Source organism: Pelodiscus sinensis, chromosome 19, assembly GCF_052426305.1.
Source record: "Pelodiscus sinensis isolate ZL-2025 chromosome 19, ASM5242630v1, whole genome shotgun sequence".
In the NCBI taxonomy this organism is placed as follows: domain Eukaryota; kingdom Metazoa; phylum Chordata; order Testudines; family Trionychidae; genus Pelodiscus; species Pelodiscus sinensis.
Window position 1 is genome coordinate 4,080,259 of NC_143070.1, and position 138,819 is coordinate 4,219,077.

The window sequence follows — 138,819 nt, forward strand, 5'->3', positions numbered from 1 at the left end:
CACGAGGAAGAACGCCTTCTTTCGAAAGTTCCTCTTTCGAAAGAAGGCGTTCTTCAATGTAAATAGGGCTTCTTCGAAAGAGAGCATCCAGACTCGCTGGGTGCTTTCTTTCGAAAAAGCAAGCCGCTTTTTCGAAAGTTCAACGTGCAGTCTAGACGCTCTCTTTCGAAAGTATCTTTCGAAAGAGCCTCTTTCGAAAGAGGCTTGCAGTCTAGACATAGCCTTAGGGCAGGCATGTCCAAAGTCCGGCCCGCGGGCCAATTGCGGCCCGTGTTCCGGTTTAATACGGCCCCACAGGTAATTTGGCAATATCTATCTTTTATGGCCCCCAACGAATCCGTATGTATTGAGATGAATACATTGTAAAATCTCAGTTAATGTCAGTTGGTCTAAATCAGTTATAAATATATTTGGACACAACATGTATACTTGGTGTTATGTTCCTGTTCATATTTTTTGAACTTAAAAGTTGACAGACAACCTTTATTACCAATAATATGTAATGTACTTTACAATGTTCCTGACATATATTTCAGCTTCCTGGATTTTTTTTTCATCTGGCCTTCAGATATGAAAGGCAGAGTGATTTAACACCTGTTTAGATTTGTCATCCATGTGACGAAATGAAAAGTATGCCGTTTGCAATAAACTTTGCATAAAATAGTTAATTTGCATTTAATTTTAATGGTTCAAAGAATGTCAGGCAAAATGGTCGGCCCTCACGCATGTTCACTTCATAAAATCTGGCCCTCTTTGAAAAACGTTTGGGCACCCCTGCCTTAGGGAATCCCTTCCCTCTCCCAGGGGAAACAGGGCTGTCACTCAGCTGGCCCATGAGTCCTCCTGCCTCTGTGTGTGTGTGTGTGTGGGGGGGGGGGGGGATGAAGCAAAATGCAGGACTATGCAGCACTTTAAAGACTAACAAGATGGTTTATTAGGTGATGAGCTTTCATGGGCCAGACCCACTTCCTCAGATCAAATAGTGGAAGAAAGTAGTCACAGCCATAGATACCAAAGGATACAATTAAAAAAAATGAACACACATGAAAAGGACAAATCACATTTCAGAACAGAAGGGGGATTGGGGGGGGGAGGAAGGTAAGTGTCTGTGAGTTAGTGATATTACAGGTGGGGAAAGGTAGATGTCTGTGAGCTAATGGTATTAGAGGTGATAATTGGGGAAGCTATTTTAGTAATGTGGGGGGGAGGGGGAGGCTTTGGCAATGTGCAGTCGCCCTCTGTCCAAGCCGCAGAATAATCCGGGGGGCAGCAAGGGGGCAAGGAGGACAGAGGGGGAAGCAGAGGGGGGGAGGCCAGAGAGCAGGGGGAGCAGCAGAGGGGCTGCGGAGAGAAGAGGAGCCCGGAGAGGGCACCGCTCTGATTTCTCCCCCCCACCCCTCCTGGGGCGGCAGGGAGGGGCTGGACGCACGAAGCAGCCCCGGGGACAGACAGAGGCGGCGGCCGGTCGGGGAGTCCGGAGCATGCAGGCGGGGATGCAGGCGGCCGCCCCCCCTCCAGCCCGGGGGGGGCTTTCCGCGGGCGGCGCCCCCTCCCCGGCTCTGCTGGGGCTGTGGCTGCTCCTGGGCTGCGGTGAGCGGAGTGGGGCGAAAGTTTGGGGGGGTGGAGACTCCTGGCTGGGGGGGGGGGCGCAGAGCCCAGCTAGGATCCCCCCCCCACACACACACACCGGCTGCCTGCGGGGTTCGGGTCCCGCTTCCCCCTGCAGCCGCCTCGGCCCGGGGAGGGGAGGGGGGGCTGCAAAATTTTAGCCCCCCCCCGTTTGCACTGCGAGCTGCGCGTGGCCTGCTGCCTGGGGGGTGGGTTTGCACGTGCATGGGGGGGGGGAGAGCAAAAGGGCCCCAGCGGGTGGCTCCGGCCCTGGAGCGCCCTGCCTGGAGCACGTGGCGCTTTGAAGCGCCGCGCTCCTCGCAGGGCGGGGGAGGGGAAGCGCGGAGGAGGAGGATTCCCTTGTTCCCCCCCCCTCCCCCCACCTCTAGTAGGGGGGAGCTGCTGGAAGCTTCCTTTAAAGTGCCACGTGCTCCTGGCAGGGGGAGGAGGAGGCTTCCTGCACTCCCCTGCCCCCCCAGGTCCTGATTTCCTGGGCCTGAGGCTGGGGGAGCATGCCAAGTCTCTTCCAGGGCCTGGGGGGGGGGCCTAATGGGAAGAGGGGGCAAAGGGTCTCCCCCCTATGACTAGACCTATCATGATCTAGGGGTGGGGTAGCCCCACTCCTTTCTGTTTGGGAACAGCCCCCTCTGGGGTGGCCGGGGGCGACTTCAAAATTTTTTGAAGTGGCCCCTCCCCCGGGCAAAATGTATTGCCCACCCTTGTTAAGGTGATGCCTTCATTGATTTTGTTTCAAGGATGTGTGTCCAAGAGTTCTCAAATAGGCCTTTGGGGCTTTCTAGGGCTGTGTCTACATTGGTGCGATCTTGTGCAAACACGACCGCTTTTTGCGCCCAAACGTGCTGCCTGTCTACACTGGCCGCGAGTTCTTGCGCAAGAACGCTGACGTTCTCATGTGTGAAATCAGGGCTTCTTGCGCAAGAACTAGGATGCTCCCGCTCAGAAATAAGCCCTCTTGTGCAACTGTTCTTGTGCAAGAGGCCAGTGTAAACAGGCAACATGAATGACTTGCGCAAGAAAGGCTTATGGTTAAAATGGCCATCAGAGCTTTCTTGCACAAGAAGGTGTCCTCACTGGCAAGGATGCTCTTGCACAAAAGCACATCTCTTGTGCAAAGGCACATGCCAATGTAGACGCTCTCTTCTGGAAGAGTTTTTACACAAGAACTCTTCTGCAAAAGAGTTCTTATGCAAAATCATGCCAGTGTAGACGTAGCCTAGAATTATTGACATGAAATCAAAAATGTATTAGGAAGCATGGCATCTGGTTCTGAAAAGCTCAGAGTTGATAAGGGAATGTGTCTGTAACAAGAAATATGGGTTGAGGCATTGGGTGATGGAGAAACAGCTATTGTCTTCTGGTTACAAATCTGGATTTCCACATCCTGAGCAAAGAGAGTCAATAGTTTACAATTTCTTAAACAGGTGGTTGATAGTCTTATGTTATGGGACTTCATCCCTCAAGTGAAGAAACAGAGCCAAAATTCTAGAAGGCCAGAATATGACTAATTTAAAAATTGTAATATAAAGCCAATAATTTCCCTAGAATGATAGAGTAATTGAAAGACTTACTTCCTTGGAATGGAGGAAGATCTGAGGTGTCCTCAATTGGTGTTTCTCAACCTTTTTTTCTTAAAAAAAAAAGTATAAGTACTCCCAGGACCTACAGTTTTCAGACACACAGGTTTTTTTCTACCATTGCAACACATTTGTTTAAACAAGTTAATTGTAGTGGGTGAGTGATGAAAATTTTTGGGTGTAAAAAGTACAAAATAATAAAGTGCTGTAAAACTTAAAACAAAAATTCAGCTTTTCTCCAAATTTCAGTTGTGTTGACATACTTCCCAGACTTCTCTCAAATACCCCTACGGGTACTTGTACCACTGGTTGAGAAACACTGTCCTAAATCAATAGCAGAAAGCGAGGCAGAAGGTGAATGTGCTAGGATGTAGCTTTACACCTAAGTGTAGCATGAGGAATTATACAGTGGCATTACTTGTTAGTGTTATTTCTTGTTGCTTCAAATCCTGGGGATGAGAGAGAAAATACATTGAATGCCTGTTTTTTGCTCTATAATTGTGGAAACTACCAAAGAGTTCAGTGCAAGTCAGAATTTATTCCCTTCTACATATACATCTTCTAAATGCAATTTATGTCTTATGCTTTTGGTGAGTGGTTTTGCAGTTGCTGTTAATGGAGGCTCTATCAAAACTAGAATTTAAGCCTTAGTGTTAGGGGGGGAATCATTAGGGTTAGCTGCTTCTGGGATGCTTTCCAAGAGATGTCTGTTCTCCCTCAATCCCCTAACATAATAGACACCTACCAGCTGTCAAGAGCAATATGTAGTAGGGATGTAAAGGACTAATCAGCTATCTGATAAGCAAATGCTTATCGGATAGTTGACTAATTGCTAGGGTTGCCAGATGATTTCAGCAAAACTCCCGGATGCACTTGACATTGCATCACAATCTACATTACAATTGCTAGTCTGCTGCTAGCGCCTTTGCTCTTGGCATTGGGTCAGTTCTCTCAACTGCCTGCAGCATTAGCTTGATCTGTAGTAGGTTAGAAGTTTCGGGGTAGCTGAGTAGTCTGCACAGGAAAAACTTAAAAAACAGCAAATGGTCTGGTAGCACTTTATAGACTAACAAAACATGGAGATGGGATCATGAGCTTTCGTGGGCACGGCCCACTTCTTCCGGTCATCTGTAGAAGTGGGCCGTGGCCACAAAAGCTCATGATACCCTCTACATGTTTTGTTAGTCTATAACAGTGTTTCCCAATTTTATTTGGCCACGGAACCCTTTTCAACTCAAAGGAATTTTGCAGAACCCCTCATAACAGACTAATATATGGAGCTGAAAAAGTAGACCACCAATAAGTAAGGAAAATAATAAACAACTGCTAAACAAGATCATGAGATCAAGATTTAGTTTAATTGCACATATTTAAAAACAAAAATAACATCTTAATAATTATTTTTTAAAATCATAAAATGTTATTGTGAGGGAATTTTCTCACGGAATCCTTATTATCACTTTGCGGAACCCCGGGGTTCCACGGAACCCCATTTGGGAATCACTGGTCTATAAAGTGCTACCAGACCATTTGTTATAGTCTGTCTTTAACAGCCCTCTGAATTGCTTAATGCATCATTAGAGAAGCTGCTGTTTTGGGCTTATATCTGGACTTATATATTCTGGGTTTATATATTCTGGGTTTATACCTGCTGCTGCTTGTAATGTATCTGCTCTGGTTCTTCCAGTTTTAGTGCTGCTAGTGCCAGTATTAATACTGACAGCTCAACTTATGGAGCAGCACCACTTGCTGTTCATATCTGCATCAGAGTCGAAAATTTCCATGCCGGTTGCCTGGCTTTGTTACCAGTTGATGAGGAAAGGCTTTTTAAATCACCTGTTATTGTAGTGAGCCTCATTCAGTGGATTATTCTCAAGCCTTCACACAAGCCACTTATAAAAGGAGTGCTTTATTTCTCTTCAGCCTCTTTTGATAGTTGAAATGTTTCACTGTTAAAGTGTGTTAGGAGCCAGGCAGGCAGCCCGGCTCGGTTCCAGCTCGTCCTGGGTCCGGGAGCTCAGAGCCCTCTCCGCCTCCCGGATAGGGCCTGCTTGGGGACTATAGAATAGCTAACTAATCAATAAGAATTAATGAGGTTAATCAACTATTCAAGTAACCGATATTGAATATCCCTGATTTCAACATCTGTTCCGTTATGTAATTGCCCTGACACCTCCTTTAATACCATAAAATTGCTCTTGAGTATTTTAAAAAATCATTATTCAATAATAAAAAGCCATAAAAATCACTGTCTGCCAAAGGAAGTGACGGGCATTGGCACAGAATTACATTGCTTAGAATAGGAACCCAGGGACTGATTTTACTCTTCTGTGCATTGGTCCCAAAATCCTGCCTCTAGGGAAGCACAGTGCAATAGAACAGGAGTGGATAAATGCTGGCCCATGTGGCAGATCCGGTTCACTAGGGCTAGTCCTTTGCACCCCCCACACAGCCATATTTACCTGTGCCTCTGCAGGTATGGCGGATTGAAGCTGCATTGCCATTCCTAGCCACGAGGAGCTGAGAGCTGTTTGTGCAAAGGTGCAGCTAAATATAGCAGCAGCCGCCCACTGGGGGTTAACCCTGGTAACCCACTGCCGTTTTATTCCTCTCCCCTGCAATAGAGGAATAAACTGAAGTTTTAAATGAAATGCAAAAACAACAGCCTCTAGATTTGATTCTTGTGTTTGATGAAATTCAGTTAACACAGCATTTCTGGTTTTTAGGTGTCTTGGCTGGACCAATTGTTGATCCACATGTAACAGCAGTTTGGGGGAAGAATGTCACATTGAAATGCATCATTGAAATAAATGGAAAGATAATACAAACCTCATGGGAGAAGGTACACGGTAAAAGCACACGGACCATTGCTGTTCTTCATCCTGAATATGGGTTTTCTGTTCAAGGAGAGTACCAAGGAAGAGTGTCATTTAAGAACTACTCACGTACCAATGCAACTATCATCCTAAATAATATAAGCTTCTCTGATTCAGGAGAGTATGTATGCAAAGCAGTTACATTCCCACTAGGAAATGTTCAGGCATCAACAACTGTAACCGTATTAGGTATGTATGTGTGTGAATTTTATTTTTCACTTTTTACAGGCCCCCCCCGCACCCTCCGAATAAAAAGGAAAACAAACTTTATAGGGCTTGGCAACATGCCTACTTAACATGCACTTTTTTGCCACATACTTATTGGCTGTTTTCACCTTCCTACAGTACACTGAAAATTCGGTAGTGTGGTTTGACAAATGGCTATTTGAAATTCTGGTAGTGGGTTCCAGCTTCTTAACCAAGTCTTCAAGCATCTTATAGCCTTTTGGGACTAACAGCATTAACTTAGTCTGCAGGCTCAAGTTTACTTGATAAATCCTCTTGGCTGACATGGGGTTCATCTAATGCAGCTTTTAGCAACACGTCTGTATCAGCATAGCCTTGTCACAAAGGGTACGTCTAGACTTGCTTTTACTTTTGAAAGAAGATATGCAGATTCGGTGCGAATTTGCATATCTTCTTCTGATTGCTTTTTTGAAAGAACCTCTTCGAAAAAGAAAGTAGTCTAGATTCAGTTCTTTTAAAAAAAACCAAAAACCTTTTTTTTTAAAGAACCGTGAAAACCTCACTTTTTTAGGAAGAACAGTTCTTTTGAAAAGTTTTTTTTCGAAAGAACGACATCTAGACTGCTTTCTTCTTTGAAAGAACCTCTTTTGAAAAAGCAGTCAGAAGAAGATATGCAAATTCATGCCAAATTTGAATATCTTCTTTTGAAAGTAAAAGCAAGTCTAGACGTACACTTCAAGTCAGGCAGTGTAGCCACTGTTTGCTGGCTCTTTTGTTGACAAAATACTCCCCCGTCTTCCTCTCCCAGCCCAACAAGCCCAGGAGAGGCATAAGGATCTTTCATAAAATGTTTTTTTTGCACAAAAAGGAAACGTCCACACTGCTTCTTTTTGCACAAAAACCCTTTGTGCAAAAAGAAACAGCAGAAAATACGCTAATGATATCACGACTCATGCAAATACGTTCCTCGTTAGCATATTTTCTGCTGCAAAAACTCATAGAGTAGAAGTAGCCTTAGAAAAGCTAGATGTCTGCAGGTCACCTGAAATGCATCCTAGAATACTCAAGGAGCTGACCCAGGAGGTAACTGAATCTTTAGCTATCATAGTTGAAAAATCATGGAAGTTGGGAGAGATTCCAGAAGACTGGAAAAGGGCAAATATAATGCTCATCTATAAAAAAAAGAAATAAGAAAAGCCCAGGAAACTACAGAGCAGTCAGTCTCACTTATGTGTCAGGAAAGATAACGGAGCAGGTAATTAAAGAATTCATCTACAAAGTAAGGATGTTAAAGACTAGCCGACTAGCTTTTTGACTAGTCGATAAGCATTTCCGCATTCCTCCTTTGAAATGTACAAGAGCTCCAGCGAGGGCTCTTGTACAGAGGAACTCCGCGTGCAGCCTGGGGCCAGAGGGAAGTTCTCCTGACTCCGGACTGCACGTGGGGGCCTTCTTTGAAATGCACAAGAGTCCCCAGCCATGGAGCCCTGGATCAGCAGGGGATTCCTGCTGTCCCTTAAACTGTGCTTCTGAGCGATTCAACGGGGCAGTTGCAGGGAGTGTAGGGTCAGCTGGGGACTCCCCAGCTGATCATGAGCTCCTGGGACTCTTGAGAAAGTGTTAGTAGTGGTAAGCTATTCAGATAGAATGTAGAAAATGAAGTTAAATGAACATTTCCGATCTTGACTGAAAACTTACTTAATAACTTTTTGTTTCAATAGTTGAACCCACTGTGAGCCTAACAAAGGGACCGAACTCTCTAATAGATGGAGAAAGTCAGACAGTAGTAGCCATTTGTACAGCAGCCACTGGAAAACCTGCTGCAGATATTGATTGGGAAGGAGATTTGGGAGAAATGGAATCCAGTTCTACTTCATTTCCCAATGAAACTGTGACCGTTGTCAGTCAGTACAAACTAAAACCCACCAAACTTGCCAGAGGAAGACGCATAACTTGTGTTGTGAGACACCCAGCTTTGGAAAAGGAGATGAGCTATCGTTACATGTTGGACGTACAATGTAAGTGTACAGCACGTTAGCTACTGCTTTCGCAACTGTTCTGTCACATTAGAGCTAGTCCATGAAGAGTTGAAGTGAGTTGACCAAGGATTCTCAGCAGGCCATTGGTCAACCTAGGTGTAGACCCCAGATCTTCTGAGACCCAATCTATTGCCCTATTCTCCAAGACATACTGGATCTTAATTTCTGATTAACTTGATATAATTACCAGCTGATGTACCTCACATGTTTCTTCATGGACTCTTACTTTTTAAGAAATGTGACACATACTGGGATGTTGAAAACAAAAGGATTGAATTCTTCATAGGGTTACCAGGTGTCCGGTTTCACCTGGATAGTCCGTTATTTCTGGCCCCTGTCCGGTAAAAAAAAACAAAAAACAAAAAACAGAAAATACCAGACATGTAAACCATGTTCGGGTTTTTTTGATTGAAAGCATCTGGCAAGCCTAATTCTTCATCAGCTTTCCAGGGACTTCATGTAGGCAAAATGTATTTTCCCATTCAACAAGAACTGGAATGTTTTAAAATACTTGAAATGGTGGTTGTCATTCCACAGTTAGGGTAATACAAAGCATATTTCCCAAGAACTTGAGTGATGAAAACTCTTATAGGATAACTCTTTACCAGATCACACGCTCGCTACGCTAATAGTATTAGAGAGAGTAGATAACTGAGTCCCTCCACTTAGAAGCCTATATGCAGTCACGCATATTTAGAACCTTTAGTTCACACCCGCAGCATCTCCTCATTTGTGGCTTTATTCACTCTTCCATGATCTGAACTACAGTTCAAAGACATATGCTAAAGCTTCTCCTTAGACTTCGCAGTAGTAATGGGCTCTAGTGTCCCCCTGCCTTTGACAAGAGCTGCTCCCAAAATCAATTCCAGTCACTTTCTCTCCGTAGAAGATTAACTTTAGTTTACCATTCTTCATTTCTTAAAACTTTACATTGTATGTTACTTTGTCATTTTGATATGATGCTGCAAATTTTAGACTGCGTACCCCAAAATGGATGCCTGAAGTTGAACTATGTGGCCCTGAGTTTTGTAAAATCCTGGAATCTTAGTTATGTTCCTATAGATTCAGAATTTAACTTTAGGCATCCATTTTCAGTTGCTATCTACACAATATACTAAGGCGTGCACAGGAGAGGGAGGAAGGAAGCATGGGATGTAAATCTCAGACTACAAAAAGCTTGTAGTTTGCAGCTATTGATATGTTCTTTTGTTCCTTCACACTGAACATTAGGGCTCCTGCAGTAATCTGTTCTATCAAAAATATTTATCATCTGTCAGTAATTGATAACGTGAACACTTGACAGAAATAGAATGTTGAGTAAATTTAAAGAATTTCTTCTTTTTATGCTTTCCCACTTGTAATCAATGTGGTATATTCGTGGCTTGCAGGAAGAAACATTAAACTTAAGTTTAATTACTGATTTTTGCCCTCGTGCCATCTTGAGAAATACTTTCTTGCCATCTTGAGAAATACTTTAATAAGTTTAAGATCTGAGAATGACATTGATAGTTATATTGTTAACTTGGAATCAGGAAATATTTGAAATATTAAAGGACTACATTTATGATCCACTATTCCAAGCAATAAATAATTTTCCATCAGATAAACCCTCTACTTTTAAAGAACTGTCTATCAAAAAATGTTCTTTACAAATATCTTCCATTGAATTGATGAACTTTCAACAATTTCAGAGCAGTCTATATTATATTAGAGGGTTGGCTGATTAGAATATGTGTAATTGTATTAGAAAAAAATAGAATGTTACACATCTTGTCTCCAATACTAGTTAGAAATAAATTAACTTTAACACCTTCCAAACAAATTATAAAAAAGGTATGGGCTTCATACTCATGACAACTTCCTTAGTATTCTTATAAAATTGTGCTGAGTGTGAATAGAGAAGCAGTTTTGCTTGGTGCTTTGTTGTAATAACCAGCTTAAACTGAGTCCTGGATTTTCTACACTTGAATCTGATTTATTTGAATGGAATATTCATAAATATAAAAAAAGCAAGTTGTGAGAACTGTAAATACTCTTTCCAAACCCTGTGCTTTGATACATAAATAATGAAATAAATGATCATGACTTTTTTTAAAAAAAAAGTATAAATAGTATTCAGTGAATTTTGACTATAAGGCAATTCTGTTGAGAGAAGACGACAAGTTTTTGTACTGCTACTACCTACATGTGATTTCCACTAGTGCACAGTCTGGAGAGGGATGAAAAAAACTTTATCCTAACAATATTGATAGTGACATTCAATATTGATAGTGCTGAAGAGAGATGGTCATAACAAAAAAATTGTCTGTCTCTCTGGTAGCATAACCTTTTTGGGCTAGCAATAATAAGTATTCATAATACGCCTCAAACATAACTTAACACTAAAGTAAAAGTTGGAAAGATTTGGCTTCTGTGAGAAGAGAGATGAGTTTCAAGTTTTGCTCGCCACCCCCCGCCCCCATTTTTGCCACCTGTGTTTGGAGGAGGTAATTGTGCCTGATGTCCTGGACTCACCCTAACTGTCCTACTCTGAGTCTGACTCTTCTCTACCTTTACTTTTTACTGTAGGAGAGCTTTTCTATTGGTGTGTCAATTATATTTCAGCATTCCCATTTTGTAATACACTGTGAATTTGCCCCAAGGATAGCTATAGAAGAATTATAATAAGTGTGTTTTTAAAACTCTCCGATTTTCTGCAGCTGGCTAAGATGAGATTCTGGGGATAAGATCACTAATACTGAAGGGCTGAAAAGTTGGGAAGATGGGATTCCAATTGGTACCATTATCACTTTGAAAAGAAATAAAAACAAAACAAAAAAAGAATAAACTCAAGTTTCTTGTTTAAAAGCATTACATAAGCACAGTGCATATACTTACTACATCATAAATCATTAGCTAAAAGTTTCTCATGTCATACGTACGATTCGTCGCTTAACACTGTATAATTTCTCGATTTCACTGAATTAGATATGCTGCAAAACCTGTGTTATCTGGAACGCTTGGGGATTGTGGTGTTCCCGTTATCTAAAACTTCCAGTTATCTGAGAGTCCCATCAACTTAGGAAAAACGAAGTGACTCAAGTTTTTAATATTGGTAATTTTGTAATGTGAGGCTGTTGGTCTCACATTTCTATTTTAAGTTAGAGATGATTAGTACTTCTTACATAAAAAATTGTTAAGCCGATCATGGTAAATTAAGCCAGGCCTGTGCGCCTGAAGACGTTACAGTATTGTGTCTGGGGGCAATGCCGGTTAACAAAGTTTTCTGGTTAACAGAGTGCCGGTTAACAAAGCTTTCACTGTATTTGGACACTTGAAGTTAAAACTGTATTATACTAAAACCTGGCATTGTTGGTGCTAGGACTACATAATTATTTCAGCTTGTTTCAGTTACGTAACTAAAAATTAATGGAGCCTACTGGTTTGCTTTACATTAAAGCTCTGACCGACACCGGTGTACGTAATTTACTAAGCTTTCCGGGTAGAATTCCCACCACTCATTGGATATTCAGTACTGCCATACTGTTAGTTAAATACAGCATGTAAACTTATCATTCTAAACAATGCACACATGTTTTTTAAAGACTGCATTGGAGTATTTGCATGTGAAATTGCACATATTTTATAGATGCCCCTGAAGTTTCACAAAGCGAGTATGATGGAAACGGGTTTATTGGAAGAGAGCATATTCAGCTCCTCTGCAGTGCTGATGCATATCCACTGTCCATGGCAATTACATGCACCAGGTAAGTGTATATGAAAACTGAAGATGAATTTTGCTGGTTATGTACACATTTATCGTTTGAGTAATGCAGAGTTTTGAAGGGTGTGCAAAGTGTAAGACAAAGTGAAAACAAAGCCCTTTTATTTCTGACAGTTTGTCTGGTTTCAACACATGACTAATGCTCAGTATGTGTGTTTAGCAATGACTGCTATTGATATGTCGCACATTGGTGAATCAGACAGATGCATTCATATTTGTGGATGTTTTAAAGAAAAATATTGGCCCTGTACAGTTTCCCTCCTAAGGAAAAGGGAACAGGAGGAGCAAGTGGGGTGGGAAAGTACAAACAATAATTTTTACTCTTGAAGCCTGAACAATTACAGTTCTTTAGGATAAATCCATTTTCACGTCTTTGGCAGCTGATTGTGATATTGAATTTCTTGAGCTTAGTGTAAGATATTGACAGTGTCTCTTGTCTGTCCTTCCTCCTCTGTTAGTCGTGTGTACATTTAAAATAGAGAGGCAAAAAGGTGGAGAGGGTGCATAAAGAAAAGTTCTTCATTAGTTCCCATAATAGAAGGACTAGAGGATACCAAAGGAAAGGAATGGGTAGCAGGCTTCAAACTAGTAACAGAAAGTTCTTCTTCACAAAGCAAAGAGTCAACCTGTGGAACTCCTTGCTGCAGGAGGCTGTGAAGGCTAGAACTAGAACAGAGTTTAAAGGGAAGTGAGATAAAGTGATGGAGGTTGGGTTCATGGAGTAGTATTAGCCAGGGGGTGTCCCTGCCCAAAGTTTGTGGCAGGCTGGAGAGGGATGGCACGAGACAAATGGCTTGGTCACTGTCTTCGGTCCATCCCCTCCAGGGTCCCTAGGGTTGGCCGCTATTGGCAGACAGGCTACTGGGGTAGATGTACCTTTGGTCTGACCCAGTATGGCCATTGTAAGCTTAGGGCTCAGGATTGGGGGTCTCAGTGGACCCCCTTGATTTTCATGCAAACCTGCTCCTGGGTGGCCAGGCTGGCAGCTCTCCTGCCCTAGACGGCCACTTTCCTGTGCCTAGTGCGGTGGTCGTGGACGAGGTTCACGATGTCCGCACTAGACCAGGCGGGTGCCCACCTCTTGTGGTCCCGGGCAAGCTCCCGGGAGCCGCGAGCCTGGTCCCGGGAAGAGGGGGAGGGCTGGGGGGCATCGGGTGGCTGGCTCGAGCTGTGCCAGGTGCAGGGTCTGCTAGCTGGGTGCTGGCAGGCTTGCACCTGGCACGGGCACCGTAGCCAGCCCGTGCCCCTTTAAGGGGTCCGGGGCCGGGAGGGGGGCAATAGAGTTTCCCTGGTGTTGGCCAGAGTAGCCACCAGGGAAAGCTGGGGAGGGCTAGTCTCCCACTAGTTCGAATTAAGGGGCTACAAGTTTGAACTAAGCTTAGTCCTCGTAGAATGAGGTTTACCTAGTTCGAACTAAGCGCTCCGCTAGTTCGAATTAAGTTCGAACTAGCGGTTTGTATGTGTAGCGCCTATCAAAGTTAATTCGAACTAACGGACGTTAGTTCGAATTAACTTTGTAGTGTAGACTAGGGAGCTAGCAATGTGGCCATGAATTGTTGACCATGGGAGGACGAGAAACCAGTTTGACTGATTTTCACTTTCTTCAACTTTTGCATGTCCACAGCACTTCTGTCACCGAACCTTCCCGGTATAGAGATAGTTCTAAGTTAACTAGATCAGTGTTTCTCAACTGGTGGTATGATGAGTACCCTTAGGAGTACTTGAGAGAAGTCAGGAGTGGGGGAGGGGGGAGAGTATGTCAACACAGCTGAAATTCTCTATGCTTTGTGGTAGTCAAGGGTCATCTTCCTACACAAAGCTTCTGCACTGCAAATTGATCAGGAACCTATTCAACCTTTTTTTCCTATCCAGGAACAAACAGCAGCCGTGGGACCTCACTTTAGTTCTCATTTCTTTGAAAAACTTCCACTTTGAGCCTTCAGACATTTATTTGTTCCTTCTTTCATTTGGCCATTAAGATTTTGTAACTATTATTTCAGTATGGGCAGTAAGAACTTGCGTATCTCAGTAGAACACTATTTGGTGGGTCCACTATCAAGAATGCATGAGGGCATACAAAAAAGTCAGCTTGGTTTTCTTCCTAAGTCTCTTTTGAATTCATACCAAGCAGGAGATTAACCTATTAGTATTGCATCCCAGGCCTCATTCTTGTGTAGAATAAGCGAGCCACCGTACACTGGACGCTTAGAGCACTTGGCTTGACAGAAGCGGGCTTGTGTTTTAATTTTCTCGTTGGTTTTCCATCTCTGACAGAACAAGTGAAAAGGGGACCCAGATCTGCACCCAGAGACTTAACATTGATATTGCTGCTTTAACTGAAAGAACTTTAATCATGTAACATAAGTTACATTCATCAAAGTAAACATATACAGGCAGTCCCCAGGTTACATGGATCCGACTTACATCGGATCCCTACTTACAAACGGGGTGAGGCAACCCCGCACTAGCTGCTTCCCCCCAGCAGACCAGAGAGACGGGAAGCTAGCGCCCCCCCCAGCAGACCAGGGAGACGCGAAGCTAGCGCCCCACCCCAGCAGACGCTGAGCGGCTTTTCTCAGCAGACACCTCAGCTTGAGAATAAAGGACTGAAGGAAGTGAGGTGTGGGAGAATAAAACTGAGCTCTGGAGAAATGTTTGGCTAGAGTTTCCCCTACAATATGTACCAGTTCCGACTTACATACAAATTCAACTTAAGAACAAACCTACAGTCCCTATCTTGTACTTAACCCGGGGACTGCCTGTAAAACTTAATATGTACATTCTGAGCGCTTAAACTGCCTCAAAATATTGTCTAATTTAGGTTGGATGGGCAAAGGCATGAAGGTTTAATGTCTTTAAACAATACTCTGCATTTCAACAGTCCACTGACTTACAATTATATCGGGACTTACATGTGTAAGGTGACCAATTCCATTGGAGAAAAAAGTGATCAAAAGACAATCTACATATTAGGTGAGTTGTTGTTTCTCCCTACTTATCCAAGCATGCGTTATTAAATTATTGTATCAAAAATTGTACCAGGTGTCTAATTGAATATTGCTTTTTTAAGCCATGTTATAGAATGGATTGTTTAAAACTCAGTCTTTAATTAAAGTTACCATAAAACTGGGAAGAACAAAAGGAAGTGAACATTACATTAATAGCACTAATACCATTTCCAGGAGATAGTGTCAATCATAGTACTTAAAAAATTCAATCAGAGATTCTATACCAGTTCTAAGTAATCATACTAAAGATAAAGAAGTAAACTCTACCATTCTAGAGCAAGTTTTTGCCTTCCTTTGTGCTGAAGACAGCATTATTGGCAACTTCCATGCTACCTAATTTGACATGGGTTGACATACTGCAGAAATGTCAGCTGGTAAGGAGTAAAATAAAATTGCTTTGTTTGAGGGGTTCCATGTCTGTGGTGGTCTCTCGTGGGTGGGGTATTGCCACAATTGTTGGCAGACTTTCAGTTAGTAATTCAATCAGAAAAGCACTTACTGTAATAGTCCTTGCTATGGTAAAGAATCTAAGTAGCAAAGAGAAGTGCCATGTAACTACCATTTCAGGCTGTTTAGCTTAAATGCTACTTTAAACATTCCCATCAGTTTCACTGTCAGTGTTTAGTTGCCTCATTAGTAACAAACTGTTAAAAATGAATTAAAGATAGCTGGATACTTGGGTTTCTATTGTGTAAGTAGGGTTTTTTTTTAATATTCTCTCTAAAATGTAAACCAAAGTCAGAGTCAATTGATAAAAGTTCTTACAACTGAAAATTTTTAAGTAAGCTTGCAGCTGGTAAAAATCCACTAATTCATGCAGCACTTAAAAAAACATACTTTGTATAATTTTGTAATTTGAGATCATGAAGCCACTTTGTTTTAAACCATTTGCACATATTAGGCCATCTTTAAAAAATCAGAAGGAAAATAAAGGTCTAAGATGACCCGAGAAGCAGATTCCATGTTAGGCTTCTGCGCATAACTTCAGAGAGCAAGATAAAACCCATCATGTATGCCATTAGGAAGGGGAGAAGGAACTTAAACTTTTTTAAAGACCACTTAAAACAGAGTAAAACCAAATGGCATTCTGGAAATGTCGTATTTATGACATTCTGTAGCAAGTGATTTTTAGTGACTTTGTTCAATTGTTTTCTCTGAAGTAGTGGTTAAAATTTAAAGTTTCATTATTACACTGATGTCTTGAAAAAATTCATAGAGAACTCCATAACATAAGTTAACTTTGAGTTCCTTCATTGTTCCCCACTTAGGCTTTTGAGATTCTGTTGAAACAGCCCACGTTTGAGGGAGAATAGTTAAAATCAGTACTTACTGTTAACTTAACCACCCAATGCTATTTGTCCTTTTGCCAGTATTAGTCTTTCAAACAGTATTTCTTTGCCGTACATAATATCTTCCATGGATGAGATAAAACTAGTTGTAAATAGTGAACTATAAAATGTACATAAACTGAAAAGGAACTTCTCCATTCTTTCAGGAGAATTCATGGTTATTTTAAAAAATTGACAATGATTGCTTTTGTGCTATAAAAGCATTTACCCATACTGGTTATCCTATAGACCCAAATAAACATAAATCAATTCAGAATTATTGAAAAACTATTACATATATTTAAAAAAAATCATAATTGCTCAAACTTCTTAGTATTTAAGAATGAAAAACTATTGTCTGTTGTTAGAAAACACATTTACATATTCATCAACTTGGCTTTCTTATAAACCTTCTACTGATTTAGCTTGCATTGACATTCTTTGCCTTTTCTGTGTCTTGTCTACCCTATTCCTCTTTCCATTAAATCCTACTACTGCTACTACTGCTACTACACGACCACCTACGGTTCTATGGCATCCTTCAACTGATGGCATCGCAGGTTTAGCAACAGAACCAAAATTAATGCATTTTCCAACATCAATTCAGGAAGAAAACTGGGGTACCATCATCAGTAGTGCAGTGGGTGGGGCTCTGTTTCTGATACTTTTAAGTGTTTTGGTTGGAATTATCTGCTATAGAAGAAGACTGACGTTCCGTGTTGACTCCTTTATTAAGAACTACATTTCACCATCAGAAACGCAAAAAGAGTCTCAAATAGATGTTCTCCAACTAGATGATGTGGATTCTGATCCTGATATTATAAAAAAAGAAATAAAACATCCAGTGAACAGTTTAATATCAATAGATGATTTAGAAGACCCAGACGAACCACAATGGAACAATGCAAACAATATTAACAGATGCCAAGAAGAGTATGAAAGACCAGTGGATAATTATGAAGGAGGAGCCCTGGGAATGAAGCACATGGGCAGTGAATGTTATGATGACAGTGAAGAAGACTTTGTGTTACATATAGATGGTTCAATAATATCTCGGAGGGAGTGGTATTTGTAGCAATCACTGATACCTTAACTTGGTATATACGGTTCCATTCATTAGTTCAGTGTTTCCCAAATAGTATGCCACGGAGCCCCAGGATTTTTCAAGGGGCCGCTGGCCTCTACGGTCTTAGAGGCGGGCACGTGTGTTGTTGTTGTTGTTGGTTGGTTGGTTGGTTCTTTTGTTGTTGTTTTTTTTGTCGTCCAGTTTTCCCCGATGTTTTTTTTTAAAGGGTTCCGTGGCTACATGAAGTTGCGAAACACTGCATTAGTTGATCACTTTCAGGTTGTTTATATTTTTACTTGAGGCGGAACAAGCTTTTTGAAGTTGATTTTCAAGCTTTTGTAAAATCTGGGTTAAATATATCTGACCTGCTTTATAATTTTTTCAAAGTTGTACAACTGTTTTTGAGAATATTGAAATGTTAATGCATAATTCTTTATCCATGGCACATGTATGAACCAAGTGCTAAATTAAGTTACCATACAAAAATGTTGCAGTTAAAAGCAACAATTTTGGCTTTGGGATTTAAAAAAGTTTACCAGAGACTATGCTGAAGTTTCTTTGTTAAACGTACATTTTTGTATACAAATTAAAGGCACCCCGCCCTCCGAGCTGGTCTTAGGGGCGGGCGAGCCGGGTGATCGTCCAGGGTTGCTATTTTCAAGGGGTCAACCAGTTTTCCCTGGTGTTTTTTTTATTTTAAGAGTTCTATGGTCAAGTAAGTTGGGAAGCATTAGTTGATCACTTTCAGGTTGTTTATATTTGTACTTGAGGAGAAACAAGCTTTTTTGAAATTGATTTTCAAGCTTTTGATATTGTAAAAGCTGGGTTAAATGTATCTGAGCTGCTTTATACTTTTTTCAATGCTGTACTACTGTCTTTGAGAATACTGGAATGTTAATATGTAATGCTTTATCCATGACACATGTAAGAACCAAGAGCTAAAGTAAAGTTAGCATACAAAAATGTTTCAGTTAAAAACAATTGTCTTGGCTTTGTGATTAAAAAATGTTTACCAGAGACTATGATGAAGTTTCTTTGTCAAGCGTACATTTTTGCATACAAATTAAAGATCAAAACAAGTGAATTAGTTTCACAGCTGATCTTTGTCTGGGGTAAATTCAATTCTTCAAAGTGATTTTTGCTCTATAAAAACATGGATTTACGTAAAGCTTTGTTTTCAAAGATTTATTTTTCTTTTATAGGCAAAAATGAATACCTTTCTTTTTTAATCGAACCTTTCAGCAATAAGATGTGTTATAGTCAGTGGTTTTTTAAAGAAAACATTGAAAGTTAGAATTCTCAGTGAACAAATTTTTAGGGGAATAACAGAATAAATATGTGAAAGTTTGTCTTGTAGCTGATTTTGAGAACCAGTTTTACACTAAAATTATTTCCAGAAATGACTGTTACTGTCTGTGTACAGCATTATAGTACTGTACTTCCCATGAGATCAAAACTGGTTATCTAAATTAAAAGAAAAAGAAATGTAAATGGGATACGAAAGGACGCTTGGAAAGCTTTGATTGGAAATGGAAAATACAAGGTTATGTCTCAATTGAGATATAAATTGTAAAAGTATGTGTGGGCGTCTCTAGACTACGCTAGACTTTTGAAAGAGGATATGCAAATTCCATGGGAATTTGCATATCTTCTTTCAAGTGCACTTTCGAAAGTGGCACTGGAGAAGGAAAAGCCAAGAGAAAACGGGCACCTGTGAAGCAGGGAAGAGCAGATTTGTGGGAGAGGTGCGAGGATAGTTAACCTCCTTGGGAAATGCATCAGAAAGTTTCTGCCACGGAGCTGGGTCAGTCTGCTTCAGCAGAAACAAGGAGTCCGGACTCCTGGTTCTTTGTACCATGAAGGGTTTGCTTTAGCTCAGAGTTCATAGGGACAGTTGTATATTGGAGAAACTGAGGGCACAGGAGCGATTTACAGGGGGCTGCATGGGGTGTCTGCGGGGGGATTTGGGTGCCCAGTGACTGGCCAGTGTTCTCCTCACACCCCTAGACCCTCTGCAGGAATCTCGCTGTTAAAGGCAGGGGAACCAGAAGAGACATTTTGTTCCAGGGGTTCTTCCACCGGCTACAGGTGAGGTCGCCACACGATGGCAGCAGAGGCCGTGTAGTGGCCGGGCTCGGCCTGGTGTTACAATGAACTTCCCTTGGCTCTGCTTGCTCAAGTTTAAGCTCCTTTCGATTTTCCTCACTAGGATTTGACTTCCACTTTTTAAAGAGGCAGTGTGGACGCAGGTATAGTTTTGTCGACAAAAGTCCACTTTTGGTTAACAAAGCTTTCACTGTATTTGGACACTTGGGCTGTGTCTACACTGGGCCACTTATTCCGGAAAATCAGCCGCTTTTCCGGAATAAGCTGCGAGCTGTCTACACTGGCCCTTGAATTTCCGGAAAAGCAACGACGCTCTACTGTACAAAATCAGCCGGTATTCCGGAAAAACTATTCTGCTCTCGCTCGGGCATAAGTCCTTATTCCGGAACACTGTTCCGGAAAAGGGCCAGTGTCGACAGTCCAGTAGTCTTTTCCGGAAAAAACCCCGATCGCGAAAATGGCGATCGGGGCTCTTTTCCGGAAAAGCGCGTCTACATTGGCCACAGACGCTTTTCCGGAAAAAGGGCTTTTCCGGAAAAGCAGCCTGCCAATGTAGACGCTCCTTTTCCGGAAAAACTGAAAACGGAATAGTATTCCATTTTAAGCAGTTCCGGAAATTCATGCCAGTGTAGACACAGCCTTGAAGTTAAAACTGTATTATACTAAAACCTGGCATTGTTGGTGCTAGGACTACATAATTATTTCAGCTTGTTTCAGTTACGTAACTAAAAATTAATGGAGCCTATTGGTTTGCTTTACGTTAAAGCTCTGACCGACACCTGTGTACGTAATTTACTAAGCTTTCCAGGTAGAATTCCCACCACTCATTGGATATTCAGTACTGCTATACTGTTAGTTAAATACAGCATGTAAACTTATCATTCCAAACAGTGCACACATGTTTTTTAAAGACTGCATTGGAGTATTTGCATGTGAAATTGCACATATTTTATAGATGCCCCTGAAGTTTCACAAAGCGGGTATGATGGAAACGGGTTTATTGGAAGAGAGCATATTCAGCTCCGCTGCAGTGCTGATGCATATCCACTGTCCATGGCAATTACATGCACCAGGTAAGTGTATATGAAAACTGAAGATGAATTTTGCTGGTTATGTACACATTTATCGTTTGAGTAATGCAGAGTTTTGAAGGGTGTGCAAAGTGTAAGACAAAGTGAAAACAAAGCCCTTTTATTTCTGATAATTTGTCTGGTTTCAACACATGACTAATGCTGTTTAGCAATGACTGCTATTGATATGTCGCACATTGGTGAATCAGACAGATGCATTCATATTTGTGGACGTTTTAAAGAAAAATATTGGCCCTGTACAGTTTCCATCCTAAGGAAAAGGGAACAGGAGGAGCAAGTGGGGTGGGAAAGTACAAACAATAATTTTTACTCTTGAAGCCTGAACAATTACAGTTCTTTAGGATAAATCCATTTTCATAAATGGAACAACGTCTTTGGCAGCTGATTGTGATATTGAATTTCTTGAGCTTAGTGTAAGATATTGACAGCGTCTCTTGTCTGTCCTTCCTCCTCTGTTAGTCGGGTGTACATTTAAAATAGAGAGGCAAAAAGACCGGATCTTTGTTGAATGAAATGATCTAAAACATGAAGTGTCATTTCAGTTATCAAATTTACCATGTCCTAAAGATAAGGCACAGGGGCAACTGGCATTGGCCACTGTCAGCAGACGGGAGACTGGGCTAGATGGACATTTGGTCTGACCCAGTCTGGCCGTTCTTATGTTCGGCAATGTGTCTTCCTGGAAATAAGATGCATAAGATGGTTTGCTTCCTGACTCAAAATGTAAGTCAATTTGTGTTGCAATGTGATATTTTGTGTAGCTTTCTGGTGTGTGATTAAACTTGTATTCTGTGAATGTCCTATGAAATGGGTGGCTTTGTTGTGAGCCCTCCTGCCTGCTATGTGCAGTCTTGCATGTTAAGTATGTTCCCTTGGAGGGAGATACCTGAAGCCCATATGGGCCAATGTATAACTTGCCTTTTTTCCTCTTAAAGAAGAACTTAAAGTAACTTCACATGGTTGGTCTGTTTAAAACAAAGAAAATAACTATTATGTAAGTGTTTAAGCATCTCCAATAAACCAAAATAGTGTTGTGATAATCATTGACATGATCGTTACAGATCAGTCTTAATACAATCTTGTATCCTCAAGTTGCTTCCTGGACCACTAAGAAGAAAAAAAGACCAGTAGTTTAATCTTTAAAATTGTTTGTTTGAAATGTATGGTTAATAATGATAAAATAAATTTTAAAAAGTCCAGATTTCTTCACTGGAATCTTCTAAACTAAAAATAAAATATGCTACCCAGTTAGTAAATGCTCTTAATTTTAAGTAGGCTTAATTTAATCAACCTGGCCTTATGTGATCTTAAAAAAACCCCACCTAATGCAGACTGTAACATCCAATGAAGTGGATGTTAATGAAATTTAATTGGAGATTAACTCAGTAACATTCAAGTTTTAGCTTGACTAAACTGCTCAACATGGAAACAATATAAAACCATAATTACAAAGACTATACAAGCTGCTTTTCAAAATGATACCTGTAACGTGGCTCATTGTCTCCTCTTCATTATGTTATGGTGCAGATTAAAAATGTCAAGTACTTTCGAAATTAGATAATTAAATTATCTTAACCTTAGTAGTAGGTGTTTTTGGTAATCCTTGAACCAATTCCCAGATTCCGGTAATACAGTTTGCATATAAAACTTAATATGTACATTCTGAGCACTTAAACTGCCTCAAAATATTGTCTAATTTAGGTTGGATGGGCAATGGCATGAAGGTTTAATGTCTTTAAACAATACTCTGCATTTCAACAGTCCACTGACTTACAATTATATCGGGACTTACATGTGTAAGGTGACCGATTCCATTGGAGAAAAAAGTGATCAAAAGACAATCTACATATTAGGTGAGTTGTTGTTTCTCCCTACTTATCCAAGCATGCGTTGTTAAATTATTGTACCAAAAATTGTACCAGGTGTCTAATTGAATATTGCTTTTTTAAGCCATGTTATAGAATGGGTTGTTTAAAACTCAGTCTTCAATTAAAGTTACCATAAAACTGGGAAGAACAAAAGGAAGTGAACATTACATTAATAGCACTGATACCATTTCCAGGAGATAGTGTCAATCATAGTACTTAAAAAATCCATCAGAGATTCTATACCAGTTCTAAGTAATCATACTAAAGATAAAGAAGTAAACTCTACCATTCTAGAGCAAGTGTGTACTGAAAATAAATTCTTTAATTTAGTGAAACACTTTTATAACAGATTCTACACAATTGTTAGAATACCGCTTTGTAAGAAGCACTGAAGTTTTTGGATCTTACTTTTAGTTTTGTTTGATCAGTTACTACCATTTCAGGCTGTTTAGCTTAAATGCTACTTTAAACATTCCCATCAGTTTCACTGTCAGTGTTTAGTTGCCTCATTAGTAACAAACTGTTAAAAATGAATTAAAGATAGCTGGATACTTGGGTTTCTATTGTGTAAGTAGGTTTTTTTTTTAATATTCTCTCTAAAATGTAAACCAAAGTCAGAGTCAATTGATAAAAGTTCTTACAACTGAAAATTTTTAAGTAAGCTTGCAGCTGGTAAGAATCCACTAATTCATGCAGCACTTAAAAAAACATACTTTGTATAATTTTGTAATTTGAGATCATGAAGCCACTTTGTTTTAAACCATTTGCACATATTAGGCCATCTTTAAAAAATCAGAAGGAAAATAAAGGTCTAAGATGACCCGAGAAGCAGATTCCATGTTAGGCTTCTGCGCATAACTTCAGAGAGCAAGATAAAACTTATCATGTATGCCATTAGGAAGGGGAGAAGAAACTTAAACTTTTTTAAAGACCACTTAAAACAGAGTAAAACCAAATGGCATTCTGGAAATGTCGTATTTATGACATTCTGTAGCAAGTGATTTTTAGTGACTTTGTTCAATTGTTTTCTCTGAAGTAGTGGTTAAAGTTTAAAGTTGCATTATTACACTGACATTGTCTTGAAAAAATTCATAGAGAACTCCATAACATAAGTTACCTTTGAGTTCCTTCATTGTTCCCCACTTAGGCTTTTGAGATTCTGTTGAAACAGCCAATGTTTGAGGGAGAATAGTTAAAATCAGTACTTTACTTACTGTTAACTTAACCACCCAATGTTTTTCATTCTTTAAGAGTTTGTTTTGGCACATTGGAAAACTTCAAAATTTAAAACGATTAATATAAGTTTAAGTTAATGGTAAAGATGCTATTTGTCCTTTTGCCAGTATTGGTCTTTCAAACAGTATTTCTTTGCCATACATAATATCTTCCATTGATGAGATAAAACTGGTTGGAAATAGTGAACTATAAAATGTACATAAACTGAAAAGGAACTTCTCCATTCTTTCAGGAGAATTCATGGTTATTTTAAAAAATTGACAATGATTGCTTTTGTGCTATAAAAGCATTTACCCATACCGGTTATCCTATAGCCCCAAATAAATCAATTCAGAATTATTGAAAAACTATTACATATATTTTTAAAAAATCATAATTGCTCAAACTTCTTAGTATTTAAAAATGAAAAGCTATTGTCTGTTGTTAGAAAACACATTTACATATTCATCAGCTTGGCTTTCTTATAAATCTTCTACTGATTTAGCTTGCATTGACATTCTTTGCCTTTTCTGTTTCTTGTCTACCCCAGTCCTCTTTCCATCAAATCCTACTACTGCTACTACTGCTACTACACGACCACCTACGGTTCCATGGCATCCTTCAACTGATGGCATCGCAGGTTTAGCAACAGAACCAAAACTAATACATTTTCCAACATCAATTCAGGAAGAAAACTGGGGTACCATCATCAGTAGTGCAGTGGGTGGGGCTCTGTTTCTGATACTTTTAAGTGTTTTGGTTAGAATTATCTGCTGTAGGAGAAGACTGATTTTCCGTGTTGACTCCATTACTATGAACTACATTTCACCATCAGAAACGCAAAAAGAGTCTCAAATAGATGTTCTCCAACTAGATGATGTGGATTCTGCTCCTGATATTATAAAAAAAGAAATAAAACATCCAGTGAACAGTTTAATATCAATAGATGATTTAGAAGACCCAGACGAACCACAATGGAACAATGCAAACAATATTAACAGATACCAAGAAGAGTATGAAAGACCAGTGGATAATTATGAAGGTGGAGCCCTGGGAATGAAGCACATGGGTAGTGAATGTTATGATGACAGTGAAGAAGACTTTGTGTTACATATAGATGGTTCAATAATATCCCGGAGGGAGCGTTATTTGTAGCAATCACTGATACCTTAACTTGGTATATACAGTTCCGTTCAGTGTTTCCCAAATAGTATGCCACGGAGCCCCAGGATTTTTCAAAGGGCCGCTGGCCTCTACGGTCTTAGAGGCGGGCACGTGTGTTGTTGTTGTTGGTTGGTTGGTTGGTTGGTTGGTTCTTTTGTTGTTGTTTTTTTGTCGTCCAGTTTTCCCTGATGTTTTTTTTTTAAAGGGTTCTGTGGCTACATGAAGTTGCGAAACGCTGCATTAGTTGATCACTTTCAGGTTGTTTATATTTTTACTTGAGGCGGAACAAGCTTTTTGAAGTTGATTTTCAAGCTTTTGATAGTGTAAAATCTGGGTTAAATATATCTGACCTGCTTTATAATTTTTTCAAAGTTGTACAACTGTTTTTGAGAATATTGGAATGTTAATGCATAATGCTTTATCCATGGCACATATATGAACCAAGTGCTAAATTAAGTTACCATACAAAAATGTTGCAGTTAAAAGCAACAATTTTGGCTTTGGGATTTAAAAAAGTTTACCAGAGACTATGCTGAAGTTTCTTTGTTAAACGTACATTTTTGTATACAAATTAAAGGCACCCCGCCCTCCGAGCTGGTCTTAGGGGCGGGCGAGCCGGGTGATCGTCCAGGGTTGCTATTTTCAAGGGGTCAACCAGTTTTCCCTGGTGTTTTTTTTTATTTTAAGAGTTCTATGGTCAAGTAAGTTGGGAAGCATTGCATTAGTTGATCACTTTCACGTTGTTTATATTTTTACTTGAGGAGAAACAAGCTTTTTTGAAATTGATTTTCAAGCTTTTGATATTGTAAAAGCTGGGTTAAATGTATCTGAGCTGCTTTATACTTTTTTCAATGCTGTACTACTGTCTTTGAGAATACCGGAATGTTAATACGTAATGCTTTATCCATGACACATGTAAGAACCAAGAGCTAAAGTGAAGTTAGCATACAAAAATGTTTCAGTTAAAAACAATTGTCTTGGCTTTGTGATTAAAAAATGTTTACCAGAGACTATGATGAAGTTTCTTTGTCAAGCGTACATTTTTGCATACAAATTAAAGATCAAAACAAGTGAATTAGTTTCACAGCTGATCTTTGTCTGGGGTAAATTCAATTCTTCAAAGTGATTTTTGCTCTACAAAAACATGGATTTACGTAAAGCTTTGTTTTCAAAGATTTATTTTTCTTTTATAGGCAAAAATGAATACCTTTCAGCAATAAGATGTGTTATAGTCAGTGGTTTTTTAAAGAAAACATTGAAAGTTAGAATTCTCAGTGAACAAATTTTTAGGGGAATAACAGAATAAATATGTGAAAGTTTGTCTTGTAGCTGATTTTGAGAACTAGTTTTACACTAAAATTATTTCCAAAAAGGACTGTTACAGTCTGTGTACAGCATTATAGTACTGTACTTCCCATGAGATCAAAACTGGTTATCTAAATTAAAAGAAAAAGAAATGTAAATGGGATACGAAAGGACGCTTGGAAAGCTTTTATTGGAAATGGGAAATACAAGGTTATGTCTCAATTGAGATATAAATTGTAAAAGTATGTGTTGGCATATCTAGACTACGCTAGACTTTTGAAAGAGGATATGCAAATTCCATGGGAATTTGCATATCTTCTTTCAAGTGCACTTTCGAAAGTTGCACTGGAGAAGGAAAAGCCAAGAGAAAACGGGCACCTGTGAAGCAGGGAAGAGCAGATTTGTGGGAGAGGTGCGAGGATACTTAACCTCCTTGGGAAATGCATCAGAAAGTTTTTGCCACGGAGCTGGGTCAGTCTGCTTCAGCAGAAACAAGGAGTCCGGACTCCTGGTTCTTTGTACCATGAAGGGTTTGCTTTAGCTCAGAGTTCATAGGGACAGTTCTATATTGGAGAAACTGAGGGCACGGGAGCGATTTACAGGGGGCTGCATGGGGTGTCTGTGGGGGGATTTGGGTGCCCAGTGACTGGCCAGTGTCCTCCTCACACCCCTAGACCCTCTGCAGGAATCTCGCTGTTAAAGGCAGGGGAACCAGAAGAGACATTTTGTCCCAGGGGTTCTTCCACCGGCTACAGGTGAGGTCGCCACACGATGGCAGCAGAGGCCGTGTAGTGGCCGGGCTCGGCCTGGTGTTACAATGAACTTCCCTTGGCTCTGCTTGCTCAAGTTTAAGCTCCTTTCGATTTTCCTCACTAGGATTTGACTTCCACTTTTTAAAAAACACCTTTTTATCTCTCTCTGCTTCTTTTTCTTATTTGGTTGTTAAGTCACTGTGGCACCTTTTTTTGGTTCTCCTCCGACTGTGGTTTTTAATTTGGGGTGTTCGTTTCAGTTGAGCCTCTAGTAAGGTGTCTTCGAAAAGTTTCCTGCAGGGACTTAAGTTTTGGCTCTCTGCCTTTTTATTTCTGTTGAACTAACTTCCTTATTTTTCTGTAGTTCCCCTCTCTGCAATTAAATGCTACGCTCTTGGGCAGCTGAGGGTTTTTTCCCCACTGCAGGGATGTTAAATGTAATTGTTTTATGGACACTACTTTCAAGTGGTCCGGCTGCATTCATCTCTTGGACCAGATCCTGTGCTCCACTTAGGACTATATCAAGAATGGCCTCTTGTGGGTTCAAATCAAGAACTGAATCTTGTGGGTTCTAGAACCAGCTGCCCCACGACGCAGTCACTGAAGGTGTCAGGACATTTTATCTGCATCCTGTCCTCAGGTGATGTGTGCTATTTCCCTAGGGCTGGGTCCAGACTCAGGGTTTTTTTCGGGAAAAGTAGCCTTTTCCCGAAAAAACTTCCCCTGCGTCCAGACTCAAGCCGCGTTCTTTCGAAATTAAATCGAAAGAACGCGGCTTTTCTTTCGATGGCGGTAAACCTCATTTCACGAGGAAGAACGCCTTCTTTCGAAAGTTCCTCTTTCGAAAGAAGGCGTTCTTCAATGTAAATAGGGCTTCTTCGAAAGAGAGCATCCAGACTCACTGGATGCTTTCTTTCGAAAAAGCAAGCCGCTTTTTCGAAAGTTCAACGTGCAGTCTAGACGCTCTCTTTCGAAAGAGGCTTGCAGTCTAGACATAGCCTAGGAGGGTGGGGAAGCGCTGGGATGGGTTCCCTAAGGAAGGGGTGGAATCTCCATCCCTAGAGGTTTCTAAGTCCCGGTTTGACAAAGCCCTGGCTGGGATGCTTGAGTTGAGGTTGGTCCTGTTTCAGGCAGGGGGCTGGTTTCAATGACTCCTGAGGTTTCGCCTAGCCCTATGATTCTATGTCCATAGTCCAGGAATGGGCAAGGTACGGCCGGCCAAGTCGTTTGATCCGGCCCATGGCCTCCCTACCTCTCCCCCTCCTCAAAGCCAGTCCAGACCTGGGGTCAGACGAACATGCAAATTCATCCGCTGTTCAAAGCGGCTGGTGGGTCCCTCCCATCCCCTGGGGTGCGCAGCACCTGGAGGGAGACACCAGCCGCTTTGAACAGCGAACGACTTTACCCCCTCCTCTGCCCCTAGGTCTTGATTGGCAGGTCCAGAGCCCCTGGGAAGTGCGAACGAGTCGCTTGCCTCATAGCAAAGAATCTAGCACAGACCTGGGCAAAATACGGCCTGGCCGGATCCGGCCCACGGACCTCCCCCCCCCGCCGGGACCCGCAGGCTCATGCAGCTGCCACGGTTTTAACCACAGTCCCTGCATCTCTCTGCTCTGCATGGAGGGGGAGGCTTCATGTGGTCCCCCCCCCCCAGCCTGATACTCAGCTCCAAGTGGCCAAAAACTGCTGGCCAATAAGAACTGACCTCCAGCAATCTCTCGGCTCCTATTGGCTGGAAACAACCAGCCAATCGGAACTGAGCGATTGGCCTGAGTGACGGGGGCAATGCAATTCTCTTCCCCCAGGATGAATCGAGAGCCAGCAGGATGGGGCTGCAGCAAACAGGGAGCCCAGCCTGCCTTGGAGGTGCTGCAGCCTGCTGGTCTGGAGACACTTAGATAACCTCCTCCCAGCATGCACCTCTCTCCTGCACCCTGGCCCCTCCTGCACCCCAACTCCTCCCCCCAGGTCACCCTCCAAACCCTTTGCACCTCTACCCCAGGTGACAACGCCCTCCCAGAGCCTGTACCTCCTCCTACACCCCTCCCTGCAGGCCAGAATCCTCCAGGGGCGCAGTGACTTTGAATAGCCCTGGGGAGGGGCTCTTTCGAAATAGCAGCAGTAGCACATCCACACGGCGGGTATTCCAAAAGAGCGGTTCCAGAAGAGGCGTTATTCCTCGTGGAATGAGGTTTACAGACGTCGGAATAAGCCGCCCATTATTTTGGTGTCATTTCGAAATAACAGAATGGCTGTGTAGACGCTCGCGTTGTTATCTCAGAATAACAGCGGGTATTCTGAAGTAACGGGGCCGTGTAGAGGCACCCTGAGGGCCTAGTCCCAAGTTTGCCTGGCAGCTGTGTGGGAGGAGTGACGGTCAGTTTGGACTCATTCATTCAAAAAGTCTGAGAAGAGTCAGAAAAAGGAAAGAGCAGGAGAACACACCCAGAAAGGCAGCACTGATTGATACAAACTGCAACCCGCCCATTCCCCAGCAGAAGGAAGTGAGACTAAACTCTCTGGTCTCTGCACCCGAAGCCATGGCTGCTGTGAATCCAGCAAAGACGCTCCAGGATGAAGTGACCTGTCCCATTTGCCTGGAGTATTTCAACGATCCGGTGTCTCTTGACTGTGATCACAGCTTCTGCCAAGCCTGCATCACCCAGTCTTGGGGGGCGCTCACCGCAGACGTCTCCTGCCCTCAGTGCAGACGGGCCTTTCCCCAGGGGAACCACAGGCCGAACAGGCAGTTGAGGAGTATTGTGGAGGCAGCCAGAGAACTCAGGTTGCAGGCAGGGAGGGAACCAGCCGCAGAGAGACTGTGTGAGAAACACCAGGAGCCTCTCAAACTCTTCTGCAGGGAGGATGAAATCCCCAACTGCCTGGTGTGCGACAGATCCAAGGGGCACCGAGCTCACACCGTGATTCCTGCCGAGGAAGCTGCCGAAGAATTCCAGGTAGGGAAATGCCGACTGTGATCCCTGCCCTCCTGGGACGGAGGGGAGCACTGGGGAGCAGCTCCCACCCTGGGAATCTAGCCCGGTCAGGGGTGGGACTGCAGGAAGCAGGGACGGCCTGGTGATAGGGCACCGCAGCAGGGTCATTGCCGCCCGAGTGTCCCTCGTGGCATGGGGTAGCCCTGCCTCAGTTTCCCGAAAAAGACCCACAGTGGCATTTTTTGTGGCCAGTCACAGCCCTGCTCTCCCAGCCGGGACTCTCAGGACTTTGAGTCTGGAGTTTGGTCTTATCATCCTGAACAAGATCCCGGGTCTCCTCTGCCTGCTTCAGGGGCCTCCTCCCTCTGGCCTTCCCTGGGCCTCTGTTTTATCTACCCCAGGCTGGGTTGGATCCCATGACCCCTCACCCTACCCTTCATTGTCCCTTCCTGAGGAGGAGAATTGACTATGTCACAGGCAGGGCTGACAACCAATGTGCCTTCTAATATTTTCCATCTGTGTGTGGAATAAATTTTGTTCTGTGCGCCAAGGCATGTGTGTCTGTGCACCACCCGTAGAAACACCTGCTATGTTACCCTGCTATGCAAGCACTGCCCAGGATAATACCTGAACACAACTCTTGCAACTGAAGTTGCAATACCAAACCAGGCCAACCTGAGTGTACGTCTGCTGTCACAACAGGCTGGGTAATGCTAGTTTTAATAAAAGGGAGGGAAGTGACGTGACATTAAAAACACCGCAGGGTTCATAACCAAACCCATGAGTCAACATCCCATCCTGAGTAGGTTGGGCAACATCCTTTTCCTCTCAGGTTCTTAAATCCAGTAATGTAAATGTCCCTTTCATATGCCCAGCCCATCTCTGCACCCCACTCCCAGTTGCTCAGGGCAGACCCAGAGTTTGGAGGTGCAGCTACAGAATTCCCCTCCTGAGTGGGGGGCAGGTAAAGAGGCAGCTTACTCCCTCCACTGCTCACTCACCAGCTGCCTGCTCGCTGCTCTCTGGCGCCCCCTGCTGCCCATTGGTCACTCGCCAGCTGCCTCCTCGCTGCTCTCTGGCGCCCCCTGCTGCCCATTGGTCACTCGCCAGCCGCCTGCTCGCTGCTCTCTGGCGCCCCCTGCTGCCCATTGGTCACTCGCCAGCCGCCTGCTCGCTGCTCTCTGGCGCCCCCTGCTGCCCATTGGTCACTCGCCAGCCGCCTGCTCGCTGCTCTCTGGTGCCCCCTGCTGCCCATTGGTCACTCGCCAGCCACCTGCTCGCTGCTCTCTGGCGCCCCCTGCTGCCCATTGGTCACTCGCCAGCCGCCTGCTCGCTGCTCTCTGGCACCCCCTGCTGCCCATTGGTCACTCGCCAGCCGCCTGCTCGCTGCTCCCTGGCGCCCCCTGCTGCCCATTGGTCACTCGCCAGCCGCCTGCTCGCTGCTCTCTGGCACCCCCTGCTGCCCATTGGTCACTCGCCAGCCGCCTGCTCGCTGCTCCCTGGCGCCCCCTGCTGCCCATTGGTCACCCGCCAGCTGCCTGCTCGCTGCTCTCTGGCGCCCCCTGCTGCCCATTGGTCACTCGCCAGCCGCCTGCTCGCTGCTCTCTGGCGCCCCCTGCTGCCCATTGGTCACTCGCCAGCCGCCTGCTCGCTGCTCTCTGGCGCCCCCTGCTGCCCATTGGTCACTCGCCAGCCACCTGCTCGCTGCTCTCTGGCGCCCCCTGCTGCCCATTGGTCACTCGCCAGCCGCCTGCTCGCTGCTCTCTGGCACCCCCTGCTGCCCATTGGTCACTCGCCAGCCGCCTGCTCGCTGCTCCCTGGCGCCCCCTGCTGCCCATTGGTCACTCGCCAGCCGCCTGCTCGCTGCTCTCTGGCACCCCCTGCTGCCCATTGGTCACTCGCCAGCCGCCTGCTCGCTGCTCCCTGGCGCCCCCTGCTGCCCATTGGTCACCCGCCAGCTGCCTGCTCGCTGCTCTCTGGCGCCCCCTGCTGCCCATTGGTCACTCGCCAGCCGCCTGCTCGCTGCTCTCTGGCGCCCCCTGCTGCCCATTGGTCACTCGCCAGCCGCCTGCTCGCTGCTCTCTGGCGCCCCCTGCTGCCCATTGGTCACTCGCCAGCCGCCTGCTCGCTGCTCTCTGGCGCCCCCTGCTGCCCATTGGTCACTCGCCAGCCGCCTGCTCGCTGCTCTCTGGCGCCCCCTGCTGCCCATTGGTCACTCGCCAGCTGCCTGCTCGCTGTTCTCTGGCGCCCCCTGCTGCCCATTGGTCACTCGCCAGCCGCCTGCTCGCTGCTCTCTGGCGCCCCCTGCTGCCCATTGGTCACTCGCCAGCCGCCTGCTCGCTGCTCCCTGGCGCCCCCTGCTGCCCATTGGTCACTCGCCAGCCGCCTGCTCGCTGCTCTCTGGCGCCCCCTGCTGCCCATTGGTCACTCGCCAGCCGCCTGCTCGCTGCTCTCTGGCGCCCCCTGCTGGCCATTGGTCACTCGCCAGCCGCCTGCTCGCTGCTCTCTAGCGCCCCCTGCTGCCCATTGGTCACTCACCAGCCTCCTGATCGCTGCTCTCTGGCGCCCCCTGCTGCCCATTGGTCACTCGCCAGCCGCCTGCTCGCTGCTCTCTGGCATCCCCTACTGCCCATTGGTCACTGGCCAGCCTCCTGCTCATTGCTCTCTGGCATTTTGGCCCCCAGCATGGCTTTTTTTTTTTTCTCAATAACTTTCCCCCCGGAGTACCGGCACCTTTTTTCTTAGAAAAGAATCACTGGTCGGTCGCACCTATCCATGAAAGTCACCTTTCTGGTGGCCATAACCTCCAGCAGGAGAGTGGGGGAGCTCACCGCACTAATGGCAGACCCCGCTTATAAAAATTTTCACTAAGGACACAGTGACCCTTTGGATGCACCCTAAATTCCTCCTGAAGGACCCTGCTCCCTTCCATGTTAACGAACCCATACACTTACCTGCATTATTTCCCTAAGCCACACACGGTTCCAGCCCAAGCGGCATGGCAAACCCTCGACATCTGCAGAGTGCTCACGATCTACATCGATCGAACAAAATCATGGAGAAAATCATCCAGACTCTTCCTATCCTTTGCCAAGCGTTCCAAGGGCCGAACGGTCTCCTCCCAGAGGATTTCAAAGTGGATCTTATCACGTATCCATGCATGTTACACCATCCACAATAAACAACCGTCAGACACTATCACAGCCCACTTAACCTGGGCCGTGGCTGCCACGACTGCTGTTCTCAAAAATGTGCCTCTAAAGGGCATTTGCAAGGCAGCCATCTGGTCATCCGTCCCCACGTTTGCAAAACACTACATGCTTCCCTCTGCCATTGCACGATCAGGGTGCAAGGACGGGGCTGCTGGAGAAATCTCTGGTGGCCGGTACGTGGATGCACCAGCACCCAGAGTGGAGCACCCGTGGGGAGACATGTCTTGAAAAGCCACCTTTACTGTACAGAGTGAGTAACTCTCCTATTTCATACCTCACTCAAAAACAACACAGACCCACCCGGGCTTTGTGTCACTCGGAGTAGCTTTGCCAGTCAGGACACTGAAGGGGTTAAATAGATGCCAAGTGGCCCATCCGTGCCTCGTGCAAAGCTCTTGGCACAAGTGAGCCGAATGTGTTCTCCCAGCCACCTGCTTTCCCTCTTCCCAGTCGCCCTGCTGCCCTGTGGGGACACGGCTAGGAAGACAGCGTTGAGAAATGGTTGTACCAATTGCAGAGGGCAAACAGGAAGCAGAAAAGAAGACGGTTACTGCCACCAGTGCTGGGTTGGGAGGGGGTTGACTCTAAGCCAGTGTTTCCCAATTGGTGTTCTGAGGAACTCCGGGGTTCCGCCAAGCGAAAATAAAGTTTCCGTGAGAAAATTCCATTACAATCACATTTTATGATTGTAAAAATAATAATAATTCATATGATGTGATTTTTGTTTTTAAATAGGTGCAATTAAACTCAATGTTGATCTCATGACCTTGTTTAGCATTAGTTTATTATTATCCTTACTTATTTGTGGTCTACATTTTCAGCTCCATATATTAGACTGTTATTAGGGGTTCCGTAAAATTATTTCGAGTTTAAAAGGGTTCCGTGGCCAAATAAAATTGGGAAACTTTGCTCTGAGATGTTCCCCTACTAAAGGCTGGAATACGACTGGCAGCCACAGCTGAAAGTAACTTACATTTCTGACAGGTACTGTGGTTTCATATACACCCCCCTCTCCCTCCAGGAGAGAGGCCAGGGTGTGCGGATTTGATGCTACAGTACCTGTCAGAAATTTAGTGTCTGGTGGAGTTGGGGGGAGGCACAGGACAAGGTATTGTGGTGTGGTTGGGGGGCTCAGGGCAGGGGGCTGTGTGTGTGAGGAGGGGCTGCAGGGAGAGAGCTGGGGTGCTTGGGGGGCTCAGAGCAGGGGTTGGGATATGTATGTGTAAAGGAAGTGATGCCCTAGGCCCCTCTGGAGTCCTACCTTGCGGTGACACAGCGATGGCGGGAAGAAATGCTCTAGGGAGCCGTGCGGGGCTGTGGCAGGTGCTGTTGTTCGTACAACCGTCCTGCAGGGGCAATGCTGCGCCATGGCAGGGACCAGCCGTGCGAGGTGCTGCCCTTGCAGTGTTTGTGGTACAGCCTTCCTTTGCCATCTAAGACCACAAGGTGTTTCCGGCCTCGCAAGAGTAACAGGAGACTACCCAGGAAATGCGCGTTGGGTGTTCACATTTCAGAGTCAACCCGTTTCTGAGAAGAGAAAAGGGAACTAAATTCCTCCCCTCCCCGCAGCAGCAGCCGTGAAGGCAGGACACACGCTCCCAAGTGAACTGACTTGTTCAGTGTGTACCGATTATTTTGAAGATCCCACGTGTGTGGATTGCGGGCACAATTTCTGCCAAGCCTGCATCGCTCAGTGCTGGCAAGGAGTACAAACTTCCACTGTCCGGAGTGCAGAGGAACTTTCTCCCAAGGAACTTCAAACCAAACAGACAGCTGAGGAATATTGTGCAAGCCTCCAGACCGCTGACAATGGAGTCAGTGAAAGAACCAGAAGTGGCGAGTGTGTGTGAGAAACACAAGAGGGCTTTAGATGTCTTCTGTCAGGTGGATCAAATCCCCATTTGCATGGTTTGCCACCTGTCCCAATATCACGAAGAACACTGCGTGCTTCCTATAGATGAAGCTGTCGAGGCTTACAGGGTAAGCAACCGGTGGGAATGGTCAGGGAGGGCTGTTTAAATAAAATAATGATTGAAAAAACAAGAGATACTGTAGAAGGATCTTACGAAGTTTCCTCACTGAAACGTGGCATATGAAATAAGCGTAGTCAGCTTCATTGTCACCTCTTAAAATGTATGAGTCATTTCTGGAGGATCCAAACTGCCCAGGGCATGGTGAAGGTCGTACCCACCACATAACCCATTGTCGTTGATTCTGTTATTTTTATTTGTTGTATGTTTTAGGGAAGAATCGCTCTCACATGGGCAAGTCAGAAATCAGTATCTGTTATTTTTCACGGGGGATGATTAAGGAGGTCTAAATGTTTCTGCTCCATGACATTTGACAGTGTTCAAAAGTGTTTTTAGGCTGCAGTGGGTTAATTGGTTCTCAGTCCTGAAATATTGTCCTCAAGCTAATGTGCCCTATTTTATATACATTTTGCTGTCTGGGGCACTTTGGAACCACATTTTTCTGGGCCAAAACAGGTTAATCACAGCCATTCTGGGCTTCCTAGGTGAGTGCCCTAACCATAGACTGGGATATTGTGGTGTTGGATCTTCTCCATCTGCCTTCTCATGGCTGTGCCAATGGGGAGAAAGAGCCATTTAGGCCGAATAGCGAGAGAGAGATTGAGAGAGACCGCAAGCATAAGAATGATTCTCCAGCCAGGTAGCTAGACCACACACGTAACTGATTATGTATTAAGTAACCATGAAAATATAAAAAGAGGGAAATTCCTCCAAGCAACCAAAACTAACTAGTTTCTTATTTTGTCGTGGTGGTGGTGTTTTGTTTTTTTGTTTATTTGGTTGTTTGTTTTTGTTTTTTGCATAGGATCAAATTCAGAGCTGTATGAAGATTTTGAAGAAGGAAAGAGATGAGATTCAGTCATTTAAACTGAGTGGGGAAAAGAAAAGCCAGGAACTGCTAGTAGGTGCCATTGTTACTTACATGCAAATGTGCCCAGGGATTATCCACACACTACTTAAAACTGAGTTGATAAGAGAAATAGTGAAAAACATGTTCCATTCTGTGAAAGGCTATTCCTCATTCATTGTCACTGTAAAACGAAATTGTTCTCCGAAGTTTTAATAATCCAAAAATTTTCACTGATAACAGGAGAGTAATTTATCAACCAGAAAACCCTTCGTGTAGATGAATGGGGCTTAGTAGAAAGCAACTTTTTTTTTCAAGACAAAGTCATTTGCAACAAAACTTTCCAAATGTGAGAGGAAATTTCAAAACATAAGAACATAAGAACGGCCGTACTGGGTCAGACCAAAGGTCCATCTAGCCCAGTGTCCTGTCTGCCGACAGTGGCCAGCACCAGGTACCCCAGAGAGGGTGGACCGAAGACAATGATCAAGCGATTTGTCTCCTGCCATCCCTCTCCAGCCTCTGACAAACAGAGGCCAAGGACACCATTTTATCCCCTGGCTAATAGCCTTTTATGGACCTAACCTCCATGAAATTATCTAGCGTCTCGTTAAACTCTATTATAGTCCTAGCCTTCACAGCCTCCTCTGGCAAGGAGTTCCACAGGTTGACTACACGCTGTGTGAAGAAGAACTTTCTTTTATTCGTTTTAAACCTGCTCCCCATTAATTTCATTTGGTGTCCTCTAGTTCTTCTATTTAGGGAACAAAGCAAACATTGTTGTCATTTCAAATTGAAATTTTAATTTTAGTTTTCAAAAGTTGAAACATTTTCTGAATTTCAAGTATTTGCTTTATTCACCTCCCCCTTTTAAATCCCCCCCCCCTTTTTTTTTCTTTTTTTTTTTGCCACCTAACCTCCCCAGCTTTTGGCCTGCTTGGTTTTCAACAGAGATAACCCCCACAGGACAAAAACAGCAGGAATCTGATGGCACCCTAAAGACTAGTAGGTTTGGTACCAGTGAACACCTGGTTGCTTTTACTGACACCACCTAGCACAGCTACCTCACTGAAACAGGACAATTTGTGCAGCTGCTATTTGAGTCTGCTGCCCCAGAAAGCTGGTCACTTAGGCCTAAAAAGCCTATTGTAGTAATTGGAAAGATGCCACTTAAGTTCTGGAGTAGATCCATGATAGTGATATCACTGATAGGCATTGCCATGTAAAAGATCTGCATTTGAAATCTGCTCTGATTTCCTTGCTCATGGCATGATAGACTAGAGAATGCTCCAGAAACAGCATGAGTATATTCTTTCAGTTACATTCTGAGGCTTTGCAATGACATGTTCACATCTGCAAACGTGCATCTTCATAAAAAGTCCCATAATTCACTCCGTGTTCCTGTCCTGAGCTTTTCCTGTTCCAACGGTGTGATTTCAGAAACAGCTAGAAACGGAAAGGCAGAAGATTATGTCTGAGTTTGAGCAACTGTTCGAGTTTCTGAAGGAACAAGAGCGACTCCTGCTGGCCCGGCTGGAAGAGGTGAATAAGGAAATTGAGAAGAGGCGGGATGAGTATGTGGCCAAACTCTCTGAGGAGCTGTCCTCGTTCAGTTCCCTGATCAGTGAGATGGAGCAGAAGTGCCAGCAGCCAACGAGCAAATTCCTACAGGTGAGACCATGTTCGAAACACCCCAGAGCCTTTCCCAGGGAAAGAAAATCGTCTAATTCTTCACTTTTGGAGAGCAATAGTGAAAGTTCAGAACATACGATATTGCTAAAATATAGATTATTTTTCCTTAAAGGCCTGATAAAAATCCCATTAAAGTCAATGGAAATATACTTCTTGTGTTTACAGTGGGCATTGGATCGAGCCCTAAATGAAAAACAAAATATTTTGAATTCTTATTGGAAAAGACTCCTCACAAAATGGCAGACTCCAACCTGTTTTCCCTGTCTCATTATACAAGACCAAAGGGAAATTCAATAGAATTAGAAGATAACACATTCAAAGCTGAACCAAATGCACACTTTTCCATACATCACCAGATTAGACTGTGGAACTCACTGACACTGGATGCTGTTGAGGCCAAACATTTTGCAAAAGTAAAAAAGGGATTGGATATTTATATGGATAACGGGAATATCTAGAGCAGGGGTGGGCAATAATTTTGGGCTGAGGGCCACTTCAAAAATTTTTGAAGTGGTCCCGGGCTGCCCGGAAGGGGTGGGGCCTAAACCAGAATGGGGTGAGGCCAGGATGCTTCTGGACTATCATGATTGGTCCGGGGGTATGGGAGCTCCTTTGCCCCCTCTTCCCACAAGGCACCCATGCCCCTGGCAGGGTGGAAAGAGGCTTCCCATGTTCCCCCATCCCCAGGCCAGTCAAGGCCTAGGGACGGGGGAGCACCGGAAGCCTCCTCCCGTCCTGAAAGGAGCATGTGGCACTTTGAAGTGCCGCAGACGCCTCTCAGGGCCAGAGCAGGGTGAAAACAGCTTTGCTGATTGGCCTGCGGGTGGCGGGAGCGCAAAGCCTCCCCCCACCATACCTCTGCCCTGTGAGGAGCACGCGGCACGTCAAAGTGAGTAAAAGGGTCTCTATGGGCCGGAGGAGGCTTCCCGCACTGCCCCCACCCCCAGGCCAATCAGGGCCTGGAGGCAGGGGAGCTGCATGAAGCTTCCTTTGCCCTACCCCCGCCCTGCGCAAGCGTACGGCGCTTTGAAGTGCCGTGTGCTCCTTGCAGGGCAGAAGAAACTTCGCACAGCTCCCCCTAACTCCCAGGCCAATCAGGGCTTGGAGGCGGGGGAGCACATGACGTCTCCTCCCACCCTGCAAGGAGCATGTAGCACTTTGAAGTGCCGCGTGGTCCTTGCAGTGTGGGAGGAAGTTCCGTGCTCTCCCCCACCCCCAGCCTCTAATTGGCCCAGCAGGGCCTCTGCGGACCGGATCAACCTGCTTGGCGGGACAGATCCCTTTTGCTTACTCCTGATCAAGAGTGTTATTAAATCTCATGCTTCATTGCTTCAGCCAGTCACAAACTATTAGAGACAAATATCTTACACCTTACTCAGAAGCCTCTAGGGGTGTGTCTAGACTACAGAGTTTTGTCGACAAAAGTGGAGTTTTGTCGACAAAACTATACCTGCGTCTACACTACCGCTGAGTTCTGTCGACATAACGTCGACAGAACTCAGCAGTTTTGTCGACGCTGGTAAACCTCATTTTACGAGGCATAACACCTTCTGTCGACAGAGTTTCTGTCGACAGAAGGTGTTATTGCATGTAAACTGTCCTTTGCATCTACACTACCATGTCGACAAAGCGGCTTGCTTTGTCGACAGAACTCAATGTAGTCTAGACGCTCTTTGTCGACAGAAGTTTTGTCGACAGTATCTGTCGACAAAGCTTCTGTCGACAGAAGCCTGTAGTCTAGACGTACCCTAGGACTGTCCATCTTTAGAGATATGGTCGTGAGGAGAAGGAGCTCAGGTCTGGTACAGCCTGGCATATCCCATGTTCTAAACACTAGCTAGAAAAGCTTAAAGATAGAACCAATCCTTACTTATGGAAATAGCTAACATTGAAGCTAAGTTTCCTTTTTATGACTGATTTGGCTGCTCTTCAATGGTAAAATTAAAATTGATATGTGAGCTCTCTGACTATGGTCATTTTTTTTTCTGCCAGAACGGACATTTACCAGGGAAGCTGTTTGTTACTTAGGATAGCCTGAACATGTCAGTTGTTGTTAGAATTCCCAAAGCCTGCTAATTATTTCCATTTTCTAAATGTGCCTCTAAGGGTATGTCTAGACTACAGGGTTTTGTCCACAAAAGTGGACTTTGGTCGACAAAACTATACCTGCGTCCACACTGCCTTTGAGTTATGACGACATAACGTTGACAAAACTCAGCAGTTTTGTCGATGTATGTAAACCTCATTCTATGAGGAATAACGCCTTTTGTTGACAGAGTTCTGTCGATAGAAGGCGTTATTGCATCTACATCGTCCTTTGCGTCCACACTGTTATGTCGACAAAGCGGCTTGTTTTGTCGACAGAACTGGATGTAGTCTAGACGCTCTTTGTCAACAGAAGCTTTGTCAACAGTATCTGTCGACAAAACTTCTGTCGACAAAACCCTGTAGTCTAGACATAGCCTAAGTGGCCATCAGGAAAAAAGGTGAAAAAGAAAATGTAGCTTATTGGACTGCTCCAGTTGGTCTCTCGGGTCAAATTCTCTGTTGTAACTAGTATCTGCTGGGGACAGCATTCTTCTCTCCTCGTGTCCCCTGCCTTGAGCCTGGGTGTAAATAGTGACTCTGCTCCCCAATCCCATTGTTCTCCCCCAGCCCCGACTTCCTGTGGCCGCCAAGAAGCTCACAGGAAGGGCCTTGCATTCTCTTTCAAGAAAGGGATGCAAATGCAGACATTCGAAATTGCAAACGAAGCCGGGATTTAAATATCCTGCGCTTCATTTCCATAATTGCATCCAGACGCTATTTCAGAATATCTTATTTCCAGGGCTCGTCAGCTGCGCTGTCCAGTGTTCTGCGCATGTGCAGATCGTTCTGCGCATGTGCAGATCGTTCTGCGCATGTGCAGATCGTTCTGCACATGCGCAGATCACCCGAACCTGGCTCTTCTGGGTTGTAATCTACTCGCCATGGGTATATCGGGGGATATCGGGGAGAGACTTTAAAGCCGGGGAGGTTCGGGGAGGAGGGAGGGCAGCATAGCCTGGGGCAGCCTTCCCTCCGGATCCCCTGCCGACATTCCCAAAGCTGGGGGTGTTCGGGAGATCTCTGTTCCACATGTCACACGACTGAGCCCCCTGATTCTGTGTGCCAAATGGGGTTACACACCAAGCTCGTGAGCTCCATAGACAAACTCCTAGGGCCCAGATCCTGCACTTGCTGCCCTTTTCCATTTCATGGGTTTGTTTGTGTTACTAAATAATAAATAATTTCACCGTGAACCTCCAACAGAGAAGGCTGAATTTCCTTTTCCTTTTTCAATTCCAGGATATCAAAGACACCTTGCGCAGGTAGGTGGCTTCCTTCTCCCTCTTCCTTTCACTTCCCTGTGCAGGGAAGGGATTTTATACCTGTGACATGGCATCTAGTTGGTGCTTATGCTGGCCACTGCACAGAAGCATAGTATGGGGCCGTACTCAGACTAGTAGTATGCCATATTCAACGGCTGTGTCTACACTGGCCACTTATTCTGGAAAATCAGCCGCTTTTCCGGAATAACTTGCCAGCTGTCTACACTGGCCCCTTGAATTTCCGGAAAAGCACTGACGATCTACTGTAAAATCATCAGTGCTTTTCTGGAAAAACTATGCTGCTCCTGTTCAGGCAAAAGTCCTTTTCTGGAAAACTGTTCTGGAAAAGGGCCAGTGTAGACAGCACAGTAGTGTTTTCCGCAAAAAAGCCCCGATCGCGAAAATGACGATCAGGGCTTTTTTGCGGAAAAGCGCGTCTACATTGGCACAGACGCTTTTCCGGAAAAAGGGCTTTTCCGGAAAAGCATCCTGCCAATGTAGACGCGCTTTTTCCAGAAATACTTATAATGGAAAACTGTTCCGTTTTAAGCATTTCCGGAAAATCATGCCAGTGTAGATGTAGCCTCAGTGTAAAGCATTTTTTTAACCAACCCTCAGTCAGTTTCATGGCTCTTCTCTGCACCATCTCCAAGTTTTCAATGTCCATTTTAAAATCTGAGTACCAGAACTCGATGCAGTTTTCCAGTATTGGTCTCACCAAAATGAAGGGGAAGCCAGTAGTGTCCCAGCTGGTAGTAAACCTATTCATGGGCCCACGGCGCATTTAATCCTCCAAGGTCTACAGAATTACAGCCATTCACTGTGATAACATTCCCTGTCGTGATACACAAATCCGAATGAACTCCATCGCAAGTCACACTGGGTTGTTCTTCTTCAGGTGTGAGAGAGAAAAGTTTCACAACCCGGCGTTTTCTTTTGATCTGAAATGGGAATCGTCTCAAGAAACTGAATTCCTGGAAGACATCATGAAGACACTCAAAGGTAATAAATGGTCACTTTGGGCATTTTCTCACATATATTATACTGAGAATTGATAGAGGCAAGGAACATAATTGTGAACGGAGATAGTCAATAAATCATTTGTAACCTATGAATTCCCTTCTCGGCTCTCAATATAACACATACACACTGGTTTGGGAAACTGAATTCTGACCCCCTAAAATAGTGATAGAAATGTAGCCGTGTTAGTCTGGGGTAGTTGAAGCAAAATGCAGGACAATGTAGCACTTTAAAGACTAACAAGATGGTTTATTAGATGATGAGCTTTCGTGGGCCAGACCCACTTCCTCACATCAAAAAACCTGATCTGAGGAAGTGGGTCTGGCCCACGAAAGCTCATCATCTAATAAACCATCTTGTTAGTCTTTAAAGTGCTACATTGACCCCCTAAAGGTTTTCCTTTCTTAGCGGGTCTGACCATTAACCTTATGTCAGAGTTGGACCCCACTCTGGCAGAGTGCAAAAGATGGGGAGCTGCAAAGAGCTTAAAAGAAAAAAAGAGAAACCTTTGCCTCTATAGGCACTGGTTACCAAAAACTCCCCCCCCCCCCCTTCCCCGCGCCATCACAATACACAGCCTTTTTTGCTCCATTATCTTCCCTGGCCCAGAAGTTAAACTGACTGGTCTGTAGTTTCCTGGGCTGTTCTTATTTCCCTTTTTATAGATGGGCGCTAGATTTGCCCTTTTCCAGTCTCCCTCTTACCAGGACTTAAAGCAAGGTCAGGGTTTGGTTGGCTGAAATGGGATTGCGTCTCAGAAAACCATACAGGAAGGAGACCATCATTAGACAGGCGAAGGGGTTAGCTGGGAGTGAGCCCCACATCTGGGGCTGCCCCAGCTCTGAGCCTCCCACCCCCCACAGGCGCCCTTTAGGGAGGGCAGGAGGTTGAAGCTGGCCCCCTCCCATCCGATTTGGACAGGGACATTGCTGGCTGTTTCCCTTTCTCATGGAGCCCGGGGAAATGCAGTTGGCTGCATCCCTCTCGGTAGCTGGAGAGCGCAGGAGGCAGACTTTGCTCTCGCTCCCTGACGGGGACAGGAAGGGGAAGAGTGAGCAGCCCCTAGTAGGAGACTCGGTGGCCTCCCTGTTCACACACAGACACGCACACACCTACCCACAGCCCCCTGGTTGGAGCCCGTCCTTAAGGAGCTGAGCAGTGCCAGGGAAATGTGCTAGTAACTTAATAAAGTTTTTCTTTTCATTTCACTTTGGTGCTAGAACATTTAACAACAAGACTGTTCATCAACTCAACACTGAATCTTTTTCACTCATTCCCTCTTGTAGATACACTGTCGTCTAGACTGCCGTTCCACAAAGGTACATTTCTGGGATCAAAGGGGGGGGGGGGATGAAAACTTTCCTGTGAAGTATGGTGGCTCATCGGCAGCACCACAGCTCAGCTTTTCTTTCCGTTTTGCGTTAGATGGGAGCTGAATGCCACATGAGCGGTGGCTACACAGATCTTTCCTAAAACCAGAGCAGTCGATTCTTTTTGCTATTATAAAAAGAACGTAAGCAGTGAATAATCTTATTAGAAGTTAGAATTTCGATGTAGTGCCTGGGCTCACCAGAGGAGCTGAGGCGGAGGAGAGGGGGTGAGCAGGGTATGTCCGTAGAAATCTACACGTTTAAAAATGAGTCTTTTGGAAAATCAGAGGAGACCATCCCACCTCACTTAGGGTGTGTCTAGACCAGGCATGTCCAAAGTCCGGCCCCCGGGCCAATTGCGGCCCGTGTTCCGGTTTAATACGGCCCCCCAGGTAGTTTGGCAATATCTATCTTTTATGGCCCCCAACGAATCCATATGTATTGAGATGAATACATTGTAAAATCTCAGTTAATGTCAGTTGGTCTAAATCAGTTATAAATATATTTGGACACAACATGTATACTTGGTGTTATGTTCCTGTTCATATTTTTTGAACTTAAAAGTTGACAGACAACCTTTATTACCAATAATATGTAATGTACTTTACAATGTTCCTGACATATTTCAGCTTCCTGGATTTTTTTTCATCTGGCCTTCAGATATGAAAGGCAGAGTGATTAAACACCTGTTTAGATTTGTCACCCATGTGACGAAATGAAAAGTATGCCGCTTGCAATAAACTTTGCATAAAATAGTTAATTTGCATTTAATTTTAATGGTTCAAAGAATGTCAGGCAAAATGGTCGGCCCTCACGCATGTTCACTTCATCAAATCTGGCCCTCTTTGAAAAAAGTTTGGACACCCCTGGTCTAGACTATAGGGTTTTTTCGAAAAAAGTGGCCTTTTTTCAAAAAAAATGATATCTGCGTCTATACTACTGCCATGTTCTGTGGACAGTAAGTCGACAGACCGCGGCAGTTTTGTCGCCCACAGTAAACCTCGTTTTACGAGGAATACAGCCTTTTTTCGATAGTACTCTTTTGAAAAAAGGTGCTATTGCATGCAAACTCTGTTTTTTCGAAAGAGAGCGTCTAGACGCTCATTAAAAAAGCAGCTGGCTTTTTCGACAGAGCTGGTTGTAGTCTGGACCAGTGTTTCTCAATTTTTTTTGCTCTTGGCCCCCTTCTGAGCCTCGTTTACCTCTGTGGCCCCCCTCATAGCCACTGTGAGTTGGAAAAAAGGGTACATAATTTACCTAATGTTCCATCTTTTCCATATGGCCCCCTAGAAGTAGAGCGTGGACCCTGGGGAGCCGTATGGCCCACGGTTGAGAGCCATCGGTCTAGACGCTTTTTCGAAAAAGCCTCTGTCGAAAAAGGCGTGGAGTCTAGATGTAGCCTTACATTGCATATGCATCATATCCCCTGGCCGTATTATTACCGTTAGCAAATGCACCAGTGGTACAATACAGAAGTGGGGAATCCAGCATGCGCATGCCTGTAAGTCAAGACAAACCATGTTAATCATGTCCAAAGGGCTTAGGCCGACAGACCGGCCCTCACGATCTGAATGTGAGAGACGTGGTTTCGGAGTAACACGAAGCCTCACTCATTATCTCGCCATGGAACTTTCCAGTGTCAGGTGAGAGCTCTAAAGATACGTCTAAACTACATGACGGAGCCATGTAGTTTAGGGCTGTAGACATAGGAAAATGAAGCGGGGATTTAAATAATCGCCGCTTCATTTACATTAAAATGGCTGCCGCGCTGAGCCGATCAGCTGTTTGTCGGCACGGCGCGGGAGTCTGGATGCGCCGCGGTCGACATCCAAAGCCTTTGGCGACCTCATCTCACGAGGCATAACGGGGCGGTCGACAACGGCATTTGATGTTGACAGCGGAGCATCCAGACTCCCGCGCCGTGCCGACAAACAGCTGATCGGCACAGCGCGGCAGCCATTTTAATGTCAATGAAGCGGCGATTATTTAAATCGCTGCTTCATTTTCCAGTGTCTACACCCCTCATCTACATGGCTCCGTCGACGGAGCCATGTAGTTTAGATGTACCCTAATAGTGAGGCTTCCTTTTACTTCGAAATCCTGTCAGCTGTTCTGGGCAGGGCTGGGGCCCTAGGTTGACTCTAAAGTGCACACCCCAGCTACCCAGGCACGGAGGGCCAGCACGGTCTCTGGAGGAGCCGTGTTTCTGTTGCTGGGCTAGCTCTGGTCTTTAGGAAGGGGGGGGCTGGGCACAGAGCGGGGCGTGTGGAAATGTGTCGCATTGCAGAAGGAGACTCTGGATTCTCTGTGATCTGCTGGGAGCGTCTCACGGTGCCAGGGTCTCTGCTCACGTCTGTGTGGCGGGAGAGGGTGTCGATGGAGGAAAGACGCCCTGGGCCTCATTGTCAGGCCCTTTTGTGCTGCAAAGGAGCCTTAACGCGCCTGGGAACAGAGCAGAGAAAGCGGCTCCGACCCCGGGGAGGGTGTAGTCAGTGTGTGGTTTGCGTCCAGGCGCTGCAGGGATCCTGCTCCCAGCGGTTGGTGCAGCAGGGGGCTAGGGACATGCCGGGGGCACAGGCCGGCTGCACCGCACTGTGGGTGCTCTCTGCTTTGCATCCTGAGCCCCTGTACTTTGCACCCGGGGCCAGGTAGAATAACGGAAGGACAAAGGAGGCTTCAAATCACTTCCCTCTGCCCTCCCCCCGCCCGTCTTTCCCTCAGGCCCAAAAATGGAGGAGCTGGGAGTCTGCCAGTCAGACTGTGGGTTAAGGGAGCTGGCTCAGCAGAGCTGATCCGGCCCCTGTCCCCGATCTGTGTGAGTCCCCCGGTGCGGGGCTGAGCTCTCAGTCCTGCTCCCCGGACAGAGCCGGGGGAAACCTGGAGAGCCTGAGTCACTCCCCAGCTTGGGCAGGTTCGGATCCTCCCCCAGGGCCGGGCTCTGCCCCTGACGCTCGGATTCTCTCTCCCCAGCCGACGTGACTCTGGATCCAGACACGGCGCATTCCCGGCTCGTCCTGTCGGAGGACGGGAGACGTGCGCGATGGGAACGCACGTGGCAGCCCCGGCCCAACACCCCGGAGAGATTTGACACGGAGCTCTGCGTGCTGGGCCGCGAGGGCTTCACCTCGGGGAGACATTACTGGGAGGTGGAGGTGGAGCCATGGGGGATCTGGGCTGTGGGGGTGGCCAGAGAGTCTGTGTGCCGGAAGGGATGGGTCGACTTTAGCCCTGAGCAGGGGGTCTGGGCTGTGCAAGGCAGGCAGGGTTGCTACTGGGCGCTTACGGCCCCTGGGGAGCGCTCTGACTTGACCCTGAGCCACGCACAGAAGCTCCGGGTGTGTCTGGACTGCGAAGGGGGGCGGGTGACACTTTACGATGCTGGCAGCGAGGACCCGATCGTCACGTTCCCACCGGCCGCTTTTTCCGGGGAGAGAATCCGCCCCATCTTCCGGGTGGGTCACAGGGTTTCCTATCACTTGCTCTTTCCCCATTCCCGGCACACACCCAGCCAGCTCATCCTGTGCCCCTGAGGTGCCCTCTTGCCCCCTCCCTCCTCATCTCTATGACCCTGGAGGAAGAGCCGCGTGGGGAGGGTTAAAATCGTTTTAGCCACATGCAGCCGATACGTGTTTAAATACAGCGGTTCGTGTGTGTGCGAGATGCGAGGCTGGAATTTTGAAAGGAACCAAAACGACTTAAGATCCCGTGATTTTCAATGGAACTTGTGCTCCTAAGTCACTTAGGGTACGTCTACACTACCACCCTAGTTCGAACGAGGGTGGCTAATGTAGGCATTCGAACTTGCAAATGAAGCCTGGGATTTAAATATCCTGGGCTTCATTTGCATGTTCCTGGGCACCGCCATTTTTAAATGCTCCGTAATTCAAACTACCTGCCCGCGGCTACACGCGGCACAGACTAGGTAGTTCGAATTAAAGCTCCTAATTCGAACTACCATTAAACCTCCTTGTAGGCATTCGACCTTGCAAATGAAGCCTGCATTAGCCATCCTAGTTCAAACTAGGGTGCAAGTGTAGACATACCCTAATTAGGGTGGGATTTTCAAATGCACCAGTGTCCTATATGTACTGGATGTGCTAGTGTATTTTCTAGAATAATGCCTTCTCCCAGTGCAGGCAAGCTGCTTGTGTTCTGTTCTCTTTGGCTATGTCTAGACGACAGGCTTTTGTTGACAGAGGCTTTGTCAACAGATACTGTCGACAAAGGCTCTGTCAACAAAGAGCGTCTAGACTACAGCCAGTTATGTCAACAAAGCAAGCCGCTTTTTCGACAGAGAGTGTAGACGCTCTCTTTTGAAAAAGCACAGTGTGGATGCAATAACGCCTTTTGTCGATAGAACTCTGTCAACAAAAGGCATTATTCCTTGTAGAATGAGGTTTACTGCCGTCGACAAAACTGCCGCGTTCTGTCGACAAAACTATACCTGCGTCCACACTGCCTTTGAGTTATGTCCACATAATGTAGACAAAACTCAGCAGTTTTGTCGACGCTGGTAAACCTCATTCTACGAGGAATAACGCCTTTTGTTGACAGAGTTCTGTCGATAGAAGGCATTATTGCATCTACACTGTCCTTTGCGTCCACACTGTTATGTCGACAAAGCGGCTTGCTTTGTCGACAGAACTGGATGTAGTCTAGACGCTCTTTGTCAACAGAAGCTTTGTCGACAGTATCTGTCGACAAAACTTCTGTCAACCAAACCCTGTAGTCTAGACATACCCTAAAAGTCCACTTTTGTCGACAAAACCCTGTCATCTAGACACACCCTTTATCAATGTCCCCAATGGATGCACGTGCAAGGGCAGTTTGTCTGTTACGACTTTTTGGAATGTTCTGGTTTGCTGAACCAGGTGCAGTTGGAGACAGAAACAAAAGATTGGTTTCCTCATGGCTGTTGCCAAATCAATTTAAAACAAACAGAGCTTTGAAAGCCCAGTCTGCTCTCTTGTCTTGCTGGCCAATATGAGATGTCATGGCAAAAGAGATGAAATTCCGTCATGTGCTGGATTTTCCAGTACGTCATCTCTTTCACCCTCAGGTAAATAATCTCACTGGAAGGGTGGGAATTACTCGGACAATGCCAGAACTATGAACAGATCACCTGGAAAACTCCTTGAGATGCACTGAATTAAAACTGAAATGGCCTGCCTTTGTCACATCAGAGATGTTTGCATGAGTTTCACACTGGCTGCGTCTAGACTGGCAAGTTTTTCCTCAAAAGCGGCTGCTTTTGTGGAAAAACTTGCGAGCTGTCTACACTGGCCGCTTGAATTTGTGCAAGAACACTGACGATCTTATATAAGATTTTCAGTGTTCTTGAGCAAATACTATGATGCTCCTGCTCAGGGATAAGCCCTCTTGTGCAAATGTTTTTGCACAAGAGGGCCAGTGTAGCATAAGCCCTCTTGTGCAAATGCTTTTAACGGAAAAACTTTTCAGATAAAAGCATTTGCGGAAAATCATGCCAGTCTAGACGTCGCCACTGTGTAAAAATTGACATATGTGTTCTACATGTAGTTCATTTTTCTTTCTCCTGTGGAGATCTCCACGATTATGCTGTAAACAATTAACTGGATCTGTTAACCACAAACTGGTTCTTGTTACGTGTGGATAAATACAGAGTTTGCTGGTGTATGTTCATATTACTAAATTTGCTGGCAGTACAATGGTGGGTATCAATAAAAAGGTCCATTTTTAAGTCTAATGAAGCTAGTTGAATTATTTAATGTAAATCGTGTCCTGTGCCTGTTTCAGGTCTAGTTTTCAGGAGTGCTGAGTTCAATTCATTATTTATCAATTCACAGCCGAGCGTGTTGGTATAAAGCCCCAACTATTATGATTTATTGCACAATCCCAAACTGTTCCCAAGTGCCAGGAACCCCCGATATCCTCTGCCCAGCCAGAAAAACCCACAGCTTCCCCTTGCTAGCCACTTGCTAACCAACAGCCACATTGCAGGCACCGCTTAGTAACAAACCTGCTGTTCTCTCTCATTGCACAAACCGGAACAGCCTCGCCCTGCCCGGAGAGCAAGCCCCTGCCCCCGCCCTGCCCCCCAAGGCCCTGCCCCCACTCACTCCAGCTCCTGTTAACTACTTAATCTCATCCATCCTCACTTGCTTCCCCTGGGCTGGGGTAGGGGATTGAGTGGTGTGGGGGGTGGGGGGGGGCGGGTGCAGGCTTTGGACTGGGACCCGTCTCATAATAATTATATATTTAAAATGACCACATAGATAATTACTCAACTTAGATCAGGTTAGAACTCAAACAATTAAAGTGTCAGCGAGAAATACAAACATTAGGAAAAGCATAGGCCAGTCACAATACTACACTCACATATGATGAAGGAATTACAGAGAACTGATGTGCATTGTCGGAAGTTCCAAATAAAAACAATACAAGTCTGTGTCGGGAGGTGTGAAATGTGCGCTGTTGTGTGTATGTGTGTGTCTGCCTGTGTGTGTGTGAGAAAGAGAGAGAGACAGAGAGTAATGGTTTGTGAGGGTGTGTCCCAGAGTGGGTATGTGTGTGAGTGACAGACAGGGCGTGTAACAGTTTGGCTGTGTCTACACAGGCACCTTTTTCCGGAAATGCTTAAAACGGAACAGTTTTCCGTTATAAGTATTTCCGGAAAAAGAACGTCTACATTGGCAGGATGCTTTTCCGGAAAAGCTCTTTTTCCGGAAAAGCGTCCGTGGCCAATGTAGACGCGCTTTTCCGGAAAAAAGCCCCGATCGTCATTTTCGCGATCGGGGCTTTTTTGCGGAAAAGAGTACTGTGCTGTCTACACTGACCCTTTTCCGGAACAGTTTTCCGGAAAAAGGACTTTTGCCCGAGCGGGAGCAGCATAGTTTTTCCGGAAAAGCAGCTGATTTCTTACAGTAAATCGTCACTGCTTTTCCAGAAATTCAAGGGGCCAGTGTAGACAGCTCTCAGCTTATTCCGGAAAAGCGGCTGCTTTTCCAGAATAAGTGGCCCAGTGTAGAGACAGCCTTTGTGTGACCGAGTTTCTGTGATCATGTGTGGTTATCAGCTGTCAGGAGGACCGTGCGGTGCAGGAGCTGCCGAGGTGGTTGGTGTGTTACTACTCAGGGCGGAGGTGGGTGAATAAAGAGCCATTCCTAGGACTGCTCCAAGTCACATGTCTTAAGTCCAAGCTTTGGCTCCCGAGCAGAGATGCAAATCTACGGCCATCGGAGCAGAATCAGGGGAGAAATCACACACTGGTACCAGGCTGCTGCCGTACCTGCATATCCAGAGAGCAGGGCAGTAGAGCAGCTGATTCACAGCTGGGTCCTGAAACCAAACCGGCCAGTTTCTTACTGGTGTCTTGCTGGCCACAAGTTCTCCCTTTCGTCTGGGCATGCTGAGGCCACAAGGGGGCAGATGCCCCATATAAATGTATGGGGAAATCCAAGCAGCATGACCTGGGTTTATTTTCGGCCGTGGGCAAATCTCTCATACAGAGATCAGGACCCTGTCGTGCCGGGCGCTGCACAGACACAGCGAGAGACAGTCCCTGCCCCAGCTCAGAACAGGGCCCCGTTGTGCCGGGCGCTGCACAGACACCGCAGGTCAATTCCGGTACCTCTGCCTCAGTTTCCCCACACATGTAATGGGGATGATGAGTCTTACTCAGCTCTAGAATGAGCTTTGAGAGCCTCCCATGACAGGCGCTATATAAAGTTTCATTCCTGATGGTTTCATTGAGGCTCAGTTTCCTTTTGAAAGGGTTATTGACGCTCTGCTCAGAGGAGGACGGCATCTCGCTGGCAAATCCACTGGAGTGCAGAGCTGCAGCTTTGTGAATGGATCCGATTCCCCCTCACCACCCCACAGCTGTTCCCCTCGGCTAGGCGTGGCACCAGGAGCCTGCGGGACAGAGGAGAGGGCCCCTGTCAGCGCCTGTCGGTTGGTCACACTCACTCGGCGGTGGCTCTTCCCTGGGCTAACAGGATCCGCGGCTGCCCTGTCCTCCCCTCCGGCTCTGCCCTGGGGCTGCTCCTCCCCACCACTGCCAGGGACTGGCCAGGGGCTCTGATGCCAGGCCCTGTCCCAGAGCTCAGAGACCTGCTCTTACCCCCTCCTCCCTGCTGAGCTAGGCCCTGCCTGTCTTGCAGCCCACCGGGCTGTGCCCACCCTGACCCCCTGGTTCCCTCCTGCCTCTGCCTGCTCCATGTTAGCTTCTTCCCCACCCCATTCTCTGGGAATCCCCAAGGCTCTGGCTGGGCAAATTTACCCTGCTCCCTCCACACCTTGGCTCCGGGCCACCTCCTCAGGTCTCCAGCTGCCATCTCTGTGCTGGGGATGCACAATCCTTCCCACCCCTATGGCCCCGTCTGCTCCCACCCGGCCCCCTCTCAGCTGGGCAGCCCTCCCCTTTGGGGCATCTCAGCATCACCTGACACTGAACTCAGCTGCCCCTGAACCACCGACCTTCCCCCCCACCCCCACCTGGTCCCAGAACCTTGTGCCCACAGCAGGGAGAGCAAGTGACTCAAGGAATCGCTCACGGCGTCGGATCCAGCCGGGAGCCATCCAGCCAGGTCCAGGCCTTTTCCGGGGAGGGGCAGGACAGTCCCACCCAGAACTGAGCTCTGCCTTCTGTCAGGTCCTGGAGGGCCTCCTGCGGGAAGGGGGTGACAGGCAGCTGGGGACCAGACCTGGCTCTTGGGCCCTTGTCTTGCAAACTCAACTTCAGCCACCACAGAATTTCTGTCCGTCTGTCTGTCTAGCCCCTGGTATTGCTAGTTACCGGCAGCTGCCCTGCACTATGCTCAGCCCTCCCTCTGTATGCAGCCACCCCTCCCCATCTCTGTTCCTCTCCCCATCTGTCCCTGAGCCCCCCCATCCCCACCTGTGTCCATCCCCCATAGACCGAGCCACAACCTGTCCCTCTGTCCACACACAACCGCCTTCTGTCCACCGTTCTGTCCCTCTCCCGACACTCCCTTTCCAATGTTTTCCTACCCACCCTGACCCATGCACCTTCCTTCACCACACACGTTTCTCTCTTTCTCCCACTCTCCAGCCCCTCTTCTCCAGCTGAGCTGTGCTGGGCACGCCCCAAGGGGGAGAGGACTGGGGCTTTCAGCTGCCTCTCTCTGCCTCGGATCTGGGGGTATGATTGAAGCTGGGATTGTCAAAGCTGCCTAGGGGATTTGCACACCCTGTTATTAATAAGAAATAGGAATGTACCAAATCCCATAAGACACCCAGCCCTGACATGTCTCTACGAAGCCCCCACACGCCGTACCCAGGCCCAGCCCGGCACGAGCAGCTCCAGCAGGGTGTTACCGGCCCCTGTACCAGCTCCTCCCGGTCCTGCATCACCAGCAGCTGGGAGCCCCTCGTGGTGCAGTCGCTGTGGCTCTCGTTCCAGGTTTTATATTCTCTGGAGACCCAGTAGCACTTGTCCCCGCGTAGCCGCCAGTCCATGGGGCAGAATTTGCACCTGGCGCCCCCTGCAGAGAGACGGGCGCCATTAACTCTGTGCATGGTCTGGGGCTTCTTCCCGGCGCCTCTCTTCCTGCAGCTGGGGGGGCGGGGATGAGATTAAAAGGGCTGAAAATCCCCTTTGTGCTCCCTGAAACCTGGGCCCGGCTGCTCCTTGTGTCGGTTAGAACAGCCTTGGGGCTGCTCTGCCTTATCCGTGGCTCCCATACGGGCCCTGCACAGGAGCGCTTACCCCCAGTGCACTGCGCTCTAGCCACACACCCCAACCTGCCCCCTATTTTGGAGGTTGGGAACAGTGTGCGCAAGGGGCCAAGTTGGAGGGGTGGGTGGGACACGGGGCCCAGACGTTGAGGAATGGGAAGGGGTGTAATGAGAGTTCACACCCCCCCCACCCGCCCCCCCACACAAGGAAAAACCCAGACAGCTTTGTATGGGGCTGTTATGAACATTTCCAAGGCTGGGGGCTCCCCAGAATAGTCACTGGGTGTCACTCCCCCACAGAGGCCCCAGGCCCACCTGAGGCAGGTGCACACACGTGGCTGGGGGGGGGGAGCAGTGGGATACAATGTGGGGGGAGGGGCTGGGAGCCAGAACTCCTGGGTTCCCTGCATTTTAGCATGGGGTAGGGGGGTAGATATCAACACACACTGACGCCCCCACAGGGGCCCCACTTAGCCCCGAAGGCTTCCCCCATCCCCCCGAGTGTCGCAGATCACAGCCCCTCACCCACCTCCCGGCACGAGGGAGCCAGGCTGGAGCGCGAGGCTGGGGGCAGAGGAGGTGCGGGCGGGGGGGGGGGGGAGGCACATGCTGGTCCCACTAAACATTGGGAGTCGCGTGCTCCCACCCCAGGGCAGGTGCTGATGCCGCCTCGGGGAGGCGACGTTTGGCTTCTGCCCAGAGTCACCGCGTCATGGAACAGCCCCCCCCCCCATGCCCACACCTGTGGGGCTGGGACTGGCCCTGCCCCCGTCCCTGGCCGGAGCCTCCCCCCCTCCCGCCCCCGCATCTCCAGCCTGGAATTGAGGCTGTCCCCTGCCACCTTGGGGCACTGCGTGCCTCAGTTTCCCCTTCCTGTCCATGGGGGAAGCAGCCCTGCCCGCTCTGGCGATGGGGGCTGGGTGGTAGATGCCAACACGGGCTGGGTTTCCCAAGGGGTCCCAGTGATTTAGGCACAACCCCTCCCCCCCCCCCCACTGATTTTCAATCCCTGACCTTTGGGATTGCTTCGAAACCCATTGGAGCGAGAGGAGAGGGGGCTGACCAGGCTTTGGATCAGGCTCTGTGTCTCCATGGGACTCTTTGCCCGTCCTTCCACCTAACAACCTCCCGTCACACTGACCGGTCCCCACACCCCCACCCACGCTGCTTTGCTGTTTCCCACTTGCTGTCCGAGAAGGGACAGACCCCAGCAGCCCCTGGAGCAGTGGAGCTGGGAGCAGAGATGCAGCGACACCCCCTCGGAGCAGGGACCCCAGCACAGCAGCCTGCAGCACCCGCCTGGAGCGTGTCCGATCCCAGCTGTGCCAGCCTGACCCAGCAGGTAACCCCAGCTCGGCTGTGTCTCCAAGGGTGGGGACACAGATAGGAATAAGGAGGCTGAGGCTGGGGTCTGTCCCTCAGAGGCAGAGCCCTCCTCTAACAAGCCCCCTCATATAGCTGACTACCTGTAAGTTTGTGCTCCATCTGATTTTGTGGAAAAACTTGCCAGCTGTCTACACTGGCCGCTTTAATTTCCAGAAAAGCACTGACGATCTCATGTGAAATCATCAGTGCTTTTCCGGAAATACTATGCTGCTCCCGTTCGGGCAAAAGTCTTTTTCCAAAAGACTTTTGCACAAAAGGGCCATTGTAGACAGCACAGTACTGTTTTCCGCAAAAAAGCCCCGATGGCGAAAATGGCGATCGGGGCTTTTTTTGCGGAAAACCGTGTCTAGGTTGGCCATGGACGCTTTTCCGCAAAAACTACTTCTGCGGAAAAGCATCCTGCCAATCTAGACGCTCTTTTCCGAAAATGCTTTTAACAGAAAACTTTTCCGTTAAAAGCATTGTCATGGCTCCTTCCCCACTCTGGCATGATAAATGCAGAAGTGGGGGCCAGCAAGTGTACCCCAAAGCCTTATCTACCAGGCTTTGGTATAAAACTTCCCCCAAGATCTTAAAAACCTAGATCTTGGGAATAAAACTTCCACTGCCACCACCCAAATGTTGCTAAAGAAACCAGGGGAAAGATCATTTGGGAAATCTCACCCCTAAAATAAAAATCAGGGCACACCATTAACCACTGCCAGGTTAATAAAAGAAAAGAAAGAACTTTTATTATTACAACAATATTCTGGTTGCAAGTATAATGACTAGATAGGAAGGTAACAAAATATACTCATGGAGAAACTCCATGGCCCTAGAACTTAGTTACAAAGAAAAGCCAAAACATCTTTTAAGCAGTGCCAGATCTCAGATCCCATACCCAATCCATAACACAATAAAACCTAACGAAACTACCTAAACTTTACCCTACTTACAGAAAATGAAGAATGATGTATTGGAGAGAGAGCGAGAGACATGCTTGTCCCTCTCTGTAGCTGCAGAGAACTCTCTCCAAGAGACAAAAGGGAGGGAAAAAAAACCCAAATTCCTTTGTCCCAGTTTGAAAAATCCCACCTACATTCCTATTGGTCACTCCACCTGGCTAGGTGTAGTTAAACCCTTAATCCCCAGGCTGCTGGCTAACCCTCATAATCATGACAAGCATTTCCGGAAAATCATGCCAGTGTAGGCGTAGCCTGTGAGGACAGGCAGAAAGGAGGTTATTGTGGGGAAAGAGACTGGATCACAGGTGTCAGCGATCCACCATTCCTTAGTGGATCCCAAACTCATCTACCCAGGGGCCCAAGAAACTATTCAACCCTTTAGGGCAGACTCTTTTGACCTGTCTACAGCCATGTTGCCTGTTAAGTACGAGGCCTGGTAAGGAACTGGATTCCAGGAATCTCTCACCCTCCTCACCTCTGGGATGGCTGCTTTGCACCGAGTGGCTGTTCTCAGACAACAATCCCTGGACATGCTGAAATCTACCTCTGGGATGGCAGACGCCAGTTCTGACCCCATCACTGTGTCTGTGTAGCGGGGATTGCTTTTCCCAGTGCACATCACTATGCACGTTGGAAGACAAACTGCTGTGCACAGGCTGGGGCTGCAGCCCCCATGAATGCAACCGGAAACAGGGCCTATTCACAGCAGCTGGGGATCAGGCCCTAGCACGTTCCGAATGCTTGTTAACCACTGTCACAAGGCAGCCTTCTCACCTCATTCACTGTGGTCTGACAGTGACATTTTCTGATGCGAGCTCAGGTCCTGGTTGCAGAACAGATCATCCGAGATGTCAGCCAGTTATTACTCTGGCTAGTTGGTTCCTCCATCAGCTCCTCTGCTGAACTCTTGGAACCAGGGTAGTGCTGTGGATCCGTTCCGATCCTACATCTCAGTAACTCTTTCCTCAGCAACACGCCAGGCACCACAGCAGCTCCAGGCAAATAATTCCCGGATGGAACGAAAGTCCTTTCGTGGGGTGATAACGAGACCGAAGATGGTTCCTGGTTAACACACTGGACTGGGACCTGAGAGATTTGGGTTACAAAGTTCTGCCTCTAACTTAGTGTGTGACCTCAGCAAGTCACTTAGGGCCAGACCTTCGGAGGTATTTAGGAACCCAATTACAAACTGTGAGAGAAGTGATTATCCCTTGATTCGCCACTAGTGAGGCCACATCTGGAGTGTTGTGTCCAGTTCTGGGCCCCCCCACTACAGAAAGGACGTGGACGCACTGGAGAGGGTCCAGCGGAGGGCGACCAAAATGATTAGGGGTCTGGAGCACATGACCTACGAGGAGAGGCTGAGGGATTTGGGCTTGTTTAGTCTGCAGACAAGAAGAGTGAGGGGGGATTTGATAGCAGCCTGCAACTTCCTGAAGGGAGGTACCAAAGAGGATGGAGAGAGGCTGTTCTCAGTAGTGACGGATGGCAGAACAAGGAGCAATGGTCTCAAGTTACAGTGGGGGAGGTCGAGGTTGGATATTAGGAAAAACTATTTTCCTAGGAGGATGGGAAAGCACTGGAATTTGTTCCCTAAGGAGGGGGTGGAATCTCCATCCCTAGAGGTGTTTAAGTCCCGGCTTGACAAAGCCCTGGCTGGGATGATTGAGTTGCGATTGGTTCTGCTTTGGACAGGGGGCTGGACTCAATCCCTCCTGAGCCCTAGGAGTTTATGATTCTATGAAGTGGAGATGATTCACAGCTGAGAGATCAGGGCTCTGTTGTGCCGGGCGCTGCACAGACACAGTGAGAGACAGGCCCTGCCCCAGCTGGGATCAGGGCCCCGTTGTGCTGGGTAGGGACCAGACACACAAGGAGTCTGTATCACAAATAGTCCACAATCTAAATAGAAATGAAGCAGGAGGAGAAACATGCAGAGAAAAGAAGAGACCGGCGCAAATTCACACAGCAGGTCAGCACAGAGATTAAAAACCAGGTTTTTTCATTCCCAGGCCAGTTTAGCCCCTGTGACTAGAGTTTAAAACTGCAACGGTGCATCTGAAAGCCCTGGCCCAAGGCTGCACCAGTCTCAGCATCTCAAGGCCTGTGACATGGGTTTAGGGCTGCACGACTGAAGCTGCAGACACTCTGAAGGGACCCTTTGCAGTCGCATGTGAGGTGTGGAATTCCGCTCTCTGAGAGGTGACATTTCCTGGTGTGGGACTGAGATCAATCTCATGCACGTACGCACTGCAGTCTGTACGGCCAACACAGCCAGGTGTGTGAGCTCTTCTCAGATGCTTGCACCATGGCTGGGGAGATCATCTATGCGGATCTGAACCTCCCCTCTGGCTTTCCTGGCTCCAGGGCTCCCCTTTCAGCTCAGCCCTTTGGTAAGTGGCTTTTATTTCCCGAGGGATTCATGTTAAACCCCAGGATGGATTTTGCTTGGCAGCCTGTTGCTCTCAGTGCCTGCCCCAGAGCAGGGCTGTGCCGGGGAGACCCTCTGGCCTCTTGGAAGTAGCTGGGATACTTTGGATCAGCTTTCAGTCACAGCTCACTGTTGTGAGGAGATCTGTTGGTGTAGGATCCTGGGGAGAGGGAGGTCCAGGCTACATTCACCCAGTCGGGAAGGTGCATCAGACGGCCCTTCTCCAACAACATTCCACCAAGTTCTGGCTGGTGGTTTGTGGGGTTGTAGACTGTTTCAGGATGGACTCAGACTCCTGGGGCCCTGACAAGAATAAAAACCTTCCCAGACACCTTCCTGAAGGCACTGTATGAACGTAGGATTAGTGAGATCTTTTTGGAAGAGGGAACTGTCTTGTTCTGAAGAGAGAAAAAAGTCTAGAAGAGGCTTTGAAAATGTGACGTGTGAGGACAGGTTGAAAGAACTAGATGTGTTCTGGCTAGAGAAGAGATGGCCAGGGCAGGGGGTCATGATACCAGTTTCCTAATGTGGAAACGGTTGTTACAAAGCAGATGTTGAGCACATGCTCTCTGTGGCCACTAAAGGAGGGAATAAACAGTAACCTACTTAATTTGCAGCAGGGGAGATTTTAGGGGGAAACTTTCTAACAGTGAAGAGAGTTATGCGTTGAAAAAGGTCAGTTAGAGAGTTTGTAGACTCTGTAACTGGAGGATTTCAGGACTAGGTAAAATAAAGACCAGTTCAGTAAAGCCCTAGGCAACCTTGTTCCTGGCTCAGCACGAGGTGAGGGAGGGGATGATGGACTAGATGAGTATAGAAGGTCTCTTCCATCCCTATGCTTCTGTGAGTCTGACTTCAAGATGGAAAGAAGGTCAATTTGAAATAATAGAATGCCGTGTGAATAAGCTGACCGATAAAACTCAGCTGGGCAACATCACAATTAAACTTTGACAATGGAAACAGAAAAGGTGCTTATAAACCAAAGGGCTGTGTCTAGACTGGCCAGTTTTTCCAGAAAATCAGCCGCTTTTCCGGAAAAACTTGCCAGCTGTCTACACTGGCCACTTGAATTTCCGCAAAAGCACTGACTTCCTGCTGTAAGAAATCAGTGCTTCTTGCGGAAATACTATGCTGCTCCCGTTAGGGCAAAAGTCCCTTTTGCGCAAAGCTTTTGCCCAAAAGGGCTACACAGATTTGTTTTGCACAAAAAAGCCCCGATCGCGAAAATGGCGATCGGGGCTTTTTTGCGGAAAAGCGCGTCTGGATTGGCACGGACACTTTTCCGCAAAAAGTACTTTTGCGGAAAAGCGTCCGTGCCAATCTAAACGCTCTGTTCCGAAAATGCTTTTAACAGAAAACTTTTCCGTTAAAAGCATTTGCAGAAAATCATGCCAGTCTAGACGCAGCCAAGGTGCTTACAAATGGGGAAAAGTTTCCAGACACTAATGTTGCAAATGGAAAACCTTTGGGAAAAGCAAATCTGGGAAAGCAAAAATAACACTAGTGATCCTGAATCCTTCCCCTGTTGCTCAGGGCATGACTCAGCGTCCACCAGCTCTAGCTATCCTGAGCCTCCCTTTGCATGTCTTTTGGGCTGTCACATTCTGTAAGTTTTTTCTCTCAGGACTGTTTGCTGGAAGGAGTCTTTTCTAGGCCCTTTTCCATATTCCTCTAGATGCCCAGGGCCAATGTCCTGTTTCATTCTTAACATGCATCCTGGGATGTACCAAATTCTGTTCTAGATAATGTTAGATCAGGTATTGTTGGACTTTGACCAATCCTAGCATTTGTTACAGATTCATTCCATTTAATGTCCAGTTGTGTTCTAAGGTCTTTGCTTTCCAATGTATGTAGATATCTGTCCTTGCCCTTGGTGGAAAGGAAGGTAGAAATAACAGTTGAGTTGGATGTTCATAGTGTGGACTCTAAACTATAGATTTGCAATGGCCAAATTCTGTTTTAATTGGTACATGCAATTTGTAACTATTTTTGCCTGGATACTCAGCTGGCTTTTGCGTGACTGTTAGGGTCTGAAAATTGACATGACATACACTGAACACAAGAAATAGTTTAGAACAATGTGTTCGAACAGAGAGAGAATCTGAAAAACAAGAAGCAAATGCGGTGCGGGATTAAAAAAGAGGGGGAAAGGTTTCATTTTAAAATGTGGGAAATATTAAACATTGGGGAAAGTGCCAATATTAATCCTCATTTTCAATAAAATGTCCAAAATTTCATCCCTTTATAAAAATGGGCAGCTCTCCAGCCAGTCCAGACTGGTCTACAGAGGAAAACAAGATGAGTAAGTGAGTGGATAGACCCCAATCATTTAACGAACTCTATATGGGCATAGGATTCCACCCACACTGTGATCTCGGGGCCGTATTTTTCTTTGAAACAGTATTTCATGCACCAGATCCCAACTGTCTCCCACCTGAGGTTGGTTCTTACAGGTGCCCGGAGTCCCCGGTGGCACCGCACAGCTCTGTGGGTCGGATGGATTGGAAACCTTGTCCTGGTGATCGCTGTGCTAGCGCTGGGGATGTGGGGTGAGTAGCCGCTGGCACTGTATTGATTTGTGTGGGTCCATCAGAGAATAGCCTGTCCTGTCCCTCCAGAATTCTATTGTGCCTATCTCTAGCCTGATTCTTGCCTCCATATTTATACCTGCCTCTGGAAATTTCCACTACATGCATCTGACGAAGTGGGTCTTTGCCCACAAAAGCTTATGCTCCAGTACATCTGTTAGTCTATAAAGTGCTACCGGACTCCTTGTCGCCAAGACATAATTGCTGACTCTCCATCCAGACATGGATCATGCCGTGCTATGGATCCAAGCAGGTTCGGTGTATCAGTCACTGTCCCAAAGAGAAACAGAATCCTTTTGAAACCAGTAGGGAAACTGAGGCACGCGCCTCTTTTATCAAAACATGCCAAAACAATAGGCTGTGCCCCTCACCGTGGTATCAGGGCACCTGCAGGCTATCCCTGTTGTGGCTGAGGATGACTCCTTATATTCGGGTTGTTAGCAGCTGGTCAGACAGCTGATGAACCTGCTTCCACCTTCCAGCCCACATGCTGCTGACTCTGTATCAGCTGCCTGCAGGTTCCTCTGCTGGAAGGGGAGGAGCATTTTCGTATCTTTGTAACGTCTAAGAATTGTTGCGGCTGCACGAGGCACTTTCTGCAGCAGCAAACAGCCCCTCAGGCTGCAGGTTCTGTCCATCGACCTGTCACTCACCCAGTGACAGGCCGTGGCTCAGTTTCCTGTGGTCTCACACCCCCTCCCCACGCAGCTCGGAGAAGCTCCCAGCTGCACTGTCACTGCCTTCGCTTTCTGGGCGACAATATCTGAGCTAATGGAGGACGAGGAGGCCTACATGGTGATGAACCGAAAGCCCAAGGAGGGCAGCTGGGCCGTCCCATTGCCTGCCAGGATCCAAGGTACTGATTGCAAACCCTGCTCCCCGCCTGCAGGCTCCATGTCCCATCAGCAGGGTGAGGGCTGGGGCTGCCACCCCAGTAGGGCTCATAGGGTGGCAGGGGCTGGGGTGAGTCTGAGTTGGACATATGGACTGACAGCAGTGCAGGATTTGGGGTCTGATCCTTCAGTATCTACGCACACAACAGAGAAGGCAAACAGGAGCTTGGTGTCCCGGCATCTCTAAGGTGGAGGCAATAGGCAAATTTAGGCCCACACGGGGGAATGACTGGCCTGTGGACAAGAGGAAAGTCAGGGGCATGGCTAGGAGAGGAACCCGGGAATCCTGCTTCCCAGAATCCCTTCCTTTCCCCCGCCTGTCCTGCCCAGCGCCAGCTCCCACAGAGCTGAGACTGGAACCCCCAAGCCCAGATTCCCAGATCTACCCACTAGACTCCACTTCCCACCTGTGGGAAAGGAGAGACACGAGTTGTTCTAACACCCAGCTCCCTGCCCTAACCCAATGCATCCGCCCCTTCCTCAGAGCCAGGTACCCTCCAGCCAACTGCTCTAACCCAATGCCCCCCCCCTTGAGCCAGGCACCTTCCCCCTTGCTCTAATCCAATGTATCTGCTCATCCCCCGGAGCCAGGACCCCCCCCCCCCCCCCCCCGACATACTACTGCTCTAACCCAGTACCCGTCCCCCAACCCCCATGCTCTCCCCAAGTGGTACGCAACCTGTCGGTCACGACTCCCAATGGGGTCTCAGATGTCTTCCTGGGGGGGTTGCTGCACCATGTGGCCACCAACGGCCGGGCCCAGCCCTGGGGATCGCGGTTGAAAAAAGGTTGCATACCACAGTTCTACCCCAATGCACCTGCCTCTTTTTCCGCCAGGCGCTGGGGGACATGCACAGAGCGGCCGTTAACGGTCTGGGCGTGCGGCTCGTAACATTTGGTGGGACCAGCATATGCCGCTGCCTCCTCCCCCCAACTCCCCTGGCCTCGAGCCCACCTGTATAGGACAGGGCAGGAGGCAGCACCAGCCATGGTACTGACAGCTGACGGGGGAGCAGCATATGGGAGTGGAGGTGGGACAGAGGCTCTGAGTTTTGAACCCTCCCCTCTCCCGTTGCAAAGTGCAGCCCTGAAACAGTATTTCATGCACCCGATCCCGATTGTCTCTCATTAGATATTGGTTTCTGCAGGTGCCCAGTGTCCCTGGTGGCACCGCACGGCGCTATGGGGCGGATGGGCTGGGAACACGGTGCTGCTGTTTGCTGTGATTGTTCTGGGGATTTGGGGTGAGTAGCTGCCGCACTGGGTTTGTCACTGCGGGTCCGTCACTGACCAGCCTGCACTGTCCCGTCCCTCCTACTTGCTGGTGACCCTAATACCGGAAAGCACGTGGCTGTCACACAAAGAGACAATCAGATACCCAGGTAGATGGGTGTGCATGGGGATGCAGGGATAACTAGATAGATCCTGGCACACACTGGAGCTGGCTAAAAGAAAATGGGATTCCATCCTCCCTCCCTTTCACTGGGCTGGCACAGGGGTTTGGGATGCAGGAGGGGATGCAGGGTGCTGGCTCTGGGAGGCAGCTCAGGGGTAGGCCAGATGCTTGCAGTACAGGAGGGGGTTCAGGATGCAGGAAAGCAAGAGGTGCTGAGAGGGGATTCAGGGGTTCAGGGCGCGGATCGAAAGTTTTGATCAGAGTCACAAACATTTCAGAGTTTGCCCAATTTGGGGCAAAACCAAATGCTGAAATATTGGAACGACCAGTTTCTTTGTTTTTTCTATCAAAGACACACAGAACAAGAGAGAGAGGTAGATGAACCAAGGGAGACCTAGTGAGAGACCCTGTGAAAAGAGAGTTTTGTCCTTAAGGCTATGTCTCCTCTGCACACTTATTTCGGAATAAGCTATTCCGGAAGAGAGATTCCGAAATATCTATATCGAAATAGCACGTCTACACTACAGGGAAGCCTCAAAATTAGTCCGAGGCAGGCACCTCTAATGCAGATGCGCTATCTCAATTTAGAGACCCAAGAGGCACTGGGGAATAATGACTTAGAATGGCCCTAAGGAGGGGCTATTTCGAATTAGCAGCAGTGGAGCGTCCAAACTACCGCTTTTCCGAAATAGCTGTTTCCAAATAAGTGTTATTCCTTGTGGAATGAAGTTTACAGAAGCTGTCCGTTATTTTGAATGTATTTAGAAATAACAGAATTGCTGTGCAGACACTCGCATTGTTATTTTGGAATAGCAGCCGTTGTAGCGACTGCTGTGTAGACGAACCCTAAGAGACCAGAGTTCTACTCCCAGATCTGCGGCGTGACCTTCCAAACGTCCTTTGCTCTGATGCTTCTATTTCTTCCCCTAACCAATGTTTTCATCCTGTTTATTTCAGGGGAGATTTTAAGAAGCCCCAGAAACACCATGTTCATACAGATGTTGAATATTCCCCCCTTAGGCTGTCAGCACTTAACTCTGGGGCTTGGGAATCCATTCTAGTCTTTACCGCAGACTCCTTCTGTGACTGGGGGCAAGTCACTGAATTACCCTGAGCCTTAGTTTCCCAAATATAAAATGGAGATCATGCTACCTTTCCCTGTACAATTTGTAACTTCTTTGGGGGCAAGGCCTGTCTTTCACTGTGTCTGTGCAGCGCCTGGCCCAACAGGGCCCTGATCACAGCTCTCTCTCACTGTGGGTCTTTGAATAATAGGGGATAAATGGAGAAAGGACATCACCAAAAGCCAGCTGGGAATGTTTCCCCCTGAGGGTGTGTCTAGACTACAGGGTTTTGTCGACAAAAGTGGACTTTTGTCGACAAAACTATACCTGCATCCACACTGCCTTTGAGTTATGTAGACATAACGTCAACAAAACCCAGCAGTGTTGTCGACGTATGTAAACCTCATTCTACGAGGAATAACGCCTTTTGTCGACAGAGTTCTGTTGATAGAAGGCGTTATTGCATCTACACCATCCTTTGCGTCCACACTGTTATGTCGACAAAGCGGCTTGCTTTGTCGACAGAACTGGATGTCGTCTAGATGCTCTTTGTCGACAGAAGCTTTGTCGACAGTATCTGTCGACAAAACTTCTGTTGACAAAACCCTGTAGTCTAGACATACCCTGAATGTCGTGATTCCCTCTCCAGGCCGACATGTCAGAGGGAGCTGGCTGATCGCACCAAAATGGCAGGACTGGGCGGGAGCTCACAGGTGCTCTGACAAGGAGGCTGGCTCAGTGGTTTTGGTCCTAATCCGGATTCAGTATCTCTAGGACCAGTTCCAGGTTCTGCCACTGATTCCCCGTGTGACCCTGGGCTGATCCCGTAAGGCTGGGATTCCACAGGGTTTAGGTGCTTAACACCACAGCGAGGCACCTAGGGCACGTCTACACAGGAGGGCTAAATCCAAAATTAGCTTAAGCTACACTAATTGTGTAGCTGAAGTTGAAATAGCTTATTTTGGCTTTTGGCGCTGTCTACACGGCAGGAAGTCCAAGAAAGAGCACTCTTCCTCCAACTTCCCTTAGGGTGCGTCTACACAACATCCTAAACTCGAAATACGATATGCAATCTGTGCTATGCACATTGCGTATCTGATTTTGATTGAATTTCTAAATAGGTTATTTTGAAATTTGGTGCATCTACACAGCACCAGATTTCAAAATAACACGCTATTTTGAAACTCCCTTAACCCTCATGGAATGAGGGTTACCGGGATGCCGAAATAGCATGCCTGTTATTTTGAAAAATATTTCAAAATAATGGGCAGCTCGTTACGACCTGTGGTAGCTATTTCAGGATACGTCCAATGTCTCAAAATAGTTGTACAGTGTAGACATACTCTTACTCCTTGTGAAATGAATATCATAGGAGTCAGAGTAAGCAATCCTCTGCTTGCACTTTATTTCAGCATTATATCAAAATAACTGCTTGAAGTGTAGAAATAATGCTGCTGTGTAAACATACCCCTAAGCTGTGTCTAGACTGGCCAGTTTTTCCGGAAAATCAGCCGCTTTTCCGGAAAAACTTGCCAGCTGTCTACACTGGCTGCTTGAATATCCGCAAAAGCACTGAGGATCTCATGTAAGATTGTCAGTGCTTCTTGCGGAAATACTATGCTGCTCCCGTTCGGGCAAAAGTCCTTTTGTGCAAAGCTTTTGCGCAAAAGGGCCAGTGTAGACAGCTCAGATTTGTTTTGCGCATAAAAGCCCTGATTGCTAAAATGGCGATCGGGGTTTTTTTTGCAGAAAAGCGCGTCTAGATTGGACGCTTTTCCGCAAAAAATGCTTTTGCGGAAAAGCGTCCGTGCCAATCTAGATGCTCTGTTCCGAAAATGCTTTTAACAGAAAAGTTTTCCGTTAAAAGCATTTCTGGAAAATTATGCCAGTCTAGACGTAGCCCCGAGGGGTTGTTCTAGGCATCTGACGCCTATTGAAATAAATGGGAATTGGGCCCTTAAGGCCTAGGTTCCCAAACATTTTGAGCTGCCCAGCACCCAAGGGAGTTAGGCACCTGGATACTGTTGAGGAGCTGGGCCGAGGTGCTTCTGAAAACCTCCCTCAGGCCTCTCTGCAGCTTTAGGTGCCTAAACCCCTTGTAAAATCCCATGATCCTCCCTGCGTCACAGGGAACGTGGGCAGGGGACACAGAGGGGAAGTGACAGATGCCAGATAAAGTTCTAAGCAAGCAGGCTGTGCCCCTCACCTTGGTATTGGAGTGGGAGCATTAGAGGGGGAGGGGCACCCATCCCCGCCTGGGAGAAAGTCTGTGAGCAAAGCCATGACTGTAGCAGCAAAGAGACCCAGACACTCTGACCGCCAGCCTGACACCCTCACGGCTGCAGCCCAGCCCCTCGGCTTCCAGTGCGATCTCACACCCCAGCCCACATGTCTCCCAGCTCCTCCTCTGAGGCACCACTCAGGGTGAATAATAATAGAGATGTAGCCGTGTTAGTCTGGTGTAGCTGAAACAAAACACAGGACTATGTAGCACTTTAAAGACTAATAAGATGGTTTAGTAGGTGCCAATTTTCTTCCACAATTTCAGCTGAGGAAGTGACGCTGTTCTCAGGGTGAGGAGGACGACGCCATATTGAACATGTAGCCCCAGAGGGCCAGATCACATGGTCTGTTCCCAGCCTAGGATTCAGGCTGGACTTCCCCACCTCCAGGCCCTCTGTGCCTCAGTTTCTCTAGCCGTACAGTGGCAGTAACAGGTCTGTGCCGTGTCTCACATGGGGTGGGGAGGCTAAATCCGGTCAGACTCGGAGGTGCTCTGACACTGTGGAGGTGCGCGGTGAGTAACTGAGAGAGCTGCAAACACTGGCTGGGTTTGCAAAAAGGCCCCAAGGGATTTAGGTACCTCTCAAGCTGATTTTTCAGTCCCAGCCACTTTTTCAGACCCTGACCCTTTGGGGCTGCTCAGTAGCCCAGGGGAGTCAGAGGAGATGGGGCTGAACAGACTTTGGGCCAGGCCCGGGGTCTCCTCAGGGCTTTGTCAGTCCTCCTGTCTAACAACCTGCTGTAACACTGACCAGTCACCATCATTCTCCTCCCCCACTCCCCATCCTGCTTTGCAGTTTCCCACTTGGCATCCGAGAAGGGACAGACCCCGGCAGCCCCTGGGAGCGACGGAGCTGGGAGCAGAGATGCAGCGACACCCCCTGGGAGCAGGGACCCCTGCACAGCAGCCTACAGCGCCCACCTGGACAGTGTCCGGTCCCAGCTGTGCCCCCCAGGCCAGCCCGGCCCAGCAGGTAACCCCAGAACGTCTGAGCCGCCCTTCCCGAACCCAGCTGCTGGGCCAGGCCGTGGGAATCCTGCAGGGCAGGAACACGCTGCCCCCTGCTGGCTGCACCGATCTAGTTCCCAGCCCCGCTCAGTGCTAGGTTAGGAATGTACCTGCCTCAGTTGGGCCTGGCTGGAGGCAGTGACACCTAGTGGACATTTTCAGGATAATACCTGGGAAAATTTAAATAAATAATACAAAGTGATCTAGGAGTTTTTTTCAGTGGGAGATGGGGTCAAAACTCATTATTAGAGACATTGTCTCCTGGTTCCACACACACACACCCCATTCTCTGACATCAGGACCCATGTCCCCTCCCATTTCACATCACCCCTTGCTCCCAGCCTCCCCTGCTAGTCTGAATTTACCCCACAGTTACTCCAAGTCCTTCTAGGCCACTCTGGCTGTGAAATGGGTGTTATTGTGGGCACCTAGGCTCCTGGGTATCTCCCCTGTGTCGGATAGACCAGTCCTGCTGGTGTGGAGCTGGAATAAGGGTCCCTCACCAATGTTCCCTCTAATGTTTTCCAGCCGTGTGCAGAATGCCCTGTGCACTGAGGCATGTGTGGATGGGTAGCACCACCAATAGACACACATGCTGCTGTCTGTGTGCGCTCTGCTAATCAGCTGGTTGGCATTTGAATCTCTCCTGGGTGCTCACTCAAAGGCTCAGCTTACAAAGAATCCTGATACAGAGGCAGCCGCGTGGGTTGGCAAAGGGCTCCTCGGGAGTGGGTCCAGAGCGCACTGGCTGCTGGCCCCACCCCCAGGGGACGATAGACTAGTCGAGGAAGTGATTCGAATTCATGCAGTTAGTCGACTGTTCAGTTAACCGATATTGAACATCTCTAACTCAAACCCACTTTATCCCCATCCTGGCCCGTCACAGGAAGGGAGTAGCCGGGGATGAGTCTCAGAGCACTAATGGCGCCTGTTTCTCTGCAGGGGACGCCGGGTGCAAACTCTGCCCCTCAGACTGGCGGCTGCGCGGGGACAAGTGCTACTGGGTCTCCACAGAAAATAAAACCTGGAACAAGAGCCGCAGCGACTGCGCCGCGAGGGGCTCCCAGCTGCTGGTGATCCGGGACCGGGAGGAGCAGGTAAAGGGGCCGATAACACCCGGCTGGAGCTGCCCTTGCTGGGCTGGGCCTGGGTACAGATGCACTTTAGGGCTGGGATTTTCACAGCTGCCTAAGGATTTGGTTTGGACGTCCCTGTTCCTATTACTGATTACTAAGGGGGGTCCAAACTCCTGAGGCAGCTTTGACAATACCCACAGAAATCACGAGTCTCAGGATCAGGGTAGGTGACAGAAGCAGCTCTAAGCCATTGTTAGCCTCCCCTGTGTGGGTGTGCCGAACCCAGCTCAGCTGGGAGTGCGAGTGGGGTGTGTCTAGACTGCAGGCTTCTTTCAGAAGAAACTTTTCTGGACGAGATCTTCCGGATAACGTCGTCCGAAAGAGAGCGTCTACACAGCAAAGAGAGCTGTGTGGTCAGTGAAAAGCTAGTGTCCGCACTGAATGGATGTAAGCTGGGATTGTTATGGATGAAGTGGCTACCAGGACCCCTGGGCTGTGTCTAGACTGGCAAGTTTTTCCGGAAAATCAGCAGCTTTTCCGGAAAAACTTGCCAGCTGTCTACACTGGCCGCTTGAATTTCCAGAAAAGCACTGACGATCTCATGTAAAATCATCCGTGCTTTTCCGGAAAAACTATGCTGCTCCCGTTTGAGCAAAAGTCTTTTTCCGAAAGACTTTTGCTCAAAAGGGCCAGTGTAGACAGCAGAGATTTGTTTTCCGCAAAAAAGCCCCGATGGCGAAAATGGCGATCCGGGCTTTTTTGCGGAAAACCGCGTCTAGCTTGGCCACGGATGCTTTTCCGCAAAAAGTACTTTTGCGGAAAAGCATCCTGCCAATCTAGACGTACTTTTCCGAAAATGCTTTTAACCGAAAAGTTTTCCGTTAAAAGCATTTTCAGAAATCCATGCCAGTCTAGACGTAGCCCTGGGCTTTTTCCTCTTTCCTCTTCCAAAAGAACTCCCTCTTCCCCATCCACACATGCCTTTTTGCAAAAGAGCTTTTTCGGAAGAGGGCTTCTTCCTCATAGAAAGAGGTTTACTAATGTTGGAAAAACCCTTCTATTCTTTGGATTTTTTTTTCCAAAGAGCACAACTTTTGAAAGTGTGTTGTAATGCAATGTGGATGTAAGTGAAATGTTTTCAGAAAAGCAGCCATTTTTCCGAAAAAACTCTGCAGTGTAGACATACCCTGAGAGAGACAGGGCCATCCCTACCTACATCTCCCCTCTATTGGGGTAGGGGCTGTGTTCAAGAGCTGTGGTGGCCAGAGTCGGGGGGCAGTCCCAGGGCTGTGGGGGAGGCAGTAGCAAAGCAGGCAGGTAGCAGGGGCCCCAGCGAGCTCTGCTTACCAGGCTCCTAGAAGAGGGACATGGGGAAAGGGCAGAGCTGCCCCCACATTCACTGGTACCGGGAAGCAGCTGGGAACCAGCAGAGCCATGTGTCCTGGGAAGGGGTCGCTCCACTTCTCGCTGCTGCCCATGACTGAGGGGGAAGGTTTGATTTCTGCTGCCCACGCCAGCACTTCTAAGTCCCTAAGCCGTGTCACTTGGGGAAAAGTGGTGAAATGGGGGCAGGAAGGGGTGGGGAAATGGGGCCCAGATGGCAGGGAGCTCAGCTTCCCTCAAGGACGGCCCTGCTGGGTGCAGCCTGTAGAGGGGCTGGCCGGGCGTCGGGGCTGGCTGCTGGAGCTGGGGCTGCCACATACATATCACGCAGCTGCCTAGAGCACCATGAAATCAGGGTAATTTGGTGCCGCCTAGGGCTGTGTATCTTGCATATTGGGAGGGTTGGCCCGGGAGAGGCAGAGAGAGTGGGAGAGAGAGATGTAGAACAGAGCTACTCAACACACGTCCGTCCCATAGGCCACATGTGGCCCGTGGCCTGTTTGTTTGAGGCCTGCGGTGCAGTTTGGGTTTACACAGGGCTCAACATGTGGCCCACAGGTGGGAGCCAAAACAAAAAAGTCGTCAATATAACGGTGTTCTGTTCTATGCATTTCAGAAGTTAACTTCCTGGACTGTCATTGTTCAGTAAAAGTGTTGTCATAGGGGTGGAAATGGAGTAACTGTTGCATTGTATTCATATCAGCAGTACTGACTTAAATGGGGCCTGCGTGTTGTGTAGTCTTTATATTCGTGCCTGTCAGTGTGAAATAAGCTATTTGCATATTTTTGCATTTATATTTGCATGTATATGCAACCACACTTAAGCTGCGGTTCTCGGCATGTGCTAGGATAGGAGTGTCCAACCTGGGGTGCGCGTACCCCTAGGGGGTACGAGAAGCTTGTCAAGGGGGTACAAGGAATATTTGGTAAATAACTAGATTATCCTATTGAAATATTCCAAAAGTAGTAGTGTTAGGATACGTCTAGACTACAGGGTTTTGTCGACAGAAGTTTTGTCGACAGATACTGTTAACAAACCTTCTGTCGACAAAGAGCGTCTAGACTACATCCAGTTCTGTCAACAAAGCAAGCCGCTTTGTCAACATGGCAGTGTAGACGCAAAGGACAGTGTAGATGCAATAATGCCTTCTGTTGACAGAACTCTGTTGACAAAAGACGTTATTCCTCGTAGAATGAGGTTTACCGTTGTCGACAAAACTGCTGAGTTCTGTCGACATTATGTAGACAGAACTCAGCAGCAGTGTAAATACAGGTAGGCTACGTCTAGACTGGCATGATTTTCCAGAAATGCTTTTAATGGAAAAGTTTTCCGTTAAAAGCATTTTCGGAAAAGCGCATCTAGATTGGCAGGACGCTTTTCCGCAAAAGCACTTTTTGCGGAAAAGCATCCATGGCCAATCTAGATGCGCCTTTCCGCAAAAAAGCCCCGATCGCCATTTTTGCGATCGGGGCTTTTTTGCGGAAAACAAATCTCTGCTGTCTACACTGGCCCTTTTGCGCAAAAGTTTTTTGGAAAAAGACTTTTGCCCGAATGGCAGCAGCATAGTATTTCCGCAAAAGCACTGACAATCTTACATGAGATCGTCAGTGCTTTTGCGGAAATTCAAGCGGCCAGTGTAGACAGCTGGCAAGTTTTTCTGCAAAAGCAGATGAACGGAAAAACTTGCCAGTCTAGACACAGCTGTATAGTTTTGTTGAAAAAAGTCCACTTTTGTTGACAAACCCCTACTGTGCTGTCTATATGGCAGTTTTTCCCGAAAAGGACTTTTGCCCGAACGGGAGCAGCATAGTTTTTCCGGAAAAACAGTGACAATTTTACAGTAGATTGTTATTACTTTTCCGGAAAAGCAAGCGGCCAGTGTAGACAGCTGGCAAGTTATTCCGGAAAAGCGGCTGCTTTTCCGGAATAAGTGGCCCAGTGTAGACACAGCCCTGTAGTCTAGACACACCCTTAGTGAAAAAGGTCGTGGATTCTAGAGTCTAGAATTTATCACCTTTCATATTGAATAGGGGGTACGGGAAGGTTTACTAAAAGCCAAGGAGGTACGGGGACCGAAAAAAGTTGGGAACCCCTGTACTAGGAGCATCACGGTGGCCCCCAAGGCTTCCAAAGTTGAGTAGCTCTGATGTAGAGGGACGGCTGGAGGGACGGTCTATATGGGGATTGCCAGGCACACAGCCCCATATTTCTGGTGCTGGACTTGATGACGACTTGGACACGAGAGAACATTCTGGACACCAGGTGCCTGTCACCCCCTTCCTGCAGGAGACCCTCCACAACCTGACACAAAGCAAAACTCAGCTCTGGGTGGGACTGTCCCACCCCTCCCCGGAGAAGGCCTGGACCTGGCTGGATGGATCCCGGCTGGATCAGACCCGGTGAGTGATTCCTTGAGTCACTTTCCCTCCCCTGTGTGGGCAGAAGGGGCTGGGGACAGGGACAGGGACAGGGACAGGGGAGGGCAGAGGAGGAACAGGGATGAGGTGATGACGAGGTTGTCCATCAACAGGGTGTGGAGGGAGCAGAACAAAGGGGTGAGCTAAAGCCTTGGGGATCCCCAGAGAGAGGGGCGGGAGAGGGGCAGATATAGACCAGCTAGAGGCAGGAGGGGACCAGGAGGGGCATCATTGGCACAGCCCAGTGAGGAGGAGCCATGGGGCAGGAGAGAGATGGGTAGGGCTAGCGCAGGAGGGAGGAGGCGGCTGGAGCTGAGCTTGGGGCAGGGAGAGGCCCTTAGAGCCCCTGGCCAGACCCTGGCAGTGGTGGGGAGGGGCAGGCCCCAGGGCAGAGCTGGGGGAGAGGATAGGGCAGCTGCGGATCCTGTTAGCACAGGGAAGAGCTGCTGTCGAGTGAGTGTGATGGACCCACAGGCGCTCTCCTTTGTCCCACAGGCTCCCGGTGTCAGGCCCAGCTGAGGGGAACAGCTGTGGGTTGATGAAGGGGAATCGGATTCATTCACAAGACTGCAACTCTGCACACCAGTGGATTTGCCAGCGAGACGCCATCTCCCTCTGAGCAGGGAATGGAGGAGACCTCAGAGTGCGGCTCCATTATCCCCGTGTCACACCTGGGGAAACCGAGTCACAGACACTCACCTGCCCAAGATCACACCGAGAATTGGTGACAAAGCGGGAAATGGAACCCAGGAGTCCTGGCTCCCAGCCCTCCCTCAGCCTGTAGAAGCGAGTCCAAGCTCTGGTTTTGCTGTTCCAGCGGGGCTGGGCTGTGGGGTGTCAGGCTGTGCTGAGCCTTGGGGACATTTATCCCTAACCCCCACCCCTGGTACTGGGGAGAGAAGAGTCTTCCCCAGAGCTCCAGCTCACATAAATCAGCCAAGATCCAGTGTGTCCCAGCTGGGCAAGAGCTCCTGTGCAAGAGGGCTTAGAAAAGAGAGTAGCTCTTGCGCAAGAAGCCTTCTCTTACCACGCCGTACTGTCAATTTCCTTGTGCAAGAGCGGGCGGGCAGTGTAGACGCTCTGCGGATTCTTGCGCAAGAAGCCCCCGGGTCTCTAACCAGCCCCATCAATTCCCTACACGTTGAGGCCGCTTGGTACAGCCCCACGGACAGGACCAGGCCACCTCATCCAGGTCACAGTCTCTTGGCTCCACTTTCTGGTTTCTAGGCCGGTTTGCTGCAGATCCAAGGTTGACAGTTTGAGCAGCCGGAACTGGAGACGCTGTTGTGACTCAGAAAAGCGCATTGTGCTCCTCCTACGATTGGAAACCTGCAACAGCAACAAACCATCAACAACCTTCCACAGCTGCCGGAGCAGCTTCCCCAGTAGTGAAAATCCAGCCCTGAGCAAGTCACCCCAGGTCACACTGGAAATCTGTGGGGGAGCCAGGCACTGAACCCCCATTGCCCAAATCACAGGCCCAGGTTGTAACCACAAGGCCAGTCTCATTATAAACTGAAATATTTATTGAATTAATAGAAGGGGACCCACCAGTTGTTGAATTCGGTGTCGTTGGCCCATTTCCAGGCTTGGCCCGGTTCCCTGTGGAGGCCGATCCAGTGGTCTAAGGATCCTTGATTACGTGCCAGAAAATCCTTTGTTCAAAACATAAAAGTCAATATACCGTGTTTTCCGGCGTATAAGACGACTTTTGATGCTAAAAAACATCCCCCAAAAATCGGGGATCGTCTTATACGCCGGCTTCCCCTGAGGCTTTGCAAAGCCGCAGAGGGGCTCCGGTGGTGGGTCAGCCCAGGCGCGCCGGGGCTGTCCCGGTGCTGGGGCGTCCTCAGAGGCTTTGCTCCTGGTGTCCCTGGTCTGCTGGAGACGGTCCCCCTAAAAAATTAGGGGGTCGTCTTATACGCCCAGTAGCCTTATACGCCGGAAAATACGGTACATCAAAGGGCCCCTCAGTCTGGCCCCATTTGGCCATAAAAGTTGGCAGCAGCCCTTAATCTCGCTCCTCGCTTGGCAGGACCAAAAGGGGAGGCGGGATCGGCCGTGGCGATCCTGGCTTAGCCCCTGTCCAGCTGCGGGTGCCCGGCTGCCAGGATACAGCACCGAGTGTTCCCTTGGTCACTACCAGATGGGCACAGTCATGGCCTTCCAAGTCTGTCTCTGCAGCATCACCCCAGAGGCAGGTCTCGGAGGCCTTGGACAGATGCACACCGGCTGCTCCTCCTCTGGGAGAACAACTCATCCCACCAGGGCCCCCCAGTAGCAGTTCTGGGCCCTATGGGAAAACTACCAGGCCCAGGGTTCGTTCCCAGCGAAATCTCTCTTGGTCCCTTCGAAACCTATGATCCTAGAGGTAACAGTTAGCTGCCTCCAGCAACAGATCCTGCCCCACCTGCCATGCCTCCCGCAGCCCCTCTCAGTCCATCAGGCCAAGCATACGACCAACCTGTAGAGAAGCAGGAGCTGGGGCTCTCAGTGGCTTTCTTGCCTGGGCACCTCGTTCTCAGCCCTCTCCCCCCCAGACTACAGGGCCCTTCCGGACTTGCTTTGCAAAGCTGCCACTAGTCTAAACCTACAGGCGGAGGAGGTGGACGTGTAACAGGATGAACCCATCATAGAATCATAGACCAGTAGAACTGGAAGGGACCTCGAGAGGTCATTGAGTCCGGTCCCCTCCCCTCGCGGCAGGACCCAGCACCGTCTAGACCATCCCCGACAGGTGTCTGTCCAACCTGCTCTTCAATATCTCCAGGGATGGAGATTCCACAACCTCCCTGGGCATAGATGTCCTGACTACAGACAGCCCCTCCAGAGTGGCTCCACCAAGACCACGTGGCAAACACTCACCTCCCTCCCTCCCACGGTGGAAGGGGTGGAGCGTGAATGCTTTGTGCTGGTAATAGGCTTTGACTATCTCTTTCCCACTCCCCTCCGTGCTCTCTAGTCACAAAGGTGGTTAATGAAAAGGAGCAACAGGACCACCATGCTCCGGCCCCGAAGTTTAAGGACACTTTTTTAACGTGGAGTGGGGTGGCTGTTGCTCCATATTGCCAACCAGCAAGCTATCCTGAGCCGTTATAACTTTCATGCCTAGTCTTCTCTCCTGAAGCTTTAGGACCAGCTCCTCCAGGATTCTCATAGGCTGTGTCTACACTGGCAAGTTATTCCGGAAAATCAGCCGCTTTTCTGGAAAAACTTGCCAGCTGTCTACACTGGCCGCTTGAATTTCCGGAGAAGCACTGACGATCTAATGTAAAATCATCAGTGCTTTTCCGGAAAAACTATGCTGCTCCTGTTCAGGGAAAAGTCTTTTTCCGAAAGACTTTTGCGCAAAAGGGCCCGTGTAGACAGCACAGTACTGTTTTCCACAAAAAAGCCCCGATCGCGAAAATGGCGATTGGGGCTTTTTTGCGGAAAAGCGCGTCTAGATTGGCCACGGACGCTTTTCCGCAAAAAGTGCTTTTCAGGAAAAGCATCCTGCCAATCTAGACGCGCTTTTCTGAAAATGCTTTTAACGGAAAACTTTTCCGTTAAAAGCATTTCCGGAAAATCATGCCAGTGTAGACGTAGCCATAATGAATTCACAGCCCTTGTCCAGGATGGAAAGGTGGTCTCCTGTATTTGCATCCAAGCCTCATTAGACACAGGGACTCGGTGGCATGGGTCTTAGTCTTCAGTATTGCCCTGAGATGGGTGGCATGACTCCAGCCTTCAGGAATGTCACATAAAAAGTCAGATGTGTGGCCTGCAACTCAGCAGGTTAGGATGGAAGTTTCCATCCCTGGAGTACACAGCTTAGCATGACCTAGAACCTTGCAAACGCAAACAGCAGCTGGACTTTATCACCTTAAACCAGTGGTCCCCAATGTGGTGCCTGAAGGTGCCATGGCGCCCGCCGGGGCATTTATGTATGCCCGCCGAAACATCTGGGCTGGCCCCGCCCCCTGACGCGCAGCACACGCGTGGTGATGGCCCCGGGCGCAGGGCACGTGGGCGGCTCCTGCCCTGGCTGCAGGGCGCATGGGCGGCCCCTGCCCCGGGTGCGCAGCGCATGCGCATGGCCGGCCCCAGATGCAGGGTGCGTGGGCGGCTCCTACCCCCGGCGTGCGGCACATACACGGTGCCAGGTGCAGGGCGTGTGGGCAGCCCCTTCCCTGGGCGCACAGCACAGGCGTGGTCCTGCCCCTGGACATCCAGCGCATGAGTGGCCCCGCCCCCGGATGCCCGGGCGCCTAGCAACCGCAAACAGTTGGGGACCACTGCCTTAAACCCATGCCTTGAGCTGGGAAAACTACCGAGCAGAAAACAAGTTTGACCTCGGTTCCCAGCCCCATGGGAACACAGAGGATATGTCTAGGCTGCACCCCTCTGTCAGCAGAAGGATGCAGATTAGGCAGGTCAACATGGCAAATGAAGTGGGGATTTAAATATCCCACCCTTCATTTGCATAAAAATGGCCACCACTTTTTGCCAACTCAGCACTTTGTCCGCAAAAAGTGGCCGTCTAGAGGGGGATTGGTCGAGAAAGAAAGCCTTTTTCGACAGATCCCTTATGCCTCCTGCAAGGTATCTCCCAGGTGGGGTGAGCATTGAAAGACGCAAGCGATTGGGGTGACTGGAGCAGACGGGTACAGGGTGTCGGGTGTTTCTAACCCCCAGGTGCCAGAAGTGCTGGGGCATTGTGGGAAGTGCTTTGTATTCATGCCCATCAGTGTGAAAGAAGCTATTTTCATATATATTGGCATGTATATGCAACCGCACTTAAATTACAGCACTCGGCATGTGCTGTGAGTATCACTGCGGCCTCCGGGGCTTCCAAAGTTGAGTAACCCTGAGCTAGGGTAAAAACTTTCCAACACTCATGCAACACCTCATCTTGGAATAGATCTGAACACGCTACCTCAAAAAACAACCGTTACAACAGCGAGTGACTATTTCGTATTTAAAAAGTGAGTGTCTAGCCCTAATGACTACAGAGAAAAGCTTGTCAATGTGACCCCCTAAAAGCTACAACACCTGAATCCAGACACCCTCAGAGCTGTTATTTTAAAGTCAGACTCATGGCCTGGAGGAGCCCAACTCATGATTATTGGACACTGGGCTAGCAAGGCTGCTCCGGTCACAAACGAGGGGCTGGGAAGCATCTGGATCCCCCTGCTGGGAATTCCCTGTAGGTAGAGGGTTGTCACATGAGCCCCACACGGCTCTGACTCCGTGCCCAGCGTGTGGGGAGAATGGGGTGTGGGCAGAGCGTTCAGAGCTCCAGCTGATCTGGGCTGGGGGAAGTTGCCCTAAATTCAAGCAACAGCCTGAGGACAAGCCCAGCCTAGAGCCGCCTTTGCCACCCCTACCCCGTGCAGCCTAGAATCCATCTCACCATTTCCTGCTGCGTGTCAATCCCCGACAAGGAGGCACCGAGGGCAGAGCAGTTCTTCTGGCTGTCGGTCCAGTTTGCTTCAGCCTCTGAGAAATAGTAACACTTCCCCAGGTACCCGACCCAGCCATCAGGGCAGGCAGCCACTGGATCAGCTGGAGATGCGAAAGCAACAGGGTGAGACATTTGCCTGTCTCCTGCTGTAATCAATGGTACAACCCACCAGTGACGGTGTAAGAAGCAACCCCCCCCCCGCACCCTCTAGACCAGGGCAAGCTGAGCTTGTGCCTAGACACGTTCCCTTTTGCAACAACAGTGGCCAGCGCCCGCCCCCACACAATCAGCTCCTCAAAGCGACACCAGCTCTGAATTTGGAGCCACGTTTCCAGCTCTGGGCTCCTTTGCTGCAACCCCTGTTTTATCCCCTGCAAGCGCAGACGCTGCCAGTGAGATCCTGAGCACAAGGCGCAAAGACAGGCTCAGAGCGGGCTCCACACTCACCTGGGCGGGTGCTGAGGCTGCAGAGCATGCCGATGATGACGCTGATTAAAATGAGGTTGAGAACCAGGCTCAGCACGGCCAGGGGAAGTGCCCAGGATTTCAACGCAGAGAGCCAACCTGTAACAGATGGAGCCGTTAGCGCTCCTACTGCTCCTGCAGCAGGGGACAGGCCCTGCATTTACCAGCAGTATCGGCTGGATTTGACTTGTGAAGGGGGATACAGTGAACCCTCGTTTATCGCGGTAGATAGGTTCCAAACCCGACCGCGATAGCTGAAAATCCGCGAAGTAGGGACACCATATTTACGTATTTATTTAACATGTATATTCAGACTTTTAAAACCCTCCCTTTACGTAGTACTGTTAACAAACCACCCTTTAATGTACAGAACACTTAATGCATGTACTACAGTACCCTAAACTAAAACAGGCACAAATATTAAAAAAATCCGCGATATATTTCTTTTATAATATATACATACGTAATGAAAAAAGTCCGCGAAGTCGTGAATCCGCGATGGTCGAACCGCAAAGTAGCGAGGGCTCACTGTAGTTTGCAACTAGAGAGAGAAGCTTGGAGTGAATATTTTGATTCCATGTGGGAGCAAAAAGGTGTTTCAGGAGGGAAAATGCCCCCAGAGACATTGGCTTCAATTTGAGATTGTCAGAGACGTCTCCTGAGAATGTTTCCAATGGAAAATGAGTTTGTGAAAGAGAGAGACTAGGGGGGAGGAGATGGCAAACCTCCAAATCTACAATTGATCCTTTTCCTATTTCAAAACACAAAGATCTCTCCAAAACCTGAACCATGTCCCTGTGAAGTGCAGACTAGCCTTGTTTCTATCTGAGACCCTGAGAGCTTTGTTATTTTTTTACCATCTTCATACACTTCTAATACCATTAACTCACAAACATCCCACTCTCCCCACCTCTAATATCGTCAATTCACAGACACTTACCTTCCTTCCTCCCCTCCCCCCCCGCATCCCCCTCCTGTTCTGAAATGTGATTTGTCCTTTTCATATGTGTTCATTTTTTTTAACTGTATCCTTTGGTATCTATGGTTGTGACTATTTTCTTCCACTGTTTGATCTGAGGAAGTGGGTCTGGCCCACGAAAGCTCATCATCTAATAAACCATCTTGTTAGTCCTTAAAGTGCTACATTGTCCTGCATTTTGCTTCAGCTACCCCAGACTAACACGGCTACATCTCTATCACTATTCTCCTAGCTGATTTAAGTGTTTTGTCTTTTGAGGACTGGCCACAAGAGGGAGATACAGGCCTCACTGGGTTCCTGCAAGTTATCCAGGGGCAGAGGACATTGTAAAAAGGCCTCAGAGAGGCAGTGGTACCTGTGCTGCTCTCTCCATCCGGGGCTCTTCTGTTTGGTCTCAGGTGACTTTCCTGGGAACTCAGCAGTGGCTCCGACCTCTCAGCAGGTGACCCATTCCCCATCTCTTTTCCTTGTGGAAGACGTGTGGGCTCCGAAGGCAGAGACATACTCCCTGGAACCCCGTTTCTTCAGCCAGTGGTAGCTACGGCCTGGTCACTGTGGGTCTGGCAGGGCCGGCCGAGCCCTTCCTAAGGGCAGTTTCAATGCAGCTCCCTCGATTACAGCTCGGGCACGGTTTGGCTTTGTGGGATGATCTGGGAACTTCCCTCTTCAATAACATTTGCTGGTGAGTTTTCACCAATGCCCCGACAAGCCGGGCTGGGTCTCAGCTGGTTTCCAATGAGCTGTTCCAAAGCTCTGCTTTTATCCCCAGGGCCAGCCAGGCCTCGGCAGGCACCGACCAAACCAGCTCCAGGTGCTGAAGGATCCTGGCTCTGGGTCTCTTCCCTGGCAAGTCCCTGTGGAGAGAATTGCCACGTCACTCGGGCTGGCTGGTGTCGCTGGTTTATCTGCCCAGCCCCAGCCCTGCACAGCCGGGGCAGGTGGAGCCGACAGAGCTGGGGCTGCCCTGGTTTCTCTGCAGCTGCTGTCGACCGAAAGCTTCCAAAGCCCCTGACAGACACAGGGAGATGCCTGCTGGACAGGGCCAGTTCCATGGACAGAGGGTTCCATGGACAGTTTGAACCCTGGCTCAAGCTGAATGTCCCCTTCCACCTACACCCACTTTGTATGGGGATGGAGATCCAAAGCCGAAGTCCGGCTGGGACCTGGGTTCAAGCCCCATTGCTTTGCATTGTGGCCGCAGCCCTTAGGACCCCTGCTCCCAGAGGCTGCTGAAAATCTGCCCCCTGCCCAATTTTCCTGCTCTGAAGCTGCAGAGTTAAGTTAATTGTAGGCTACGTCTAGACTGGCATGATTTTCCGGAAATGCTTTTAACGGAAAAGTTTTCCGTTAAAAGCATTTTCGGAAATGAGCATCTAGATTGGCACGGACGCTTTTCCGCAAGAGGACTTTTTGCGGAAAAGCGTCCGTGGCCAATCTAGATGCGCTGTTGCGCAAAAAAGCCCCGATCGCCATTTTCGCCATCAGGGCTTTTTCGCGCAAAACAAATCTCAGCTGTCTACACTGGCCCTTTTACGCAAAAGCGACTTTTACCCAAACGGTTGCAGCATTAGTATTTCCGCCAGAAGCACTGATTTCTTACAGTAGGAAGCCAGTGCTTTTGCAGCAATTCAAGTGGCCAGTGTAGACAGCTGGCAAGTTTTTCCGGAAAAGCGGCTGATTTTCCGGAAAAACTGGCCAGTCTAGACACAGCCGCTTTTCCGGAAAAACTTGCCAGCTGTCTACACTGGCCCCTTGAATTTCTGGAAAAGCACTGACGATCTCATGTAAAATCATCAGTGCTTTTCCGGAAAAACTATGCTGCTCCCATTCAGGCAAAAGTCTTTTTCCGAAAGACTTTTGCGCAAAAGGGCCAGTGTAAACAGCACAGTACTGTTTTCCGCAAAAAAGCCCCGATTGCGAAAATGGCCATCAGGGCTTTTTTTGCGGAAAACTGCGTCTAAAAGTGCTTTTGCGGAAAAGCATCCTGCCCATCCAGACGTGCTTTTCCGAAAATGCTTTTAACGGAAAACTTTTCCGTTAAAAGCACTTCCGGAAAATCATGCCAGTGTAGACGCAGCTGTAATGTAAAGCAGAGTCTGTATAGGAGACACTTAAAAAACAACCAATGGTTTGGTAGCACTTTAAAAAACAACCAAACACCTGGATGGGATCACCAGCTTTTGGGGTCTGGACAGTCCAGAGCAGCTCAGACACTGGAGCCCCGCAGACTCGGCACTTCCCAGGCTGTGCCCCGGTGGGGTCCAGGGCAGCCAATGAGCGCGCCGGCCCATGGGGACAGGAGGGAAGCGGAGCGCAGCAGAGCGAAAGCGAAACTGGGTTCGGGCCGCGCTGCGCCCTGCGAACCCTGCACCGGGAGCCGATCCTGTGACCTCCGGGCCGGAGCTGGATGAGCAGGGGGAGGGGAGGCTGCTGGGCACCCGCTGGTTCTGCTTTCTCCAGCCTAGTTTTCCTTGCGCAAGGCGAGTTGCGTCCGGCCTGGCCTGAATGGGGAAGTGTCCATGTCGCAACACCCAGGCCCGCTGCATTCCCCCCCCGCAGCGCACCCGGGGCAGGGCCGGATGCTTTGGGCGCTGCTGCATCCATCCACCCCTGGACCCCTCGGAACTTGGCCCGGGTCTCTCCTGCAAACAGCCCGGGCAGCCACGAGGCACAGACACTGGCGCGTGGCCAAGGGCGTGGGCTGGTCTCCAGTTGCGCATTGTGAAAGCGGGCCCCAGGATGGGGTGTGGCTAAGCAGGGCCAGATTAAAGTTAAGAGGGGCCCATTCCCAGTGTGGGGGAAGGGCCCTCAACTCTCCTCTGGCCCACAGTGCAAAGCAAAAGTCCTGGTACAGGTGCCCTCCTAAGCCCACTCCACACTTCTTATGGCTTCTGAGGACCATGATGAGCTTTTGGTTCACATAAGGAAGCCCTTCAGAGGTACAATGGAGATGTAAGCGCCCAGTCGACTATCCAATCAGTCAGGCTACGTCTGCCCCCTACCCAATTTTCCTGCTCTGAAGCTGCAGAGTTAAGTTAATTGTAGGCTACGTCTAGACTGGCATGATTTTCCGCAAATACTTTTAACGGAAAAGTTTTCCGTTAAACGTATTTGCGGAAAAGAGCATCTAGATTGGCAGGACGCTTTTCCGCAAGAGGACTTTTTGCGGAAAAGCGTCCGTGGCCAATCTAGACGCGCTTTTGCTCAAAAAAGCCCCGATCGCCATTTTTGCGCTTGGGGCTTTTTTGCACAAAACAAATCTGAGCTGTCTACACTGGCCCGTTTGTGCAAAAGTTTTGCGCAAAAGGGACTTTTGCCCCAACGGGAGCAGCATAGTATTTCCGTGAGAAGCACTGATTTCAGACAGTAGGAAGTCAGTGCTTTTGCGAAATTCAAGCGGCCAGTCTAGATACAGCCTCTGTGCTTATCAGATAGTCAACTAGTAACTCAACTATTCGCTCTTCCACTCCCCTCTTATCTTCCCCTTTTGCTGCCTCTATTAGAGAGAGACAGCAAGGGGGGGGGGCGGGAGAGAGCAGGAGCCAGTGCTGGCGGGGGGCTGGGTTAAAAGCAGGTTTCCCCCAACACTGTCTCCATGGGAGTGAGGCAGGGAAGCATGGGGAAGTCTGCCTTTGAAATGTAGCAAGAGCTTGCTACATTTCAAAAGCAGAAGCAGCCTCATGGACTCACTGAATAGTTTGGATGCAAATTAGATGGACTATTCGATGAGCTGATTAATCTAAATGTAACGTCCTTAGTGTAAAATCTCCTGAGGTAGTGGAAGTTAATAGTGGGAAAATTACACTGGGTGACATTGTAGTTTAGGCTGCCTTGTTCTGAAAGCCCCGACTCCCGGTGTAGCGCTGGCTCAGCACAAGGAGTGACTGTGCTCACACCCAACCCAGGTGTTGTTTGTGGGATCATGCCCAGTTTGTGCAGTGAACCTCCACTGATACACCCCACAGGCTATCTGGCCACCAAGCTCTTCCACCACGGTAGCCAAAGTATAGAGTCCTGGGACTCAAGAGGTTGTCTGGCCTGGCCTGGCGCCCATCTGTCCCCCCTGCACTCACCACAGGACTATCCCAGGCAATGGGATCAGCAGCTCTCACACTGCATGAGGGTTAAGCAAACAAAAAGAATTAATGGAAAATCAGCATCTTAAAACAACCAGTAAGGCCCTTTCAAATGTACAGTCCAGCCCCACCAGGACTGGTGTTTGTTTGCTAGGCTGGGGTAGCCGCAGGGGCTGCTTTGCCTTTCCTGCTGGCAGGATCGAACCAGGCTCCAGCAGGGCCAGGTAAGAACAGGTGATCCCCTGCCTGACCAGCAGCGGGGCTAAGGCTGTAGCCTTATGAGCCTCATGGTTAATCCAGCCCTGCCTGTGGGAACTAGAACCTCAGCCCCCCCCACCCCAATTCATCTTGTAGCGAGCTGCGAGTTGCTCCTGTCTTGCTTCCGTCATATGGAAGACATTGGAGGAAGGAACTTTTTTGCTTTGCTTGTTCTTTTAGCTCCTCAACTTCTCTTTATGCCACACCCCAGACAGTTTCTCTTTATCTGCCAGGCTGTGAATCTTCTGAGAAATGTGCAGCAAGTGTTTCACCTAAATGATCAAAAGAGACCATTGATGGTGAAGAAGAATATTAATCATAGAATCATAGAATAATAGGACTGGAAGGGACCTCGAGAGGTCATCGAGGCCAGCCCCCTGCCCTCAAGGCAGGATCAAGCTCCGTCTACACCATCCCTGACAGATGTCTATCTAACCTGTTCTTAAATATCTCCAGAGAGGGAGATTCCACCACCTCCCTTGGCAATTTATTCCAATATTTGACCACCCTGACAGTTAGGAATTTTTTCCTAATGTCCAATCTAAACCTCCCCTGCTGCACTTTAAGCCCATTACTCCTTGTCCTGTCCTCAGAAACCAAGAGGAACAAATTTTCTCCTTCCTCCTTGTGACACCCTTTTAGATATTTGAAAACCGCTATCATGTTATATTAAACTAAACGATAAGTGAATCCAGACAATTAGTAAAGCAGGAGTAAAGGAGGAGTAAATAACAGTCTCATTAAAACCTCTTACCATGTATTTAAAGTCCAACACACATTCTTTGTGGACCCAGCGTCTTCCGATCACGGCTAGTAACAGGGCAGAACAGCTGTTGCCGGTCGCTGACTGGACTTCACTAAAGGAGGAGGAACACTGACTCAGCTGTGACTATATGGGCTAGTGACACTAACAGCTGGACCCCGCCCCCAGGCAGCAAACTCAGGCGGGGCTTAAGGCTCTTTCGAAGCTCCGCCCTGACACATTTTAGTGGTATTTACACACCCAGCTTGGCTCCACAATGTGACATCAACTGAACCTTTGAGTCTGTCTGTTCAAAAACTCTTAAGCTGTAACACCGGTGATACTCAGACTGGGTTTGCAAGACACACCTGGCTCTGTGATGTCTCTGCTGCCATTCTTTACGGAACATGACATTGACACAGTGCGATTTAACTAGTATCCAATCAGGCTGCTTTTACTGTGTTGTTAACTAATTGAGGGGACATGAGAGCAGTTTTCAAGTATCTAAGCAGGTGTTACAAAGAGAAGGGAGAAAAATTGTTCTCCTTGGCCTCTGAGGATAGAACAAGAAGCAATGGGCTTAAACTTCAGCAAGGGAGGTTTAGGTTGGACTTTAGAAAAATCTTCTTGTCGGGGTGATTAAGCACTGGAATAAATTGCTTAGGAAAGATGTGGAATCTCCATCACAGGAGGTATTTAAGAGCAGGGGTGGTCTAGATGGTGCTAGGTCCTGCCATGAAGGCAGGGGAACTGGATTCGAAGACCTCTCAAAGTCTCTTCCAATTCTAGGATTCTATGTTTCTATGTTTCAACGTGCATAAGTCATTCACTTTTTTGCTCTGAGGGTAACAGATGCCAGGGTGTCTGCATGTGTCTATGCCAAATATTTCGCTGCCGTGCTGTTTAAACATGACTAGCACGGTAGTAAATGACACAATGAATTCACATGACTGTGGCTCTTTTGGTCCATGCGGGTCGCTAATTTGGTTCCTCGGTCACTCAATTCTGGGTATCACAAGTATAAACAGACATGACCCAAAAAGAACTGCGGGACCAGGCCCCATTGACCCCAGAGGGGCGTTGGCTCATTTCACCAGCTGGGGAACTGGGCTCAGGGATTTCAGTGGGGCTGCCTCAGGTCACACTAGCTGGGGGGCCTGGCCCCACTCTCTGTCCATGAAACTGGTCCTTCCATCAGGTGTCTTCCTGTGTGTGTCAGGGGCTTTGGGAACCTTCAGCCGACAGTGGTTATAGAGAGACCCCAGCTCTTGTCAGCTCCACCTGCCCCAGCCGCCTTGAGTGACCCAGCAATTCTCTTTGCAGGAACCCTCCAGCCCATCCCCTGCTGGGTGCCAGGGAAGAGACGTGGAGCCAGGATGATTCTGTGATGTGGAGCTGGATTGGTGGGCACCTGGCTGGCCCCGGGGATAAAAGCAGCACCCAGGAGAGCTTTGGAACAACTCACTGGACCACGGCTCAGACCCAGCCTGGCTGGTCGGGGTATTTGGGCCAAACTCCCCAACAAATGTTATTGGGAAGGGGGGTTCCCCGATCACCCCACGTAGCCAAATCACACCTGAGCTGCAATCGAGGGAGCTGCATTGAAATTGCCCTTAGGAAGGGCTCTGCCGGCCCTGCCAAACCCACGGTGACCAGGCCGTAGCTACTGCTGGCTGCAGAAAGGGGGTTCCAGGGAACATGTCTCTGCCTTCGGAGCCCACACGACCTTCTGAGAGGTCGGAGCCACTCGTGAGTTCCCAGGAAAGTCACCTGAGACCAAACAGAGGAGCCCTGGATGGAGAGACCAGCACGATCCATCCTACAGGTACCACTGCCTCTCTGGGGCCTTCTTACCATGCCCCAGGGGAACTTGCAGGAACCCGGTGAGGCCTTTATCTCCCTCTCATTGCCATTCTTCACAAGACAACACCCTTAAATCAACTGCAGCCTTCAGTCTAACTGACTGGCTCAGTTTTTGTCTTTAGATCCAAGGTCCCTTCTCAGTCTTTGCCTGTTCACGGCACTTCCTGCTTCCATGCCCGACAGGCTGGTGAAATTCCCATTTGCGTCCTCTTGGTGGAAAATGCTTTTCCCAGCAAGGAAACTGCTTTTCCAAAATAATGACGCTCTCAGGGCCTCAGATGGAAACAAGGCCAGTCTGCCCTTCACAGGGACACGGTTTTGGTTTGGGGGGAGGGGGGAATCTTTGTGTTTTGAAATAGGAAAAGGATCAATTGGGGATTTGGACATTTGCAGTCTCCTCCCCCCCCAGTCTCTCCCTTTCACAAACTCATTTTCCACTGGAAACATTCTCAGGGGACGTCTCTGACAATCTCAAATTGAAGCCAGTGTCTCTGGGGGCATTTTCCCTCCTGAAACGCCTTTTCCCTCCTGAAACGCCTTTTCCCTCCCATATGGAATCAAAATATTCGCGCTCAGCTTTTCCCTCTCGTTGCAAACTATCCCCCTTCACTAGCCGGTTCTAGCTGATGCTACTGGTAAATGCAGGGCCCGGCTCCCTGCCCCAGCACCAGTGGGAGCGCTAACGGCTCCGTCTGTTACAGGTTGGCTCTCTGCGTTGAAATCCTGGGCACTTCCCCTGGCCGTGCTGAGCCTGGTTCTCAACCTCATTTTCATCATCGTCATCATCATCCTCAGCACCCTCATCACTCGCCCAGGTGAGTGTGGAGCCCGCACTGACCCCCTCTCTGCACTGCAAGGTCAGGATCTCACAGGCAGCATCTGCATCTGCAGGTGGCAAAATTCAAGCTGCTGGAAATTGGCTCCAAATTCACAGCTGGTATCACTATGGGAGCTGATGGGAGGAGGGGAAGATGCTGGCCTGTCTCTTGCAAAGGGGAGTGTGTCTAGGCTGAGCTTGCCCTGGTCTAGACAGTGGAGGAGGGGGGGGGTGTTGCTTCTTAGGGTGTCTCTAATGGGTTGTGCCATTGATTACAGCAGGAGACAGGCAAATCTCTCACCCTGTTACTTTCTCATCTCCAGCCTATCCAGTGTCCTCCTGCCCCGATGGCTGGGTCGGGTACCTGGGGAAGTGTTACTATTTCTCAGAGCTGCAAGCAAACTGGCCCGACAGCCAGAAGAACTGCTCTGCCCACGGTGCCTCCCTGGCGGGGATTGATTCTCAGCAGGAAATGGTGAGATGGGTGCGGGGCTGCGCGGGGTGGCAAAGGTGGCTCTAGGCTGGGCTTGTCCTGGGGCTGGCCTGGCCCTGGATGCTGCTTGAATTTAGTCCAGTGATCACCAAGCAGTAGATCAGGATCTACTGGTAGATCTTGGAGCCTCTGACAGGGGATCCTAACTGGTTTGGCCAGGAAGCTACCAAGTGCTGGCACTTCAGTTTCCCCTTCCGCCACTGTCATGCTGCTGTGCCTTGGAGTTGCCCCCCAGAAGCCTTCTGCTTGCTGTGCAGGGTGTGGGAGGGAAAAGGGGGGAGACTGATATCAGGGTGTCCTTCCTCCCCCCACGCCTGTATCCATCTCCACACATAGAAGGGGCTGGAGGGAGCTTAGTAATGCAAATCTCTGTCACTTGCACACACTCTGTGTGTCTGTCATTCTCACACTGTCCTTCCCTCTCCTCTCCAAACCCAGCACAGATGTGGGAGGTTGTTGTTACTTCTGTTACTGCTTTCAAAGTGGCCTATTTTTGGTTTTTGACTGGTCTGGGCATTTCATCATTTTCATGTCTCTCTTACGCTTAAACTTAATTCTTTGAGCAGTGAGTTCTCAACTGCTGAGCCTGTCGTGGCTGGCGTCATTATCCTGGTGGGAATTGCTGCTCCTGGGTGTGGCTGACACATCCCTGCTGACACCGCTCCTGCAGCTCCCATTGATCAGGAGTAGGGAACTGTGGCCAGTAGACGCTGTGGGCTTAGTGCCCGTAGATGAGGGGCAGCACATGATGCCATGGAGCCACTGCTGTACACACCAGGGCTGTGTCTACACTGGGCCACTTATTCCGGAAAATCAGATGCTTTTCCGGAATAAGCTGCGAGCTGTCTACACTGGCCCTTGAATTTCCGGAAAAGCAACGACGCTCTACTGTACAAAATCAGCCGCTATTCCGGAAAAACTATTCTGCTCCCGCTCGGGCATAAGTCCTTATTCCGGAACACTGTTCTGGAAAAGGGCCAGTGTAGACAGCCCAGTAGTCTTTTCCGGAAAAAACCCCGATCATGAAAATGGCGATCGGGGCTCTTTTCCGGAAAAGCGCGTCTACATTGGCCACAGACGCTTTTCTGGAAAAAGGGCTTTTCCGGAAAAGCAGCCTGCCAATGTAGACGCTCCTTTTCCGGAAAAACTGAAAACGGAATAGTATTCCGTTTTAAGCAGTTCCGGAAATTCATGCCAGTGTAGACACAGCCCAGCTGCTTTCAGGAGTGGTGCAGGGCCAGGGTAGGAGTGAGTCTACCTTTAACCCCACTGCTCCACCACCCGGATGCTGTCTCAGTTAAACGGTGCCCAGCCAGAGCCTGCTTCCTGAACCCCTGCCCCAGCCCTGAAAAAAGAGGTGACTTACCTCATAACCCAGGACCCTAAAGGCAGGGAAACGCTTCCCTGCCTGGTTGGTGAGGCGTGCCGCAACTCACCAACCCTCAAACACCCTGTTGGTTCCGATGCTCAGTCCTGGGTCACTTCCTCTCCTCCTCTGGGCCACACCTCGGCGTCGGCCCCACGCTTCTCCAATCGTTCCCGCCTTCTCTCCTCTCCACCCCTCCACTATCTTCATCCTTCCTCCTTCCCCTTGCACTCTCCTATGCCTCCTTCCTCCCTTTCGGGTCCTCCCTCCATACCTGCTTCTCCCTCTAGTACTCTCCTCCCATTTGCTTCTCCTTCTCATCCTTCCTCCACACCTCCTTCTTCCCCCCTCGCCTGCTTCCTCATCTCCCTGTCCTCCCTCCCCTGGTGTCTTCCCAGGGCCTCTTTTAAATCCCGCGCTGCCATCTGACATCACGCCGTTACGTCATCGCGCGCCTCGGGAGGATGCTGTGGGGCCGCCCCTAAGTGAGCGGCGCAGGTCCGGCGCACCGCCGCCGCCTCCCCCCACAGAGCTGCCGCCAATCCAGATGAAGTGCGGGGTTTGGGGCCTGCGGTGGGGTCGATACTGGCGGGCTCTGCGGCCCCGTCACAAGGTTCCGCGAAGAGCCGGCACTCCCCCGCCCTCTGTTAAAGAGACAGAGCCATGGCGAGGTCTTTTTTTTTTTTTTTTTTCATTTTTGCTCAGCAAAATGGGGTTCCGTGGCCAAATAAAATTGGGAAACACTGGTTTAAATAGTTGTCCCTTTCTTTCCTCTCCCCAGCTGGGGAGGGGATGCCAGTACCACAAGGCTTCAAACCCCGCGAATCCTGCCGCAAGTCTATGCCCTGCGGAGATCCCCACGTCTCCTGCTTAAAGTGCTTAGGCGAGGCTCACTGTACTCAAACATGCAAGATCTGCAGGGGTTTTAAACCATGGGCGAGGCAAGAGATGGACTCTCGTTTGAAGAGACTGTTAATGGAGTCCTCTTTCCTGCCCCTGGCACCGGACGACAGCCAGTCGGTGCACAGTGCCTCTCCATCGGCACGTGAGACCTCCACTGCACTGGCCAAGACTAGAGCTAAAGTCTTCCCGGCATCGGTGGCAATCTCCCCCTCAGAGGGTGTCTAAGGAGCAGAGTGGCTGCTCCCCTCACAAAACGAGCCGCAAAGTGCGCCCTAAGGAGGGGCACTCAGCCCCAAAGGCCCATAGCTAGTCGCGCACTGAGACGGGCCACAGTCATGCTACCGCTACATTGGAGGCAGAGGGAACTGACGAGACTGACGGCCCTCGACCCCAGAGACGTTCCACGCAGTGAGGGACCTTGTAGCCTTAACCGCCCTGGACCTGTCGGCGTTCCCTCTTTCGGCACCGAGCAGGGCACCAGTGCACTGGCCTGCTCAACGGCAGGTTCACTTGTCGCCAGCACAATTGGCATCTGCCCACAGCACCGGGAACACCGGCAACCACATCAGCGCTTTCCTCACCGGGAACTCCTCCTGCCCCAGACCTGAGCCCCCCTGCACACAAACTCCTTCCCAAAGCTTGCACCCTGAAACCCCTCCTGGGCCCCTAGCCCTTGCCCTGGGCTAAGATCAGAGCCCTTCTCACACTCCAAGCCCCTGGGCCCAAGACCAGAGCCTGCACCTCTACCTCAGCCTGGAGAGACCGAGGTTCGGGGAGTATGGGGGAAGGAGTGAGCAGGGTGAGGCCTTGGCGAAGGGGTGGAGCAGGGCCTCAAAGAAGGAGGGGGAAGGAAGTGGGCCAAGGGTGTTTGGGTTTGGGGTAGATCTTACATTGCACTTACATTGAAAAAGTGATCTTCAGGTTAAAAAGGTTGGCGACCACTGATTTAGTCTCACTTCCCCAGCCCATGCTAGAAGGAGCTCTGAGTGCTTCTCTCACACTCCATCCTCCCCACGTGCTATGCACTGAGTTGGAACCATGTGGGGTTTGTGTGCTTCTGGGGAATTCCCAGCGGGGGAATCCAGATGTTTCCTGGCCCCTTTTATGTGACAGGAGCAGCCTTCCCAGCCCCGTGTTCAATAATCATGAATCGGGATCCTCAAAACCATGCGATTGACTTTAACAGATCTGAGGGTATTTGGTTCCAGGTGCTGTAGCTTTTAGGAGATCACATTGGTAAGTTTTCTCTGCAGCCCCAGAGGTAGATTCTCACCTTTTAAATGAAAGGCAAGAGCCTCTTGTAATCTGGTCTCTGAGAGCTGGAGAGTTACCAGTCTGAGAGAACCAGAGACTTTCAGTAAAATCAGGGGATTTGGTCAGAACACAGGAGTGTTGAAGAGCCGGAGGCAGGGGAGAGTCTGAGCAGAAGCTGCTAATTAATAGAGCTAGTTGAAAATCAGAATTTGCATGAAATTGTTTGATGTTTTGCCCCTCTCCTGGATCAGGGCAAATTGCAAATCTCCCACTGCATTTGGGTGTCATTTCTTAGTGCAGAACTCCCAGTCCCTGGACCACCTGCCCAGCACCCTCTGTAGGTTGTAGACGACCCAGCAAGGCAGCTGTCTAAAGTACATTGGCTTTTATGTTTTGAACAAAGGATTTCCTGAGACGTAATAAAGGATCCTCAGACCACTGGATCGGGCTCCAAAAGGAACCGGAGCAGGCCTGGAAATGGGCCAATGGCACCGAATTCAACAACTGGTGAGTCCCTTATTTTATTTATTCAGTACATGTTGCCATTTATAACAAGAGTGTGGCCTTGTGCTTACAACCTGAGCCTATGATTAGGGAAATGGGGGTTCAGTGTCTGGCTCTCCCTACATTCACAGTGTGACCTGGGGTGACATGCTAGGAGAAGTGGCTCCACCAGCCGTGGAGGGTTGTTTATGATGTGTTGCTGTTGCAGGTTTCCAATCGCAGGAAGAGAACACTGCGCTTTTCTGAGCGGCAACAACGTCGCCAGCACAGGGTGCCGAAGCAGTCAACCCTGGATCTGCAGCAAACCGGCCTAGAAATAGGAAGGGGAGCCTAGTGACTGCAACTTGCATGAGGCAGCCTGGTCCTATTAATGGGGTTGTCCCAAGCTGCCTCAGCATGTGGGGAATTTGATGTGCTGGCGAAGGGGGCGGCCCCAGTGACAAGGAAGAGAGATGCTTGCTGAAGAACAGTATGAAGCTCCCCCCTGGGAGTCTCTGCCATGCATTGGCCTGTTTGGGGCTCTAGGGATTTAACTTGGAGGCTACTCCATGGGATGTGTCTTTTGGATCTGTTCCAGCAGCCCTTCCTACCTGAATGTTCCCTCTAATCTTTTCCATCCATGTGCAGAATAAATTTTATTGTGTACAGCAAAGCATATGTGAATGTGCACCATCAGCAAAAACACATACCTGGCTGTGGGTGCTCTGCTAATCCGCTGGGCAGCATTGGAAACTCTCCTGAGCAGCTGCACAAGCGCCCGGATTCCAGGAAACACTGAGAGGGACCCTGGTCTGGCAGAGGCTATAGCTCATAGCCCATTTGGGTGCAGCAGGAGTTCTGTATCCTATTGGGCCGACTGGCTGTGACCCGCACGCCAACTGTCCAATGTACCAGGAGGTGCTGAATCCCTAGGTGCTGCTGCCACTCTGCCCCTCCCCCAAAGCCTGACCCGGCCTCTTCCCATCATCCCACCCTCTCCTCTGTCTGCCCCCAATACCCAGCCCCCTCCAAGAGTGCTGCATCCCTACCCCGAGTGCGCTTCATTCTTGATCCTCCTCCCAGCCTTTGGCACACCATGGGACAGCTCACTAGGGCAGCAGAAAGCACGGGGGAAGAAGTGGGAGCTGATAGAGAGGCTCAGCACCCACCAGTTTTTCCCCCTGGGTCTCTTGTCCCAAGCCCCACAGAGTCAGCACCTAGGGGCCATCTTCCATGTGGCCATGTGGACCGTAAAAAAGATTTATCCCAATATTTGTCAATTCCAATAAGCCCTGTGGTGCAATCTCTGAATTGTGAAATTGTAGTTTACCAATGTAGAATTATTTATGTTACATAGTTTCTCTCAGAAGCAAAACAATATAAAACCTCTAGAGCCTATAAGTCCACTCACTCCTACTTCTTGGTCAACCAATTGCGAAGACAAACCATTTTGTTTTCAATTTGCAGGAGATAATTTTGGTTGCTTATTATTTACAATGTCACCTGAAAATGAGAACAGACATCTGCAGGGCATTTTTGCAACTAGTGTTGCAAGGTATTTACTGGCCATATATGTTAAACATTCATATGCTGCTTCAGGCTTCCACCACCGTTCCAGAGAACATGCTCTTATGCTGAATTTCAATTGGTATTCTTTCACTTCAGTTTATATTTTAAACCGCAACTCCATATGTGAAGGGCTCCTGCCAGCCAGTTCTACGGAGGGGAATGAATATTCTTATGTACATTAATGTGGAGGGGATGTGTGATACAGATGTGATATATGACACATCACCTTCATATTGGTGCACATTACAAAATTCATGTGACAGGGGTTCTGAGTGTGGGAGGTGCAGAGGGTTGCAGGAACGTGAGGAATGCAGACTCCAAATTGAGACCATGTTTGGTGGGAAGGAGGATGCTCCGTGGTTACTGCAAGGAGAGAAAACTCCCTCACTTCTCTCTCCACACAGCAGACTGGGGGAGAACAGCTCTGGGGCTGGGCTTTCTCAATCACAGCAGCTGATCCTGCTCAAGGGGCAGGTGCTTCACAAACACACAGCGAGAGACAGTCCCTGTCATAGCTATGATCAGGGCCCTGTTGAGCCGGATGCTGCACAGACACACAGGGAGACAAAACTGTTCCTGCTTCAAGGAGTTCACAGTCTAAACAGACTGGAGAAAGAGTGGGAAAGGAAACTGAGGCTCAGATTGAGAAAGTGAATTGTCTGAAGTCACATAAGAAGCTCAGAGCCAGGAATATCTCAGGGTTCTAGCTGCTCTGTGACCCACCACCAGTAAACACTCAGCCTTTCCTCAGTGTAACAGACACTTTCACTGCCCATGCGATCCTAATGGTCCTTGGCTCTGATCTGACACTTTCCAGCAGGAGACCAGGCAATCCTTCACAAAGGCAGGTCAGTGTCATTATCCCTACTTCACAGACCGGGAAACTGAGATGCAAAGAGGAAGTGGCTTACTTGGAGTCACCCAGCAAGCGTGTAGCATCCTTTCCATTGCATATGCTGGGGCAGGGAAGCTAGAGAAGGCCCAGTAAATGCCAATCTGAGCCTTGTGTAGAAAGGCTGGGAACAGAACCCAGATGTCTATGTCCCACTCCAACACGCCATGCACTAGACCACGCTGCCTCCCTCCTGTGAGATCACCTTCAGCCTAGTGCATTCATCCAACCCCAGCGTTCTCAGTCCATTTGGAGCAGCTGCCGTATGAGGAGAGGTTACTAGGACTGAGACTTTTCAGCATGGAAAAGAGACTAAGGAGAGATAGGATAGAGATCCATCAAATCATGACTGACATTGAGAAAGTGAATAAGGAAAAGTTATTTACTTGTTCCCATAACAAGAACAAGGGATCACCATATGAAATTAATAGGTAGCAAGTTTTAAAAAGACAAAAGAAAGTTTTTCTTCACATAGTGCACAGTCAACCTGTGGAACTCCTTGCCAGAGGATGTTGTGAAGGTCAGGGCTTTAACAGGGTTCCAAAAGGAGCTAGATAAATTAATGGAGGATAAGTCCATTGACAGCTATTAGCCAGGAAGGGTAGGGTCTGTCCTTAGCCTCTGTTTGCAGAAGGTGGGAATGGGGTGATGGGAGGGGTCACTGGATGTTCCCTTTTCTGTTCACTCACTCTGGGGCACCTGGAATTGGCCACTGTGGGCAGACAGGACTCTGGGCTGGAGGGACCTTTGGTCTGACCTAGTCTGGCTTCTCTTATGTTCTTTCTCTCCTTAGCTGCTGGGCCAGAGTTCATTAGTCTCCAGCTCTCTCTATCATGCCCCCTTCAGTGCCACAGAGCACCCCAACGCGCCTCCTCCAGCAGAGACAGAAACGCCAGAGAGCATCAGGTGGCACACAGGGAAAGGTTCCATTTGGGATTATGGGCGAAGCAGGGGGAAGGTTCTTCATAAATCCCTCGCAAGGGGGGGCAGGAAATCGGGCAACACATCTGTGTGGTGAAGCTTTGAGCTGGTAGAGACTGAGGCAGCTGAGACCACATCATTAGTGACAGGAGTTAACGATCCATTGGGGCAGAGAGGTGTCATGTCACAGGCTGGATGGGAGCAATGGAGGGGCTGGGGAACAGAGCTGAGAGTGGGACCTGACAGCGGTGCTAGGAAATTCATCAGGAGTGAAATACAGACACACTGGAGCTGGGCTGATATACGTAAGCTGGGCCCTAGGGCAGACTCTTCTCTCCCCATCCAAAGGGTAGCAGGGGGGTTAGGGATAAATGTCCCCAGGGCTGTGCAGAGCCTGACACCCTATGGCCCAGCACTACCCTGGCAGCGCTGTCCCACCCTTGCTGCAATAGACAGAGCTGGAGCCTGGAATGGCTTCTACAGGCTGAGGCAGGTTCTGGGAGCCAGGATCCCTGGGTTCCATATCCCACTTTGCCAGTTCTCGGTGTGAATTGGAGAGGTCAGTATCTCTGACTCGGTTTCCCCAGGTGTGACACAGGGATAACGGAGCCACGCTGTGAGGTTTCCTCCGTGCCCCGCTCAGAGCTGGACAGCCTCTCGCTGGCAAATCCACTGGAATCCAGAGATGCAGCTTCGTGAATTAAGCTGATTCCCATTCAGTGCTCCACAGTTGTTCTCCTCAGTTGGGTCTGACACCGGGAGCCTGTGGGACAAAGGAGAGGGCCCCTGTCAGCACCTGTGGGACCAACACATTCACTCAGCAGCGGCTCTTCCCTGTGCTAATGGGATCCACAGTCGCCCTGTCCTCCCTCCAGCTCTGCCCTGGGGCCTGCCCCTCCCCACCACTGCCAGGGCCTGGCCAAGGGCTCTAGCTGCCTCTCTCTGCCCAGGGACTTGCTCTGTGGCTCCCCCTCGGCAGTGCCAATGTTGCTCTGTGTCTTCCTCTCCCCTATTCCACTCTGGGGGATCCCAGGGCTCTGGCCTGGCCCCTTTGCTGTGCTCCCTCCATATCCCGTCTAACAACAACCTCGGCATCACCCCACACCGAACATCCCCCTCTTCCTCTGCTCCCACCCTATCCACGTCCCAGTGGTTCTCCAAGGCTGTGTCTACACTGGGCCACTTATTCCAGAAAATCAGCCGCTTTTCCGGAATAACTTGCCAGCTGTCTACACTGGCCCCTTGAATTTCCGGAAAAGCACTGACGATCTACTGTAAGAAATCAGCCGCTTTTCCGGAAATACTATGCTGCTCCCATTTGGGCAAAAGTCCTTATTCCGGAAAACTGTTCCGGAAAAGGGCCAGTGTAGACAGCACAGTAGTGTTTTCCGTAAAAAAAGCCCCGATCGTGAAAATGACAATCAGGGCTTTTTTGCGGAAAAGCGCGTCTACATTGGCCACGGACGCTTTTCCGGAAAAAGTGCTTTTCCGGAAAAGCATCCTGCCAATGTAGATGCGCTTTTTCTGGAAATACTTATAACGGAAACCTGTTCCGTTTTAAGCATTTCCGGAAAAGGGTGCCAGTGTAGACGTAGCCAAGTGTGATCTGCAACCACCTGCCAGGTGGGCCGCAGGCTCGAGGTTCATTGGCCCCATGAAGTGCGGAGCCTCCTGCTTCCCCACAAGGTTGAAGCATTAGTACCAGTTTCCCAATGCCGAGGGCGGGGAGGGAGCCTCATGGGCTGGATCCTGCTTGTGGGCACAGGAAGTGGCTCCGCGCACCCCGCTGCTCCCATTGGCCAAAATCATGACTAATGGGAGGGCCAGGGAACATGATGCCAGGTAAGTGCCCCCCAGCCTCCTCATGCCCAAATGTAACAACCCCACCCCCCTCACACCCAGACCTGATACTGCCACCCCCTCATGTCCAGGCTTCCCATCCCAACCCCCCTCATGCCCAGACCTCACACCCTCTTCTGCACTCCACTTCCTGCCCAAACCCTCACCATCAGCCCACTTTTGCACTCAACCTCCCACCCAGATTCCCCACCCCCCATCCCCACCCTGTCCTGCATCCTAAGCTGGTTGGCTGGTGGTCCAAGGAAAGGTCTGTGTTGAGCAGGGTGGGTCATGGGCCAAAAAGGGAACCACTGGCCTGTCCCCAGCATGGGATCACTCACCGGGACTGATCCAGCCGGGAGCCATTCACCCAGGTCCAGGCCTTCTCCGCGGAGGGATAAGACAGTCCCACCCAGAAGTGAGCGCTGCCTTGAGTCAGGTTCTTTATGAACTCCTGCAGGGAGAGTGTGACAGGCAGCTGGGGACCAGAATGTTCTCGCATGCCCAAGTCATCATCAACTTCAGCACCAGAACTATGGGCTGCGTATCTAGCAATCCTAGTATAGACTCCTTGTACAGCCATCTGTCCATCCATCCATTGGTACGTCGGTCTGTCCATCTTTCTAGCTGTCCGTCCACCTACATCTCTCTTTCTCGCTCTCCCTCCATGTAGAGGCACCATGAGATTTCAGGAACCCAATTATCCTCAATCTCCTGGGCTATGTCTAGACTGGCATGATTTTCCGGAAATGCTTTTAACGGAAAAGTTTTCCATTAAAAGCATTGGAAAAGAGCGTCTAGATTGGCACGGACGCTTTTCCGCAAAAGCACTTTTTGTGAAAAAGCGTCTGTGCCAATCTAGACATGCTTTTTTGCGGAAAACAAATCTGAGCTGTCTACACTGGCCCTTTTGCGCAAAAGTTTTGCTCAAAAGGACTTTTGCCCGAACGGGAGCAGCGTCGTATTTCCTCAAGAAGCACTGACAATCTTACATGAGATCGTCAGTGGTCTTGCGGAAATTCAAGCGGCCAGTGTAGACAGCTGGCAAGTTTTTCCGGAAAAGCGGCTGATTTTGCGGAAAAACTGGCCAGTCTAGACACAACCCAGGTGCCCTGTGCAGCAGCGTGGTGTGGATGCAGAAGCACCAACTCCAGCAGCCAGCCCCATGCCCCAGCCAGCCCCACTACAGTCTGCGCCCATCAGGGCCATCCTTGGGGGATGCCAGGCTCTGCCCCTCCTGACCCCCATTTCAGCCTTTAGCCCCCAGTCCCCTCCCACAACTGACACGGCCTGGGGGATTAGCGGGGGCCTGACACTGGCCCCCCCTTAGTTACTAGTTGTGATGGGAAGTGGAGCAACCCTCCCACACCACACTGCTGTGCTAGCTCCCAGCTGTGTTGCTCTCCTTCAGGCACCAGTAAATGGGAGGCGGTTCTGCCCTGTCCCCAACTATTTCTTCTAAGTGATGTAGCTGGGAGCCCAGAGAGCAGGGTGGGCTGAAGTTCCCGCTGCCTCCCTGCCCTGCTCTTGCCTCCTGTAGAATCATAGAATCATAGAATACTAGGACTAGAAGGGACCTCGAGAGGTCATCGAGTCCAGCCCCCCGCCCTCATGGCAGGACCAAATACTATCTAGACCATCCCTGATAGACATTTATCTAACCTGCTCTTCAATATTTCTACAGATGGGGATTCCACAACCTCCCTGGGCAATTTATTCCAGTGTTTCACCACCCTGACAGGAACTTTTTCCTAACTTTTTCCTAACTGTAGCTATGGGACTGCCCCCCACAGCTCCTGCACCCACAGCTCCCCCCCCCCATGGAACAGCCACACCCCCCAGCCCCCAGGCAGGGAAGTGCAGGTGCTTGGGCTGCGCAGGGCTCAGGACTGGTAGGGACTCCCCATCTCTCTCCCTCATGCACCTGGCCCCTCTGTCCCAGCTGAGCTGGGTTTGGCACACACAGAAAGGGGAATAGTGATAGAAATGTAGCCGTGTTAGTCTGGTGTGGCTGAAACAAAAAACAGGACTATGTAGCACTTTAAAGACTAACAAGATGGTTTATTAGGTGATGAGCTTTCGTGGGCCAGACCCACTTCCTCAGATCAAATAGTGGAAGAAAATTGGCACAACCATATATACCAAAGGATACAGTTAAAAAAATGAACACATATGAAAAGGACAAATCACATTTCAGAACAGAAGGGGGATGCGGGAGGCGGGGGGGAGGAGGAGGAGAAGGTAAGTGTCTGTGAGCTAATGGTATTAGAGATGATAATTGGGGAGGCTATCTTTGTATTGGGTATTCGTCTGGCTCTTTCAATTTGCTTTTTTATTTCTCCAGGTGGGTAGTTGAGGTTTATAAATGCTTGGTAGAGATCCTGAAGTTCTACCAAGCATTTATAAACCTCAACTACCCACCCGGAGAAATAAAAAAGCAAATTGAAAGAGCCAGATGAATACCTAGAAACCATCTACTGCAAGACAGACCCAAGAAAACCAACAATAGAACACCACTTGTCATCACCTACAGCCCCCAACTTAAACCTGTCCAACACATTATCAATAAACTACAGCCTATACTGGAACAGGATACTAAACTCCAAGAGGCTCTGGGAGACAGACCCATAGTCTCCTATAGACAACCACCTAACCTCAAGATGATTCTTACCAACCACCACAGGACATACCACACTAATACCAACCCTGGTACCTTCCCTTGCAACAAACCCCGTTGCCAGCTTTATCCACATATTCACTCTGCTGATACCATTATTGGACCTAACCAAGTGAGTTATAAGATCAAGAACACATATTCCTGCGCATCCAGAAATATAATTTATGCTATCATGTGCCAAAAGTGTCCGTCTGCTATGTACATTGGACAAACGTCTCAGACACTTCGCCAAAGGATCAATGTCCACAAAACAGATATCAGACAGGATCACAAAGAAAAAACAATTTCTTGCCATTTCAACCAGAAAGGACACTCTCTCAATGACTTAATTACCTGCATCCTGCTTCAGAAGCCTTTTAAATCTGCACTTGAAAGGGAATCCTCTGAACTGGCATTCATGCTAAAATTCGACACACTACGCGGGGGGCTCAACAAAGACTCTGGCTATCTTACCCATTACCAGGATAGCTTCCCCAATTATCACCTCTAATATCATTAGCTCACAGACACTTACCTTCCCCCCCCCCCCGCCTCCCGCATCCCCCTTCTGTTCTGAAATGTGATTTGTCCTTTTCATATGTGTTCATTTTTTTAACTGTATCCTTTGGTATCTATGGTTGTGACTATTTTCTTCCACTATTTGATCTGAGGAAGTGGGTCTGGCCCAGGAAAGCTCATCACCTAATAAACCATCTTGTTAGTCTTTAAAGTGCTGCATAGTCCTGTCTTTTGTTACAGAAAGGGGAGGGTGACAATGGCTTACAGCTGCCTCTATCCCCTGTCCTGATCCTGGGGCTAGTGAGTCTGGGATTGTCTAAGTCGCCTAGGAGTCTGAACCCTCCCACACCCCATTATTAATATTAATGGGAACAGGGACCTCCAAATCCCCATGGCAACTGTGAAATTCTCAGCACCAAAGTGCATCTGGCAACCCCCCCACCCCCGATTCTGTGCCCAGGGCCCAGCCCCACCCGGGTGTTATCGGCCCCTTTACCAGCTCCTCCCGGTCCCGGATCACCAGCAGCTGGGAGCCCCTCGCGGTGCAGTCGCTGCAGCTCTCGCTCCAAATTTTACTTTCTGTGGAGACCCAGTAGCACTTGTCCCCGCGCAGGCGCCAGTCCGAGGGGCAGAGTTTGCACCCGGAGCCCCCTGCAGAGAGACGGGCGCCATTAGTGCTCTGAGACTCATTCCTGGCTACTCCCTTCCTGTGACTGTGCCAGGGCTGGGGATAAAATAGGTTTGAGTCCCTTTGTGCTCTCTGAAATCTGGGGCTGAGCTCTGCCAGGCTCCAGGGGGCAAATTACAACAGCCTTGGGCTCCTCTACCTTATCCTTTGCTCCCATATGGGCCATGAACAATAGAGAAAACCCACAGGCTATGCTACACTGCAGGCTTTTTGCGTAAGAACAACTGTTCTTGCACAAACACTTGCAGAGCGTCTACACTGCACACACTTCCTTCCACAAGTACATTTACAGTAAAGCGTCAGAACAGAGGGATTCTTGCGCAAGAGTTATTCCTCTCCCTACAAGGAATAAGCCCTTTTGCGTAAAAGCTCTCGCACAAGAAGGCAGTGTGGACAAGCAACATGGGTCTCTTGCACAAGAAACCCCTATGGCTACAATGGCCAGCGGAGCTTTCTTTGCAAGAGAGCATCCATACTGCCATGGATGCTCTTGTGCAAAAGCATATGGCCGTGTGGACGTGTTCTTGTGCACGACCTTTTGCACAAGAACTCCTGCGCAAAACAGTTCTTGCGCAAGAAGCCTACTGTGACTATGGACGTAGCCTCAATGCACAAGGTTCTAGCCACGGTCTCTAATGTGCCCTTACTTTTGGGGCTGGGAAGAGGGTGATGTGCAGTGATCCCTGTAAGCGGAGCCTTCGGGTGAGCACGCAGGAGAGATTCAAATGCCAGTCAGCACGTATTTCTAATGGTGGTGCACATCCACGTATGCCTCAGTGCACAGAACATGCACATGAAGCCTAAGTACCCATGTTAACAAGCCTTTGCACTGCCAGAGTGGCCTAGAAGGAGTAACGGGGAGGCAGGCGTGGTGTTAAACTGGGAACAGCAGGGAAGGCTGGGACCCAGGGATGATGTAAAATGGGTGGGACCTAGATGCCAGGGAATATGGCGGGTGGAACCATAAGACCGTGTCTCTAATGAGTTTTGACCCCTCCTCCCACCCCCTCCCTCCACACACACACTTAAAAAAGCAGATCACTTTGTATAACAGTTATTTAATTCTTCCTGGCTGGGTATTACTCTGAATGGCCACTAGGTGTCGCTGCCCCACAGCCAGGCCCACCTGAGGCAGGTACATTCCTAGCCTGTTACCAAGCAGGGTTGGGGACTAGATCAGTGCCAGCCAGCAGGAGGCGGTGTTTCCCTGCCCTACAGGATCCCCACAACCTGGGTTCTCACTGGCAGTGCCTAGGGGTGGGCAGCTAAAACACACATGAGCTGGGGTTACCTGCTAAGCTGGACTGGGCCAGGGGGCACAGCTGGGATCGGACATGCTCCAGGCAGGTGCTGTAGGCTGCTGTGCTGGGGTCCGTGCTCCCAGGGGTTGTCGCTGTATCTCTGATCCCAGCTCCGTCGCTCTCAGAGGCTGCCGGGGGCTGCCTCTTCTGGGATACCAAGTGGGAGACTGCAAAGCAGCATGGAGGGGAATGATGGTAATAGGTCCGTGTCACAGGAGGTTGTTAGGTGGAAGGAGGGGCAGAGTCCTGTGCAGAGACAGAGCCTGACCCAAAGCATATCATAAGAACATAAGAACGGCCGGACTGGGTCAGACCAAAGGTCCATCTAGCCCAGTAGCCTGTCTGCCGACAGTGGCCAGCACCAGGTGCCCCGGAGGGGGTGGACTGAAGACAATGATCAATTTGTTTTGTGCCATCCATCTCCAGCCTCTGACAAACAGGCCAGGGACACCATTTCATACCCTGGCTAATAGCCTTTTATGGACCTAACCTCCAGGAAATTATCTAGCTTCTCTTTAAACTGTTATAGTCCTAGCCTTCACAGCCTCCTCTGGCAAGGAGTTCCACAGGTTGACTACACGCTGTGTGAAGAAAAACTTTCTTTTATTAGTTTTAAACCTGCTACCCATTAATTTCATTTGGTGTCCTCTAGCTCTTCTATTATGGGTACTAATAAATAACTTTTCTTTATTCACCCTCTCCACACCACTCATGATTTTATAGACCTCTATCCTATCCCCCCTCCGTCTCCTCTTTTCTAAACTGAAAAGTCCCAGTCACTTTAACCTCTCCTCATATGGGACCTGTTCCAAACCCCTAATCATTTTAGTTGCCCTTTTCTGAACCCTTTCCAAGGCCAAAATATCTTGAGGTGAGGAGACCACATCTGTATGCTGTACTCAAGATATGGGCGTACCATAGTTCCTACAGCTAATCCGAAGCCTAATCCGAACTAGCTAGTCCATGCCGCATGTAGCCGCGCGGCACGGGGTCCGACCTAGCCGGCATTTAAAAATGACGCCGGCCGGCTTTATGCAAATGAAGCCCGGGAAATTCAAATCCCGGGCTTCATTTGCAACTCCGTATGACTACATTCCCCCCCCTAGTTCGAACGAGGGGGGTAGTGTAGACATACCCTAAGATAGTCTGTGTCTTATTTTCTATCACTTTCTTAATAATTCCTAGCATCCTATTTGCCTTTTTGACCGCCGCTGTACTCTGTGTGGAAGTTTTCAGAGAACTGTCCACGATAACTCCAAGATCTCTTTCCTGATTTGTCAGAGCCAAATTAGCCCCCATCATACTGTACGTATAGTTGGGGTTATTTTTCCCGATGTGCATTACTTTACACTTATCCACATTAAATTTCATTTGCCATTTTGTTGCCCAATCACTGGGTTTGGTGAGATCTTTTTGGAGTCCCTCACAGTCTGCTTCTGTCTTGACTATCCTAAACAGTTTGGTTTCATCCGCAAACTTTACCACCTCACTGCTTACCCCTTTCTCCAGATCATTTATGAATAAGGTGAACAGGACTGGTCCCAGGACTGACCCTTGGGGGACACCACTAGTTACCCCTCTTCATTCTGAAAATTTACCATTTATTCCTACCCTTTGTTTCCTGTCTTTTAACCAGTTCTAAATCCAAGAAAGGACCTTCCCTCTTATCCCATGGCCATGTAATTTACACAAGAGCCTTTGGTGAGGGACCTTGTCAAAGGCTTTCTGAAAATCTAAGTATATTATATCTACTGGATCCCCCTTGTCTGCATGTTTGTTAACCCCTTCAAAGAACTCTAATAGATTAGTAAGACAGGATTTCCCTTTACAGAAACCATGCTGACTTCTGTCCAACAAATTATGTTCTTCTACATGCTTCACAATTTTATTCTTTACTATTGTTTCGACTAATTTGCCCGGTACTGAAGTTAGACTTACCGGTCTGTAATTGCCAGGATCGCCTCTAGAGCCCTTTTAAATATTGGTGTCACGTTGGCTACCTTCCAGTCATTAGGTATGGAAGCCGATTTAAAGGATAGGTTACAAACCACAGATAATAGCTCAGCAATTTCCCATTTTAGTTCTTTTAGAACCCTTGGATGAATGCCATCCGGTCCCCGAGATTTGTTTTTCTATTTGTTACAAACCCTCCTCTAATGACACTTCAATCCGGGACAGTTCCTCAGATTCATCACCCACAAAGGACGGTGCAGATTTGAGAATCTCCCCAACGTCCTCAGCTGTGAAGACTGAAGCAAAGAAATCATTTAGTTTCTCCGCAATGGCTTTATCGTCCTTGATCGTTCCTTTTATATCTCAATCGTCTAGGGGACCCACAGGATTTTTAGCAGGCTTCCTGCTTCTAATGTACTTAAAAAACATTTTGTTATTTCTTTTTGAGTTTTTGGCTAGCTGTTCCTCAAAATCTTTTTTTGCTTTTCTTATTACATGTTTACACTTGATTTGACAGTGTTTATGTTCCTTTCTATTTATCTCACTAGGATTGGACTTCCACTTCTTAAAATATACCTTTTTGTCCCTCACTGCTTCTTTTACATGGTGGTTAAGGTCTCAGGCAGCCCTGATGGAACATGGCCCCCAGAAGTGGCTGGGATTGAAAAATCAGCTTGGGTTGGTGCCTAAATCCCTTTGGACCTTTTTTCCAAACCCAGCCTATGTTTGCAGGTGTCTAAATTGTTACCCACCACTCACCTCCACAGTGTCAGAGCACCTCAAAATCTGACCAGATTTAGCCTCCCAACGCCACGTGAGACACGGCACAGGGCTGTTACCACCATTGTGTGGCTGGAGAAACTGAGGCACAAAGTGCCCGGAGGTGATGGGGACCTGCCTGGGGTCCATGCTCGGGACAAACCATGTGAGCTGCCCCTCTAGGACTGTAGGTTCAATACAGTATAGCCCACCTCACCCTGTGTCATGCCTCAGAGGAGGGGCCAGAATGCACCTGAGCTGGGGCGTGAGATCGCACAGGAAGCTGAGGGGCTGGGCTGCAGCTGTGTGGGTGTCAGGCTGGTGGTCAGAGTGTCTCGTGTCAGGGGCTTCCTGCTGCTACAGACATTGCGTTGCTCACAGACGTGCTTGCAGGTGCAGACATGCTCCCCTCCCCCCTCTAATGCTCCCACCCCCAAAAAGACAAAACCTTCTTTTTGCAGATCAGGGCCCCTCACTATGTCTCCATTGGTGCATCTCTCTCACTCTCTGGCTGCTGTGTGTCTTTGCTAGAGTAAAACAAATCACCGAACTTCTAATATTTCAGACTTTGACTTTTCATACCAATTTGGGACAAAAACAAAGCATCAAAAACTTGTTTGTGGAGGGGAAAAAAAAAATCAATGACAGCATTGGCTGAGGTGCTGCAATGCCTCATGGGAGTTGTAGTCTGGAGCCTTGTGGTATCATTCCCCTGTAGGTGCAGACTCTGGCTGTGTCTACACTACAAAGAAAAGCTCTGCACTGTAGACATAGCCTCTATGGCTGGGCTAGAAGGAAGTTTTTTGTAAAGCACAAAACCTCAGAGTTACAACCCCCTTGTAAATTTTCCTGTAACTTTAAAAGTCTCAGAGGAGTAGCCATGTTAGTGTGTAATTTACAAAAAAGTGTAAAATGAGTGGTCCTGTAGCTCTCAGAGGCTAACAAATAAAGATATAGTCTCGTGAGCTTTTGTGGGCATAACCTACCCTTCACTGCTAGCAGAGTCTCAGAGGTCTCAGAGGTCTGGAGGTGGCATGGGGTAGGGACAGACCTGCCTCAGCCTCACCGTGCCATTCACCTTTAGCTAACTATGGTACGTTCCACCTGGCAGGAGGCCACACGCTAACTCCCAGGCCCCTCCTGTAGCCAACACTCATGTCCCTTCCTGCACCCCAACCCTCTGCCCTGACCCCCCTCCCAGAACCAGCACCCTGCACCCCTGTCCTAGCCCTGACCGTCCTCCCACAGCAAGCACCCCATACCTCTTCTAGCACCCCAAATCTCTGCCCCAGTCCAGTGAAAATGAGGGAGGGAGAGAGGGGGAATAGATTGAGTAGGGTGGGATTTTTGGGGGGGGGGCGGTTAGATTTTGGATTGCCCTTCAATTCAAAAAATGATCTTGGGTATAAAAATGTTAGGATGTGTCTACGCTATAGGGTTTTGTCGACAAAAGTGGACTTTTGTCGACAAAACTATACCTGTGTCCACACTGCCTTTGAGTTATGTCGACATAACGTCGACAAAACTCAGCAGTTTTGTCGACGTATGTAAACCTCATTCTACGAGGAATAATGCCTTTTGTCAACAGAGTTCTGTCGACAGAAGACGTTATTGCATCTACACTGTCCTTTGCGTCCACACTGTTATGTCGACAAAGCGGCTTGCTTTGTCGACAGAACTGGCTGTAGTCTAGACGTTCTTTGTCAACAGAAGCTTTGTCGACAGTATCTGTTGACAAAACTTCTGTCGACAAAACCCTGTAGTCTAGACATACCCTTAGGCTGTGTCTAGACTACATGCCTCTGTCGTCAGAGGCATGTAGATTAGACACATAGGCAAAGTCAAATGAAGCTGCGATTTAAATGATTGCGGCTTCATTTAAATTTACGTGGCTGCCGTGCTGAGCCGACAAACAGCTGATCAGCTGTTTGTCCACTCAGCGTGCTAGTCTGGACGCTCCCCTGCCGACATCAAAGCCCTTTGTCGGCAGCCCCGTTATTCCTCGTGGGATGAGGTTTACCGGGGCTGCCGACAAAGGGCTTTGATGTCGGCAGGGGAACGTCCAGACTAGCGCGCTGAGCGGACAAACAGCTGATCAGCTGTTTGTCGGTTCAGCGCGGCAGCCATGTAAATTTAAATGAAGCCGTGATCATTTAAATCGTGGCTTCATTTGCCTTTGCCAAAACAACAAATCTACATGGCTCCATGTAGTTTAGACGTAACCTTAGAGACCACGGCCTGACACTCGTGTGTGTGTGTGTGTGTGTGTGTGTGTGTAAGCAAATATTTGGATGAAACTTCCTAATTTGAAAATATTAATGTAACTTTGAAGTTATTTTTTTAACAGAAAAATATTGATGGAACTTTCACACAATTCTCCCCACGTCCGTGTCTTCAGCCAACTGTGGAGCTTTTGATCCTCTGAACTTCATAATTTAGGGAATATTTAAAATTTGTAAAAGGGAATGACAATTGTTTTCCTAATATATCCATAAAATCCCCCCTTATTTATAACCAGTTCCAGTGTGGGCCTGGATATGTCTAGTTATCCCTCAAGCTCTATGCATGCACACCCATCTCTCTGCATATCTACTTGTCTCTCTTACAGCCAAGCACGTTGCGGTACCAGGAGGGCCATCAGCCAGCGGGAAGGACAGGACAGGCCGGACTATTCACTGACAGACTCACACAGACATACAGCGCTGGCAGCTACTCACCCCACACACCCAGCGTTATCACAGCGACCAACAGCACCGCGCTCCCAGCCCATCCGCCCCACAGCACCGTGTGGCGCCACCGAGGGCTCTGGGCACCTGCAGGAACCAACCATGGGTGACAGACTATCGGGACCCAACCATGCAACACTGTTTGCAAGAGAAATGCAGCCCTGATCTCATGGTAGGGGCAGAAACCCATGCCCCGATGGGGGCGGTTATTACACGAGCAAGGCTCGTCTGCTCCCCGCTCATCTTGTTTTCCTCTGCAGCCCAGGCCGGGAAGGCTGGGGTGCTGCCTGTTGTTTGCAAAGGCAACAGGGATGTGTCTCTGTGTGTGTAATTTTGGCCATTTTCTTCAAACTGCGCAGTAGTATTGGCACTCTCTCCATCTTTTACAGTCCCCACAGTTTTCAATGAAACTCCCCCCAGCCTTTTAATCCCACCCCACCTGTGTGTCTTGTGGGTCAGGTTCTCTGTGTGCGTGGCTGCCTTGTTCTAAGCCGGTATCTGTTGTGCTCAGTGTGTCAGGAGCCAGGGCATGAGACGCTGTGATGGAGAGACACACGGCCCCAAGTTACAGGGAGGGCAAATCCTGGGGTTCATCCCCAGCTGTGGGTGGAGGCCAGTCCAGAGAGCAGCCATAGCTCAGTCCAACCAGAAGGGCAAAACCAATAGCCTCCGCCCCTGCTCTCACACGGGACGGGCAAGGTGCAGGTGGGGTTAGGGTTAGGGTTAGGGTTAGGGGCAGTGGCTTGTGCTGGTCCTACCGAAAGTTCTGCGCCATGTGCCAGGGCTATTAGCAGTCGCTCTGTGCATGCGCCAGGTGGGAACAGCAGCTTCTCCCTCCCTCTGCTGAGATGCTGCCCTAATTAGAATGGGGGAGGAACTGGGAGGGAGGCTGACTCGGAGGGAGGCGGGGAGCATTGCGGTTAGAGCAGACGGGTGCCTGGCTCTGGGGGAGGGGCACTGGGGTTAGAGCCGGAGGGCTGAGGGTGCCTGGCTCTGGTGGACAGGGATTGGGGGTTTAGCAGGAGGGCTGGTGGTGCCTGGCTCTGGGGGAGAGGAGAGGAGGAGCAGCAAGCAACTAGGCGTTAGAATTTCTGGTTTCTCTCCTTTCCCGACGGCCGGCAATGGGGTCTGGAGTTCAGGGCTTCCAGTCTCAGCTCTGTGAGGACTCTGGGGGCTGGTCCTTGGCTGGGCAGGTAGGGGAAAGAATTGATTCTGGGAAGTAGGATTCCTGGGTTCCTCTCCTAGCCATGCCCCTGCATTTCCCCTTGTCCACAGGCCAGTCTCTCCCTTGTCTGGGCCTCAGTTTTCCCCTTGCCCCCACCTTGGAGATCCTGGGACGCAAAACTCCTGTTTCCCTTCTCTGTTGTGTGCGTAGATGCTGAGGGATCAGACCTCAAATCCTGCACTGCTGTCTGCCCACATGGCTAATCCAGCCCTCGTGCAACCCAGGGTGGTGAGTTCAATCCTTGCAGAGGCCGCTTAGGGATTTGGGGCAAAAAATTGTCCGGGATAGTACTTGGTCCTGCTGTGAAGGCAGGGGACTGGACTCGATGACCTTTCAAGGCCCCTTCCAGTTCTAGGAGATAGGCAATGCAAACTCACCCCCTGCCCCTGCCGTGCTGTGAGCCCTCCTGGGAGTGGCAGCCTACGCCCTGACCCGGCTGCTGGAACATGGAGCCTGCAGGTGGGGAGCAGGGTTTGCGATCTGTACCTTGGATCCTGGCTGGAGGTGGCATGGCCGAGTGGCCTCCCCTGGGCTTTAGGTTCAGCACCGTGTAGCCCTCTTCGTCCTCCATCAGCTCGTCCCCCAGAGAGTGGAGGCAGGGACGGTGCAGCTGGGAGGCTCTCCGAGCTGCATGGGGAGGGGGTGTGAGACCGCACAGGAACTGAGCCATAGTTTGTAGTTGTGTAGCGACAGGCTGATGGACAGGACCTGCAGCCAGAGGGGTTGTTTGCTGCTGCACAAGGTGCCTCGTGTAGCCCCAACAATTCTTAGCCGTTACATGGTTACTAAAATTCTCCCCCTCCCCAGGAGTGGAGCTGGCAGCCAGCTGATACAGAGGTAGCAGCATGTAGGGAAGCAGGCAGGGACCGGTTTATTGGTTGAATAATTATTTGACTAGCCACTAACAACCCTAATATAAGGGCTCATCCCCAGCGGCAATAGGGACAGCCTGCAGGTGCCCTGATACCAGGGTGAGGGGCACAGCCCATTTGTGGAGGTGCTTTTGCCTGCCCCAGTCACTGTAGCATCTGCCTGCCAATGTGGAAGCTGTCACATTTTGATGAACAAGGGGCATGCCTCAGTTTCCCCACTGATTTCAAAAGAATTCAGTTGCTCTTTGGGATAGTCCCTGAGGCTATGTCTAGACTGCAGGCTTCTTTTGGAAGAAGCTTTTCCGGAAGAGATCTGAAAAATCTTCTGAAAGAGAGTGTCTGTACTGCTAAAGTGCATTGAAAAAGCGATCTGCTTTTTCAAAAGATAGTGCCACACGGAATGGACGCTCTCTCGCATGTGAGCTGTTATTGCTGTGCACAGCATGGCTACCAGGGCCATTCTGTGCTTTTTCCTCTTTTCTCTTCTTTCAAAAAACTCCCTTTCCCTGTCCACACACGCCTTTTCCCAAAAGAGTTCTGTCGGAAAAAGGCGTCTTCCTCGTAGAAAGAGGTTTACCAGTGTCGGAAAAACCCTCTGTTCTTTTGATTATCTTTCGAAAGAACATGACTGCGGTGGGGATATAACTGGAGCTTCTTCAGGAATACGGCCGTTTCGCTGAAAAAACTTTGCAGTGTAGACATTGCTATGAACCTATGTGGATCCATAGCCAGTGAACCTATGTGGATCCATAGCAATGCAGCGTCCAAAACAATCCGAGTTTGGATGGAGAGTCAGCAACTGTGTCTTAAGGACAGACAGCCCAAGCAGCCAGACCGACAGAAGCATGGAGTCACCAGAGATATTGGCTCCAGGAAATACAAACTGGGTTGCCCAGTAGGGAGAGAGCTGGAGCCCCAGCAGGTGTGAGGCAGGTGATTTTTGCCAGCATAGACACAGAGCTCAGCTCTGCTTTCCCAGACTAACCAAACGGCCCTCAAAGGCTGCCCCCCAGCTGGCTAATCTACATCAGCTTGGTATGGAAAGGTGGCTGCATCGCTCCCTACAGGGGCGCAGTGTTGACCAGGCACTGGACTCATTAGACCTACTGGGGAGTCAGGCTATGAAAAGGAGTTTACTCACCTTGATAATAACTGATGTTCTTCAAGATGAGTGTCCCCATGGGTGCTCCACATTAGGGGTATGTCTACACTAGCCCCCTAGTTCGAACTAGGGAGGCTAATGTAGGCATTCGAAGTTGCAAATGAAGCCCGGGATTTAAATATCCCACGCTTTCTTTGCATCTTCCCATCCGGGCACCATTTTTAAATCCCCCTACTCTGAACTGACTGCCCGCGGTTAACTCGAACTAAGTCCTTAGTTTGAGTTAACTGTTACACCTCATTCCACGAGGTATAACAGTTAACTTGAACAAAGGACTTAGTTCGAGTTAACGTCTGCTTGCCGTGTGTAGCCACGGGCAGTCAGTTCGGACTGTTTGTACTTGCTGTGAGCAGGTCAATTCCAGGTGAGAGAGCCATCCAGGAGCCATGCCTTCAGGTATAGAGAGTGGAGGTTTGGATGGCGGTCGTGGGAGCCCAGGTGAAGACAGAGATCCCTGATGCAAGGTAAGTGGATCGGTGGGTCACGGGACATCGCCAGTAGGAAGGGAAACCATGGCATGACCATGCTGGTGCTATAAGTATGAGATGAGCCCTGTCCCTCCTTATCTTGTGAACTACTTTATTCAAGAGGAGTATTAGAGGAAACGTGTAGAATGGGTGAGATGTCCATGCGATGAGGTAGGCATCTCCCATTGATCCCTTTCCTACTCCTGCTCTGGAACAGAATAGGGGGCATTGGCTGTTGGTCCTCATGGCAAACAGGTCTATGGTAGCTAGGGTGACCCCACAGGTAGAAGATGTCTGCCAATAGGTGCGGGTTCATTTGCCACTCGTGTATGCCTGGGAGGGCTCTGCTGAGTGCCTCTGCCATTGTATTCAGGGTGCCTGGATGAAGCACGGTGGTGATAATTGTGTTGTATTTGAGGCACCAGGGAGGAATTGGACACATGGGCTAACTCCAGACTGCATCCCGCTGCCGACAGATTCGTTGTTGAATCGAGGCATGCTCCTATAAACTCTACCTTTTGTGTAGGAGAGAGCATTGATTTGGTTTCGTTCACCGGAAGGCCCAAGTGTCGGAATAGGTGTCTAGTAACCGACACAGAACAGCAGGAATTGTTGTGTGAGTGCAATTTGAAGAGGCAGCCAGCAGGGCTGCGCATGTGTGATGCCTGCAGCTGAACAACACATGACCGCTGGTGCACACCTGCTTGGCCTCAGGGACACGGCTACAAAATCTCTGCTCTAAGGCTTGGCAGCGGCGCGCCAATCTAATGTGGAGCACCCCCGGGGACACTGATCTCAAAGAAGAACAAAGGGGTTGCTAGATCCCAAAGGCCCGGTGTTGGAGTCCCAGGGCCGTGAGCCTCACCTATGGCAAAGTGAAGTCCCATAAAGGGAGCACTGCCAGAGACTGCGGAAAAACTTGCAGATAGAGCACAGCCTGTAAATCCCTGACTACCTCCCAGATGGTAACATACAGAGGGAAGGATCTGCAGCCCAATGTGGTGATACTGAGGCATAGAATGAAGAAGAGAGTCACCCAAGGCCACGTCAGAAGTCAGCAGCAGAGACAGATCTCAAGGACCAGTCCACAAGGCCGGCTTCTTTTTCCTAGAATCACCTTGGATCTTCTGCAGTAATTCCCCCAGGAGATCAACCCCCCCGTTGCACTATGAGTGTCACTGCTCTGGGATGTTTTCTAGCCACCACACAGTAGAATTGCCCCTGTCAACTTGGCTCTCTCCCTCTGTGCACAAGCCAGGGGCTAGATGGAGTTTTCACTTCCTTTTATTTATCTGCACTCTACTGCAGGGGTGAGCAAGAGGCAGCTAGCAGGCCGGATGCAGCCCACGGTCGCCTCGCAAGCACCCTCGCTACACAGCAAATGCAACCACTTTAAACAGCAGGCTGCTAATTGCTTTGCAACCTGGGCAGGGAGAAGAAAGCTTTACACGCTGTCCCCGCCCCCTAGCAAAATCTCCGAGCTCCCATTGGCCTGGCCAGTAGGAGCTGAGAGATTTTACTGAAGGCAGGGGCAACAAATGAAACCTCCTCCCTGTGCAGGAGCAGAGCTAGGGTATGTCTACACTACCCCGCTAGTTCGAACTAGCGGGGTAATGTATGCATACCGCACTTGCTAATGAAGCCCGGGATTTGAATTTCCCGGGCTTCATTAGCATAAGCGGGGAGCCGCCATTTTTAAATCCCCGCTGCTTCGAACCCCGTGCATCGCGGCTACACGGGGCTCGAACTAGGTAGTTCGGACTAGGGTCCTATTCCGAACTACCGTTACTCCTCGTGAAACGAGGTGTACCGGTAGTTCGGAATAGGCACCCTAGTCCGAACTACCTAGTTCGAGCCCCGTGTAGCCGCGCTACACGGGGTTCGAAGCAGCGGGGATTTAAAAATGGCGGCTCCCCGCTTATGCTAATGAAGCCCGGGAAATTCAAATCCCGGGCTTCATTAGCAAGTGCGGTATGCATACATTACCCTCCTAGTTCGAACTAGGAGGGTAGTGTAGACATACCCCTAGATAGAGCAGCCCACCCAGCTCTCAGGCTTGCAGCCTGTCTCAGATTCTTGCAGGGCTGCTGGCTGGGAGCTGTGTAGGTAAGCCTCCCAGCCAGAGCCTGCCTCTGGCACCCCACTCTCTCTCCCTCCAACTACCTGCCAAGATCACCACTCCAACGCTCTGTACCCCCTCTCCCCACCTCCTCCAGGTCACAGCTCCCTCCTAGATCCCGCACTCTTTCCTACACGCCTCCCCAAGGCCAAAATCTTTTCCTGAACCCGTAACCCCTCCCTGAGCCTGCACCCCATTCCCTTGCCCCACATCACCACCCAACCTCTCTGAACCCCTTTCCCCCCTTCTTCCAAGGACAGTATTCCCTCCCAGACCCTGCACCCCCTCCTACATCCCTTCCCCGGCCAAAATCCTTTCCTGAACCCATAATCCCTCCTGGACCCTGCTCTCCAAGTCCCTGCCTCAAATCACAACCCCCTCCCACACTCAAACTCCCTCTCAGACCCCACACTCCCTCCTGCACCCCAGTCCTCTTCCTCTATCCCAAGCTCCCTTCTGCGTCCCACCTGCCGTGCCAGACCTCGCACCCCTCCATAGAAATGTGGCCCTTGACCACTTACCAAATTCTGGGAGTGGTAAAGATTATTGCCCGCCCCAGTGTAGATTCTATGTCTGGACCACGTCCCCTGGGCTGCCCTGCAGACATGGGACGCCCAAGATGCTCTGCGGCACCAGCCAGAGGGAAGATTTTTCTACAGCAGAACCTCAGAGTTACAAACACATTGATCAGGATTGGCAGGCTCCCTGCACGCCCTAGCCCCCACACCACCGGCCACTCCTGGGAGCTGACAGCATGGCCCCCTGGTCCAGCGTGTGGGGCAGGGCGCAGGTGTCTTGGCGCCCTGTTTCCTCTGCACGTGCTGCCCCCTCAGTTCCCATTGGCTGGGAATGGGGAACTGCGGCCAATGGGAAGATGTGGGAACGGTGCTGGCAAAGAGGAGCAGCATGCAGAGGCACGTGGACCCCCCCCCCCCCCCTGGAGCCACAAGGGCACACTGGCCCCTTGTGAGGGCAGCACGGGGCCAGAGCAGGGAGGAGACCTGCCTCAGTCTTGCTGTGCTGCCTACCTGCAGCTGCCCATGGTAAGTACTGCCCAGTGGGAGGCCACATGTGAGCTGCCAGCACCCTCCTGCAGCCAAGAACCCATGTCCCCCTCCTGCAACCCAACCCTCTGCAGAGCCAGCACCCTGCACCCCTCCTGCACGTCTGCCCCAGCTCTGCCCCTCCTCCCAGAACCAGCACCCCATTCCTCTTCTAGCCCCCCCCAACTCCTTGCCCCAGCCCAGTGAAAATGAGGGAGGGAGAGAGGGGGGGATAGACTGAGTGGGGTGGGGTTTGGGGGAAGGGGCAGGGTAGATTTTTGGGTTGTCCTTAAATTCGGAAAGTGATCTTGGGTATAAAAAGGTTGGAGACCACTGCCTGATGCTGTCAAAACAATTCACCTTCCCGTTTTTTAGTAGTTAATATTTAACGCCGTGCTGTACTGTGTTTGCTTTTTAAATCTGTACTGCTGCCCGATTGTCTACTTCCAGTTCCAAATGAGATGTGTGGTTGGCCATTCAGTGTGTAAGAGAAAGAGAGAGAGGGAGAGACAGTGTAAATATTGGGGTGAAATTTTCTATTTGAAAATGTTAATGTAACTTTCAAGCTTGAAAAAATAGAAAAAAGTTGAAACGTTCACTTAATTCTCCCCACCTCCTTCTATTTTTCAGCCAGCTGTGGTGCTTTTCACATTCTGAACTTCATAATTTAGGGAATATTTACAATTTTGAAAAGAGGGGGGCACGTTTTTTTCTAATATGGCCATAAATTTCCCCCTTATGTATAACCAGTTCCTATGTGTGCCTTGTTATCCCTCTATCCCCGTGCATGCACACTCCTCTTTTTGCCTATCTAATTGTTTCTCTCTTACTGCCAAGTGCTTTGCAGTATCATGATGTGCACCAGCCAGGGGGAGGGTTTCCACAATGGAATTCTGCAGAGATGGGACTGTCCGGGCGATTCACTGATGGATCCACACAAATACACATGGTGCCAGCAGCTACTCACCCCACATCCCCAGCGCTAGCAGAGTGATCACCAGGACAAGGTTTCCAATCCATCCGACCCACAGCGCAGTGCGGTGCCACCGGGGACTCCGGGCACCTGTAAGAACCAACGTCAGGTGAGAAACAATTGGGATCTGTTGTATGAAATATTGTTTCAAAGAAAAATACGGCCTCAAACTCACAGTGTGGGTGGAATCCTATGCCCATATGGAGTTTGTTACATAACTAGGGCCTATCCGCTCACCTTTGTGTTGCCAGATAGTTTCACAAAAAATACCGAAGATGGGGGAGGAAAACCAATACTGGACATCTGGCAACCCTAACGCACCTGCTCATCTTTGCTTTTTTTCTGTAGACCAGTCTGGAATGGCTGGAGAGCTGCCTGTTTTTTATAAAGGCAACGGGGATGAAATTTGGGCCATTTTCTTGAAAATGGGGATTCATATTGGCACTTCCCCCAATTTTTTTACATTTCCCACATTTTAAAAAGAAACCTTCCCCTCTCTTCCTTTTTTTTAATCCCTCACCATATTTGTTTCTTGTTTTTCAGATTCTCTTTCTGTTTGAACACATTGTTCTTAACCATTGTCTTGTGTCCAGTGTATGTAACATCAATTTTCATACCCTAGCCAACACACACAAGCCAGCTGAGTATCCAGGAGGAAATAAAGTTACAAATTGCATGCACCGGTTTAAACGGAATTTGGCCATTGCAAATCTACAGTTTAGAGTCCAAACTATGAACATTCAACTCAACTGTTATTTCCACCTTCCTATCCACCAAAGGCACGGACAAGTGTCTACATACGTTGGAAAGCAAAGGCCTTAGAACGCTACCGGACATTAAATTGAATGAATCTGTAACAAATGCTGGGATGGGTCAAAGTCCAACAACACCTGATCTAAAGTTATCTAGAACAGAATGTGGTGAGTCCCAGGAGGCATGTTAAGAATAAAACAGAACATTGGCTGTGAGCACCAAGAGGAACATGTAAAAGGTCCTAGCAAAGACTCCCTCCAGTGAACAGTCCTGAGAGAAAACTTACGGTGTGTGACAACCCAAAAGACATGCAAAGGGAGGCCCAGGTTAGCCAGAGCTGGAGGAGGCTGTGTCGTAGCCTAAGCCACAGGGGAAGGATTCGGCATCACTAATATTATTTTTGCTTTCCCAGATTTGATTTTCCCAAAGGTTTCCCATTTACAACATTAGTGTCTGGAAACTTTTTCCCATTTGTAAACACCTTTGGTTTGGTGCTTTCTGTTCCCACTGTCAGAATTTAATGGTGATGTTGCACGGCTGAGTTTCATTGGTCATTTCAAACTGACCTTTCAGTCGTGAAGTCACAGAGTCACAGACGCGTGGGGATGGAAGGGACCTCGAGAACTCATCTAGTCCATCTTCCCCTCCCTCAACCGATGCTGAGCCAGGAACAAGTTTGCCTCGGCCTTTATTGAACTGGTCTTTATTTAATCTAGTCTTGAAATCCTCCAGCGGCTGAGAGTCTACAATCTCTCCAGCTGACGTGTTTCAGTGCATAACTCTCTTCACAGTTAGAAAGTTTCCCCTAAAATGTCACCTAAATCTCCCCTGCTGCAAATTAAGTAGGTTACTCTTTATCCCTCCTCCAGCGGCCACAGAGACCAGTTGCTCAACATTTGCTTTGTAACAACTTTTTCCACATTGGAAAACTGGTATCATGCCCCCCTGCCCTGGCCATCTCTTCTCTAGCCGGGACACATCCAGTTCTTTCAACCTATCCTTGCACGTCATGTTTTCAAAGCCTCTTCTAGACTTTTTTCTGTCTTGAGAAGAAGACAAAAAGATCTCACTAACCCTAAATTCATACAATGCCTCCATGGAGGTGTTTGGGCAGGTTTTTATTCTTCTTAGGGGCCCTGGAACCTGAGTCTATCCTGCGACCATCTACAACTCCACAAGCCACCAGCTAGAGCTCGATGGGGCGCAGCTGGAGAAGGTTCGTCTGTTGCAACCTCCTGACTGGTGAATGGTGCACGGACTTTCCCCTCTCCAGGCTCCTGCACCAACAGATCCCCACACAACAGTGAGCTGTGACTGAAAGCTGATCCAGAGTATCCCAGCTACTCTCCAGAGGCCAGAGGGTCTCCCCAGCACAGCCCTGCTCTGGGTCAGGCACTGAGAGCAACAGGCTGCCAAGCAAAATCCACCTTTGGGTTTAACATGAATCCCTCGGGAAATAAAAGCCACTTACCAAGGGGCTGAGCGGAAAGGGGAGCCCTGGAGCCAGGAAAGCCAGAAGGGAGGTTCAGATCCGCATAGACGATCTCCCCTGCCATGGTGCAGACTGCTGAGAAGAGCTCACACACCTGGCTGTGTTGGCAGGACAGACTGCAGTGCGTACGTGCATGAGATTGACCTCACTCCCACACCAGGAAATGTCACCTCTCAGAGAGCGGAATTCCACACCTCACATGCGACTGCAAAGGGTCCCTTCAGAGCGATGGCAGATTAAGTCGTGCAGCCCTAAACCCATGTCACAGGCCTTGAAATGCTGAGACTGGTGCAGTCTTGGGCCAGGGCTTTCAGATGCACCGTTGCAGTTTTAAACGCTAGTCACAGGGGCTAAACTGGCCTGGGAATGAAAAAATCTGGTTTTTAACTTCTGTTCTGACCTGCTGTGTGAATTTGCGCAGGTCTCTTCTTTTCTCTGCATGTTTCTCCTCCTGCTTCATTTCTATTTAGATTGTGAACTATTTGTGATACAGACTCCTTGTGTGTCTGGTCCCTACCCAGCACAATGGGGCCCTGATCTCAGCTGGGGCAGGGACTGTCTCTCACTGTGTGTCTGTTCAGCGCCCAGCACAACGGGGCTCTGATCTCAGCTGTGAATCATCTTCATTTCATTTCATAGAATCATAGAATCCTAGCGCTGGAAGAGACCTCGGGAGAGATTGAGTCCAGCCCCCTACCCAAAGCAGGACCAATCCCAACTCAATCATCTCAGCCAGAGTTTTGTGAACCCGGGACTTAAATACCTCTAGGGATGGAGATTCCACCCCTCCTTAGGGAACGAATTCCAGTGTTCCCCCACCCTCCTAGTGAAATAGTTTTTCTTAATATCCAACCTTAACCTCCTGCACTGTAACTTGAGACCATTGCTCCTTGTTCTGCCATCCGTCACTACTGAGAAAGCCTCTCTCCATTCTCTTTGGAACCACCCTTCGGGAAATTGAAGGCTGCTATCAAATCCCCCCTCACTCTTCTCTTCTGCAGACTAAACAGACCCAACTCCCTCAGCCTCTCTTCGTAGGTCAAATGCTCCAGCCCCCTAATCATTTTGGTCGCCCTCCGCTGGACCCTCTCCAATGCATTCACGTCCTTTCTGTAGTGGGGGGCCCAGAACTGGACACAACACTCCAGATGTGGCCTCACTAGTGGCGAATAAAGGGATAATCACTTCTCTAACAGTTTGTAATTGGGTTCCTAAATACCTCCGAAGGTCTGGCCCTAAGTGACTTGCTGAGGTCACACACTAAGTTAGAGGCAGAACTTTGTAACCCAAATCTCTCAGGTCTCAGTCCAGTGTGTTAACCAGGAACCATCTTCAGTCTCGTTATCACCCCACGAAAGGACTTTCGTTCCATCCGGGAATTATTTGCCTGGAGCTGCTGTGGTGCCTGGCGTGTTGCTGAGGAAAGAGTTACTGAGATGTAGGATCGGAACGGATCCACAGCACTACCCTGGTTCCAAGAGTTCAGCAGAGGAGCTGATGGAGGAACCAACTAGCCAGAGTAATAACTGGCTGACATCTTGGATGGTCTGTTCTGCAACCAGGACCTGAGCTCGCATCAGAAAATGTCACTGTCAGACCACAGTGAATGAGGTGAGAAGGCTGCCTTGTGACGGTGGTTAACAAGCATTCAGAAGGTGCTAGGGCCTGATCCCCAGCTGCTGTGAATTGGCCCTGTTTCCGGTTGCATTAATGGGGGCTGCAGCCCCAGCCTGTGCAAAGCAGTTTGTCTCGCAATGTGCAAAGTGATGCGCACTGGGAAAAGCAAGCTCAGTGACACAGATGCAATGATGGGGTCAGAACTGGCGTCTGCCATCCCAGAGTGAGATTTTGGCATCTCCAGGGATTGTTGTCTGAGAACGGCCACTCGCTGCAGAGCAGCCGTACCAGAGGTTAATGGAGGGTGAGGAGCTGTGAGAGTTTCCTGGAATCCAGTTACTTACCAGGCCTTGTACTTACCAGGCAACTTGGCTGTAGGCAGGGTAAAAGAACCTGCCTGGAAGGGTTGAATGGTTCCTTGGGCACCTGGGTTGATGAGTTTGGGATCCTGTAAGGAATGGTGGATCGCTGACACCTGTGCTCCAGTGTCTCTCCCCACAGTAACCATGCTCACTGGCTACGTCTGGACTGGCATGATTTTCCGGAGATGCTTTTAACAGAAAAGTTTTCCATGAAAAGCATTTTTGGAAAAGAGAGTATGTCTACACTACCCCCCTAGTTCGAACTAGGAGGGTAATGTAGGCATACCGCACTTGCAAATGAAGCCCGGGATTTGAATTTCCCGGGCTTCATTTGCATAAGCGGGGAGCCGCCATTTTTAAAACCCCGCTGGTTCGAACCCCGTGCAGCGCGGCTACACAGGGCTCGAACTAGGTAGTTCGGACTAGGTTCCTATTCCGAACTACCGGTACACCTCGTGGAACCAGCGGGGTTTTAAAAATGGCGGCTCCTCGCTATGCAAATGAAGCCCGGGAAATTCAAATCCCGGGCTTCATTTGCAAGTGCGGTCTGCCTACATTACCCTCCTAGTTCGAACTAGCGGGGTAGTGTAGACATACCCAAAGTGTCTAGATTGGCATGGACGCTTTTCCGCAAAAGCTCTTTTTGTGGAAAAGCATCCGTGGCCAATCTAGACACACTTTTGCGCAAAAAAGCCCCGATCGCCATTTTCGCGAAAAAATTTTGCGCAAAAGGGACTTTTGCCCGAACGGGAGCAGCATAGTATTTCCGCAAGAAGCACTGATTTCTCACAGTAGGAAGCCAGTGCTTTTGCGGAAATTCAAGTGGCCAGTGTAGACAGCTGGCAAGTTTTTCCGGAAAAGCGGCTGGTTTTCCGGAAAAACTGGCCAGTCTAGACACAGCCCCTGTCTCTCTGAGCTCTGGAGGTATCGGAGTGAGGTATCCCTCTACACGCCACTCACACCAATGCCCAGCTGAGCACACACGCAAATGGGGAAGGCAAACCATGTCTTAAGGTCACCTTTGTCATGGGTGGTTGTTGCAGCTAGGGATGGGAGAGGCAGGTCGCCAGTCCCACCTACAGCCCCATCCCCTCTGCTTCAGTGCTGCCCCCCACCACAGGAAGGGGAAGAGATCTCTGTAATGAGACGTGTAATCCCTATGCAAACCAGAAGAAAAAATGGACAGCTTTGTATTATGTTCTTATCTTCACGGGTGGGTGATACCCTGAATAGCCACTAGATATCTCTGCCCCACAGACTCATCAGAGGCCCCAGTCCCAGGCCCGTCAGCCTGGCACCGAGTGGAGGTGGTGGCTAGATCAGTGCAGCCAGCAGGGGGCGGTGTGTCCCTGCCCTGCAGGATCCCCACGACCTGGCCCAGCAGCTGGGTTCTCACTGGCAGTGCCCGCGGGAGGGTGGCTCAGACACTCACAAGCGGGAGTTACCTGCGGGGCACAGCTGGGATCGGACATACTCCAGGTGGGCGCTGTAGGCTGCTGTGCTCGGGTCCTTGCTCCCAGGGGGTGTCGCTGCATCTCTGCTCCCAGCTCCGTCGCTCCCAGGGGCTGCTGGGGTCTGTCCCTTCTCGGACGCCAAGTGGGAAACAGCAGAGCAGTGTGTGTGGGAGTGAGGGGACTGGTCAGGGTTACAGAATGTTGTTAGGTGGAAGGACGGGCAAAGAGTCCCATGGAGACACAGAGCCTGATCCAAAGCCTGGTCAGCCCCCTCTTCTCTCACTTCAATGGGCTTCGGCCCAGCCCCAAAGGGCCTGGGTCCAAAGAACTGGCAGGGATTGAAAATCAGTGGGGGGGCTTGTGCCTAAATCACTGGGACCCCTTTGGAAACCCAGCCAGTGTCGGCATCTGTGACCCAGCCCCCATCACCAGAGCGAGTCAGGGCAGGGCTGTGCTCCCCCATGGACAGGTGGGGAAACTGAGGCACATAGCCCCCCCCCCCCCGCCAGAGTGAGCGAGTTAGGGCAGCGCTGTCTCCCCCTTGGACAGGTGTGGAAACTGAGGCACGTAGCCCCCCCCCCAGAGCGAGCGAGTTAGGGCAGTGCTGTTCTCCCTCTTGGACAGGTGGGGAAACTGAGGCACGCAGCCTCCCCCCCCCCAGAGCGAGCGAGTTAGGGCAGTGCTGTTCTCCGCCTTGGACAGGTGTGGAAACTGAGGCACGTAGCCCCCCCCCAGAGCGAGCGAGTTAGGGCAGTGCTGTTCTCCCTCTTGGACAGGTGGGGAAACTGAGGCACGCAGCCTCCCCCCCCCAGAGCGAGCGAGTTAGGGCAGTGCTGTTCTCCGCCTTGGACAGGTGTGGAAACTGAGGCTCGTAGCCCCCCCCCCCGAGCGAGCGAGTTAGGGCAGTGCTGTTCTCCCTCTTGGACAGGTGGGGAAACTGAGGCACGCAGCTCCCCCCCCCCCCAGAGCGAGCGAGTTAGGGCAGCGCTGTTCTCCCCCTTGGACAGGTGGGGAAACCGAGGCACGTAGCCCCCCCCAGAGCGAGCGAGTTAGGGCAGCGCTGTTCTCCCCCTTGGACAGGTGGGGAAACTGAGGCACGCAGCGCCCCAAGGTGTCAGGGAACAGCCTCAGTTCCAGACTGGAGATGGCGGGGGGGCGCCTGAGCTGCGCGCGGCTCGGGCCGGGGGCGGGGGCAGTCCCAGCCCTGCTGCTGTGGGGCTGGGGCGGGAGACCCGGCGAGGCCCCTGCCCCACGACGCGGTGACTCTGTGGGCAGACGCCAAAAGCCCCGCCCCCACCAGCTCCGGCCCGGCTCCCTCGTGGGGGAGAGGCTGTGACCTGCGTCACTCTGGAGGGTCCTTCGGGGCTAAATGGGGAGGGGGGGGGTGGCAGCGATGGGGGAGGGGCTGCCTGTGGGGGTGTCAGTGTGTGTTGCTCTCTCCTTCCCCCCCCAACTAAAATGCAGGGAACCCAGGATTCCTGGCTCCCAGCCCCTCCCCTCCCTTTGCATCCCACTGCCCCCCCCCCCCCAGCCACGTGTGTGCACCTGCCTCAGGTGGGCCTGGGGCCTCTGATGCGTCTGTGGGGCAGCGACACCTAGTGGCTGTTCAGGGGAACCCCCAGCCTGTTTGTAACAGCCTCATAGGAGACTGTCTGAACTTTTCCTTGTGGATAGGGATGGGGGGGTGATCTCTCCTAACACCCCTTCCTGCTCCTCCGCATAAGAACGGCCGTACTGGGTCAGACCAAAGGTCCATCTAGCCCAGTATCCTGTCTGCCGACAGTGGCCAGCACCAGGTGCCCCAGAGAGGGTGGACCGAAGACAATGATCAAGCGATTTGTCTCCTGCCATCCGTCTCCAAGGACACCATTCCTACCCCCTGGCTAATAGCCTTTTATGGACCTAACCTCCATGAATTTATCTCGCTTCTCTTTAAACTCTGTTCTAGTCCTAGCCTTCACAGCCTCCTCTGGCAAGGAGTTCCACAGGTTGACTATGCGCTGTGTGAAGAAGAACTTTCGCGTATGAGTTTTAAACCTGCTACCCATTCATTTCATTTGGTGTCATCCGGGCCCTGTGTCCCTCCCACCACCCCTCTGTCCCAGACCTCCCCATCCTGGTCCTTGTTTAACCCCCTGCCCCATCCCCAGTTATTCCAGGACCCTTCTAGGCCACGTTGGCAGCATTAAGGAGCCTTAAAGTGGGTAGCTTTGGCCCTGAGAATCAACCCTGCCCGGGGGAAGGGGCAGCTCTGGTTTGTGTGGTGCTGGGGTAACAGCCCCTGACACACACTGTTCCCAACCCCAAAAATAAGTGGCAGATTGGGGTGTGGCTGGAGTGCAATGCACTGTGGGTAGTCACTGCAGTGCAGGGCCCCTATGAGAGCAATGGAGAAGGCAGAGTGGCCCTAAGACTGCTCTAAACCAATGATTCTCAACTGTGGGCCATATGGCTCCCTAGGGGCAACGCCCTACCTCTAGGGCAGTGGTGCCCAACACGGTACCCGCGGGCACCATGGCACCCATGGGGGCATTTGTGTGCGCCCACCAAGTGCTCAGGGCTGGCCTGGCCCCAGCCATGTGGTGCATGCATGGTGCCAGAGCCGGCCCTGGGCGCATGGCGCATGATGAGCGCCGGCCCTGGGGGTGCCGCGGATTGGCCGCCGGTGCTCTGGGCACGCGGCGACTTGGGGGAGCGCCGGCCCCGGGCGCGCGGCGCTTGGGGGGGGGCCCGGCCCTGGGCGTGCGGTGCTTGGGGGGGACCGGCCCCGGGCACGCTGTGCTTGGGGGGGGCCCGGCCCCGGGTGCGCAGTGCTTGGGGGGGGGGCCCGGCCCTGGGCGCACGGCTATGGGGGGGCCCGCTCCCGGGAATGCAGCTATGGGGCTATGGGGGAGGACCTGCCGGGGGGGACCCGCCCCGGGCGCACAAGGGGGGGCCCCACCCCCGGGCACCCGACGGGCGAACGGCCATGCCCCCTGGCGCCCAGCAACCTCAAATGGTTGGGGACCACTGATCTAGGAGGGCACATGGAAAAAACGGAACATTAGGTAAATTATGTACCTCTTTTTCCCACTCACAGCGGCTATGGGGGAGGGGGCATGGAGGTAAACGAGGCTCAGAAGGGGACCATGAGCAAAAAAAGCTTGAGAAACGCTGCTCTAACCGACGCTAGGAGCAGCCGGGCCCAGGTTTCAGGGAGCACAAAGGGAATTTTCAACCCTTTTAATCTCATCCCTGCCCCCAGGAAGGGAGGAGCCAGAGGGCTCAGAGCATTAATGGTGCCCGTCTCTCTGAAGGGGGCTCCGGGTGCAAGCTCTGCCCCACAGACTGGCTTCTGCATGGGGACAAGTGCTACTGGGTTACCACAGAAAATATAACATAGAACAAGAGCTGCAGCAACTGAACAACCAGGGGCTCCCAGCTGCTGGTGGTCCAGGACCAGGAGGAGCTGGTAACGGGGACAGTAACCCCTGTGGGGTTGGGATTCTAGGTACACGGTTCCAGGGGCTCATACTGGTAAGGCCAGGAGTTTCCCAGTTGCCTAAGGGATGTGAACACCCATTCCCATTGATTGCTAATAATAGCGCGTCCAATCCCCCTAGGCAGCTTTGATAGTCCCAGCCTCAATGGCTCAAAACCGGGGACAAAGGCGACTTTATGCCATTGTTAGCCCTGTGTGTGCAGGGCTGGCTCTAGGTTTTTTTGCTCCCCACCTTTTTTGTCCGGGGAGAGTCCACGCACAAATGCAGCTTGCACGGCTTGTTGGGGGTGCGTGTGCAAATGCAGCGTGTGCAGCTTCCTGGAGGGGGGGGGGGGCGTGCGCTTCAGGGGGAGCCCAAAGCCTGGGGCATTTTCATCTCCTAGGAGAGCACCAGGGACTCTCCATGTGAGGACAAGGAGAGGTCAGGTTCATTCACAGCAAGCCCGTGAAAGACTTCCAAAGCATGCAGCTGTTCACATCCCCTAGCACGGGGGTCCCGGTCCCACTCCTCACTCCGCAAAGGGATTTCATTATTAGAAGCCTTATAATCAGACTCTAACCCCAACCCATCAGCTGTCCAATTCTTGGTGTCCGTGGACAAGACTCAGCCTCACTATACAATGAAACAGTTCAAAGGGATGAAGAGAACTTTTGTTTCAACTCCCCAGGTCACCTGTCCAGAACAAGACACAAGCGACAAGGAGTCCTGTTGTAAACTTACACTAGTGAACTGGGTACTTACACGAGTGAACTGGGTACTTACACGAGTGAACTGGTAGAATGTCTTGAAAAGTTGACAGGAGACGTGTTCTATTTAATTTTTAAATTTAATTCAGAAGTTATTTAAATAGGTTCTGATCAATTGAGGCCATAACAATTTTTAATTTAATTTGAACGGTCAATTATTGAAACCAAAGCCTATTTAAATGGGATCACAATTCCAGTTTTAATAAAGCTCTCCTGCCCCAGACAGGAAGGGACTTGGGGACACAGGCACTGGGAACACCAGAGCTCCCCTTCCTCCGACAAAGGGGGAGGGAGAATCCCCTGGGTCCCAGGCAGGGGTGAAGTTGTCAGGACACAGCACAAGGGGGCTCGGTTCCTGGGCCGGGTGGGGGGGGGGGGAAGGAAGAGGGAGGGATCAGGGCCCAGAGCATAGGGGGAGGGTGGATTGTTTAGAGAGCCAAACAGGAGATGGGGATCCAGGTGGGAGGCAGGGGGGGAAAGGGGGCGGAGAAGAGGAGACAGGATCCCAGCAGGGTTTCAGTGGGCCAGGAGGAGGGGTTGCTGGGCAGAGGCGAAGGGTGGGGGAGAGTCACAGGACAGTGGGCTGGGGCACACAAGCCAGGCGGGGGAAAGGAGGGTGCACGGGAGGGGGGTGGCAGGCCGAGGGGGAGCACACGGGCAGGGGGACCACACTCACGAAGGCAAAGAAGAGTTTTGGGAGCTTTCGGCCCAGGGGCTGGACGTCTCTGGCAATGGGAGCACTCAGCAGAAATTCAGCTCAGCAGGAATTGCTCAGAGGCTAAGGGCATCCAGTGCCAAGACAGGGAAAGGATGGGGTGCTTCAGCTGCAACTTGGGTGAGGAATAAGGCTTCAGAGCGGGGCTTTATTAATCTGTTCCACAATCCTGTTTGCACAGGCAACCATGGGCATTTGTTTTCTAATCACTATTTGAGATGGCTGCCAACACTTGAGTTTCCAGTTCAACTTTATGGCTGCTTTACAAGTTAGAACATTCCCTTCATATCTTTTGCTTCTAATTTCCATTCTTCATCAGAGCAACAGAGCACAGGGCAATAGCCAGTGAACCCAAAAGCAGTGCATTTAGAACAGAATTTTTCCAACCGCTGGGGCAATTGGCCTGTGGAACTCCCTGACACTGGATCTCATCCCAGCCAGAGCCTTAGGAGCCTTCAGGCTAGGAGAACACTTAGCAGAAGCTAAGCTAAGCTCAGCTCAGCAGGAAGTGCTCAGAGCCTTTGGGCACCCAGCACCAAGACAGGGAAAGGACTGGGTGCGCCTCAGGAAGAATTTGGCTTGTTTAGGAAAAAGAAGACTGAGAGGGGACATGATAGCAATTTTCAAGTACTTAAAAGGTTGTTACAAGGAGGAGGGAGAAAAAAATATTCTCCTTAATCCCTGAGGACAGAACATGAACCACTGGGCTAAAATTGCACCAAGGAGGTTTTATGTTGGACATTAAGAAAAACTTCCTACCTGTCAGAATGGTTAAGCACTGGAATAAATTGTTTAGGGTAGTTGTGGAATCTCCATCATTGGAGATATTGAAGGACAGGTTAGATAAACATCTATCAGAGATTATCTATGGCATTTGGTCATGTCATGAATGCAGGGGACTGGACTTGATGACCTTCTAAGGTTCCTTCCAGTTCTAGTATTCTGTGATCCCCTAAAATATAATTTTCCCAGGGCAAGAGTCTTTTGTTCCATTTCAATCCTCCTCTTCCCACCTTTGGAAAAGTACAAAATTCAGAATGGATTCCAGCACTACATAGTATGTAGGTTCAACTACAGTTTAGACTTACAAGAAAAACAAGACCATTTTCAAATAATTATCTTGAGCACCAGGCCATTAAGTTCCTTAAGTACCACAAATGGCTTTACTGGAAGAACTAGATTAAGAAGCAGGTTCACACTTCATCTTCACCTAGAAGACTGATACATGCACACAAATAGGATATACATGTTCAGTGGATTGCAAACTTTTCCATGAGAGGTCACATTCAAAACCATATTTCCACGAGCATATAGGGGCTTGGAATCACAGTGAGAAAAGCAAGACATGGGCAGAAGGGGGGAACCTGTCCTAGCAGCAGCAGGGCTGAGACTGGCGGGGGACTGGGGAGTTGTGGCGGATCAGAGCCTCACCACGGGTTTGCAAAGTGACAGTGTGGCAAACAAAGCAACTGCCAGGGGAAGCTGCGTGGACAGGGGCAGAGCCTGCAAGTCGCGGGAGGTGAGAACGTGGCTCTGCTCCCGCGCTGGGTTGGGCTCAGTTGGAGCACGGTGCCCTGCATTGGTTGCCAGTGTCTCCGCAGGATGCAGAGACATGGGAAAGGCCCCAGAGGCGAGTGACAGAGCTGGCCAAAGGGATGGGACATGAGCCACAGCGGGAGGAATTGGGTTTGTGTTCCCAGGCCACGGTGCAGACACAGGTCAGGCAGCCACAGACAGAAGGAGAAAGGCGGCTCTCTTGCCATCCGGGGGGCCAGACGAGAGGGATTGGGCTCAAACAGCAGCAGCGCAGAGGGAGAGGAGACCCAGGAAACTCCCCTCATGGTAAAAACAGCAGGGCGCTGGCACAGACATGGAGGGAGGTCGTGGAAACTCCTTCACTGGAGATTGGCCAAAGGGGGCTGGGCTGGTTTAGACACCACAGATCGTGCATCTTGGTGGGGGTCAGACTGGATGTGACCCCCCCCCCCGGTCCCTTCTAGGACTGTGGGTCTGTGAATCTAAAGTCCTAATACACCCCCCCACACACACACACGAGACTTTAAATTGTGCTCCCCCCCCAAGAGTGGCCCATTGCCCCTGGGCTGAACAGCAGCAGAGCCGAGGGGCCAGGGCAGCGCCCAGGGAGAGCTTGGGGAGCATCTCATGGGAGCCGAGATACTCATGGGGAGGGGGAGCTCCAGAGGGCATCTCTGGATGGCCCCAGGCTCCTCTGGAGAGGCAAGAGCCCACCGGGGCGCAGCTCAAATCTGGGCCAACTATCCGGCCAGGGAGCGTCCGGCTGTGCAGAGGTGGCCCAACTCAGGGACCAGGACCCGATGGATGCTGGGCTGTCAGCCAGTGCTCAGCACCCCAGTGCAGAGAACCAGAGGCTAATGACACCCCTGCAGCTATTGAGAGAGCAGATTGACAATCAGTGGGTGACAAAAACCTCTCCTGGGTTTGGCTGAAACTTTCCCACAAGATGGTTCCTCTCTGCCCCCCATGCTGGCGCCTTCCCCTTCTCGCAGCACTAGAGGATCGTCTGACATGCTAGCTAGAAAGTTTCCATTTAGTTACTGCTTCTGGCTCCCAGCCGCGCCTCGTTCTGTGGAAAGTCAGAAAGGGGAAGAGAAACTTCCCAAGCGGCTGCCAGGCCTTAGCTCACTGCATTGGAGGAGCTAGTCGGTCTCCGGACCTGCCAAGGCTTGTGCATCTGCTGCATTTTAAGCCTGAGTGTGCGAGTGAACTCAGCACGCTCAGCCGGGGGCTTCCAACCAAGCACATGCATCAGGGTCCATGACCAGAGTGGGGGCAGGCATGCCTAGTGGTCAGGTCAGGAGTCACAGCTGGAGCCCAGAGTCAGTGCCCAAACTCAGAACCTGCATCCCAGGCCAGAGCCAAGATCACAGCTGGAGTCAGGAGTCAGAGCTGGTTACCTGGGGGTGGACCAGGTCGAGGCTGGGCTGGCATAAGGCAGGCACTATTCCCAGCCCTGGGCAAATGCTCTGAGCAGCCCCTGAACCGCTGCTGGGTGTAAGAGCCGGTTTTCTGACCCCTCCGATCTGTTAGGCAGGGTAGCCAATCCGGCAGCTGCAGCAGGCCAGCTGTGCTTGTTAGGTGCCAGGACCAGACTTGGCTGCAGACCCTGATACCTGACAACCAGCTGCTGGTTCTGTTTTCCAGCTGCTAAACTCCCCGTGGGGCATTTATGTCTCCTCTCCCTGGGCTGGGGGTTCAGTGGAGCCTACATGTCTTGCAAAGAAGTTTTCAGTCTAGTCAAGGCCTGTCTCTGGGTGAGTGTGGTTACCGCCCTGTCTGATTGCAGCCGTTTGCAACTTCACAAGAAGTTCCCGCAAGTTTAGTTTTCGGATTATTTCTTTTCCTTCTTAGCAAGACAGCAATATAAATTGCGCAAAGGCGAAAAGCAACGTCTCTCTTATAGATGCTAGTAAATATTTTCCCCTCCTACGTGTGCAAACACAAAGGTTGACACTGAGCACATGGGTTTATACTTGATTGTATAGCTATATCCTGCAACCCTTTAAAAGCGGCACCTTCCTCTCAAACCTCCCTGCCCCTCTGCTTAGCACCTCACCTGAGCATCATTTCATCCCAGCCCAGAACCTGAAACACTTCACTATAAAATTGAGATACTTTAATGCATGGGAGAGTTCTTAGGTTATGGTAGTGATTCCTAAAATATCTGACCTGTCATTCTTTGCTCAGGAGCACTGCACAGGAAATGATACAGAAAGGGAACTGGGAGGATATTCTCATTTCTATCATAGTTTTCCTGGTCTCAAAGGGCCCATACAGAATCCACAATGGTGTTGCCCCTAAAGAGTCATCATGCAGCCATTGGTCAATAGTAAAACCTTTGGCAGTGTCCCTTACAGATGTATAGATACCCAAATCATTATACTGTCTGGCTACGTCTAGACTGGCATGATTTTGCGCAAATGCTTTTAATGGAAAAGTTTTTTCGTTAAAAGCATTTGCGCAAAAGAGCGTCTAGATTGGCGCGGACGCTTTTGCACAAAAAGTGCTTTTGCACAAAAGCATCCGTGGCTAGTCTAGATGCGATTTTGTGCAAGAAAGCCCCGATCGTCATTTTCGCCATTGGGGCTTTTTTGCTCCAAACAGTTCTTCCCTGTCTACACTGGCCCTCTTGCGCAAAAACATTTTTACATTTTTACAACCATCTTACATGAGATCATCAGTGTTCTTGCGGAAATTCAAGCGGCCAGTGTAGACAGCTGGCAAGTTTTTGCACAAACACAGCCGCTTTTGCACAAAATCTTGCCAGTTTAGACACACCCTCTTAGTTTGGTGAGTGGCACCAGTGCAGTTCTGGTGGAATTATGGTCAAATAGATTCTGGAATCTATAAATGAAAAAAGCAAAGCAATTATCTTTACCAAGTATAAAGCCATACATAGTTCAGAATTAACTACAATTCGTTGAGAACCTGGATTTTCATGCCATTCTGTAAGATGAGAGGTTGCCCTCCCCTGCACGGCTGGCCGTGCTCACTTTTGGTCCTCCTACTCCAAAAAGACGTAGGGGACATGGGGCGATTTCCAAGCCAGGCAGTGAAAATGATTACAGCCCCCTGAAAGGTGCTGTGTGAGGAGAGACTGAACAGACTGGGACAGCACCCTGCTGCCAGCAGGCAGCTCCTGGTGACATGACAGTGTTACACATAGCAATGAACAGGCGGTTATGTATGGAGGAGGGGACCGACCCCCAGCAGCCCCACAGGGTTTTAAGCGGGAGCCAGAGCTAGAGCAGCCCCAACCCGGAAGGGATGGCGCAGAGCGTGCACACACACACGCACACACACACTCACTTATGCTCTGCTTGAACCACTGAATTCCTCCAGACCAGGGTGATAGGATTAAGGAAACACCCCAGGCTCATCTGCATTGAAGATAGGACAGAGAGACATCTCCATTAGACACACAGAATAGAGATCAGCATGTCCAAAGCATGGACTGCACTGAACTATGAGATACTTGTAGGCTGTGTCTAGACTGGCCAGTTTTTCCGGAAAATCAGCCGCTTTTCCGGAAAAACTTGCCAGCTGTCTACACTGGCCGCTTGAATTTCCGCAAAAGCACTGACTTTCTACTGTAAGAAATCAGTGCTTTTTGCAGAAATACTATGCTGCTCCCGTTCGGGCAAAAGTCCCTTTTGCACAAAACTTTTGCGCAAAAGGGCCAGTGTAGACAGCTGAGATTTGTTTTCCGCAAAAAAGCCCCGATGGCGAAAATGGCGATTGGGGCTTTTTTGCGGAAAAGCGCGTCTAGATTGGCCACGGATGCTTTTCTGCAAAAAGTGCTTTTGCGGAAAAGCGTCCTGCCAATCTAGATGCTCTTTTCCGCAAATGCTTTTAATGGAAAAGTTTTGCCAGTCTAGACGTAGCCGTAGGGAATCATGCCAGTCTAGACGTAGCCAGTCTAGACGTAGCTGTAGGGAATGATTCCGGACATGCTGGGTGCAGGTGAAACTCAAACAGAGGAGTTATTGGTTCACACAGCTGGTGGAGTACCCATCAGGGGATAACCTGGTGAGCACTACCTTAACCAAAACATACATTAGATTATACATGTAGCAGATGGACGGAGGAGAAGTGATTTGATAGGTCTAGCAGCGGAAGTGAGATATGCACATAAGCCAATGACTACAAAAGTTACACAGCATCTCCGCCCGTTGCCAATTAAATATATTATCGCTAATACAGGTAGTTAATCCTAACAAGCTAAATGAGCCAACATAAACAAAGGCGTGTTGATGGTCATTTTGTCGGCCGGAAATATAATGCATTTCCTGCGGGGGTGGTATTGTTTTGACGCGATCTTTGAGAGCCAAGCTTATTTTCTAGGAACAAAGCAGACAATGAAAAACAATCCTGCGTGGTTGTTTGGCTCCGGCCTTATCAAATGGAGGCCCCTTTGGAATGTAGTTGCCAGGGGAACCAGTGTCGGTAACTTCTATCTGTGAGCTGCCCATGCCTAGCCTAATAATTTCAGGTTTGAGTTTGTCAGTTCTCAGCAAGATACCATGGACTGCCTCAGTTTACCCTACATTACTGAAAACAGGAAAGCACTGCCTGGTGAAAATTCTCTGCTCCAGATGCTAATGAACTCATGTTTGCTCACACCCAGATCAGTAAGTATCCGATCAATTCTAGTCATACATCCTCTACTGGTATCCAAAATACTGAAACTGCTTTCAAGGAATAAGGGATCTTCCGGAAAAGGGTTTATTTTCCGCAAGATCCTGTCTAGACTGGCGCTTTTCTCCGGCAAAACCCCGAGCTGGAAAAAAGCGGTAGCCATGTTCATGCAAATGCCGCGGGGATATTTAAATCCCCCGCGGCATTTGCAATTCCAACTGGTCTCATTAGCATCCCTTTTACAGAAAAGGGTGCCAATGTAGACACAGCCCAGAGGTTTTTTTTGGAAAAACAGCCATTTTTCTGAAAAAAACTCCAGTTACGTCCACATTGCATTGCTTCAGTCCAAGTGTGTACATTTTTAATATACAAGGCAACCTCTCCTCCCTTTTTTCCCTGTCTGTCCTTCCTGAGCAAGCCGTACCCTTCCATACCAACATTCCAATCGTGCGTCCCATCCCACCGGGTTTCTGTAATACCAATGATATCATAGTTGTATTTATTGGTTAGCAATTCCAGTTCTTCCTGCTTATTACCCATACTTCTCGCATTTGTATATAGGCATCTAAGATACTGATTTGATCTTGCCTCCCTGTTGTGCCCTGACCCTCCTTTCTCTTTGCCATTATAGGCCATAGTCCCCCCCATTTCCAACCCATCTCCCAGTCCCGCACATTCAGCACTTACCTGTGGGCTTTGCTCACCTGTCCCTGTCAAACCCAGTTTAAAGCCCTCATAGACTCATAGACTTTAAGGTCAGAAGGGACCATTATGATCATCTAGTCTGACCCCCTGCACAGTGCAGGCCACAAAATCTCACCCACCCCTCCTAGAATAATCCTCTCACCTATATCTCAGATATTGAAGCCTTCAAATACTTTGAAAACCCCAAGATGCAGAGAATCCTCTAGCTGTGATCTGTACCCCATGCTCCTCACAAGGTTAGCCAGTCTGTGTCCAAACAAGGCCTTCCCGCTCCTGGAAAGGTGAACTCCATCTCTGCCAAGCAGTCCTTCCTGGAAGAGCACCCCATGGTCAAGGAAGCCGAAGCCCTCCTGGCGACACCATCCTCGCAGCCAGGCATTTACCTCCAGAATGCACACTGGATGGCATGGGATGGGCGGTGCTGAAGGGAAGAGGATGCCAAGGCCCCTCTGGACCAGTGGCAGGTGCACAGGCATCCAAGTCTGACCCAGTGACCTCCCATCTGTCCGGATTAGTTCTCCTTGTGTCCCAATGAACCCCCATCCGAAGTGAACCCTGTACGTATGGATCCTCGCCTCCCTCTCCCCGTGACCAGAGGTTGCAAAAAGTTTCCCATGGACCACTTGGACCTGGATGGGTAGCAAAAACTGGGCTAAGCCAAAACCGACGCACTCGTCTGTCAGTAACTGCTACTGGGAGCAGATCTGCAGAGCAGGCTGCTGGCACCGGCCCCACAGAGCCTGTTGGCTCTGATCCCAGGGACACCCCGGCCTCGGGCGCTCGTATGCTTAGGGTGGGCGGTGGAAATGACGGGCTGTTGGGGCGTTTCTGTTTCACGTCCTGGGAAGCAGCTAGAGCAGGAGGAGGAGCCGCTATCTGGGGCAGTTGCTACAATCCCTCCTGCACGGGGTGGCAGACAGAACCGCGCTCCGGGGCTGGGCTGGAATTAACCTGTCGCTGCTGCCCAGGTGAGAAGAGCTGTAAGTGCAGAGGGGCATTGCCTGGGGAGGGACTGGGCTGGCTTCCCCGGCTTTGTCTTATGAATCTGGTTTCACTCCCACGCATTGGCCCTGAGGGGCTACGAGGGGCCGGTCGCAGGGTGACTCCCACGGGCAGGATGGTGCCCCGGGCTGGCCGCAGTGAGCGGGGGCACTTCTCGGTGCGCATGTGTCTGTGCTGAGTCTGGGTCCCGCAGCGCCGGGCTGGCAGCGCAGTGTAGACGTGCCCTAGCGACTCACTGGCACGGGCTAAGCTGGTGTAGCTGCCAGGGGGCTGGTGGGGAGGCAGGTGTGAGGCAGCAAGGGGAGAATTCTAACCCAGGGGCATTTCACACCCCCAGGCAGGGGGCAGGGATGGTACAAGAGGCCGGGCAGGAGGGAACCCAAGTCCCACTGTGCACATTGGAGACTCTCCCTATTGAAACTTCTGCAACTTCTGGCTCCCACGTTCCTGCCCCTGTAGTACGTTATGGCACCAAATAGGGGTACGGAGTAGCTGTTACCTGCCCTAGCCTGTAGCTGTGCATGCCCATGCCTAGTGTTTCTCAACTTTTTTTTATAAAGTGCCCCCCCTTTTTAAAAGTACCCCTAGTATCTACAGTTTTCAGACACACACACAATTTTTTTCTACCCTTGCAACACATTTGGTTAAACCCCTTAATTGTAGCTGGGTGGGCGATGACATTTTTGGGTGTAAAAAGTATGAAAATGATAAAGCACTGCAAAACTTAAAACACAAATTCCATTTTCTCCAAATGTCAGTTTTGTTAACACACCCCCTCCACCGCAGACTTCTCTCTAGTACTCAGAGGCTATGTCTACACTGGCGGCTAAGAACACGTCCACACGGCCGTGTGCTTTTGCGCAAGAGTTCCATGGCCGTGTGGACGCTCGCTTGTGCAAGAAAGCTGTGAGGGCCGTTTTCGCCATAGGGCTTTCTCGTGCAAGAAACCCCTGCCGTGCGTCCACACTGCCCTCTTGCACAAGAGAGCTTACACCTGTTAGAAAAGAGCGTAGCTCTGGCGCAAGAAGCCCTCTTCTCCCACGCTTTACTGTAAATCTTCTTGCGCAAGAGCGAGCCGGCAGTGTGGACGCGCTGCGGAAGAACGGCCATTCTTGCCCAAGAACCCGGCAGCGTAGACATAGCCTAAGGGTGCTGTACCACTGGTTGAGACACATTGCCCTCGAAGAGCTGTGAGAGGGGGGGCTGTTTGTTTAGCTGCCTGTTACTGATCGGTTGATTGAAATAACATTTTTCCTTGGGGGCTAATGTCGTTCTGCAGCTGCTTTCAAAGGCCAGGTCAGAACCATGCCCCTCCCTCACTTAAAAAAGACAGCAAATCCCAATCTGATGACGAGGGCTAGGCTCCTACACCAGGCACCACAACCTGTGGAACTCCCTGCCCAAAGAAATCATTGGTCAATTTTTTCTGACTCGTGCCCAGCTCCTGGCATTTATAGGGACGATGGGACCATTCTAACTATCAGTATCATGGAATAACCTGCAGATGGAAGGACTCTAAGCCCTCCTGTGGCAAGGCACAAGCCCCAGCTTCTAACCAACGGGGGTGAAGGAGGAATTGATCCTTGGGGCAGGTTATCCCGCCCCTCCTAGGGGAGCAGCTGGTGCTGGCTGGAGTTGGCCAGCTTTGTCGGCGCCACCTGCCCCGGCTGTGCAGGGCTGGGAATGGGCAGATAAACCGGCGACACCAGCCAGCCCGAGTGACTTAGCAATTCTCTCCACAGGAGCCTGCCTGGCCAGTCCCTGCTGGGCGCCAGGGAAGAGACGCGGAGTCAGGATAATTCAGCACCCGGAGCTGGTTTAGTCGGTGCCTGCCGAGGCTTGCTAGGGATAAAAGCAGCAACCAAGAGAGCTTTGGAACAGCTCCTTTGAAACCTGCTCAGACCCAGCCTGGCTGGTCGGTATTTTGGCAAAACTCCCCAGCAAAGGATATTGCAAAGGGGGGTTCCCAGATCACCCCACGTAGCCAAACCACGCCTGAGCCGTAACTGAGGGAGCTGGTTTGAAACTGCCCTTTGGAAGGGCCCTGCCAGACCCAGTGGGAACAGGCCGTAGTGATTGCTGGCTGCAGAAAGGGGGTTCAAGTGACCATGTCTCCACTTTCGGAGCCCACACGTCTGTCGGAGAGAGAAGAGGTGGCAAATGTGTCACATCCTGATGAGGGGATGCAGCCGGATCCACTCCCGGACTCCAAGGAAACCCAAAGGGAACAAAATGGGGAGACTCATGTTGTGTCCATCCCAGCACAGAGCGGAAGGAGACGCCCGACGGGTGTTGCAGGTACAGCGCTAGCGGCCTCGCTGGGCCCTTCTCACACGGCCCAAGTGGCGCTCACACCGCGAGGGCCTTTATCGCCTCTGGTGGCTGCTCCGTGGAAAAGACACTTCAACCAGCCACGGCCTTTAGCCTTTAGCTCTGTGGGTATGTCTACACTAGCCCCCAGTTCAATCTAGGGAGGCTAATGAGGGCGACTGAAATTGCAAATGAAGCACGGGATTTAAATATCCCACGCTTCATTAGCATGTTCCTGGCCGGTCGCCATTTTAGAAATCGACTAGCCCGAAGTAACTGCCTGCGTCTACACGCGGCAGTGAAACGGGATTCCGAATTAAAGCCCTAAATCGAATTAGCTATTATTCCTCCTGCAATGAGGTTTACCAGCTAATTCGATTTAGGGCTTTAATTTGGAATCCCGTTTCACTGCCGAGTATAGACGCGGGCAGTTACTTCGCGCTAGTCGATTTCTAAAATTGGGGATATTTAAATCCCACATTTCATTTGCAATTTCGGTCACCCCCGTTAGCCTCCCTAGATCGAACTATGGGGCTAGTGTAGACATACCCTGTCTCTCTACCTGCTTCAGTCCCTGTCTAGTCACCTAACGGCCTCCCTCGGGCCAGACAGGCTGGTCACACTTCCGTCCCCATCCTGTGGGTGGGGGAAAGGCTTTTTGAACACGACTGAGGTTTCTCCTCCCCTTGTTTCGCTTCAACGTGGGCAGGGGTCCAACTGGAAACCAGGCCGGTTGTCATGGTAACGGGCAAGTTATCGCTCCGAGGGGGTTTTGTGTCGGAAGTAGGAAATGAATCAGGTTTTGGTTTAAAATGTGAGGGTCTCTGCTCCCTCTCCCCCCACAGCCTCTCCCTTTTTAAATACACACGTTCCCTGGAAACCGTTTGGAGGGAGCACTTTGAAATCTCAAAATGAAACCCCCAATTGTGTTGTTTTGTTTTTGAAAGGGGAAAGGGCTTTTCCTCTATTTGAAATGAAAAGATTCACCCCCTGCTCTCTCCCTCTCCCTCTCTCTCCTTGCAAAATATCATAAGAACATAAGAACGGCCGTACTGGGTCAGACCAAAGGTCCTTCTAGCCCAGTAGCCTGTCTGCCGACAGTGGCCAGAACCAGGTGCCCCAGAGAGGGTGGACCGAAACAACGATCAAGCGATTTGTCTCCTGCCATCTCTCTCCAGCCTCTGACAAACAGAGGCCAAGGACACCATTTTATCCCCTGGCTAATAGCCTTTTATGGACCTAACCTCCATGAAATTATCTAGTTTCTCTTTAAACTCTTTTATAGTCCTAGCCTTCACAGCCTCCTCTGGCAAGGAGTTCCACAGGTTGACTACACACTGTGTGAAGAAGAACTTTCTTTTATTCGTTTCAAACCTGCTACCCATTCATTTCATTTGGTGTCCTCTGGTTCTTCTATTTAGGGAACTAATAAATAACTTCTCTTTATCGGCCCTCTCCACACCACTCATGATTTTATAGACCTCTATCATATCCCCCCTCCGTCTCCTCTTTTCTAAACTGAAAAGTCCCAGTCGCTTTAACCTCTCCTCATATGGGACCCGTTCCAAACCCCTGATCATTTTAGTTGCCCTTTTCTGAACCCTTTCCAAGGCCAAAATATCTTTTTTGAGGTGAAAATATCTTTTTTGAAAATATCCTCCCGCCCTTTTATTTAAACCGGCTTCGCCCGCTGCTGCCAATCCACGTTGGGTTTGTCCCACGAGAGCATTGGTGGCTTGTTCTGTTCCAGGTTTGCTGGCTGGAACACAGATATGTGACCCGGTTCTCTGTGGCTCGCTGTGTGTCCTCGTCCTCTTCAGCCTCACCCTCATTATCATCTTCACCGTCACGGCTCAGTCACGTAAGTACGGCGCCGGCACTGACTCCAACTTTGCGCCGCACACTTGGTGCTGGAAACGTCACAGTTCCACCTGACTTCTCCCCCCACTCCTGCTTCAGCTCTCACATCAGACTCTGCTGAACTCTGGGCTTTTCTGTGGGGTCTGCCCCGCTCCCCTCAGCGACCAGCTCCCTCCTGCTGTCAGCTCCCTCTGTGTGTTGCCCAATCATGCCTGGCTACCCAGGGCTGTGAGTCACTGGGTCACCCCCCTACCTCCGCTGGGAGGGAGCCAGACCTGTGCCCGGCTGTCAGCTCCTTGCCCTCATCAGCCCGGCAAGCCCTCTCCTCCAGTGACATCAACGTCCCTGCACTGCACGTGGCTAGTATCCCAGAGCGCTGTGCTGGCCGGAAACAGGCATCTACACTACGTGAGTGTGGAGGTGCAGAGAGAGGGAGACGCCACAGGCTGAGGCAGCCCACAGCCACCAAAGCGAGTGCAAACCTGACTAGCGTGAGAACCGTTGTGTGGGTCCCCCCCATTGATCTGGGTGCCAGGACTGCACGAGGGGCAGGGCAAGGAGGCGTTTGGCCCCATACGGAGCTGGGCAGCCAGGAGGGAGATGTGGGGAAGAGGGAGCGTGGGGAGCAACCTGAATAACTTGGGGTGCTGCGTTAACCTTTGAACCTGGCGTCACCCCAAGTCTGTTCCTTGCATAATCAGTTCCCTTTGCCCCATGAGCCAAGCGAACAATGTGATTTTCAGCACATGCAAAATTGGAAGGAGGAGAGAGGATGGGGGGGTGCATGACAGGCCATGATGTTAGCTGGCTCTTTTGCCAGTGCCGATAGGATAAGGATCTCAGGGTTTCTAGCTGCATTTCCAGTGAGCCGTAGAGCAAGTCTGCACTTAAAACACTGCATCGGCACCGCTGCACGGCCCTTGCACGTTAATGAAGCTGATAGGAGAGCGTATTAAAGCCACCCCCCACCTCCAGAGAGGGTGGCTCTATGCGCCAACATAACTCTGCCTACGCGGGAGGCGGTAACATTGCTCAAGGGGGGTGGATTTTTTTACACCCCGGGAGACGTCGTTACTCCAATGTAGTGACGTTTTTCACAAATTCACCTCACATCGGTGCTAAATGCAAGGCAGGCATGGCACACCGATGGGTGTTTGCCACCCGTGGCTCCGGCTACATGTCCGGGGCTATTGGCACGGATTAACAAACGGATCCGATCTTCTTGGGCCTGTAAAGGGGCTGTTCCAAAAGACCACGGCTGCTGGCCACTTTTCTAACCTGAGCACCTCCCCTGCTGTTGCAGAGGTAACCACACCACCTGGTGGCTCTTCGCATGGTC

At 49.7% G+C, this 138,819-nt stretch overlaps 8 protein-coding genes and 1 pseudogene across 12 annotated transcripts in view; 6 read left to right on the forward strand and 3 right to left on the reverse strand.

The window, feature by feature from the left end:
* Positions 1-1,329: 1,329 nt before the first annotated feature.
* On the forward strand, positions 1,330-20,730 carry LOC102463169 (nectin-3-like). 2 transcript variants are annotated; one of them, XM_075913829.2, is made up of 6 exons: positions 1,330-1,590; positions 5,930-6,268; positions 7,987-8,283; positions 11,933-12,050; positions 14,889-15,040; positions 20,531-20,730. In XM_075913829.2, exons 1-6 carry the CDS (start codon positions 1,482-1,484, stop codon positions 20,650-20,652), a joined length of 1,137 nt encoding a protein of 378 aa, XP_075769944.2. In that variant the 5' UTR covers positions 1,330-1,481; the 3' UTR covers positions 20,653-20,730. The 2 variants fall into 2 exon arrangements, with proteins under 2 accessions (XP_075769944.2, XP_075769947.2); XM_075913832.2 differs by lacking the exon at positions 20,531-20,730 and adding an exon at positions 16,964-18,493.
* Positions 20,731-24,172: 3,442 nt separating this feature from the next.
* On the forward strand, positions 24,173-28,511 carry LOC149522062 (nectin-3 pseudogene; annotated as a pseudogene).
* A 26-nt stretch (positions 28,512-28,537) lies between these two features.
* On the forward strand, positions 28,538-47,853 carry LOC102463407 (zinc finger protein RFP-like). Of its 2 annotated transcripts, none has more exons than XM_089771762.1 (7): positions 28,538-29,927; positions 35,954-36,049; positions 37,436-37,666; positions 41,015-41,037; positions 41,936-42,039; positions 43,344-43,376; positions 46,398-47,853. In XM_089771762.1, exons 1-7 carry the CDS (start codon positions 29,511-29,513, stop codon positions 46,955-46,957), a joined length of 1,464 nt encoding a protein of 487 aa, XP_089627888.1. In that variant the 5' UTR covers positions 28,538-29,510; the 3' UTR covers positions 46,958-47,853. The 2 variants fall into 2 exon arrangements, with proteins under 2 accessions (XP_089627888.1, XP_014431617.3); XM_014576131.4 differs by lacking the exon at positions 28,538-29,927 and adding an exon at positions 34,320-35,098.
* Positions 47,854-51,033: 3,180 nt separating this feature from the next.
* Positions 51,034-52,904, reverse strand: LOC149522063 (killer cell lectin-like receptor subfamily F member 1). The gene is made up of 3 exons (XM_089771462.1): positions 52,647-52,904; positions 51,962-52,074; positions 51,034-51,320 (listed from the first exon to the last, which is right to left on the reverse strand). Exons 1-3 carry the CDS (start codon positions 52,884-52,886, stop codon positions 51,197-51,199), a joined length of 477 nt encoding a protein of 158 aa, XP_089627588.1. The 5' UTR covers positions 52,887-52,904; the 3' UTR covers positions 51,034-51,196.
* An 8,321-nt stretch (positions 52,905-61,225) lies between these two features.
* On the forward strand, positions 61,226-71,962 carry LOC149522064 (killer cell lectin-like receptor subfamily B member 1B allele B). Its single transcript, XM_089771463.1, has 3 exons — positions 61,226-61,310; positions 68,042-68,196; positions 71,846-71,962. The coding sequence occupies exons 1-3, from the start codon at positions 61,226-61,228 to the stop codon at positions 71,960-71,962; spliced, it is 357 nt and encodes a 118-aa protein (XP_089627589.1).
* LOC106732923 (early activation antigen CD69-like) lies at positions 71,311-84,091 on the reverse strand. Its single transcript, XM_075913485.2, has 7 exons — positions 83,955-84,091; positions 79,222-79,720; positions 78,351-78,428; positions 77,870-77,986; positions 77,372-77,523; positions 73,528-73,631; positions 71,311-73,305 (listed from the first exon to the last, which is right to left on the reverse strand). The coding sequence occupies exons 2-7, from the start codon at positions 79,367-79,369 to the stop codon at positions 73,200-73,202; spliced, it is 705 nt and encodes a 234-aa protein (XP_075769600.2). The 5' UTR covers positions 79,370-79,720; positions 83,955-84,091; the 3' UTR covers positions 71,311-73,199.
* Positions 84,092-84,097: 6 nt separating this feature from the next.
* LOC142823126 (early activation antigen CD69-like) lies at positions 84,098-94,092 on the forward strand. Of its 2 annotated transcripts, none has more exons than XM_089771767.1 (5): positions 84,098-85,345; positions 86,507-86,620; positions 86,946-87,097; positions 91,042-91,145; positions 91,351-94,092. In XM_089771767.1, the coding sequence occupies exons 1-5, from the start codon at positions 85,330-85,332 to the stop codon at positions 91,454-91,456; spliced, it is 492 nt and encodes a 163-aa protein (XP_089627893.1). In that variant the 5' UTR covers positions 84,098-85,329; the 3' UTR covers positions 91,457-94,092. The 2 variants fall into 2 exon arrangements, with proteins under 2 accessions (XP_089627893.1, XP_089627892.1); XM_089771766.1 differs by having other exon boundaries at positions 85,164-85,767.
* Positions 94,093-94,699: 607 nt separating this feature from the next.
* Positions 94,700-117,114, reverse strand: LOC142823096 (killer cell lectin-like receptor subfamily B member 1B allele C). The gene is made up of 6 exons (XM_089771765.1): positions 117,030-117,114; positions 114,800-114,895; positions 101,497-101,673; positions 100,014-100,168; positions 96,684-96,796; positions 94,700-95,266 (listed from the first exon to the last, which is right to left on the reverse strand). Exons 1-6 carry the CDS (start codon positions 117,112-117,114, stop codon positions 95,143-95,145), a joined length of 750 nt encoding a protein of 249 aa, XP_089627891.1. The 3' UTR covers positions 94,700-95,142.
* Positions 117,115-133,121: 16,007 nt separating this feature from the next.
* The window catches only part of LOC102462293 (C-type lectin domain family 2 member E-like), a 10,996-nt gene continuing 5,298 nt past the window's right edge, over positions 133,122-138,819 (forward strand). Inside the window, exons 1-3 of one of the 2 annotated variants that reach the window (XM_006110386.5) lie at positions 133,122-133,276; positions 135,053-135,608; positions 137,371-137,481. In XM_006110386.5, the coding sequence (XP_006110448.3) occupies positions 135,419-135,608; positions 137,371-137,481 (301 nt within the window). In that variant the 5' untranslated portion in view covers positions 133,122-133,276; positions 135,053-135,418. Of the gene's footprint in view, positions 133,289-135,052; positions 135,609-137,370; positions 137,482-138,819 lie in introns of both variants that reach the window. The other variant, XM_089771764.1, reaches the window with a different exon arrangement.

Coding starts and splice junctions, on each gene's coding strand:
- LOC142823096 (XM_089771765.1), bottom strand. CDS start 117,114: ATGGCAGGGGAGATCGTCTATGCGGATCTGAACCTCCCTTCTGGCTTT. Junction 96,797..100,013: donor TCCGGGACCGGGAGGAGCTG/GTAAAGGGGCCG, acceptor CTCTCCCTGCAG/GAGTTCATAAAGAACCTGAC. Junction 95,267..96,683: donor TCCCGGCTGGATCAGTCCCG/GTGAGTGATCCC, acceptor TTTGTCCCACAG/GCTCCCGGTGTCAGACCCAA.
- LOC102463407 (XM_089771762.1), top strand. CDS start 29,511: ATGGCTGCTGTGAATCCAGCAAAGACGCTCCAGGATGAAGTGACCTGT. Junction 29,928..35,953: donor AAGCTGCCGAAGAATTCCAG/GTAGGGAAATGC, acceptor TTTTTTGCATAG/GATCAAATTCAGAGCTGTAT. Junction 36,050..37,435: donor AGAAAAGCCAGGAACTGCTA/GTAGGTGCCATT, acceptor GTGTGATTTCAG/AAACAGCTAGAAACGGAAAG.
- LOC149522064 (XM_089771463.1), top strand. CDS start 61,226: ATGGAGGACGAGGAGGCCTACATGGTGATGAACCGAAAGCCCAAGGAG. Junction 61,311..68,041: donor ATTGCCTGCCAGGATCCAAG/GTACTGATTGCA, acceptor GTTTCTCTGCAG/GGGACGCCGGGTGCAAACTC. Junction 68,197..71,845: donor TCCGGGACCGGGAGGAGCAG/GTAAAGGGGCCG, acceptor CCCTTCCTGCAG/GAGACCCTCCACAACCTGAC.
- LOC149522063 (XM_089771462.1), bottom strand. CDS start 52,886: ATGGACTGGCGGCTACGCGGGGACAAGTGCTACTGGGTCTCCAGAGAA. Junction 52,075..52,646: donor TGGGTGTCTTATGGGATTTG/GTACATTCCTAT, acceptor CCCTTCCCGCAG/GAGGCCCTCCAGGACCTGAC. Junction 51,321..51,961: donor TCCCGGCTGGATCCGACGCC/GTGAGCGATTCC, acceptor TCTGTCCCGCAG/GCTCCTGGTGCCACGCCTAG.
- LOC102463169 (XM_075913832.2), top strand. CDS start 1,482: ATGCAGGCGGGGATGCAGGCGGCCGCCCCCCCTCCAGCCCGGGGGGGG. Junction 12,051..14,888: donor ATGGCAATTACATGCACCAG/GTAAGTGTATAT, acceptor TGTCTAATTTAG/GTTGGATGGGCAAAGGCATG. Junction 15,041..16,963: donor AAAGACAATCTACATATTAG/GTGAGTTGTTGT, acceptor ATGGCATCGCAG/GTTTAGCAACAGAACCAAAA.
- LOC142823126 (XM_089771766.1), top strand. CDS start 85,641: ATGTCTCTGCCTTCGGAGCCCACACGACCTTCTGAGAGGTCGGAGCCA. Junction 86,621..86,945: donor CACCCTCATCACTCGCCCAG/GTGAGTGTGGAG, acceptor TCTCATCTCCAG/CCTATCCAGTGTCCTCCTGC. Junction 91,146..91,350: donor GGCACCGAATTCAACAACTG/GTGAGTCCCTTA, acceptor TTGCTGTTGCAG/GTTTCCAATCGCAGGAAGAG.
- LOC106732923 (XM_075913485.2), bottom strand. CDS start 79,369: ATGTCTCTGCCTTCGGAGCCCACACGTCTTCCACAAGGAAAAGAGATG. Junction 77,987..78,350: donor TCGCGGACTTTTTTCATTAC/GTATGTATATAT, acceptor CATCTGTTACAG/GTTGGCTCTCTGCGTTGAAA. Junction 73,306..73,527: donor GACACCGAATTCAACAACTG/GTGGGTCCCCTT, acceptor TTGCTGTTGCAG/GTTTCCAATCGTAGGAGGAG.